The sequence below is a fragment of the Lutra lutra genome, chromosome 8 (genome assembly GCF_902655055.1).
Source record: "Lutra lutra chromosome 8, mLutLut1.2, whole genome shotgun sequence".
NCBI classification, from domain to species: domain Eukaryota; kingdom Metazoa; phylum Chordata; class Mammalia; order Carnivora; family Mustelidae; genus Lutra; species Lutra lutra.
The window spans coordinates 98,863,217-99,007,395 of NC_062285.1; the positions used below are offsets into that span (position 1 = coordinate 98,863,217).

Here is a 144,179-nt window from a genome sequence, read left to right on the forward strand (position 1 = left end):
TCTAATCCCATCACTTATTTCCCCCATCTCCCCACCACCTCCCCTCTGGTAACCATCTGTTCTCTGTAGTTATGAGTCTGTTTCTTGGATTGTCTTTTAACCTTTGCTCTTTTTTTATTTTCATGTTTTAAATTTAAATTCAATTAATAAACATATAATGTATTATTTGTTTCAGAGGTGGAGGTCAGTGATTCATGAGTCTTCTATAATACCCAGTGCTCATTACATCATGTGCCCTTCTTAATGTCCATCACCCAGCCACCCCATGCCCTCACCCTTCCCCTCCAGCAACCCTCAGTTTGTTTCCTAAGATTAAGAGTCTCTTGTGGTTTGTCTCCCTGACTTCATCTTGTTTTATTTTTTCCTCTCTTCCCCTATGATCCTCTGTTTTTTAAAAATTTTGTTCAAGTTCCACATATGAGTGCAGTCATATCATAATTTTCTCTAACTTAATTCTGCTCAGCTATTATAATACCCTCTAGTTCCACCCACATTGTAGCAAATAGCAAGATTTTTTTTTTTAAGATTTTATTTATGTATTTGACAGAGAGAGAGAGAGACAGCAAGGGTGGGAACATTAGCAGGGGAAGCAGGAGCGGAAGAAGCAGGCTTCCTGCTGATCGAGGAACCCAAGGTGGGACTCGATCCCAAGACCCCAGGATCATGACCTGAGCAGAAGGCAGACACTCAACGACTGAGCCACCCAGGTGCCCCAAGATTTCACTTTTTGATGGCTGAGTAGTAGTCCATTTTGTTTCTTAAATTCCACATATGAGTGAGATCATAAGGTATTTGTCTTTCTCTGACTTATTTTGCTTAGCATTATACTGTAGCTCCATCCATGTTTTTGCAAAAGCAAATTTCTTTTTATGATTTTATTTTTATGGTTGAGTAATATTCTATTGAATATATATGCCATGTCTTTTTTAATTTTTAAATTTTTAAATTAACGTATAATGTATTATTAGCCCCAGAGGTACATGTCTGTGAAACATCAGGCTTACACATTTCACAGCACTCAGCATACCACATACTCTCCCCAGTGTCCATAACCCAACCACCCTCTCCCTACATCCCTCCCCCTGGCAACCCTCAGTTTGTTTTGTGAGATTAAGAGTCTCTTGTGGTTTATCTCCCTCCCGATCCCATCTTGTTTCATTTTTTCCTTCCCTACTCCCCAAACTCCCCACTTTGCCTCTCAAACTCCTCATATCAGGGAGAGCATATGATAATTGTCTTTCTCTGATTGGCTTATTTTGCTAAGCCCAATACCCTGTAGTTCCATCCACATCATTGCAAATGGCAGGATTTCATTTCTTTTGATTGCTGCATAGTATTCCATTGTATGTATATACAACATCATCTTTATCCATTCATCTGTTGATGGACATCTAGGTTCTTTCCATAGTTTGGCTATTGTGGACATTGCTGCTATAAACATTCAGGTGCATGTGCCCCTTTGGATCACAACGTTTGTATCTTTAGGGTAAATACCCAGTAGTGTGATTGCTGGTTGTAGGGTAGCTCTATTTTCAACTTTTCAAGGAACCTTCATTCTGTTTTCCAGAGTGGCTGCACCAGCTTGCATTCCCACCAACAGTGTAGGAGGGTTCCCCTTTCTCTGCATCCTCGCCAGCATCTGTCGTTTCCTGACTTGTTAGTTTTAGCCATTCTGACTGGTGTGAGGTGGCATCTCATTGTGGTTTTGGTTTGTATTTCCCTGATGCCAAGTGATGTGGAGCACTTTTTCATATGTCTGTTGGACATCTGGATGTCTTCTTTGCAGAAATGTCTGTTCATGTCCTCTGCCCATTTCTTGATTGGATTATTTGTTCTTTGGGTGTTGAGTTTGATGAGTTCTTCATAGATTTTGGATACTAGCCCATTATCTGATATGTTGTTTGCAAATATCTTCTCCCATTCTGTCAGTTGTCTTTTGGTTTTGTTGGCTGTTTCCTTTGCTGTGCAAAACTTTTGATCTTGTTAAAGTCCCAATAGTTCATTTTTGCCCTTGTTTTCCTTGCCTTTGGTGATGTTCCTAGGAAGAAGTTGCTGTGGCTGAGGTTGAAGAGGTTGCTGCCTGTGTTCTCCTCAAGGATTTTGATGGATTCCTGTCTCACATTGAGGTCTTTCATCCATTTTGAGTCGAATTTTGTATGTGGTGTAAGGAAATGGTCCAGTTTCATTCTTCTGCATGTGGCTGTCGAATTTTCCCAACACCATTTGTTGAAGAGACATTTTTCCACTGGACATTCTTTCCTGCTTTGTCAAAGATTAGTTGACCACAGAGTTGAGGGTCTGTTTCTGGGCTCTCTTGTCCTGTTCCATTGATCTATATGTCTGTTTTTATGCCAGGACCATACTGTCTTGAGGATGACAGCCTTGTAATAGAGCTTGAAGTCTGGAATTGTGATGCCACCAACTTTGGCTTTCTTTTTCAACATTCCTCTGGCCATTCAAGGTCTTTTCTGGTTCCATAGAAATTTTAGAATTATTTGTTCCATTTCTTTGAAAAAAATTGATGGTATTTTGATAGGGATTGCATTAAATGTGTAGATTGCTTTAGGTAGCATAGACACTTCTTTCACAGTATTTGTTCTTCCAATCCATGAGCATGGAATATTTTTCCATTTATTTGTGTCTTCCTCAATTTCTTCTGTAAGTACTTTATAGGTTTCTGAGTACAGGTTCTTTACCTCTTTGGTTAGGTTTATTCCTAGGTATCTTATGGTTTTGGGTGCAATTGTAAATGGGATTGACTCCTTGATTTCCCTTTCTTCTGTCCTGTTGTTGGTGTAAAGAAATGCAACTGATTTCTGTGCATTGATTTTATATCCTGACACTTTACTGAATTCCTGTACAAGTTCTAGGAGATTTGGAGTGGAATCTTTGGGGTTTTTCCACATAAAGTATCATATCATCTGCAAAGAGTGGTAGTTTAACTTCTTCTTTGCCGATTTGGATGCCTTTTATTTCTTTTTGTTGTCTGATTGCTGAGGCTAGGACTTCTAGTACTATGTTGAATATAAATGGTGATAATGGACATTCCTGCCGTGTTCCTGACCTTAGTGGAAAAGCTGTCAGTTTTTCTCCATCGAGAATGATATTCGCTGTGGATTTTTCATAGATGGCTTTGATGATATTGAGGTATGTACCCTCTGTCCCTACACTTTGAAGAGTTTTGATGAAGAAAGGATGCTGTACTTTGTCAAATGCTTTTTCAGCATCTATTGAGAGTATCATATGGTTCTTGTCCTCTCTTTTATTAATGTATCTTATCACATTGATTGACTTGTGGATGTTGAACCAGCCTTGCAGCCCTGGAATAAATCCCACTTGGCCATGGTGAATAATCCTTTTAATGTACTGTTGGATCCTATTGGCTAGTATTTTGGGGAGAATTTTCGCATCTGTGTTCATCAAGGATATTAGTCTGTAGTTCTCTTTTTTGATGGCATCTTTGTCTGTTTTTTGGGATCAAGGTGATGCTGGCCTCATAAAATGAGTTTGGAAGTTTTCCTTCCATTTCTATTTTTTAGAACAGTTTCAGAAGAACACGTATTAATTCTTTAACTGTTTGGTAGAATTCCCCTGGGAAGCCATCTTGCTCTGGGCTTTTGTTTGGAGATTTTTGATGACTGTTCAAATCTCCTTACTGGTTATGGGTCTGTTCAGGTTTTCTGTGTCTTCCTGGTTCAGTTTTGGTAGTTTATACGTCTCTAGGGATGCATCCATTTCTTCCAGATTGTTAAATTTGCTGGCGTATTGTTGCTCATAATATGTTCTTATAATTGTTTGTATTTCTTTGGTGTTGGTTGTGATCTCTCCTCTCTCATTCATGACTTTATTTATTTGCGTCCTTTCTCTTTTCTTTTTGATAAGTCTGGCCAGGGATTTATCAATCTTATTAATTCTTTTGAAGAACCAGCTCCTAGTTTCGTTGATTTGTTCTACTGGGGTTTTTTGTTTCTATTTCATTGATTTCTGCTCTGATCTTTATGATTTCTTTTCTCCTGCTGGGCTTAGGCTTTCTTTGCTGTTCTTTCTCCAGCTCCTTTAGGTGTAGGGTTAGATTGTGTGTTTGAGACCTTTCTTGTTTCTTTAGAAAGGCTTGTATCGCTATGTATTTTGACTGCGTTTGCTGTATCTCATAGATTTTGAACAGTTGTGTTTTCATTATCATTTGTTTCCATGAATTTTTTTCAATTCTTCTTCAATTTCCTGGTTGACCTATTCATTCTTTAGTAGGATGCTCTTTAGTCCATGTATCTGGGTTCTTTCCAAATTTCCTCTTGTGATTGAGTTCTAGCTTCAGAGCATTGTGGTCTGACAATATGCAGGGAATGATCCCAAACTTTTGGTACTGGTTGAGACCTGATTTGTGACCCAGGATGTGATCTATTCTGGAGAATGTTCCATGTGCACTAGAGAAGAATGTGTATTCTGTTGCTTTGGGATGGAATGTTCTGAATATATCTGTGACATCCATCTGGTCCAGTGTGTCATTTAAGGCCTTTATTTCCTTGATGATCTTTTACTTGGATGATGTGTCCATTTCAGTGAGGGGGGTGTTAAAGTCCCCTACTATTATTGTATTACTGTTTATGTGGTTTTTTAAATTTTTTTATTTTTTATTTATTTTTATTTTTATTTATTTATTTTTTTTAAAAACATTTTATTTTATTTATTTTTTTTAAAGATTTTTTTATTTATTTATCTGACAGACAGAGATCACAAGTAGGCAGAGAGGCAGGCAGAGAGAGAGGAAGGGAAGCAGACTCCCTGCCGAGCAGAGAGCCCGATGCGGGACTCGATCCCAGGACCCTGAGATCATGACCTGAGCCGAAGGCAGCGGCTTAACCCACTGAGCCACCCAGGCGCCCCTTTATTTTGTTATTAATTGGTTTATATGGTTGGCTGTTCCCATGTTAGAGGCATAGATATTTAAAATTGTTAGATCTTCTTGTTGGACAGACCCTTTAAGTATGATATAGTGTCCTTCCTCCTCTCTCTCTCTCTCTTTTTTTTTTTCTCTCCTCTCTTATTATAGTCTTTGGCTTAAAATCTAATTTATCTGATATAAGCTTTGCCACCTCATCTTTCTTTTTCTGTCCATTAGCATGGTAATTGTTTTCCACTCCCTCACTTTAAGTTTGGAGGTGTCTTTGGGTCTGAAATGAGTTTCTTACAGACAGCATATCGATGGGTCTTGGTTTTTTATCCATTCTGATACCCTGTGTCTTTTGATTGGGGCATTTAGCCCATTTACATTCAGGGTAACTATTGAAAGATATGAATTTAGTGCCTTTGTATTGCCTGTAAGGTGACTGATACTGTATATTGTCTCTGTTCCTTTCTGTCTGTTACTTTTAGGCTCTCTCTTTGCTTAGAGGACCCCTTTCAATATTTCCTATAGGGCTGGTTTGGTGTTTGCAAATTCTTTTAATTTTTGTTTGTACTGGAAGCTTTTTATTTTTCCTTCTATTTTCAATGACAGCCTAGCTGGATATAGTATTCTTGGCTGCATGTTTTTCTCATTTAGTGCTATGAATATATCAAGCCAGTCCCTGCCAGGTCTCTGTGGATAGGCTACTGCCAATCTAATATTTCTGCCATTGTATATTACAGAGCTCTTGTCCCAGGCTGCTTTCAGGATTTTCCCTTTGTCACTGAGAATTTTAAGTTTTACTCTTAGATGATGGGGGTGTGGATCTATTTTTATTGATTTTGAGGGGAGTTCTCTATGCCTTCTGGATTTTGATACTTGTTCCCCAAATTAGTGAAGTTCTCTGCTATAATTTATTCCAATATACCTTCTGTCCCCCTTTTTCTTCTCCTGGGAACCCAATTATTCTAATATTGTTTCGTCTTATGGTATCGCTTATCTTTCAAATTATCCCCTCATGGTCCAGTCGTTGTTTATCTCTCTTTTTCTCAGCTTCTTCATTCTCCATCATTCGGTCTTCTATATCACTAACTCTCTCTTCTGCCTCATTTATCCCAGCAATAAGAGCCTTCGGTTTTGAATGCACCTCATTACTAGCGTTTTTTTAGTTATTTTGTTATTTGACAGAGATGCAGCAAGAGAGGGAACACAAACGGGGAATGGGAGTGGGAGAGGGAGAGGCAGGCTTCCCACTGAGCAGGGAGCCCAATGTGGGGCTTGATCCCAGGACCCTGGGATCATCACCTAAGCTGCTAGCAGATGCTTAACAACTGAGCCACCCAGGCACCACTGCCTCCCAAAATTTTAAAGAAAGAAAAACTTATATATATACAAAAATATGGGCAAACACGATGTAGGGATGGAATATGACTGTAAAGATGAAAATTTAAAAAGATTTTTAAAAAAGATTTTATTTATTTGACGGAGAAAGAGAGATCACAAGTAGGCAGAGAGGCATGCAGAGGGGGTGGGGGAAGCAGGCTCCTTGCTGAGCAGAGAGCCTGATGTGGGGCTTGATACCAGGACCCTGAGACCATGATCTAAGCTGAAGGCAGAGGCTTAACCCACTAAGCTATCCAGGCACCCCAAAAATTAAAAAAGATTTTAAAAAATGAATTGATAAGAAGTTCGCTGAAAGAAGGGGGAAAAAAAGGAGAGAATGTAATCAGGCTGGAGACTAGAACAAAGCCACAATCTATATTTAGGATATATTTTGGTCTGTTAGAAGAAACTGTATCCCAAAATTTTAAAGAAAGAAAAACTTTTATGTATACAAATTATAAAGTTAAATACAATGAAAGGATAGAATATGACTATAACAATGAAAATTTGAAAAAAGATTTTTAAAAAGGTATGGATAAGATAAAATAGTTCAAAAAGGTTAAAATAGGAAAGAGGAAAAACTAAAAAAGAATAAGAAAAAAAATAAAATTTAAAAAATTTACTTTGAAAGACTAAAGAATCATGGGCAAAAAGCCATGATTTCTATGTGCAGTATTCCCATGGCTCTTAAGTTTTGCAGTTCTCATTGAGCGCTGAACTTGGTCTTGGCTGTATGTTCTTGTTGATCTTCTGAGAGAGGGGCCTGTTGCAGTGATTCTCAAATGTCTTTGCCTGAGGCGGAACTGCACCACCCTTGCCAGGGGCCAGGCTAAGAAATCTGTTTAGGTTCGCTCTTGGAGCTTTTGTTCCCTGAACGCTTTCCGTACAGCTTTGGAGAATGGAATGAAAATGGTGGCCTCCCTATCTCCAGCCCAGAGGAGAAAAGCACTCAATCACTCCCGTGTCCCTGGTCTCTGGCCGCACTCCATGTTCACCTGGCCTGTGATAGAACGTTTCTATCTCTGGTGCTGTTTGGAGTCTCCAAACCCAGCAGATTCCTGCTGTGAGCTCCTGTGCCACCTTCCTCTGGGGGAAGAAGGTGAGTCTCCCCAGATCTGCCACTTGTGGGGTCCCTGCTTGAAGAACAGTGGTCCGACTATGCCTTGGATCATGGTTTAAGGTAACCCCAAGCTGAAAGCCCACTCCTCAGCTATCTCTGTAACTGTTTCCCCACTCCAATACCTGGGTGCTCTGCCACACTCAGGCACCCCCAGTCTTTCTGTGATGCAAGGGACCTGAGACCACGCTGTTCCTGGGAGGGCTCCACCCCCACTTAGCTTCTGGAGCTACCTCCCTCAGTGGAGCAGACTTCTAAAGTTCCGATTTTGTCCTCTGCTACTCTACTGCTTGCTGGGAGCTGGCCCCTCCCCCCACAGTCTATCTTCCCCTTTGTCACCTTGGATTCATTTCTCTGTACATCCTGCCTTCCAGGAAGTGGTCACTTTTCTGTTCCTAGAATTGCTGCTATTCTTTTCTTTGATCTCTTGTTGAGTTTGTAGGTGTTCAGAATGGTTTGATAACTATCTAGATGAATGCCTGAGACCTGATGAAATTTAGGTCTCCTACTTCTCTGCCATCTTGCTTCTCCCCAGCATACCCTATTTTTCTTGTTATTTATCACCAATTCAAAGTTCCTTAGTCATAATTTAGAGTTACAAACCTATGTAAAGACAAAGTATGAATCGATAGGTGGTACTTCTGGGCAAATAGTATAGCTTGGTTGAGGCATTTTTTTCTTCAAGGAGCTCAAGGTGGCTTAGAGTAGGTTGTGGATGCTTTCGTCACCTCCTGCTTCATAAGGTTCATGCTGCAGACATAGGATTTATCCTATAAGCTCTTGGAGTCAGACATCAGAAAAAAGATTCAGTCAAAGTGATTGAATTGTTCATACTAGAGAATGTCCACTGTCCTTAGGAATGGGCAACCAAAAAATTAAGCTACCTGGGTAAGAGCACAGGTTTTGAAGTCTGGTGGTCATGGATTTGAGACCCGGCTCAGATGCTTCCTAGTTTTGTGACCATAACTATTCTCTCCGAACCCTCTGTTTCTCATCTGTAGGTGATGATAATACCCCAGTAGTGAGGAGTAAATGGAAAACAACATTTACACAATGTTTAATATGGTGTTTAATATGGTATATTAATATGGTGTATTATTTAATGTGGCATGATTAAGCATTGATAAATGTTATCATTGTTAACTGATGACAACCAAACAGAGATTGCCACAGGCTGCCTTTTTTAATCTTAAAGGTCTGTGATTTGTTTTTTTTCCCCAAAACATACCTTCCTACAGGAATAGCCTTGGGGCACCATGTGGTGTGTTTCCCACTGACTGAGGTTATGTTGAGTTTAAATCTTGAACTATGTGTTCTTGTTTCATCTGAGTCCCTGCCTCACTGACTCCAAAATAAAGCACTATCTCCTCTGTGCTTCAGTTCTGTCCTCTTGTTCAAATTGTGCATAAATGTGTTCATCTTATCAATCTCCCTTTGTGAAAGTTGTTACAAAAATGTAGTAAGAACACCAGTGTATGATATTTCTCATATTTTGCTTATTTTTTTTTTAAATTTTATTTATTTATTTGTCATAGAGAGAGAAGCGAGAGTGAGCACAGGCAGACAGAGTGGCAGGCAGAGGCAGAGGGAGAAGCAGGCTCCCTGCCAAGCAAGGAGCCCGATGTGGGACTCGATCCCAGGACGCCGGGATCATGACCTGAGCCGAAGGCAACTGCTTAACCAACTGAGCCACCCAGGCGTCCCTCATATTTTGCTTATTAATGAAGTCTGAGAACTCTCAAGTTAACCCTCAATGTAGCAAATACAGCAATCATAAAAATTAAAAACAATTACAAGGCCTGTCTGCCGTAAGCATTTTTAGTAGTATGGGAAATTACAGTGTCTATTTAACAGTGAACATTTTATCAGGGAACAAATTGATGCCTAAGGTGGTGGGCTGCTGTTTTAGGTTATTTTTCAGCATTAGGTCAGTTCAGTCAGACTGATAGCAAATTGTCTTTTGTGATTTAATTTCAGATTATATTGTTTAGATATTTGGTGGGTTTAGACAACCTTCTTGCAAAGTTTAAATAGAACTTTATCTTTGTTTATATTTTTCTCCCCTCAAAAAGATAGTTTCTGTGGTATTCAGGGGTACCCAATAGGAATAAACACATTTCCATTGTGTTATCAATCCCTTCATCTGGTGTAATATGAGTTGAAGTGGTGGAGGCCACTTGTGGGGTATTTGGAAATTTTCTTCATGTGAGCACAAGAGCATCACTCATGTTGACTATCATGATATCAATTTTATGAAGACTCAAAGGGTAGAGTGAGGTTTTGTAAGATTTCAGTTGAACTTATGACTATTTTTTTCAGACTGCTGGCTTTTTTTTTTAATCCTTCTATAGATATTTAAAGTACCAGATAGATGGCTGCTTCAGGCTATGTATATAATGTTTGTTTGTGAATACCTTGAAAAGAAAATGGTGGTGTGTATGGGCCTGGTTGGGCTTCCTAAGACTTATGTCATTTCCTTTTATTGATAAATTACTACTAAACCAAGGAACTACTTTAGTTACGGTATAAATTTATACTGGCATGGTATTCATATGGTTCAGTTGGGGGAACTAGGAATGGATGGTACTGACAAGGAACAATTCCTACCACAGAACCTGAAGTTCACCCTGTAAGATCTAGGAGTCAAAGTCAATGGGAAAAAAATCCAACCAAACTGATTATTAGGTTCGTTTTGTGCTATAAAGTTCAGCCTTTTCTTTTGCTTTGTTCAACATGAATTGAAGCACAAAAGGCATACATCATGTGACATAAACTTGATACACTGGAATGATGGCTTAAAACCCAAACAACAAGTTATTTAAGGGAAAGAAATCAGACTTTTGTTGATTTCCAATTTTGACATAGTCACTATTGATTCTCTTTCAGTTATCTCCATGCTTTCCCATTCCATTTCTTTTCTTATCCTTTCTTTTCTTTTTAAGATTTTATTTGTTTATTTGAGAGAGAGAGAGAGAGAGAGAGAGAGCACAAGCAGGGTTAGGGGCAGAGAGAGAGGGAGAAGCAGACTCCCCTCTGAGCAAGGAGCCAGAACTGGGGCTCAATTCCAGGATCCCAGGATCATGACCTGAGCTGAAGGCAGATGCTTAACTGAGCCACCCAAACACCCATCTGACATTCCATTTTTGTTCTTTAATAACTTCATACCTGCTTTCTTCATTCACCCTGGGGAGTGGCTAGGAGAGCTCTTCCTTACTTTCAGTTTATTTCTTTTTATCATTTCCCCCAACACATTTCTTTGTGTGTCTAAAACTTCTTTTTCTCTTGATGCCATTGTATTCCTGGATGGCTTTTCATTTGGCCAGAGTGATGGAGGTGAATGGTGAGGGAGAAGTAGGAAGTCTCTCTCATCTTTTGCCTACAAAATTGAAGTATGTGTGTGTAATGGGAGAAGTTGATAGACTAGTCTGTCCTCCAATTGTGAACTAGGTATAGTCCTTGGTTGCCTTAGTCTATATCACCTTTTCCATATCTTTATCCTGAGAGTCAAAGCATCTCAGGACCCACTTCTATTTTCAGGTGATTAAAGGATGGCTTATATTATTTCTCCTGTTTTTTACAACTGTCTTCAATGAGGACAAATACCTATGTTCAAGACTCACTGATATCCTTAACATAAAACTCACTTAGTTTTGTAGATCCTGTCTCATCTCTCAACTGTTTACTTCCATGACCATTCATGATTACATGTCCCTCTTCACTTGGTAAGATCTTGTATTTGGAGGTCTTCTTATCTGAGGTTATCTCATTTTATATGTTCCCACTTCATTTTCCACTTTCTGACATGTGGGCTCTTTTAACTGCTTGGTCCAAACCAATTCTGTTGGCTCATCTTATGACTGTTGGCTGCCTTCTTACCATGACTATAAGGACAGCTGCCCCATGAAAACATAGGTGTCCACATCTTTAAAATTTCGTCCAAAGATTCCAAACCAGTGCCCAAGTTTATATCACTCTTGTTTCAGAACCAATGAGGGATAGGGAAGAAATAACTGACATTTTGAGCATCTAATATCTGTCAAACACTGTGGTAAGCACTGTAAACACATCCAATTTAATCGACATAACAGTCCTATAAAATGTAAATATTAATCACCCTATATGACAGAAATGGAAGCTGAGAAACGAAGTAACATGTCTTCAAGTATGGCTAGGTAAGTGGCCAAGCTAAGATTTAAACTCAGGTTTATCCAAAACCAATGTCCTATTTTGATGCAGCATAACTTATTTATTTTTTGATGCAGTAACATTTATTCTTAGAGTTTTTTAACTTTTGTAATCAATGCCACACATGCACATGGTTTTCACAGGATGTGTTGTTATGAGAAACTTTTTCCTTTACTCCAATTCCTCTTCCCCAGTGGCAAGATTTTCAGCTTTCAGTTGATTCTTTTGGTATGCACTTATGTATCTCTTGATGCTGTAATATGGTTTTGTTGCTCCTACTTTAATTCTCAGTTTTAAGCATTATCCACTGACTCCCCATCTTGGAAGATGTGGATTTATCCTGTCTTCCCCCCTCCCCAGCCCCTACTATAAACATGCAAACTTCTTTATCTTTGCACCTTCTTATATAGTTGATATCATAATATTGATTAGGTTAAAGCAATTAGCTCAGACAATTTAACCCCAACTTTCATGTTCGTTTGGGACCTAATTCCTTTTTTTTTTTTCCTTTTTTTTTTTTTTTAAACTTAATGTTTGTCAACTGTGGGCTTCACTGTAGGGTGATCTGATGGCTCTGTTTTGTTGAGATTCTCTAGGTTTTTTCCTTTGTCTGACTGGAGGGTAAATAAATGCCTGCTGGTGAGCCTCCTGAGGTTTGTGAGTCTCTGTGTCCAGCACATATGTTCATTTCATCTCTCTCCTTTCAGGATGATACCCCTATTCTCAACTCTGTCTGGTGCCTGTCAGTTCAGAGGCCTCTATTTTACCCCGGAGAATAAGCTCCCTTCATTTACTGAGGGCGGGAAGGGAAGTGGATTGGCCCTATAGAATAGGGGAGGAAAATAATAGGGTTTTAAGTGCCTTTAAGAAAAAGCTTTATTAACATATAATTCATAGGCTATAAAAATCACCCTCTTAAAGTATACAGTCCAGTGTTTTCTCATATATTCACAAAGTTGTGCAGCCATCACCAGCATGTAATTTTAGAATATTTCATTACCTTGAAAAGAAACCCCTTAGTAGTCATTCCTCCCCACCCCCCCAAAAAAAACTTCCTTCCAGCCCTTAGCAACCACTAATCTACTTTCTGTGGGTCTCTTTGTCTCTTTTTCCCCTCTCTTTTGGCCTCTTGTAGATATTGCATGTAAATGGAACCATAAAATATGTGGTCTTTTGTGACTGGCTTTTTTCACTGAGTATAACATTTTCAAAATTCATTTGCGTTGTTACACATATCAGTACTTCATTCTTTTGTGTTGCCATTTATGGATATACCATGTTTTGTTTTATCTTTTTGTCAGTTGATATTTGAGTTGTTCCCACTCTTGGCTATTATGGATAATGTTGCTATGAACAATCATGTACGGGTTTTTGTGGGGACATGTATTTTCATTTTTCTAGGTGTATACCTAAGAGTGGGATTGTTGAGTCATATGGTAACTTTAGGTTTAATGTTTGGAGAAGCCATCAAACATTTTTCCAAAGTGACTACACCACTGCACATATAACTAGGAATAAAACTGCTGGGTCATACAGTAACTATGTTTTAACATTTTGAGGAACTACCAAACTTTTTCAAAATGGCTGTATCGTTTTTCAATCCCACCAACAATGTATGAGGGCTCCAGTTTTTCCATTTCTAACACTTGCGTGTTTTCTATTTTAGCCATCCTAGTGGTTTACAAAACCATGTCTCATTAAGCTTTTTGATTTGCATTTCTCTAATGGTTAATGATATTAAACTTTTTTTCATGTGCATATTGGCCATATATTCTTTGGAGATATGTCTATTCAGATCCTCTGCCCATTTAAAAATTGGTTTGTTTTTTTCATTGTTGATTTGTAGGAATTTCTTATAGATTTGGGATACTGTCTCCTATGAGATAATTGATTTGCAAATATTTTCTTCCAAACTGTGGGTTGTCTTTTAATTTTTTTTTTTTTAGTCTTTTAATTTTATTGATGGTGTTCTTTGAAGAATAGAAATTTTGGGAACGCCTGGGTGGCTCAGCTGGTTGGGGATTGGACTCTTGGTTTCTGCTAAGGTCGTGATTTCAGGGTGGTGAGATTGAGCCCCGTATGAGGCTCTCTGCTGGGTGTAGAGTCTCCTTGCAATTCTTTCTCCCTCCCTCTCCCTTCCCTCTGCTCCTTGCCCACTCTTGTGTATGCTCTCTCTCTTTCTCTCTCCGATAAATACATAAATAAATAAAATCTTAAAGAAAATGTTTTCCATTTACGAAATCTTATCTATTTTTTCTTTGGTTGCTTATGCTTTTGGTATCATAGTTGAGAAACAATTGCCTAACACAAGGTTGTTAAGTTATAATCCAGCATTTTCTTCTAAGAGTTTTATAGTTTCAGCTCCTATGTTTAGATCTGTGATCCATTCTGAGTTAACTTTTGTGTATGATGTAAGGTAGGAATCAACTTACTGCTTTTTCTGTGGATATCCAAAGTTTTCACAGAATCGTTTGTTAAAAAGATTGTTCTTTCCCCCATTGAATTGTCTTGGCACTTCAGTTGAAAAGCAGTTGACCATAAACATAAGGGTTTATTTCTGGACTCTAAATTTGATTCCATTTATTTATATGTCTGTCCTTTTGCAGTACCACATTGATTTTGTTACCAGATCCCCAGCACCAGGTTCTTGAGTCTCTATGTCACATAAATGAACACCGAACTCAAGAGAAAGAAAGCAGGCAGGGTTTATTAGAGAGAGCTTGCATACAAAGGAGCCAACAAGAAGAGGAATTTCACTCCCCAAAGGGGTAGTGAGCTAGGCTTATAAAGGCAGTTTTCCAAAGGGTGAGAGGCTGGGAGTGGGGAAGTGCCCTTCAGTCCCATGGTCATTATCTTGTGGTCCTTACTTTTTAGTGGACCCACGACAGTCACAGGATGCTTTTCTTCATTGTCAATGTTCTTTAGGGCTCCTGGAAAATAGAAATACTTTGCAAGCAGGCTTTAAATTGTTACTTCTAATTTTGATCTGACAACTATTACTTCCTAACAGCTATTATCTCTCATTTGTTCTCTTTCCTAGAAGGAGGTATTTGTCTCCAAGCGAATGGAAACTTTTTTTTTCCCCAAAGATTTTATTTATTTATTTGACAGACAGAGATCACAAGTTAGGCAGAGAGGCAGGTGGGGGGGTGGGGGAGTGGGGGGTGGGCTGGTGGTGGGGAAGCAGGCTTCCTGCTGAGCAGAGAGCCCAAGGCAGAGCTTGATCCTAGGACCCTGGATCATGACCTGAGCCAAAGGCAGAGGCTTTAACCCACTGAACTACCCAGGCGCCCTGAATGGAAACTTTTAACTCTTGCCTCAGACCAGTAGCTTTACAGGACTTAAGTCCCTCTTGCTGTCCCTATACCATCTTGATTTGATGACTATACCTTTACTAAGTTTTGAAATTAACTGCTTCATGAACAGACTTCCAACCACTCTTTGTCGGTCTCCTCCATTTACTCCCACTTCTAGAGGTGTTTGAACCTTTTGGGGATTCTACAATATAAACTGAGTTGCTTCTTAGTCTTTGATAGCTTAAGGTTTGGCTTTCTCCTGTCTGCAAAGTCTGATCACTCTTCATCTCCTTTTAGCTTTGAATTTCTGTTGATATTGTTTCTTGATTTTATGCTCTTCTTTTGTGCCTTAAAAAAGTAAAGGAAATCTTATACTACCACTCTAGTTGGATTTCTGGAAGGGTCAGAAGTGGTTAAGTACATTCTCAGGAAGAGTCTTTTGATATTGTATATGATGATCTAGACCTGGGCCTACCCTTCAGCACCCCATCTTTCTAACTCCATAATCTAGGTTTTATGTTCCTCTTTGGCTAAAACTGCACTCTTTAAGGTCAGCAACGACAGTTTCATAGCCAGATCTCATGGTCCTCCTCTCATCCTCATTTCCTTCCTCTACTCTGCTGGATTCGAAACTATTGACCACAAGTCTTTCTTATCTCTTTCCTAAGCCTTCATGCGTCGCTTCCTTTTACTGTCTTGTCACCTGATGGCTTCTTTCTACCTTTAATTGTGAGTGTCTTCAATGGTTTAGTTCCTGGGTTCTCTTGGTTTTTATTTATTTATTCTTAATTTTTTTAATTGTAAAATTTAAGTAAAAATTTAAATAAAATTTACCACCTTCGTCTTTACCATTTTTAAGTGCATGGTTCAGTAGTGTTGAGCATATTCACATTGCTGTGCAACCAATTTTCCGAAGTTTCTATCTTGTAAAACTGAAACTCTGTATCCCATTGTCCATCTATACCTCATTGTTTTTTCCCTTCAGCCCTTGGTAACCAACATGCCACTTGAGACTGACTATTCAAGATGACTCATGTACGTGGAATCATATAGTATTTGTCTCTTTGTGACTGTCTTATTTCACTTAGCATTATATCCTCAAAGTTCATCCATGTTGTAGCATGTGTCAGAATTTCCTTTTCTATGGCTGAATAATATGCCATTGTATGTGTATACTAAATTTTGCTTATCCCCTCATCCATCAATGGACCCTTGGATTGCTTCAGCTTTTGGCTATTGTGAATCATGCTTCTATGAACATGGATATACAACTATCTCTTTGAGACCCTGCTTTCAATTATTTGGCAAATATGTGTGTGTGTGTGTGTGTACACACATCCAGAAGTGGGGCTGCTAGAGCATATGGTGATTCTGTTTTCACCTTTTTGGGGAACTGCCATAGTGCTTTCCATGGCTGCTGTACCAGTTTACAGTTTCCCCAACCGTGTACAAGGGTTTCAGTCTTTCTTTCCTCTTTATTTTTTTTAATTTGTCAGCTAATGTTCACTGATTTAAACTTTCTATTTCCAGCTATGATCTATTTCCTAAACTCCAGTCCCACATTTATAATTGTACGCTATGTAAAGTTACTTGATATGGGGTTGGGGCATGGGGTAACTGGGTGATGGGCATTAAGGAGGAAGGCATGTGATGTTATGAGCACTGGGTGTTGTATACAGCTGATGAATCACTGAACTCTACCTCTGAAACTAAAAAATACTGTATGTTAATTGGTTGAATATAAATAAAATCAAATTAAATTTAAAAAATAAAAATACAGTAAAGAAATACATGACACAACACTCATCACAATAGCTGAAAATTTAAAAAAATGCATCAATAAAAAAATAGTCACTTGATAGTACAGTACTGCAGTCAACTCAAATTCCCTGTCCCTAAAATTCCTCTTTTATCCCAAAACTTATTTCTTCTTTGGAAATAATGGAAATGCCACTATTTCCAGCCTTGGGTGCTTGATAGTTTAATCTTTTGCTTATATATGAGTTTGTCTTCTTTTTCTGGAGTCATATTCAGTGAGCCTCTAACTCCTTGTTGATTCTCATTTTGACATTCCTTTTTCTACTCATAACTGCCACCATCTAGTTCCAGCTTTTATCATTTTTCCTCCCTCTAACTGGTTGTTTTGCCTAGACTAAATCCCACTAATGTTTCACTTTCATAGGCTATAGTCCCAATACAAAAATAATAAATGCTTCCTCTTCAAATATAATTTTTGAAATCCTAGCATTTAAATTTCCAAATAATCAGTCTTTATCCTGTCTTTCAAATTTTATATTTGTCTTCTGGAAACTTATCTTCTTTTGACTTTTTCCCCCCTACCTCTCTGAACTATTTTATTTTTTTTTTTAATTTTCCTTTTTTGGACTTATTTTAAATTGTTTCTTACATTTGGTCAGGATTCTTCTTCTCAGACAACCTACTCTCCATGAGTGAGGCTATACTCACATAAATTCAATTATTTGGCAATACCTTAACTTCTATATCCAGCTTAGGTCTCATTTCTACCATATATCTACCCATATATCTAAGTGGACATATATGGACATTGGACATCTTCACTTGGCCATTCACATGCAATCTGTATAAAATCTAACTTTTAGGAATTTCCTCCTAAATTGCTAGTATTTATGTGTGGTCTAGTTTAATGTATGGCATCTATCATTTACCCAGTTCCACAACTCAGAAACTTCAAAGTTGTTCTGGCATCTTTTTTCCTGCTCCCACATCCAAGTAGAGATGTCCTGTGGATCTTACCCCTTGACACCTCTTGTTTTTTACATGGCATCCTTAATGCCATTGCCTTAATCCTGGTCATCATCTCCTGGCTACATATTTCAGGTCCCAAGTGGTGTATGCCTTCAGTCTTGTAGTCCTCCTCCAAGCTACTGCTTTTCCAAATACCAATGAGGTTATATTATTGACTTGCATGACCCCCTTCCAATTGTTCTCTTTCACCACAGTAGAAGGTGATAAAGTACAAAGCCATTCAGGTTTAGCAGGATTTGATCCTGCTTTCCTCCTCAGCCTTCTTTCTCACCGGGCACCCTTGCCCCAAACCCATATGCCAGCATTGTTGAACAACAGTTCTCTGTATATTTTCTTATATTCTACCTAGAGTAGCCTTCTTTCTGTCTCCCTTTCCACTTTGGTTAACAAACACAAACACTTTTTTGGAAGCTTTTAAACTTTTATTTTATTTATTTAATTTTAAAAAGATTTTATTTCTTTATTTGAGAGAGAGAGACAGTAAGAGAGAGAAAGCATGAGTGGTGGGGCGGGGGGAGAGGGAGAAGTACGCTCTCCACTGGGGAGGGAACCTGAAGCAGGGGCTCAATCCCAGGACCCTGGGATCTGGGACCATGACATGAGCTGGAAGGCAGATACTTAACTACTGAGCCAGGCGGCCCTTAAATTTTTATTTTTAAATAACTGTATAGTAAAATCAATTTGTTGTACAGTTCTGTGAACTTTGACATGGATAAATCAGTGTAACCACCACCATAATCAGGATATAAAATACTGCTCCTCAAACACCCTCTTGCTATCCCTTTGAAGTCACACCTTCCCCCACCCACAAACCCTGGCAACTACTGATCAGTTAGTTCTCCATCACTATCGTTTTATCTTTTTGAGAGTGTCCTATAAGTGTACATGACCTTTTAAGCCTGGCTTCTTTCACTTGGCATAATGCCTTTGAGATTCATTTAGGTTGTATATGTTAATAGTTGGTTCTTTTTACTGCTTAGTATATCACATGTCGTGAATATCCCAGTTTGTGTATCCATTCACCCACTGAAGGACATTTGGTCTGTTTCCAGTATTTGACCTTATGAATGTGTGTACAGGTTTTTGTTTGAATATAAGCTCATTTCTCTAGAGTAAATACCCAGAACAAGCTCACTTTAAATTTTCAGCTCAGGCAATGCCTCCTAGAAGCCTCTCCTGACTCTTGTAAGGTAGCCTTGAGCACTTTGTGTCTTGTGTTTCTAATGTCTTCTGTAGATAAGTCGATATATTTTGTTTCACTTGTTTATTTGCACGTGTGCTTCTTGCAGCTTTTGTGTGATTTCCTTGAAGGGAGACACTGTATCTCATTCATCTTTACATTGCCAGGACTCAGTTTCAATGCCTAACACAAAATGACCACTTAACAAATTTTGTTCAATTACACATCATCCCAAGCCCTATTCTAGCTGAAATTATCTGTGTGTGGTCCCTTTAGCCTACTTATGTTTCCTTGTTTGGAATACTTAAGAGGCTGTAGAATGTAACAGTTGAGAACATGGAGTTTGGAGCCAGACTACCTGAGTTTTAACTCCTGCTTTTTTAATTGCATGAACGCTTTGGCAAGTTACCTAAATTCTTCATGCCTCAGTGTCTCTTTATATAAAATGAAAATAATAGTTACTGTCTTGCAAGTGTTATTGTGATGATCAATCATGTTTTTACCTAAAAAATTTTCTTAGAATAGAGATTGGCAAATACTAAGCACTCAGTAATATTAGTTATTGTTATTATCATTACTTCAAGCAATGTATGTATTTATTTTATTTTTTAATAGAAAGAAGTAGCATGGTTTTGCTAAATGTTTTATTTTAATTTTTTTTCGATTTATTTATTTATTTGACAGAGAGAGAGAGATCACAAGTAGGCAAAGCAGCAGCCAGAGAGAAGGGGAAGCAGGCTCCCTGCTGAGCAGAGAGCCTGATGTGGGGCTCCATCCCAGGACCCTGAAATCATGACCTGAGCCGAAGGTAGAAGCGTAGCCCACTGAGCCACCCAGGTGCCCCTTACTAAATTGTTTAGTACAGCACTGGACAATCTTAAAATCCTATATTCTAAACCTCAGTCAGTGTATTTAAACTTCACCTTTCTGGAGGCACCTGCCTGGCTCAGCCCATAGAGCAAGTGACTCTCGATCTTGGGGATGTAAGTTTGAGCCCCAAGTTGGATGTAGAGATTTCTTAAAAATAAAATCTTTAAACACCCCCCCCCAAAAAAACAACCTTCACCTCCCTATTGTTCATCAGAGCTGATTTTTAGAGGAAATTCTTGCCAAATAATATTTCCAAAATTAGGTCAAATTATAATTATGTCCCCTCAAGATTCCAAAAACAATTAACATCCAGTTAACATTAAGTCATCCATTTTGGTTTTGAAAAAATTTCATCTTATTTTCTGTACAGAAAAGCAGTGCCAGCCCCAGGTTTTGTTTAGTTTTGTAGTCAAACAAGCACATTTGGTCAAGAGTCATCCATCTTTCGGGAGATTGGTAAAATTTTCCTGTGACATGGTGATTTTTATCACTAAAGTTTTGAGTAGTAAGTACTTCACTTGATCTATGCATTTCAAATTGTCGGGTTTGATCTAGTTACGAGTGGAGAGGAAAAATTCAGTAACCATCAATAATATCAAAGGAATGACTGATATATAGGCATTTAGTTTCCTTTTCCTTCCACGTAGTGAGGAGGATTCTAAGGTTAGTGTCTCAACTATATCTATACAGTGGCTAAATCAGAGCCTTACATTTCCTTTACAGTACAATTGCCTGAACATCACCACATAGCGGCATCACAGGATTGGGAAGCAGTGCCTTTTATGAAAGCCGTCACACACATCCAATCGTAGCACATCAGAGCAGAAAACACTGATTAACTCAAAACAAAATGGCTTAAGGATTCAGTAACGCTGATCTTTCTAATTTTCCTCCTTTTGGGAAGAAAGCACAGAACCTTTGAACTCATAGTCACCTAAAGGCTGAGATTAGCTTGCCAGTAGTAGGTCTGAGAGATGAGAGCTAATATCAGGGGACAGATGTTTTCTTTTACGTTTAACACCCCATTATGTATTGTTCTCACCACCCACGCCCAAGCGTCTATTCAACCTATGAAACAGACTGCACCAGAAGCACAGATAACCCCAGGCTTTAGGTCTGTAATCTGATCGTGGCCATCGGCAGCCAGAAATGAATTTCTTTCTAATCAGCTTTCCATCAGTTCCCAGTCATTCATATAAAGGAGCCTGGGGAGAGGACGATTCCCATTGCTCTTTCTTCAGCACCAGGGTTTTGGACAGAGCCTGGAGCGTGTTGCTATTCCTCCCCTCCCTTCCTCTCTCCGTCTCCGCGGGCGCGGCTGCTGCCCCGTTAGTACCCCCTGCTGGAGAGAAAGAAAATTACACCGGGATCCATGCAGCCGGCAATGATGATGTTTTCCAGTAAATACTGGGCAAGGAGAGGGTTTTCACTGGATTCAGCGGTACCCGAAGAGCATCAGCTCCTTGGCAGCTTAACAGTGAGTACTGAGTAGCTGGCATTATAGAGTAGTGCCTTTTAAGGTAGCGACTGTCTTATCCTTGCCCTGTGGACACCTGATGTAGAGTAAGGACACGCACACCTCAACTTGTTTCTCTAGCATCTGTCTGTATACCCTGCCTCCCTCCTGTCTGCCTTGATTCTTCCTTCTCTCTCCATAAAGTAAAGTGGGTGTCCTGTTCACTTTGTTCTAAACTGCCTTTCCTCAAAGTTTGTAAGTAGAAAGTAAAAGGAGTTCCTAAACACCAAGAGCAAGAGGTTGTATGAACCATTGTCTTACATCTACAACCAAAAAAAGTGTGTAGGATTTTGAAAGTCCACTTATTATGAGTAGGAACAGGGAGAAGAAATTAAATAGATTTCTATGGTTCCTGCAAGATGATTGTGTCTCTTATACCCTTTCCCAGTTACAAAGCCTGTTCTTTAAACACAGAGGTAATGTTTTTATCTTGTCTATAGGTGCTGATTATTGGGATAAAAGAAAGATTGGTTCCTTTAAAAAGTTTTCCTGCTTTCATCACTACTCCATTTTTCATTTTAATTACTAGAGTAATGACAGCAATACATGACTTTAGTATTTAAGACAGTTTTTTAATTTAAATATTAACAGGAAAAAAGTTAACATTTTGTAGGATTTTAGATCCTACGAAAAATTTGAGCGAATAGTGATGGGATTTAATGAAAAAGACAGTGAACAACAAAAAAATTCAGATTCCTAGTCAAAAAAAATAATGCTCTTTCATTGCTGTAACAGAGTTTACCAAACCAATTACAATTCAGTCTGTATCACAGAAAATTCTATTTTAATATCATAGTTCCAAACATGTGCCGGAAGGTTATATTGTACTGGTGTATTATTATTGCTCAAAATGTTGAAGAGTAATCAGGGCAAGTTTTGTAGAACTGTTTAAATCAATTTGCAGAAATGAGTCCAAAAATGTAAATAGATTTTTTAAATATCTAAACATCATGCATATTTGGATGAGATATTACACTGAGGAATTTTGAAGTCATAATGAACTGCTAGAAGGAAAACAAAGAACTCAGAGTTATAGTTAATAGATGACCCTTTCATATAAAAAATTCTACTTAAATATAGAAGAGCTGTGTGTTATGTGGTAGGAAGAAGGCAGATGCTGGGAGTGTGGAGACATTTGAGCTTTTAATGACCAAACGTAGTGTCAAATGCCAATGTCTGCATTGTCTTCTTCAAGTCATAACTAATAAAATATTCATTTCCATGATACAAAAATCTAGTGAGTGAGGCAATAGGAAAATGTGACACATGTGAAAATAAAGCCAGTGGGGGCATCAGAGGAAGACAGTGGTGAGTCCCTGTTCACTGTGTCCCATATCACATGTCTTTTTCTCAGTTTCATGAGGAAGTGATAGACTGGGTCTGATTGCACTGTGCTACTCTTAGCCAGGGAGAAGCTTCTCTGTTTGCTCAAGTCTTTATTTGCATATAAAGAACACACAAAAAAGTACACCTTAACTTCACTTTGTCTTTTAACTGAAAGTTTCCAGCTTTTTTATTTGGCATTTCTGACAGTGTGATCCAAGTTTCCGAAATCTGCCCTTTTTGTTTTTAACCAATAAGACTAACAGTCATCACTTAGTTCTGTATTATAGTAACTTGAGTGGCTACTGAAGTGTTAATCCTTTTCAGTTTCTCAGATTTTACCCTAGCTCCTTAGCTAGTTTTCTTTTTCTCTTTTTCTTCCTCCCCCACTCCTTCCTCCCCCACTCCATCCCTCCCTTCTCTTTCTCCTTTTTCCCCTTCCTCCCTTCCCTCCCTCTCTTTTTTCTTCTATTTGGGGCTGGATATTAACAGCCACTTTTCAGGAATCCTCTGCTGACACAGATGGCCTTCATTGAATACGCTCCCTGGTGTTGAACTTCTGCAGATAGAGTCACGACAATGTGGATCTAATTGCAGAAAGGAGGGTTGTCAATTTCAGGATGAAGTGAATATTTTGTTTTTAAGATTCAATTGAAGCCAAAGTCATTGTTGTGAACAATATGTTCAATAATTAATAGAGTTTCCATATTACACAACTAGGCTAACAGACCAAATTTCATGCTGTAAAGCAAACCTAGAAAGTAAAACAGGAAGTAGTCATATATGAGACTTTATGATGGTCAGATTTTTGTTGCTATTAAATAAAGTGAAGCAAATCTGATCCCCCCTCCTTTAATTTCAACCACTGGCTACCTTAGAACACTGGAAAATAGTGTCCCAGAGTAAATTAGACTGGTATTTATGATCGAGAGTTATGAGTGATGTGGCAACCTCTCTTTGAGTTTATATGATTACTGAGGCTTCTAGCATATGAATGGACTATTTGACTGAAAATCTAGCTACGAGAACTCTGGGATCTAACCAATGTTTGTTGTGTGTGTGTTTCTACCTTCTTGAAGCTAAATAAAGCTAACTCTGGCAAAAAAGATGATAAAAAAGGCAGCAAGGGAAATAGCAAAAGTGAAACCAGTCCCGAAGGTGGCAAGACGGCTGTTGTATTCTCACTGAAAAACGAAGTTGGCGGATTGGTCAAAGTGCTGAACCTCTTCCAGGTGAATGTAAACATCATTACCAAACCTTAAAAGTGACCGGGTGCCGGATGAGAAACCTGTCCTCTGCCGTGAAACGTTACTGAGACCATTTCTGGATAATGTGTTCAAAGTTCCAAAAAAAGCATATTTCATGAAGCTTTATAAGGGAAGTTTGTCTGCCCAAGGGGTGAAATGAGCAGATTTGTGTCAACTGTGTTTTATTAATTCCAAGGGAACCTGCTAGTAATTCCACAGACTATCGCCAGATAAGAGAGTCAGTAATTAAAAACTGGGAGCCTTACCCCTTTTGTTTGTCAAAAGGAGCCAAGGGGGGTATCTTTAGATATCAAGAGACTGCAGCCTGATTTGATTTGTTAACATCTGAATTGTGCACACGTCTGGGAGCTCATTTATTACATCTACCGAGATGCATGAGTAGAGGCATTTGGTACTCCCATGAGCCTCACTGTTACATGAACTAGACATGTCTTTGCGGAGATGAGTCTCCTCCTATAGAAGGCAGGGTTAGCTCTCTCTCTTTATTTTATAGAAATGCAGGAGCCTTTTTTCCAGGTCCAGTTTGGTGGCTTGAACCCTGAAGAAAGAGCCCAGTTGAGGGTGAGGTTAAAGTACCCCAGAAAAACTGTTGCCCCCTGGCCAGGGCGAACCTGATGGCTACTTTACCCTACAGCAAGCGTCGTCCCTTACAAATGCATTTTGTTTGGGGGCTCTGGGTGCTGATTTGAGCTGTCAGATAGGGAGCCTCGCTCTGCGAGGTGCCTGGGGCAGCTGGTGCAGCGGGAAGTTGATTGGAATTGCAGTCACAGGAGTCAGAGCTGTGTTCTTCTGGCTTGGCTAATCACTAGCTGCTTCCTAGCTTCCATTTCTTCATTTGTAAAATAGCGATCATAATTCCCACCTAACAAGGTAGTTGTGATGCAGTAATATGAGTGAAAGTGCCTTGTAAAGTGTACAGAGATGAGGCCCCTATTGTGAGGTCTCTTTGATGACCAGGGAGGGGGAATTAGCAGCCTGATTTGGCAAATATTTCCCTGTTCTCTCTTGACCTGGAAGAAAGGATCAGGCACCATAAACAGTGGTAATGGAAATCCGGGGAAATATTTTAAACATAATTATATCATCTAGTGCTGTCTCTGCTCGGTGCTCCAAGGCAGGCTGGAATCCCGGGAGAAGGAGTTAGCAGCCCAGAGCTTTCTCTTGGCCATCAGCTAGTCATGGGGTCTTAGCTAAACCACTTAACCCATCTGGACTTCATTCCCTTGTCTAAAAATATCTACTCTGCTTCAACCGATGGACATTAAAAACCCAAAGTGACACAATGGGTGTGAAGACGCTTGACCTTAATATTAGTCTTACCTTTATTATCAGCCAATTTAGAAAATACAGTGTGACTGTAAAGGTTAATAAAAACAGAAATGGAGCATCTAGTTTCCCGGTCACAGGGCTGGTTTCTCTATTCAGAGGAGGAGCCTGTTGGATTTGATGTTACTCTGGCCCTGGAATCTACTTCTCCGGCTCCTCTGCTGAAAATTCCAAGACCATCCAGGATTGTATTAGGAATGTGAATTGATAATCACAGGATATCAGCCAGTGTGATGGAGAGATATGGGCTTATTCAGGGGTGGGTTAGGGTGGAGATGAGAACTTGGTCTTCAGTTAACTCAGGGGAAGGTTTAAACCTAATGTTTAAATATTAAATTGCTGTCTCTCCCCTCCCCCCCACCAAACGCCTTAGTGTAAGGAGACTTTTATCCCTGAAACCCATTGCGGGGTCATGGTTGCAATGATGTATCCTTGCATGAAGCTAGTCTGTTGTTGAAACAGAACAGTTAATGAATGGTCCCACTGAGGTGTGTTTTTTGATTGTTGTTTGTTGTTTTGTGGGTTTTTTGCTCTTGTTTTTGCCTGTAGAGATACTTTCTTGGCTGCTTTTCTTCCTTTTCTTTGGCTTGTGTCTCCCAGCTATCAGTCCTTTGCAGACCACCTGCCCGATGTTTGCCTCATTTGCCTGCCATTTGTACTATTTACTTATTTTTTCAAAGGTTATTTTTAAACATTATTGTAGTGGAAACCACTATTAAATCAGGGTGTCGAGTTTTAGCTATGTTTTTTGGAAACATATGAAAATAAAAATATAAATTTGGGGATGATACGATGATGCGATAAGCTAATATTCCCCCCATGTAACTATGCACTTCCCCAGTGGGATGTGGACTGTGCAGGGAAATGATGATACTCATAATTATAATACATCTTATAGGTCTTTTATATGCTTTTATATACCCTCTTAAAAAAAAGAGAGACAGGAAAACCTGCATACAGTCTCTACTCCTATGAATAGAGGAACTGGTTGGAAACATTTCCCTGTCTTAGTAACCAAAGAACAAGAAGATTGTCTTTTACTCCGTTGTGGGCAGTTGGCACCTGTTCTTAAGAGCTGAATGAGAAGAGCCCTTGGAGTCCTTTTTATTGTGCTGTGAAGGTAATTTAGAGACGTTGCTTATATTTCTATAGGAAAAACATGTCAACATGGTTCATATTGAGTCCAGGAAATCCCGGCGAAGAAGTTCAGAGGTTGAAATCTTCGTGGACTGCGAGTGTGGCAAAACCGAATTTAACGAGCTCATTCAGTTGCTGAAATTTCAAACTACAATTGTGACACTGAATCCGCCGGAGAACATTTGGACGGAGGAAGAAGGCAAGGCCAGCCTTTCCTTGTCGGATGATTTAGCAATCTGACAAATGTTGCAAAAAGGAAAATACAATCTGTGAGCTAATATTTTTGAACCCACACTCTGTTTTCAACAGAACTAGAGGATGTGCCCTGGTTCCCTCGGAAGATCTCTGAATTAGACAGATGCTCTCACAGAGTTCTCATGTACGGTTCTGAGCTGGATGCCGACCACCCAGTAAGTGTCCAGTCAAATCCATTCCATACATGCTGGCCCAGCTCCGTGTGTGTGCCAGGCAGCGTGCCATATTGTGTGCCTCATTGTAGAGCAATTTATTATTTTTTCCCCATCACACACAGCAGGCTTTCCAATGATGAAGCTTTCCTATACATGTGCATTGGCTGGAAGTAGATTAGAAGGATGGCTTTTCCATGTAACATTTGTTCCTAAAAGGGTTGGATAGAGGGGGAGATTCTAAACCTTGGAGAATATTTCTGTAGCATTAGACAGCATGAAATATACTTGCAGATGGTGACCCTTGGAAAAACGATGAACTGAAATTGATCACCCCTTTGAGAAATGAGGGAGGACTAGGCATTATGGGGCTCAGTGAGAGAATAAAATTCCCCTTGCTATTTTCCTTGATTGGAGGTAGTTAGGAATAGAGTAATGTGGTGGACTTCAGTCTCAATGGAAAGGCAGAGAGTTTTAGAATAAGGTCATGATGGAAAACACATCTCTTCCCACATCTACCCTGAATCTATTTACCACAATCTCTCTTCTCTTCCAATAAAAATGACCACCTTTAAAGAAATATGATACGTAGGTAAGCATTTCCCATTATTTCCTCCCTTCTCCTTTACATCAGTTTTTATTTAACACAAGAGACTTGGAAGTTCTTTATGGTCAGAATGAAGTACAGTTAAGAGTCTGTGAGAAGTAAGCAATATAATCATTTGTTACAAGCACTTCCCCCCCACTCAGTGCCCCTTTCTACAAATGGGCAGATGGAAGGGTGAAACCCAAGCAGATTGGCCAGGCTTATAGAAGGGCTTTGTGGTCTGAGGGTAATGATTTGCAGATATTCATTTTATTTAAATGGAGGAAATCTAGAAACCTGAAGTGTGACTACTACCCTATGCAGTGGTTCTCCAAGTGTGGTCCCAGGCTCGGCTGCCCCAGCATTACCTGCGAGTTTGTTTCAACAAGCTCACACGGAAGTTTGAGAACCACTCCTGTAGAGAAAACTGTGACAATCTCCAAAAGAGGACAAATTTCAATCGAATTAGTCATTTGGCATAATATACCAATTCAGACCAATTCATAACATACCACTCAAGCAAATGGTCCAACAGACCTAACTCAATGGCATTATTTTCAAGAAGCTGAATTTACTCAAAGACATGGTGTGTTACATTTGCCAATCCAAAATTTCAGAATAATTCACAGTAAGTCACAGGGAAGGCTTCTGGACACTCTAAGTCCCTTAAAGGGTCATCCACTTGTTATCTCCCCACTGCTCCCCAAGCCAACCCAATGTTCAGAGGAGTCAGACTTAGCACAGAAGCCTGATTTAAGAGATTAGCAGTAATAGGACTTTCCAGATACCAGCTGTTAACTTGCAGGATGACCTTGGGCAAGTCCCCCTACCTCCATGCCTCAAATTCTTCATGTAAAAAGTGGAAATAAAATCCTTATTGACCTCCAAGGGGCATTTGAAAGTCTTCGTTAATAAAACAACTGGAAAGCATTTTGGCAAGAGTAAATGCCTAATCCCAGGAATGGAAATGCTGCAGTAAATCATTCAGATCAATGCCTGGATAGTAAGATTTCTTGCTTAACCTCCTATTTCCAAATGTTCCCCTTAGTCTAGTTCTTAAATTACTCAACCAGGAGAAAGACGGTCAGCTTTGTTTAGAGGAACAACCATAGGAACCACTGACCTTGTGAAAAAATGGATTCCAATACCCAGTGTAAATTTCCCTGTGCTTATTTCTGATCCATTACTCCTAATTGTATCCACCTTATGATACCTTCTCTTATTTTTTGTGTAGTCAGTTGAAATAATTCCAAGTGCTTAGCAATCTCTGACCTCACTCACCATTTTTTTTTAACCCCATGTACTTCTTTTATACACCAAATGTTCATGATACAAAATCTGGTATTGGTAAGTGGGTGTTTTTTGAAAGTTATTATTTGGTGAGCATGGAGAAAGAGGGCTAAGGACTTTTGGTGCCTGGGAGTACTCCTCATTCTGAGCTAGGGATTACTGTGTCAGGCTGGTGTCTTTGTACTTAGATGGCTCAGAAGGAGCCAGAATGGGAGAGGCAGGGTGCCGAGGCTTGCTGGAAGGGGTTAACCATCTCTCTAGGTCAGCGTCTGTCTGACTTTGCCAGACAAACCACCAGGAAGATCTTTTCAGAGTGCGGAGTGGGGTTCTGTATGCCTAGTGAGCTCCCAGTTGAGGCTGGCTCTGGAGGTCTGCTACCCCTTGAGTAGCAAGGATCTAGAGTGGGATGGTCTCTCAAAGTGTGGTTCAAGGCCCAGCCATAAAGTGCTTGTTAAAAATTCAGGTCCTTGGGCTTATCGGAAGCCCCCTGAATCAGAACTTTCAGGATGGACCCTGGAATCTGCATTTAAAAGGACTTGCAGGAGATTCTGGTGAGCTCTAGTGTTTGAGAACTAATGTTCTGGCTCAGTGATGCTCGACCTTAGCTTTCCATTCAAATAATCTGTGGGGAATTAAAAAAAAAAAATACTGAGGCCAGGGTCTCACCTCTGAGTGCTTAGATAGTAACCTCTGGGAATGTGTCTAGTTTTGGAGTATTCTTTAAAACTCCTCGGAGGATTCTAATATTTCAGCAGGGCCGAACTGTTTGGGATAGCTACTTGAGTGCCGCTGCACACTTGGCTGAGTGTTTTAGGGTGCTGGGGGGCTCTTCAGTTCCTCTGGATTTAAATTGGCAGAAGCATGAGTGTGCTGCAGATACTCTGTGGGGATTAGGCTTACCAGATTTAGCAAAAAAAAAAAAAAAAAAAAAAAAAAAAAAATATATATATATATATATATATATAGGGTGCCCAGTTAAATGCGAATCTTAGGTAAATGAGGAATCATTTCTTAGTATAAGTATGCCCCACCTATTGCTTGGGGGTCCTCTCTGTTATCTGGTAACCTTATCCCAGCCTTCAGTCCAGATTCCATGGCCAAGGAATGCTGTCTCTGTGATCACTGGTTTCACTGGTGTAGCCAGCGTCCCTGTTTTATTTTGCTAGTCCACAGTTCAATCCTGGCAGCTCTGGCTCGCCAACGACATTTGCATAATCACAGCCATACTAGGCTAATGAGGCATGATGAGTAAATCACTCTCTCGAATGCCTGGAAAAGGTACAGGTGTTTGCCAAGGAGAGACAGTCGAGAATCTTCAGGAAGCCCAGCTGGTAACTATTCTTACAGGATGGTGTCTGGTTTGGCGGGAGCTGGGGAACAGGTGCTGTGTTTTCACAGGACTCTTCGCCTTTCGTCATGGCCTGCTTTCCTTCTGAGTCGTACAGGTGCTTGAAACTCTTCTGTTTTGCCGTCCTCGACTGTTTGGTACTCCTAAGAACTTGAAACTTGTACTTTCTCCTCTAGAGCAGAACTTTTTTTTAGGCCACAGACCCATCTGTGAATGCGGTAGCTTGGTCACAACATTTTGTGTAGACAGATTTTAAAGCCTCGTAAGCCTGCATGTGAACACCAGTTTGAAAACTACCAATTCATAGCAGAAGAAAGTGCTAGCCTCTCTGGCGGGCATACCTCATTTCTGCAGGATGTCTGGGTGATCTCGGGCTGCTCTCTCTGTGTCCCGCTAACAGAGATGCTCTTACAAGAGAAAGGCTTTTGGCTGTGGAAGTTCTTTACCTCAGCCCAGCAGACAGTCCTCAAAGCCAGTTCTCCGTCAACCATACAAGAGAACAGGGTGATTTTCTCTGTGTTTGAGGTTCCTCTTGAACAGCCTGCCCTTGCAGAAGCGTGCAAGCCAGAGCAGACGTAACCTGGGCCTTCGTGGGCCTGTCTCAGCTCTCCCCGAAGAGCCCATGATCCCAGAGGCCCATCTCATCTGGCCTCCATTCTCAGAGTGGCCGCTGCTTCCTGGTTACCTTTGAGGTCGCAGGGTTGCAGATGTAAGATGTTAAATGGAAACCATTCCTTCTGGGTTTCCAGCAGTTTGAAGAAACCAACCCAGAAAGAATTGATTGGAGGTACCTGAAAAAAGGAAAGTGGAAGGTCTGTTGACAAGAGGAGAGATTCTTGAGTAAACTGGAAAATTCCTCTGGGAAGTAATTGTACTTGACAAAACAATGACAGACAGGATGTTTAACTTCCCAAGTGCATGATGATGGACAGAAGTCTTGAAGTTCCTAAAAACTAAACAGGATTGAGGGGGCCTCAGAGTGGAATGGAGCTCACTTGCTCTCCTGTGCATGAATCCCTTATAACCGATTTTGCATTATGTGGCTATACGCATAAAAAACAGCAAAACCTCTTTAATCCATGCTAATTTGGGGGATTCAATGATTATTCTGAATGATAGAAATTTTAACAAATGTGCATTTATTGGCTGTGTACCCAAAGCAATTACATTTAGGTTAACTTACTGAATAACCATGTTAAAGGGACCTGTTTTAATGAACAGGATAAGATTAACTTGTGATTAACATCAATTACACATAAATGATACTTGAAAACCAAAGATACTGTTCACTGTAGCCTGAATTCCCACGCATCCCAAATTAGTGCAGCCCAAATGTAACGAGGTTTTACTGTAAGCCCAGTTCGCTTCTGCCTGTGCCATCAAGATGGTCATCCAAGGATAAAATTCACATTTGACTCCGACACTCAATAAACACCATGGTGATTTTCTTTTTTTTTTTTTTTTTTAATTTTTTTTTTTTAAAGATTTTATTTATTTGTCAGAGAGAGAGGAGAGCGAGCGAGCACAGGCAGACAGAATGGCAGGCAGAGGCAGAGGGAGAAGCAGGCTCCCCGCCAAGCAAGGAGCCCGATGTGGGACTCGATCCCAGGACGCTGGGATCACGACCCGAGCCGAAGGCAGCTGCTTAACCAACTGAGCCACCCAGGCGTCCCACCATGGTGATTTTCTTTCAGGACTACTGCGGTCGATTTTTCGGCACTTTGTTAAATAACTTAATCTCTTTTCTGTTTAAGGGATTTAAGGACAATGTCTATCGACAGAGAAGAAAGTATTTTGTGGATGTGGCCATGGGTTATAAATAGTAAGTACCTGTATAACTCTTCTCTGCGACTTGCGGCTGGCTAATTAGGGGAAGCCCGTGCCGTGTGAAACAGACCAGCCTTGTCTTCACTTTAACTTTTGCAGAAGGCAGACAGGAACCATTTTAAACCCTCCCCAACTTGGTGGGGTTTAAATGCCAACACTGATTTTTCACCTGCTGGTGTAACTGTAACATAATGAGACCAGCAGGCCACATGCCAGGCGCTCCATTTTCACCATTGTGCTTGCTGCTCTACCAAGGCATGGGGCCATTTTTGTATATACTCTGCAGGGTCCAGAAAATGCATTTGAATTGTACTTGGGATTTGACTTGTCAGTAACCCCTTCAATGTCCAGCTTGCCCGGGGAAAGTAGGAAGGTACACAGAAATGGTACAAGGGTTCATGGAAGCAGCCTTATAGAAAAGAAATGTGTTTGTTTTACATGGAAAGGGAAGTTCCCTGTAAGCTGGAGGGCTTGTGGGAGAGTTTCATGCCTAATCCCAGATCCCTGGTGGGATGAAGTCGGAGAACCTCCGGACTGGGGTTAGGACGGTGCCTGGTGCATGGCGTGTGACAGGATGTTTGAGACCGGCCATAATGTCATGTGTCGATGCAGGAATGGGTTGTAGGCCTCTGTTTATTCTGTTCACATTAAGAAAACATGTAGACCATCACGGTGCTGCCTTTCCTTTGTCTGGTATGTGATCAGCAACATGAACTTTGTCTTCAGAACAAAATGTAAATCCATACCCCATAGGAAATGTTCTTTCTTATTTTAGTTGTGAACAGGTGAGAAGCTTGACTGTCCTGTGGGGCAGGTTTGTCCTTGGTGAGAGTTTCAGACATCTTGTGTGTTTTAGAGAGCATGTCTGCCTTTGCTTTTTTCTCTTCCTCTTTTTTTTTTTTTAAGGGAGTATGACACACAAAGGCTTAATGCCAAGTCAAAGGATCCCACATCACACCTCTGATTGCATCAGCTGTTTGCTCATTTCTAAGTCTCTTTCTTTCACACTTTGGGTCCTCTTCCTTTCCTCCTCCCAAGCCTCAGGCGTCCTTCGTTCTTTCTCCCCTGTATTTATGATCCTAAACACCAGGACCACTTGCCATGTGCTTTTCCCACATGTTGTCTACTCCATTTTTGTTTTCCTCTGTTCCAGGCAGCTTCTTGACTGCCTTTAGCCTCCTGTGGCTTTCTACCCCCTCACAATGTCCGTGTGCCTGAAGCTCATCCCAGCCCAAGCGCCCTTCCCTCCCTCAGCACCATCACTCATGAGACCCTTCTCCCGTTGTTTCCCAGTCAGATTACCAAGAAAGGACCCTTATGGGCTGGGCTCACTGTTTCACATCAGGGTCTGATCATTGATTGTGAGCCTTCAGCTTGGCTCCCCTTGGTTCACAGATTGTCCCGGGGGAATCAGGTCATAACAGGGGTCCTTGGAAGGGGTGTAGGCAGGACTGGCATTTGGGGCATCACCTGCCCATGACATGATAAAAGCTCAGTGCTTGGCAGAGCTTTTTTCTTTAGGTAGAACAGATGGATAAATATGTATTTTATGCATAGATGGTACATGTATGATACCTATGTGAAAAATATATGTATGTAGGTATGTGTGTCTTTTTTTTTTTTTTTTTTACGATTTTATGTATTTATTTGACACAGAGAGAGAGATCACAAGTAGGCAGAGAGGCAGGCAGGGAGAGAGGGGGGAAGCAGGCTCCCCGCTGAGCAGAGAGCCCGATGCGATGCGGGGCTCATTCCCAGGACTCTGAGATCACGACCTGAGCCGAAGGCAGTGGCTTAACCCACTGAGCCACCCAGGCGCCCCTAGGTATGTGTGTCTTTAAAGAATTTTGTTAGCATGGTAATCAAGGAACTATCTCAAAGGTTACTTATTTCTTCTTGAGAGAGAGAGCGAGCCGAGAAGCAGGACAAGGCAAGCTGATATTGTGGGACACTAATCGAATTGGTATATCTGAGTCAAGCGCTCTCAAGGGTCACTGATCATGGGGAGTCTTTTGGTTCTAAAGAAAACATCCTGATAAGGGCAGAACAGGAAAAGAGCATATAATGAAAATGATGGAGGGTAAAGTTCTCAAAGCAGTAACAGGAGTTTACATTTGCCACCTTCCCTTAGCTAAAGAGGAAAACCAGGGTGCGGTGTCTGTGGAAAACAAAAGAATAAATTGGTGGATGGAAATGGAGATTTTTTTTTTTTCTTGCAAAGAGCTTTATTGTTTCTGTTTGGTTCACTACTCAGGAGAAGCCTCCAGGGTAGCTAAAAAGTTGCCTCACGGCTGCAGGGAGAGGCTCAGGCAGGAGTCCTGGGACCAGGGGGAGGCCAGAGGGGCCTCTCAAAGGGTGAGCCTTTTGAAGAGACACCCACCCAGCCCAGCTTGGGGGCTGCCAGCCTGTGGAGTTAGCCAGGTGGTTGCCATCTCCTTGCTGAGTTTCACCTGCTCATGTAGGAAGTGGTTCTCTAGCAATCACAGAGCTGCGGGTCTGTGTGGGCAGAACCTGAGCAGGCAGATCCAGAAGGGCCTGCTTCAGGTTCTTCTCCAGAACCCCAGAAGTTTCCATGGGATGGATGGCTTCTGTGCGTCCTGGAGGAGGGCCTGGCTGCCGCGTTTTTACCTCTGCAAGAGGTGCTGGGCATCCTCATGCTTCTCCTCAGCCGATTTGGGGAGGAGGTGGCTCACTCCTTCCAGAGCCACACCGGCATGGTAGAAATAGAAGCCCCGAGAGAGGTATGTGTGGGAGGCCTGCAGGTGCGTGCTGACCAGGCCGTCGACGGTGGCCTCCACCTCGGGGGAATAATTCTGACCAATTTGGGAGCTCATGGTTGGTGGCCAGTAATGAAGCTAAGCTCAAAAGATGGTGTTGGCTGGTTCCAGAGGCTGAGGGTGCTGAGAAGATGGCTCTGAACGTTGTGACTGGAAAAGAGGTTGGAGGGTCATGGGAGGCTGGAAAGGGCACCCCTGGGTCTGTTCCATTCAAACACTGTTGGAGAGGAGACAGACCCACAGGATCCCCAGCTGGAAATGGTGGAGATTTTATTTTATTTTATTAATTTATTTATTTATAGATTTAAAGATTGTATTTATTTATTTGACAGATCACAAGTAGTCAGAGAGGCAGGCAGAGAGAGAGGGGGAAGTAGGCTCCCTGCTGAGCCGAGATACCAATGCAGGGCTCAATCCCAGGAGCCTGAGATCATGACTTGAGCCAAGGGCAGTGGTTTAACCCACTGAGCCACCTAGGCGCCCCTATTTATTTTTTAAAAGATTTTATCTATGTACTTGAGAGAGAGAGTAAGCAAGTGAGAGCAAGCGTGTGTGCTAGCAGGGGCCGGGGCGAGGAGAGGGAGAAGCAGACTCTCCGTGGAGCAGGAGCCTGACATAGGGCTTGATCCTGGGACTCTGGGGTCAAGTCCTGAGCTGAAGGCAGATGCATAACTGACTGAGCCACCCAGGTGCCCCAGATGGTGGAGATTTTATACACAGAAGGCACTGGAGCGGCTGGAGTGTTCCAGGATCGGTCCCTATTTACAGAGCTGTGGAGTGCTTTGGTTCAAAGGCTCTGACTCAGTAACTGGATATTCAAGAGGCTGAGGTAGGCAGGAAACTGTCAATTCATCATTTACAGGGAGAAACCACTCTCAAGGGATTTACAAAACTCCCTATTGTCATGACCCCGGAGAGGCTAAACATTAACCTGATGGTGATTTGGTGGCTGTAGAGTGAAAGAAGAGGGTGTTTCCCAAAGAGAGTGTGGAATCCAGTGTGATCAACCTCACTGGGCCTGTTTCTTCATCCAGGAAGAGCATCTCAGCACATGTACGGCCCGTCTCCTGGGATCGTAGCAGGGATTGCCCAAGAGAAGGCATGTGCTGTGCCCAGTGCAGGGCCTGGCAGGCAATTTGTGATCGTGTCACTCCGTATCATTACATCTTCCCCTGCCCCTTTTCCACAGGCTGTCTTCAGTTTCCAGCTGACCTATTATTGAACTCTTTAGCTATGTTAATACCATGGTTTATGCTGCCACTTTAACAAATGTCCCTCAAAGTCATCCTTGGATGAAATGAAAACTCCTTCGGTTCCCCATTTAAAGACTGTTGCCCATACTGAAGCTTTTGCGGCAGACCAACATCCTTCTGTATGGAAATATTTCATAGAAAGCAATCACGTATCCCGTGTGTGTGTGTGTGTGTGTGTGTGTAGCTGCCAAAATACAGATAACCGATTGTCAGTTGCCTTGGTGTTTCTTGTAAGTTGACAGAGGGAGGAAGGTACCTAGCTGGGGTAGCTACCTTGGGAAGGCACAAACCTAGGGACTGTGGAAAGTAGAGAGGAAAGAGTCGTTCCGTAATGTCTTCTATGCCAATGCTGCGGTGGCTTCTCTCCGAATGAGACTGAGGAGGTTAAGGGCTAGCTGTCCGTGTATGCGCGCACATGTGTGTGCTCACAAAAGCACATGGAGCGCTGGAGGTCAAGGCTTGTGTTAGGGGCTGGTGGGTGCAGGGCACAGGTATTAGCAAATCCCAAGTGGGCCTGTCCCTGTCGTCTCCAGTGTGCCATGAAGTAAGTTAGGGGTTCTTTTCATTCACAGAGAATAAAGATGCAGTTTCTGATCAAAATAGGCATTTTTCTCGTGCCAATGGCTTTCTGAGAGAGCAAAGGGAAAGGATGTACACAATAATTACTTAAAATAAGCTCATTAGACTGGCTTCCGGCGGCATGTTGCACTCTGATTTTCCAAACCCATGCTTGGAAGCCCCGGTCAGAGAAGCAGATTATTGGAAATTGAGGCGGTCCTGAAAAATTTGGCATGCGAGGTCCCAGCGCACACAATTTTGGTGCTAAAACGAGGGATCATTCTGACACGTGGAGAACAATTCAGCTTCCTGCTAATAATTTGTTAAGGTTTTCTGGACCCCGAGCAGGTCAAAAAATGGTTGGAAAGAGAGACGAAGTTGGAGTCCAGATGTTTGGGGTTGTTCTAGAGATGGGCAGGCTGAGGTCTGAGGTGTCTGAAGGGAAGGACAGAGGGGAAGGAATGGAAGACTGATAGATATTGAAACCATGGCCAAGAGGCCCTCCGGGGGATTCGTGTTGAATACTGTATTTTTCTATGATAGTCTTGAAAGGAGAAGGCAGGGGGGAAGAATCAACACAAGCCGAGAAAATGAAAAAATTCCAGTCTCTGATGAAAAAACAGCAGGTTGGAGGTCTGTATTACCATGAACCTGAAGGAGGAGCGGGCGCGGGGGAGGCGGCCGCACGCTGAGAGCTGTCGATAGGGGGCACTCAGGCGCGGTTCTGATCGACAGCGCGGCTGAGAAACAGGATTGATTACCCAGGGGCCCTGCGATGCCCGCAGACGTGTCCGGCCACGTGTCGGGGAGGCCTGATTGCCTCAATAATGGCAGAGGAAACCTTCCTTAGTGCAAATACGTTCTCCATAGAAGACCCCAGAACGCCTGCCCTGGCTTGAGAGGGCACTGATTCTGAATTCGCAGGGAAGAGGATGTGTATCCCAACCTGTCCTCCCAGACCCAAATAACAGAAATTCTTGGAGAAGCAGAGAAATAAGTAGCCTGTGATTAGACGATGTGGAGCACACGTACAGACGGTTCAGAGACTACGCAAGAGTGTGGGGGGCAGATGGCATGTGGAGGAACAGAAAATGATGACGGGGAGGGGGTGGTGTTAGGTTTGTCTGCAGCCATCCAGCTTTCTGTCATTGGTACCTTCATATTTTAACCTTGGCATTTGCTTTGCTGCATTTCTGTAGGGTTCACAGTTGCTATATTATTGGAGAAGAAGAATCAGTAATACATTTTTTTTTTCAATTGGCTAGAAATAAACACATTTTTCTTTGAGGGCTATTATAATGATTATTCCTCAACAATACGCATACATATTTAATTATATTTTTGGTGAGGGTGGTGATAGTTATTTCAATCCATCTTACTCTCTTTGATAGAGGCCCTGAGCTCTGACTTTAATTATGCCACTCTTGTTTGCTTCAATTGATTTTGAATATTATTGTGATTGTGTTTTGCTATGAATGTACTTTCTTCTGGCTGAAATTGAGGTGGTACATGAACCTCATGTCCTTCTCATGGGGCTGCTTCCTCTGATTTATTAGTTTTTTTAGTCCATGGAATCTGAAATGTAAATAGGTCAATGTGATGTCAATGAGTAAGTTAAACAAGGGAGTTTCAAAAGGCCAGAATTTGCTTGAAGTTGGAAAATTCCCCAACTTGCTAAGAAAACGCCTCCGACTTCAAATTCAGGGGGAACCACTTGAATCCGTCTCTCGGCCTCAGTTTTCTCTTCTGTGGAATGGGGAAAATAGTATATCTCCTCTGCCTTTCCTCTGGGAGTATTTTGAGGAGTAAATGAAATCAATAGAGCATTGCTACACAGTATACTTTATCCTTCTCTCTCTCAAAACAATAGTCAAAGAATCTAGACCAAAAGCCTGGGGTTTACTCAGCCCCTGGCCCACTTGAAGGTCTTGGTTGCTTTATCCAGTTTTTCTTTCAATCCGAGAGGCAGGGCATGGTGTGTTTAAGAGGACAGAAGCTGGACTGGACTGCCTGGGATGAATTCCAACCTGAAACACTTGCCAGCTGAGTGACTCCTGCAAATGATTTGTCTTCTGTGCCTCCGTTTCCGTATCTGTACAATGGGAATAACTCTACTACTGTCTTATAGGCTTGTTATAAGAATTAAGTGAGCTAACATAATAACAGCACTTAGAACACTGCCTAGGAAATGCTACATAAGTATTTGCTAATACTACTATAATTTTTCTGACTTCAGCTGTCTCTCCTTTTTGTCTACCCTCATGCTCCACATCTTTTTTTTTTTTTTTTTAAGATTTTATTTATTTATTTTGGAGAGAGCACATGTGTGCGTGTGAGCTGGGGGAGGGGCAGAAGGAAAGACTCTCAAGCAGAGTCCCACTGAGCATAGAGCCCAACGTGGGGCTCCATCTCACAACCCTGAGATCATGGCCTGAACCAAAATCAAGATTTGAATATGTATCCAACTGAACCATGCAGATGCCCTTCCAAATCTTTTTATTACCTTTTGGTTAATATCCTTCTCCACTCCCCTTCACCAAGACTCTTTAAGTCCTAAAATTGTCTGATTTTTACACTGTTTTAGTTAATTATTTTTGTGTTATAAATTATTCCAAAATTGAGCAGCTTAAAACAACAAGCATTTCTTATCTTGCAAAGTTTTTTTTTTTTTAAGATTTTATTTATTTATTTGAGAGAACAAATGGGAGAGAGAGAGAAAGAGCATGAGAGGGGGAAGGGTCAGAGGGAAAAGTAGACCCCTGCTAAGCCAGGAGCCCAAGGCGTGACTCAGTCCTGGGGCTCCAGGATCATGACCTGAGCTGAAGGCAGTCATCCAACCAACTGAGCCACCCAGGTGCCCAACTTTCACAAAGTTTCTGAGGGTCAGGATTTAGGGAATGGCTTAGCTGGCTGGTCTTGGGCCAGGGTCTCTCACGAGGCTGGAGTCAATGGGTTGACGAGAGAAGGCTAGGGCTGGAAGATCTGTTTCCAATATGGTCATGCACATCGCTATTGGCAGGAGGCCAAATTTTCTTACAAAATGGGCCCCTCCAATAAGGCTGCCAAGTGTCCTCAAGATATGGCAGCTGGCTTCCTCCAGATCAAGTGGTCCCAAAGAAAGCAAGGTAGAATCTACCCTGCCTTTTATAACCTAGCCTCAGAAGTGGCATACCATCCCTCCTGATGGACTCTATTGGTTTCATAGCCAACCCTGCTATACTGTGGGAAGGCACTACACATGGGGATGAAAGCCAGGAGGCAGGCTTTCCTGGGGACCGTCTTGGAGGTTGGCTACCATATACATTTAAGTTGTGTTCAATTTTATTTCTTCAAAACCCTCTCTATCAGCTCTACCACAATGGGCGCTAAGGTGTTATCCATAGAAGTAATCCTTATGGAAGCAGAGGTTGGCAGAACATGTGGCAGAATGTATAGACTTTGGAGCTAGACAGCATTGGGTTTGAATTCCTGCTCTGTAGCCATGAGCACTGACCCAGCTTCTCTGAGTCTCAGTGCTCTTTTTTTTTTTTAAGTTAAGGTTTATTTATTTATTTTAGAGAGAGAGAGAGCGTGCATGTATGGGCAGGGAGGGAAGAGGGACAGAGGGAGAAGGAGAGAGAAAATCTCAAGCAGACACCTTGCTGAGTGTGGAGCCTGATGCAGGGCTCAATCTCATGATCCTGAGATCATGACCTAAACTGAAATCAAGTCAGACCCTCAACCAACTGAGCCACCTAGGCGCTGCTGAGTCCCAGTGCCCTTACCTTAAAATGGGCACATTATATTTCTACCATGTGTGGTTGGGAAGATTAGTGATTATAGGGCCCGGATGCTGGCTGGTACAAGCTGGGGTTGAATCTATGATAGATATGATTCTTATTATCATGTGTTAAGTAGCTAATGGTTCCTCAATTCCGTGTAATCATTTGTTAAGCTCATGTAAAATGAATAAAAGACCTTAAGGAGTGAATGAATTATGAAATTTCAGGCTCCATGGTGGGCTGGATTAAAGGAGATTTTCAAAAATATACATGTGTGTGTGTGTCGGTGGGTGCATGTGTGTGTGTGTGTACATGTGTGCATGCGTGTGTGTACACTTTTCAGTTTCCTGTAACTCATGCATACAGCTTGCTTCTCAGTTAACAAAGCGGTCCTCTCCAAGGCCTTCCCAGGCCAGGAAGTCTCAGCGAAGGTCAGAGGGTGTGGGTTGCAGGTGGGCTGTGTTGGATCAGTCCCTGAAGGGCTGAGGGTGGTAGAAATAGTCATCGTAGGGACCTCTCAGCTGGCATATTTGGGTAGTTTTAGCCTCCTTTAGTTAAATGCCTACCATGTGCTGAGCAGTGTGTTCAATACTTTGCTCATGTTCGCTCATTTAAGCTCACAAAGAGCTTTTGGGATAAGTGCCATTCTTGGACTCATTTTGAAGACAAGGAAACTGAGCTGCAGAGATTAGGAAACTTACTGAAGGCGACAGAGCTGACCATGTTACCTGCAAAAACACCAGCGGTGGATGCTTTAATGTCTCTGAAATGGAGCAGTCGAAGAGTAGAAGGAAAGCAAATACTGTTGGCCTCGGTTCATTTCCCACATGACCAGAATAGTTTCTGGGTAAGGTCACTTCCGGGGCTGTCGTGTGCTTCTCTTGAAGACTCTCTCTCTTTGCCCAAGAAGCCACGTCTGGTCTTTTGTCTTTTGTGGCCCTTCCTCTTGACATAGACAGTATTGTACACCGGTTGAAAATAGCAGTCACAGAACGGAGACTCGGCATTTTAAAAAGTCATTCCCTTCACAGAATCTCCGCATATTTGAAATGCACGGTTCTTGTCTGTATTTAGTTCACTCCAGGCTTTAGGGAGCCAGGACTCATCTCAGCAGGGTGTGACTTTGAGTCTCCGGCACGTCCTTGGCAGGGGGCGGGGGTGGGGGGGTGGGGGCGGGGCTCGGCGGGGCAGAGCCACGCCCCAGCCTGCTCAGCCATTCTGCCTGGCTCTGCCCGGTCCTGCCCGCTTCTTGTCCTGCCTGTCAGGGCCTGACCCCGGTGAGATAAATGATGGATGGAAATAAACACAGCTGGGCTGACGCTTGAAAAACGACTGCCAGGGATTTGTCCCTCTCTGGCTTTTTCTAGTTACTAGACTATTCATTTCTTGATTTTTTGATTTAACAGAATTGCACCCTTTTGTGATTCATTTGCTGTGAGTGTAAGTACACAGCTAAACAGAGACCCTAAAACAAAATAGTCCCGAATGCGGACTGGCATATTTGAAAAGTGCGATCGCCAACCCAGCAGGCTCATTCAATTTGGGGGAGCTTGTGAATATTCTACTCCGCTCCATCAGAGAGAGAGAGAGAGAGAGAGAGAGGCCTCTCATTCTGCACGGAGCAGAGAGGGTTCTAACTTCCTTTCCCTATCAAAGCAGAGGAAAGCCTTTTATTGCCACCCTCCTCTCCCCCCACCCACAGCCCCAGATGCTCCATGTCCACAGGAAGCTCTCTGGGACAGAAGTGCCACGCACTCTAAGACACTGAATAGACACATAATAGGGAATGGATTTGCCTTCCACGCCAGCAGGACTTGTGCTACAGGACTCAGCGGGAGTCACTCTAGTTTTGCAAAGAAGAGGAAGGAGGTGGATGATCAGCGGCAAACAAAGGTAGGCTCCAGACAGAGAGTAGGACTGATCCTGGGTAGCGCTCGGATGCTGCCTGTGCACGCCCGTGTGCACGCGGGGGCCTTCCAGACTCCCAGGTTCTTGTGACCAGTTAGCTTTCGTTTGAGCTGCAGGATTACTGACGCCGAGTCTTTCCTAGAAGCATGTGCAATTATTGCAACTTGCAGAACTGTAACTGGGGTGGCTCCACCTCTCCACCTTCAGAGAAATTTCCGTTGACCTTAGTATTTCTCATTTCATGCGAGAAGAGGCATGATTTATGGATCCTGCTTGGTTTCAGAAGCGAAAAGTGAAAAGAAATACATTACTAACAGGAGTTGTGAGTGCCACATTACCTATTTTTAGGTAGGCGAATCTTAATTGGAAACATCACAAACAGAAGGTGGAGGAAGGATGAAAGGGAAAAGTTACGCTTTCTTCCCAGGGAAGAAAACTTAACTGGGATGTTGCAAGTTTTTGTCTTTAATTCTATTTTTCTCATCGGTTTCATTGGCAGATGGGCACCTTGATGAATTGTGGGCTCTTGTGAGGTGGGACCGAGATTTAATTTTTTTTCCCTCTTCCGCCTTTTTGAGAAGACGGCACCTTAGAAGGCAAATATGTTTTCTCCCCGACGGAGCTAATTTTATCTCATTCCATTATCCCCCATTGATTTGCTTTCCCAGGTTTTGAATGAAACTGAGATATATGTGGCTGTTTGGGTTCTTGTGACTCCTGCATAAACACCAGTTGTTGATGCTTTAATTTCTCTGAAATGGAGCGGTAAATTGAAAAGTAGAACAAAACCAAATATTTGTTGTGCTGGGGTCATTTCCCAGATGACTGGAATGGTTTCTGAGGAAGGTCACATTAGGGTTTTCAAGAGGGCCTCTTCCATAGAACCTGAGTATCTTTTTCCACTCCAGAGGCCACACCCCCACCACCCCCGCCCTTTTTTTCAATGCACATAGCAACTTCCCTTTGACATAGGTGGTATCATCCTCAAGTTAAAAAATTAAATGACCGGGTTTTATAAAAGCTATTCTGTTCTCTACAGAATTCTCAGCATATTTGAAATGCACAGTTCTTCAAAGTATTTAAAAGATGTCAGGCTTTATGGAAGAATCATTTTCATGCCAAATGTTTCTTTTTACCTGAAGTTCAGCTCAATGGCTGAAAGGAAGCGAGCCTGAGAATTGAAAGAAAGACAAAAGGGAAAATTGATTTGGAAAAGGTTTCTCTTTTTCATTTTTTGAGCTTGGCGGGTTTTTTAGATGTGCGTGAATGCCTCAGTAGGATGTTGTCTGATTATAAGGCGGCTCCTACAGCTGGGGAAAACCTTAGCACAGTATGGCCTGGTGTCACTTCCTGACAAGGACAGGGGTTGCACCAGATTCTAACGCCGTTCTCGGGGAATGAGGTAGGGGCATTTTACTTTAAAATGATTTCCATGAATGTGAAGGACTGAAATTACTTTCCACAAGTTCTGTCTGAGAGGTGAATGGATTCACGCAGAAGAGCACTGTTTTGTCATCTCCAGGCCTATTCCCGAGCCTGCAGGGAAGGGATGAAATTGCATCCCTTCCTCATGGAGGAAGGGATCCAGCTAAGCTGAGTAGCTGTTAGGTGTTAGGCTGTTATGGTGTTAGGTGTTATGGGTGGGGGGCGGGGGGGTTGCAGATGACGTCACCTGATCTTCTCAGTGTTGTGTGGTTGTCTTATTTCCCTGAGTTTCAAATGGGGAAACAGAGGCCAAACTCAATGCTTCATACACATTAGGTACTCAGTACCTTGCACTGAGGTGTGTTGGTTAAGAGTGGGGGTGCTCTAGAGCTTGCCCTCTGTAATCCGAGTCCCAGCTGTGCCTCTTACTAGCTGTTTGATCTTAGATTACTGTGCGTGAGCCTCAGTTTCCTTCATCATAAAATAGGGAGACTAATAGTTATTTAATCACTCTGTAAGGTGAGCAGTATATGACATTCTCCAGGTGAAGTGCTATTATATTGTTATTGTTTATATTGTTATCTTTTATATTGTTACTGTTACAGGTAGATGAATGGATGGATGCTCTTATTAATTTCCTTAGGGCCATGACCTGTAGGGTAACCACACTCCCTCGCCCACCACTTTATATAAGACATCACGGGGGCCCAGTAGTTAGCAACATCCGGTCCCTGTTGGTCAGGGTGCAAGATGGGTGGGATTAAATCTGGAGGCCTTGGAGCCCCCAGCCTGGGTCTCTCCCTATCCATGCCCCGAGATTGTTGGCCACTATTGCATTTCAGCTCGTTTCTGGATTGCATTTTTTTGAGTTCCCCTTCCTTTTGTGTGTTGAACACGCACGTAGCGATGGATGTGAGACCCATTGTTGTGGCTGTTCATAGTTAATTTCATGATGTTTTTTGCAGAAGAAAATCACTCCTCTAGAATGTGAAGAGGGCTTTCTGCAAGGTGAGAAAATAGTGGGAAGCCCTATCCTGGGGTGCACGGGACAAATAAAAACAAATAATTTCCAGGAGTTAAATTTTCACTCTCCCTGAGGCTCCCAAGGTGTAGTAGTTTATTTTCATTATGTCTTCTGTAAAGGCAGCACCAATATTGACAATGTGAACAAAACAAACTTGTTTGCTACCATCTAAAAGTTCCTTAGGGCCCATAGACTCATTTGCGAAAATTCATGTGTGCAAAACTCATTTGCAAAAACAAATAAAATATGTGATCACAAATGCTCTTTACCTGACTGGCCTAGGGGACTAGCTGAAAATGAGTTTGTGCCTTTACGTCTACCCTGTGGTGTGGCATAGCTGTCTCGGGCTGCCTGATCTCCTTACCAAATGACCCTCATCGAGCCACTTTGTTTATGTCAGACAACTCAACGGTTTGAAATCTGGATATAACTCAGACGGCTGTTATGTCACTGTACTGATTTGTGAGTTTCCTTTTTGAAAAATTGCATTTGATCATCACGTTCTGTGGCTTTGGAAACATCTTTGCAAGTTCATTCCGTAAGAAGTCCAGCAAAGGAAACATCTCTGTGTTCAGCCAAGTTTGGCTTTTATGTCCCTTTGGGTTTGCATATGCTGCTTTCTTTCCTCATAAAAACCGTGGCTACAAGTATAGGATATGCCTAGGAAGACTGAGTTAAGAAAATTAGAAAAAAAGAAACACTTACATATAAAGTATGTAGTACATGAGGATAATCAGGAGCTACCAGAACTTACTAATATCTCAAAGTCTTTGGACTTGCTTCTTCCATAGCAATTAAAATACGAGGCAGGGATGAAGCAAGACAAATGTATATCTGTCTGGCTTTGTGATACACCACTATAATTCTTCTTAACCTTTGTTTATTTTTAAAAGATTTTATTTACTTATTTGACGAGAGAGAGATCGCAAGTAGGCAGAGAAGCAGGCAGAAAGAGGAGGGAAGCAGGCTCCCTGCCAAGCAGAGAGCCCAATGTGGGGCTTGATCCCAGGACCCTGGGATCATGACCTGAGCTGAAGGTAGAGGCTCAACCCACTGAGCCACTCAGGCACCCCTCTTCTTAACCTTTAAATATGTGGCTTGTTTCAGCTGGATTGATTTACTTATTTGACAAATAATATTTGTTGGACACCTACATATTCCAGACTCTGGTCTGGGTAGCAGGGATATAAAAATGAACGAGCAAACAAAAATCCCCTGCCTTGAAGGAACATACCTGGTAATGGGGGGATAGATTTAGCAGACTAATATTTTGGATATATTACTCCCCGTGCCCTGCCCCACCTGTATTATTGACACTGTTTCATCATAAAGTTATTGACTGTCCTTTATGGTCTGAATTCTGAAGTGTAACTTCAGTGTAATCAAATGCAGGAGCCTTACACTTTTCTCATTGACTTTTGGAAATCAGTAGAAAAAATGGCCTTTGCTTTCTGGTTAAACTTTAATGGAATCCATGGACTCCACTTAGGTTTTGTTTTGTTTTTCCTGGCTTGTGTCAACATAGTTTCTAGTCTCAGAGGTGTCAGCCATCTTCCTGCTGAACTCCCACCGACCAGACAGCTCTCTCTGCTCGAGACACCTGGTTGCAGGTGATACTGTTTCATGAAGGTGGGACCAACTGGCACGGTACTAGGTGACATTATGGTCACCAGCTACATGAGGTTACAAGTACTGATGGAAATTTCTGTGTACTAGTATGTCACTTCAGTTGTGAGATGTGTAACAAATGCTTGGTAACAATCGATAGTAAATTTTGTGAATGTGAATATTTCTTTAAAAAGTATCACATGGTGGGAGGCACCTGAGTGGCTCCAATTCCTTAAGCATCTGCCTTCAGCTCAGGTCATGATCTTGGGGTCCTTCATGGAGCTCTGCACCTGGCCCTCTGCTCAGCAGGCAGTCTGCTTCTTCCTCTCCCTCTGCTTCTCCCTTCTGCTCATGCTCTCCCTCTCTCAAATAAATAAAATCTTTAAAAAATAACATTGGATTGAAATAAAGGCTATTCTTATGATGTTAGAATAACATCAATCTCCTCTTCTATATTCTTATGTTTCTTTGCATGGCAAGGAAAGAGAATGAATTACAGATAGCTCCCTGAAAATTATTCAGAATTCAGGGTATGCTCATTGGGGAGGCAGCACGTGTATGTGTCATAAGTCAAGAAGGGACAAAGATAGAGACCTCCTGCCTTCATGTTTCCATGCTCTTTCTCCAAAGGCCCTGTCCAGACCCTTAGAGGAGCTGCTAATTGCTAATGAGTTGCAAAGTTGATGGGGTTTTACATTTCATCTCTTCTCATTTCCCTTCTGCAAACCCCCAGGTGGAAGTGTCAATCAAGAGAGAATTGCCTAAGGTAGGGAAGGAAGAAAAGATGAGGCAGAGGTGAGAGGGACAGTCTATTCCAGGCAGATAAACAGCTGTTGAATAAGTGAGGCGTCTCCTGGCCCGAGGAACATGTAATGAAATCAAATAAAAAATGAGTTCATTCTTAACTGCTTCTATCAGATTCACCCATCTCCTTAACGGATTCTCTGTTTACCTTCTGCTCTGGTTGGGTCTTGCCACTGAGGAGATCCAACTGTTTAAAAGAACACAGTCTGCCTTGTGCTGCAGCCAGTAGTCTTTTTTTTTTTTTTTTAAGATTTTATTTATTTATTTGACAGAGAGAGATCACAAGTAGGCAGAGAGGCAGGCAGAGAGAGAGGAGGAAGCAGGCTTCCTGCCGAGCAGAGAGCCCGATGCGGGGCTCGATCCCAGGACCCCGGGACCATGACCTGAGCCGAAGGCAGAGGCCTCAACCCACTGAGCCACCCAGGTGCCCCTGCAGCCAGTAGTCTTGCCATCTCCATGTAAATACTGTCAACTGCAACCTGTCACATTGTCCTCCACGGACTATGTGAATTGCTTCCCAACGCTGGGGTTCTTCTAACCATAATGCAAACAAAGAAACTGCATCTCACCTGTGAAATTCTAGCAACAAGGCCTCCAGCAGACAGCCAGGATGTACCACCGTAACCAAATATTTTCCAATCTCCCAAATTAGGGGGAAAAAAAAGGTAGAAGAAAAGTCCAGCCTTGTGGTTGGACCTGCTGGAGGAGAAGATCAAAGAAATCGTTAAATAAAACAGAAGGGTTACTGCTTATTCATCTGGCTAGAGGAAGAACTCCTGCAATTTCAGCCTTAGTGGGGTACGTGTCCTTGGAGGTCAGGATCCACAACATATTTGTTAAACAACTTGAACAAGCTTGGAACTTAGAACTATAAAGATACCTTTGCCCCTGCAATGTGTCTACTTTGTTCCATCTGGTGGGGACAGGGCAGGTTTTTCAGGATCATCCCCCTGCCTCCAGGAAGAGTAGCGTTTCACTTCGCAGGCAGAAAGACGCCTCTCACAGCCTTCAGTATTTCCCAAGAAAGTTCTTCGTCCTCTCTGAGTAACCTACTGCATCGGGGATTTTTCCCACTCTTAAGCCTCGATTTCTGTGGTGACCACTGTCGTGCTTTTTCCAGTTCCATCTTCACTGAATACTGGGTCCCTGTCGTGTTTCTAAAGCCTTAGTTTACCATTCTTTGGCACGAGGGCTGAGTCTGCAGTGAGTAGAAGCTACCGAAAGTCGCATCTGTTTCCCTCCAGTGATTTAGGGATCTGTGAATAATAATTTTGGTGGTTATTGAGAATTCTGGAATCCCAACTAATTCCATATAAATGAGGGAGACTCCCTAAAGATCTAATTATAATATTTACATGTCATTAGTTTGTTGAGAAGTCTCATGTTGTTGGGGTTTATTCCGACGGCAAAATGGTTTTATTTTTCCCACTTGCTGCTTTCAACTGTATTGTGTTGAATTCTACTTTCCTGCTGGGAAGCAAGTTCCTTAGCAACATCTAATTTGCTGTCATTTTCAATTATTAGTGTAGTCTCATTTGGGTATTTAAGGCCTCGTCCCATTCATTTAAAAAAAAGATTAATCTCAAATTTGATTCAAAGTGTATCCTCTTCCCCCGCCCTCTATTATCTGGAGGGAATGTGTATGTGTGTAAGATGAATGTGTGTGCTAGTTCTGAGACATCCTCCCTTCTCTCTTCTATGACCTCACTTCCCTGGAGTGGGAAGCTGAGAGGAGCTGAGAGCTTTTTACAGGGTTGTTAGAATATCAGTGGTGGGCAGACTGCAGGCCACACTCACACTGGCTTAGACAGATTCTTTCTGATGGGCTGGTCTCTGTGGAAATAGTCTCTGCAGAGTGTTTTTTTTATAGCTTCTTAGGCAGCACCCTTCTCTCTACCTCTCTATAGACATGCACCCTGTATCCCCATGGCCTTGGCGACCCTTTCTCTAGGTTGTGCACACTATAGAGCTTGGGAACCCCTCACAAAGCAGGAGTGATGAGAGTTTTGGGAGCCCCTTCTGTCTCCTGAGAGGTGAGCAGAACAGCTCCCTTTTCCTCCCAGGCACATCATATTGGATTCCACAGAAATTTCTAGAGTTTACAAGGCATCTGACTTCATGTTCATGTGAACCTCAAATGTCAGAGGACACATGTCAAACTTCCTCTTCTACCTCTACCTTCTAGCCCAGAGCCCTATATTCCTAGCTTCCTGATACCCTCATGTCTTTCCTCCTCCTTCAGTCTGGTGGCCATAGCAGGAGGGTTCCGGCTCCTGCTGCTCAGCTGTGGTCCAGGTTGGAAATGCGATGTCAGGCCCCACTTCTCCTGGGCAGTCCCCCTAAATGATTGTCCTGGTGCAACCTACTCTCCTCACTGTGGGGAGGGGAAAGAACCCGCCCTCTCCCTCAAACACTGGCCTTCCCCGAAATCCTGTGCCTCTCTTATCTCCTGTTAGACTAGTGGGGGAGTTTGTGGGTGGGTGGGAAGGGTGGTTGGACAGAATTTATTTTTTTAATATTTTATCTTGAAGTAATCTCTACACCTAGTGTGGGGTTTGAATTTACAACCCTGAGAACAAGAGTCACATGTTCTAGCCAGGTACCCCTGAGAGAACTTATTTAGTGGTAGGGCCATTCCTGCGGTCTCCTTTTTTTTTTTTTTTTTTTTTTTTTTTTAATTTTTAAGGTTTATTTATTTGAGAGAGAGAGCGAGCACGTACATGAGCAGGGGAAAGGCAGAGGGACATGGAGAGAGAGAATCCTCGAGCAGACTCCCCACTGAGCGTGGAGACTGAGGCAGGGCTTGATCTCACTGGCCTAAGCTGAAATCAAGAGTTGGCCGCTTAACCGACTAAGCCACCCAGGAGTTGCTCTGCTGACTCTTTTTAAAAAATTTTATTTATTTATTTGACACAGAGAGAGAGAGAGATCACAAGTAGGCAGAGCAGCAGGCAGAGAGAGAGGGGGAAGCAGGCTCCCTGCTGAGCAGAGAGCCTGATGCGGGGCTCAATCCCAGGACCCTGAGATCATGACTTGAGCTGAAGGCAGAGGCTTAACCCACTGAGCCACCCAGGCACCCTTTGCTCTGCTGACTCTTAATAACCTGGCTGACTCTAGCTGCTGGGGGCTTTCTCTAAAATGTGAAGTACTTGAATGACTTCGATTTTGGGCCAGAGGAGAGTTTTAGGATGCTGAACTATGACACCTATGACATATACATTATAACATGTACCCCCAGATAGATGTGAAATGATTATGGGTATATATCCTAGGCCCTGAAAAGATCAGGAGACCCTCCTGTCATTCTTCTCAAATACAATTCACACCAAAACACCTTAATCCATGACAAGGGCAAAGAAGGGCAATGCATTCTGTTTTTCCCATGACCACAATTTTTATGTTTCCAAATGTCAAATCTCAATGTTTTAAAAACATATATGCATTTCTAGTGCCCCAACCACTATCTCTGATCTTACTGAGAGGAATTAATAAGTGAATGAATATGGAAGTACTTTCCATGATCTATAAATGCATGCAAGTACCATGATTACATGTGATTATATGAGATTTTCTATGTATAAAAACACATACCTATAAGCCTTATTCAGTTTGGTATATGAAAATAAGTTGGTTTCTGGAATACATAATTTATTTCTTTGGTAACACCAAACAATTAAGACTACAACCAGTCTTGAACCAGACTGGCCGGGTTTTAAGCCTGGCCCCATGATTTTAGGCACACACCTTAATTTCTCTGAGCCTCAATTTCTTCATGTGTAAATGGGGATAATAATAGTGTGTACCTCACAGAGTTGTTGTGAGAATCAAATGGATTAATTCATAAAAACAATACTTAAAAAGCCTTAGAAAAATGGCCCATAGTAAACTCTCAAAGATGGGTTTTTATTATATAATCTTATTAGCTGCAGAGAAAAATAGGAAATTTCTTATTTTTTCTTCAATCTTGGTATTTTGGCTATTAATCAGAGAAATAAAATGGATAAAGTTAGCATTAACTTTGTGATGAAGTTGACTTTTAAACATCTGCCTTCAATAGTGACCCGGGGCTAGGGGCTGGAGTGGAATGAGAAAGCTCCAGACGGCCAGAGTCAGACTTACCTGCCATCAGGGTAGCAGTCACATACACAGGCATCGAGACTCAGATACCAGGCCAGTGAGCCACTCAGGCAGGACAGACAAGGGTTGGGGGGGCTGTGGGGGGGGTGGGGGAGTGGTGGGGATGAAAATGTACCATGACCATGCTGGAAATTTGTTATTAAGTAACAGATCTGTAAAGCTCTTTGCTCCTATTCTAGCTCACACTTGCTTTCCTTCTGTTGCTTGTTGTTGGATATATTCAGCTCCCCTTCGAAATGCTGAAGGTTTGCAGATTCATATCCAGGGGAAAAGTTTGACCTAACGATTCTTTTCAAATGGCTTCTCAATATTTCATTTACTGTTTCAGCCTCATCGCCTTCCTGCCTCGTGCTCATGCCCAGCTCTTATTAGCTTTATTGGCTTACCTGACTCCAATTGATTTCGTTGAATTTTCTGGAACTGGAGGCAGACCGTTTATATATTTATTTCCTTGCATCCTTTCTATTTTTATCTTCCCATTTCAAGCTTTCATTCTAAACTTATCACAGATGTTAAGCCTTAGCAGTCTTGATCTTCTCAGCAAATATTTGCCAGGTTGTAATTTTTTATTTGTTATCAACAGCCAAATTTAAACAAGGCTAATCTCTTTCTAATTTGGTTTGCGTGAGCCCCAGTCTTGGTACTTAGAGAAAGCAAAGGCTAATTTCTTGTTCTTTCTTAAGTGTGTTCTTCCCTTATCCCTCATATACTGCAGTTCTATATATTTTTTTTAATAAAAATAATTTGGGGCAGTAGGAACCACATTTGGACTTAAAGATTAAACGGAAAGCATTTTGGCACGAGCACCCTGAAGTATAGAGATGGTTGGGGGGTGGGGGATCTGTGTGTTAGCTTAATCTTGTTAATGTCCTCTTTCCCTTTTCCAGTGCCTTGATGGGGGAAGGTGTGGGGGCAGGGTGCTGGGTTGGGGGAGGTGGGGCGGCGGGAGGGGGGGTACTCTGGGTGGTCCCAGCTTGTTGAAGGGGGTCCTGCAGCTGCTGCAGCCGTGAGTGGCAGTTGGTGCCCGTGCTTGGGTTCCTGTGGCAGCTGCCTGCTGCAGGCTGGGTTCTGTAGATGGCCGAGGTAGTATTCCTAGTTTCATGTGTGTATATTTGGACTTCCGTATGTTGTATGTATGTATCTGCTGAAGGCAGGGGCAGAACTTCTGTCGGATGGCCAGGGTAGGCAGCGGGGGAGGGGAGGAGTGCTGTAGGTGGCTGTTGAGGATGTCTTGAGAGGTTTTTCAAAACCCTAATTTCACTTTTAAAATAGGTTTCTTAATCAGAGGCTAAATTCAGATTCAGGTCTGTCAAACAATAGCTTGCAAAAGCACATGTCCATACTGCCTTTGTTCTATTGTCCCCCCCCCCCCCCCCCCACCCCAACCCGCCCTTCCCCCTGCCTCTGGAAGCTGTTTCCTGCTCATGGCTGCTGGTTGCTATTAAAACAGCATTTCCTCCATCACCTTTCTGTCTGGGAACTTACAGATCCTACCTGGCCCATGAAGCTCAGCTTCCTCCAGGAAGCTCTCCGTGCCCTTTCCAGTCTCGAGCCACCTCTCACTATTCTGACCTAGGAGTCTGCACACTGTGGCTTGTAGGTCAATTCTAGCCAACTGTCTGTTTTTGTAATGAAGCTTTGATGAGGATACAATGATGTTCATTTGTTTACATGTCATCTCTGGCTGTCTTTGAGATACAATGGCAGAATTCAAAAGTTGTGACAGAGGCCTTGTGGCACACAAAAACTTAAGATATTTAATTTACTTTCTGAACCTTTGCAGAAGAGGTTTTCTGACCCCTCTGCTAAAGTGAGAAAGCTTAATGTATGACCCTCCCAGCATGATGGGTAATGAATTCTCCTATTGTGCATTGTGCAAAGCTCTCACTTTAGAATTCAATATAGTTTATTTTATTTTTTTTTAAAGATTGTATTTATTTGACAGACAGAGAGAGAACACAACCAGGGGGAGCGGCAGGCAGAGGGAGAGAGAGAAGCAGGCTCCCTGCCAAGCAGGGAGCTTGATGTGGGACTCGATCCCAGGACCCTGGGATCATGACCTGAGCTGAAGGCAGTGGCTTAACTGAGATACCCAGGCACCCCAGGTTTTTTTTTTTTTTTAAGATTTTGTATTTATATACCCTCCACACCCAATGTGGAGCTCAAATTCACAATCCTGAATTCAAGAGTCACATGCTCTACTGACTGAGCCAGCCAGGCACCCCAAGAATTCAGTATAGTTTTTTTTTTTTCCCCTGTAGTTCCCAGACATTTTACTCACTGAACGAAAAATCTCAAAATTACACTTGGAGATTGGGGCAGTTTCTCACAAGGACAAAGAGAACCCACAGGCAATTTCATTTTCTAGAGGCAACATCCGTTTATTGACTTCAGTAGGTGACTACAGAAAAGGCTTCCAGAGCATAGCTTTGTACCCAAACCAGTTTCTTCCAACCCAGAGCTCTTATTCATTACTGATCTCAGTGTAAGTACATAAGTCTTGTCAAATTTCCATAAGGTTGTGTGAAGATGTAACTTAACCAGATCATTTGTATGGAAGTCCAAATATACAAAATTAAAAGTTACCATTTATTAAAAAAATAATTCTGCATGGGATCCTTTTGGACACTCAGGTGTCCCACTTTACAAGAACTTGACTAATGGTAGGTATGAAATGAGATGTTTAACTCCGTTCCAGAGCTAGAGTCATTCACTGATCTTCTCTCCCGCCCAGCGGCCAGCCCATCCCCAGGGTGGAGTACACAGAGGAAGAAACGAAGACGTGGGGCGTCGTGTTCCGCGAGCTCTCCAAGCTCTACCCCACTCATGCTTGCCGGGAGTATTTGAAGAACTTCCCTCTGCTGACTAAATACTGTGGCTACAGGGAGGACAATGTGCCTCAACTCCAAGATGTCTCCGTATTTCTGAAAGGTAGGGCTTCACACAGGCTGTCTCTTGCCTTCCTAGCCAGCATCCTTGCTTGCCTCCCAAGGACACATGGTTCGGAAATGGCCCTTTCTACAAAAAAAGAAACACTCCCTTTGATTTAAAGAGAGGAGCACTGAGCCATTGACTCCCCAGGGCCATCTGCGGGAAGCAGAGCAGAGACCGTGGGCAGGGAGAGGGACTCCGCTGTTCACACCGCTCAGGGGCTTTGGTGGGCTCTCTCGTGGTTGGCTGTTCTAGGCGGTAAACCCCAAAGGTTATTGGCAAGTTCAGCTTTGAGCTCTTTCTGATCCAGGAACTACTCTGTGGGGCTACATGGGGATGGAATGACCTCAAAGGTGACATTTTATTTGCTTTGTTAAAAATCAGTATTGCATAAGAAATATCATGGATAATGTTGAACACTAGTGACTTTCCTTTGAGGGAAACCAGTCAATTAATCAAAGAAATATTTTTATATATACGTGATATGCCAGGGGCTATACTCATGCCTGATACAGTAGGCAACTAGATGAGACACAGTGTCAGCTCAAGTTCATGTCCTTGTGTGGTCACTCTCCTCACTGGCTCTCCTGGGACAGCAACGGGGGAAACTTGTAGGAGTGGCAGCAGGAAGCCCGGTTTCTTGGTGGCCCTGCTTCCTCCTCTGAGCTTCCCTGGGGTTGAGTCCCGGGTTCTCCATTCTTTCCTCTACCCTGTCTCAAGTGTAGCAGTTGTAAAAGCAAAACCTTTGCTGCCCTTCTTCTTTCCTGGAACTGCCTTCCTTGCCTGCCTACCCTCTATCCGTGACACTTTATTTTCTAGACTCTTCAGGCCCACCTCTCAGGAACCCCTCTGAATTCCTCCCCACCCTCCCCACCCTCCCCACTAGGTAATCAGTCTTTGTATTAGGTTCCTATTGGTGCTATAAGACAACACCACAAACTTCGTGACTTAAAATAAGAGAAACGTATTATCTTACTGTGCTGGAGATGGGAAGTCTAATACCAAGGTCTTGGCTGGGCTGCATTCCTTTTGGAGGGTTCTGTTTCCTTGCCTCTTTCAGCTTCTGGAGTCTACCTGCCTTCCTTGGCTCCTGGCCTTTTCCTTACATGGCTCCATCCTTTTGCTTCCTTCGTCATGTCTCCTTCTCTGATTCTGACCCTCCTGTGTCCCTTTTATAAGGATCCTCGTGATTATCTCAGACCTCCCCTGAGTAATCCAGGATAATCACCCCATCTGAAAATCCTTAACTTAATCACACCTGCAAAGCCTATTTGGCTGCATAGTCCCAGGTTCAGGCTGTGAGGTCATGGGTACCTTCGGAGGCTATGCCTCAGTTTGCAGCAGCCCCCACGTCGGGCCACTTCTAGCTTTGCTACCCATCGTCAGCCTGCCAGCTGCCACCACCCAGACTGAGGTCCCTGTTCTACAACCTTGATGTCCGTATTTTCTCCCCGCCACTCTCTTGTCCTCTGCTTCCAGATGAAGCTTCCTAAAGCATCACTTCCTTCCAGACATCTCTGCTCAGAAGCTACCAGTGGTTCCCCTTTGATTTTTACTGGGGTTAGACATCTTTTTTTTTTTTTTTTGTAAAGGCCAGATAATGACTGTTTCTGTTCTTGCGGGCCAAGAGACAAATGGAGGCTCTTCTGTCAGTACTTCAGTAACTATTGAAGTGTGACCATTAAAAAAAATCTAAAAAGTATTCTTAGCTCGTGGGGTGCACACAACAAACTGGATTTGGACTACAGGCCACAGTTTGCTGATCTCTGGTTTATATGATCCCGTTCTGAACTGCTCAGCCTCAACTCAAGGCTCCAACCTGGCTTTCCCAGATGGTGCGCTGCGACGATTGTGCCGTGCAAACCCTCCATTCTACCTGTGGGATCTCCATACCTTTGCCCAGGTTCTGTGGTTCTGTCCCTTGCTAGAAAAATCCTCCCTCCTCCACCTATCAAATTCTACCTATTCTTTAAGACTCAGAGCAAGTCCTGTCTCCTCTCCGAATCCTGATCCTACCAGTCCCCACAACCTTTCTCTCTCGGAGTTCCTGTGTGTATCAGGGGAGAAGGAGGCATGGTCTGAGAGCGGGTATACGGAACCATGTCCAGCGCAATGGGACAGCCCCATGTGTAAACATCATCCATGATATTTCTTACTACAGGAAAAAGACTGAGACCACTAATCAGTGTTGCTTAATTATTGTCTAATTACATAATGCCTTATGTTGTTTAAGTGGCTCATGTTCTCCCTAATGGCTTTGCCTCTGGCGTGTCCCTTTTTGTTTCCTACAGTTATGTGCATATTATAGATTTACCATGGGCTTGATTACTCATGTATGGGAATTGCTTTTTACTGCGTTGTTTCCCAAACCCCAGTAATTAGAATACCATCCCATAATTTTTGCCACGTCTGTCTCCCAATTTAATATTTTTATGAGAGGTTATGTGGTATAGCGTGGACTCTGGCTGGAGAATGCCTGTGCTGGGTCCCCACTCTGCCAGTTCTTGGCTGTGTGACCTCAGATGAGTTCTCGTAACCTCTCTGTGCCTCAGTTTCTTCTCTGCAAATGGAGATTGTCATTTTATCTACCTCAAAATGTGGTTGGGAAGGGACACTAACTGATATTGATATTCCTAGAAGCCCTAAAGTTATTTCTTTAAAAAATCTTAATTTCCTTTTTTTTTGGGGGGGGGGGATTTTATTTATCTATTTGACAGACAGAGTTCACAAGTAGGCAGAGCGGCAGACAGAGAGAGAGGGAGAGGTAGGCTCCCTGCTGAGCAGAGAGCCCAATGCGGGGCTTGATCCGGGGACCCTGAGATCATGATCTGAGCCAAAGGCAGAAGCTTAACCCACTGAGCCACCCAGGTGCCCCATTAATTTCCTTTTTAAATTTTTAACTTTTTAAAGGTTTTATTTATTTGTTTGACAGAGAGAGAGAGAGAGAAAGAACACAAGTAGGGGGAGCATCAGGGAGAAGGAGAGGGAGAAGCAGGCTTCCTGCCGAGCAGGGAGTCCAATGAGGGGCTCAATATCAGGACCCTAGGATCATTACTGAGCCTAAGGCAGACACTTAACTGACTGAGCCATGCAGGTGACCCTATATCTTTCTTTTTCTTTTTAATATTTTATTTATTTATTGAGAGAGTGTGAGAGCATGTGTGTGCAAGGAGTTAGAAGAAAGGCAGAGGGAGAGAATCTCAAGCAGATTCCTCCCAGAACAAGGCAAGGCTCTGTCTCATGACCTGTGAGTTCATGACCTGAGACCAAAGCAAGAGTTAGAGACTCAACACACTGAGCTACCCAGGCGCCGCCTAAAGTTATTTCTTGACACATTTTAAGCATAGCAGAGTCTTAGTTATTACTGCTATTGTTCTTGCTGTTATTTTTCAAGACCTCTGTGATCTGGACACTGGGAGCTCAGTCTGCATCATTCATTGGCACAGAGCAAGTAAATGTACGTGGTTTTTTTTTTTTATTATTTCATTTTATTATTTTTTGACTGACTCGCTTTTAAATGCCTAATGTATTTAAAAAGGAAACTTCTAAAGCAATGATATCCACACATTCTAAGTTCTTGATGTGTTAGTTACATATTTTTTAAAAAAATTATGTAAAAATAAGATATATAACTTCAAATAAAGAACATTTCTCTTTGTATCACCCTTCAGGTTCCTCACGTGGGATATACTGGTTTAATTCACATAAAATAGAAAAAGAAGAAAGTACACTTATCTTTTTGATATTCAGTAGGGAACAATCCAAAGTAAAAGCTTTTAGAATGAACATAATATTGTTAGAATTATGGGTCTGAGGAGGCCTGAGAACAGGGATATTTTTCACGTAGATACCAGAAATCCCAGGACGGGATTTATAAGCTTAATTGGTCCTTGCCTTTTAAAACCATTCTAACCATTCTGAGGTGCTCTCCTAATGAGACGAGGTGTTCAGAATGGGAGCCTTCACGATGCTGGTGTCAGAGATAAGGGTAGCTCTCCTGTTGTAAATTTCCTGGGCTGTCACCACAAGCAAGCGTTAGGTAGCCCTTAAACCGAGACCACTGATGACCCCCAGCCTAATTGGGTTAGCGGTATAGGGCAGCTTCATACATCGTGTTGAGTTCTGCTTATTTTGTCTCCTTCTCCCAGAAGCCAATAAAGCATGTAGAGCTTTAGTGTACCTCTTCAAATGATAGTAATTAATATGATTTTTTTCATAATATCACCGAAAACAGCAACGTGGAATGAGGGAGGTAGGGGGTGTTGACAATAGAAAGCCTTAGTGTGAACGGATTCCACAAGGCTCGTGACGGGGGTGATTTAGCTGTGGGTGAACTGAACATGGACAGACAGTATGGTTGTGTCTTTGAGAAAGATACAAGGTAATACGTGGTAAACATCACTTTAATTGTAATCTTGTCCTGTGAATTTGAGCTTTCTTATCCTAATTCAGCTTCTGGATTTAAATCTTTAACATCTTTTTTTTTTTCACCTTTCTTTCCATTTTAATGAATGTCTTGTTCCCCTGGAAACCATCATGCCGGAGTATATTTTAGTAATCAGAAGCCACAAACGTGATAGCTATTAACCGTAGATGTCATTCAACTGTCAAGGGTTTTAAAGACCTTGATTACTTTGTTTCTAGGATGTCCTTATAAATAATAGGACACCCTGCTTGGGCCCTCAAGTCTTGTTCAGTTAATGTTTAGTTGGCTCTTTCTGTTGTCATTTCAGAAAGATCGGGCTTCACTGTGAGGCCGGTGGCTGGATACCTGAGTCCGCGAGACTTTCTGGCGGGACTGGCCTACAGGGTCTTCCACTGTACCCAGTACGTCCGGCATGGCTCGGACCCCCTCTACACCCCGGAACCGTGAGTACCCACATGGCATTCCTAGGCTGGATGGGGCCCACCGCTCTGTTAAGCGGCCCATGCTCACTCTACTTGAGAGCTACTCAGGCCCTCTTTTACCTGCAAAATAATTTCATCTGAGAGCCAGCGTGCTCACCCAAAGAGGCCAGTGCTCACTGAAAGATTGGATTCCTCAGTGGGGGACACTGTCCTCCAATATTCTCACTTCGGTTTGTCTCTCTAACTTTATCCCAACACGGAACCTTTTGCTTTGGCCAAGCTGTTGATGATACTGCTCCTTAAAACGTGTAATTTGTATAAAGCTACGATCCATAGAGACCATTAAGTCAATGTTGAGTTTAAAGAATCAGGGCTCCCAAAATCCTAATGATAAGGACAATCCTGACATGCCAGGGGCTGTTCTCATCAACCCACTTAATCCCCATGGTAGTCCCATTGTGTAAATTATTTATTTCCAGTTTTACTGACGAGGAGAGGCAGGCACAAAGGGATAAGTCAACATTGGCCCAGCCAGGACTCATGCCCTCTCTCCTGAGTTAAGGAACTCAGGCCCAACAAGGAACTTCTTTTTTTTTTTTTTTTTTAATTACTTTTATTTTTTATAAACATATATTTTTATCCCCAGGGGTACAGGTCTGTGAATCACCAGGTTTACACACTTCACAGCACTCACCATAGCACATACCCTCCCCAGTGTCCATAATCCCACCCCCCTCCCCACCCCCCCCCCCCCCATCAACCCTCAGTTTGTTTTGTGAGATTAAGAGTCACTTATGGTTTGTCTCCCTCCCAATTCCATCTTGTTTCATTTACTCTTCTCCTACCCCCTTAACCCCCCATGTTGCATCTCCTATCCCTCATATCAGGGAGATCATATGATAGTTGTCTTTCTCCGATTGACTTATTTTGCTAAGCATGATACCCTCTAACAACAAGGAACTTCTCAAGGCTCATTACTGATTTCTTCTCCCTTATTGTTTCTCATCCCTCCCCAAAACTAAGAACGTTGTGCTGTGCTCTTCCTGCCATCTTTGTTTCTTGAACACTCCTCTAGTCCCACCCATCACTTCTAGATATATATGGGATTTGTGATTCTTCTTTGACTCTGTCAGCTTTCCTTGAGCGAATCTACCTCAGGGGCTTTTATCCTTTCTCTCCTGGACGGTGGGTGGCCAAGTGTTGGATAAGCTGTGAACCCTCATGTGTTAATCATTTGGCCTTATCATACATGGACTGTATCATCTCCCAAGGCGAAACACTGGCCTGCTTTCTTAAGCTTACTGAACTTTCCAGTGCCTTTGAGCTCGACATGAATCTCATCTTCTCTGGGAAATACTCCCTTGCCATCCCCATGCACAACCACCCCTTCCTCAGCAAATCTGTCATTTGCTTTCCTCCTCATCCATCTATCACATGTATTTAGCCTTGTTAGCTTTAAACATTTTAACTTGGGTCTTATGTTTTTGCTGAAATCAGCAGCTACTTGAATATTTCTTTGTATGCTTTTTTAAACAAAATGAAGGAACCTTTATGGGGAGATTACTATGTGCTTGGATGGTCTAGGAACAAGACAAGGTCTCTGCTCTCTGGGGTGAATGAGTGGGAGTGGGAGACAGTGGGCAGCATACAAACACATAGGCAAGATGGTTTCAGTTACCAGTGCTTTGATATGCTCAAGATGCTGGAAAGACAGATAAAGCAGGGTGAGGAGATGACCAGTAATGGACGGTGCTCTTTTGGATTGAGTCCTCAGGGAAGCCTCTTGGGAGGTCACATTCAAGCAGAGACCTCAATGTAAATATCTCCCGGTAGAATATTCCTGGTAGAGCAAGAGCCAAAGACTCTGAGGCTGGAAGTTGTCATTGGATCTCTGCCCCCTTGGGCTCCATCTGAATGAGTCTCTACCCCTAATCATACCCGAATTTGTTACCTACTGTTCTTCAGGACACTGGGGTTATCACTTCCCTTGTGATGCTTACTAGAATAATTTTGTATTAATGGACTGCCACAGTCTTCCCTGGGGAGCAGAGAGTCCTTGGAGGTTCAAGTGGTTGAGTAGCCTCTGGTGGTGGAAGTAGAGTCCCTGAATCTCCCCTTCTCCTCTTAGGCAGGCCAGAAGCTCAGAACAGATAGGTCCCTGCCAGGTCACTACATTGCCTTTTTTTTTTTTTTTTTTTTGCCTACTTTCAGCTTCCCGGAAAGTGTTTTCAGGATAAACAAAGGTTACTTATAGGACTCAAGAGGTTCGGAAAAGAAATGCTTCTTAGAGTGGAGTGAGTACTCAAAGGAGCATTGTCAGAGTTAGAAAGGCAATCTCTAAATCTAGCCCAGAGGGTTTACAAATGTCCCTATTTACAAATAGCAGGCACTTTGTTAGTTCCTTTTGAATAACTGGCCCCCTGGGGACCTGTGATAGCATGCCAATAAGTATGCAGAGAGAGAGGGCAAAGAAATGAGATTTTAGCCACAGAGGTCTATAAAATTTTGGGATAATGTGTTACATTCTTACCAAAGTACTTTCAGCCAATTCATTCAGCAAACATTTATGGGCAGTGTTAGCAGGGAGGTGCAGTGGATTCAAAGATGAATAAAATATAGCAGCTGTTTCTTAAAGCAGCTCACATTCTGGCAGGGGAGAAAGAAACATAAATAATTGCGAAAGAGTGTGGTTGGGGTGATGATGAGGGTGTGTGCAAAGTGTTAGAGGAGTACAGAGGAGGAAGCAGTCCTGAAAAGGCTTTTCAGAGAGGGTATAAACTGAGTAGGGGTCTGGAAGGGGGAGAATAGGAAATTGTTTTTGTCTGAGGCGGGGCTGGGAGGGAGGGGAAAGCTTTCAAGTCAAGGAAACAGCAAGTGAAAGTTTGGAGGCTCGAAAGAGGCATAAATGAGCAAGGCTGGTGACACCAGAGTGGCCAGAGCATAGGGTATGTGTTAGGGGTGGCATGTTTTTTTCAGGTCACAGTGTAAGGGATCATTTGTCAAACTAGGACATGTAGGCTAAATTCTGGAGGCACTAGGGAGCTATCCAAGTTTCTGAAGCATGATCGGATAATTGTGTCTGAGAAAGGTGACGGGGGCGGGGAAGTGTAAAGAATGAACTAGGGGCACCTGGGTGGCTCAATGGGTTAAAGACTCTGCCTTCAGCTCGGGTCATGATCCTGGGGTCCTGGGATCGAGCCCTAAATCAGGCTCTCTGCTCAGCAGGGAGCCTGCTTCCTCTTCTCTCTGCCTGCCTCTCTGCCTACTTGTGACTCTCTCTCTCTCTGTCTCTGTCAAATAAATAAATAAAATCTTAAAAAAAAAAAAAAGAATGAACTAGCTGGAAAACTAGCAGGTGTTCCCGTTTCAATGAAGGAATATAGTTCATAGTATCTTAAACTAGAAAAGGTCAAGAGATAGGACAAGAGGTCATCTATTTGAAAAACAGCATCGTGATGGAATTAACAATATTTGGTGACTATAACGAGGGTGAGGAGAGGGTCCTCAAGGTAACACTGAGGTTTTTAGATTGAGAAGCTGAATGGTAGTTTTTTTTTTTTTTTTCTTCTTTCTTTCTAATAATGACTGAGGCTATTGGAGCAGGATCAGGGTTGGAGAGAAGAGGGTAGGAAAGAGGGAAGAGAAGAGGAGGATTCGGGTTTGGGACGTGTTATTTTTGAGGGGTAGGGTGTGCTGGAAAAGTCCCTGATAGTGGAAATAAGTGTCGGGAGTTCCAGAAGTGAATTTAAAGCTCCCACCGTAGATGTGAGTGTTTTCCTCTTCCATGACTCCCATGACTACCCAGACACGACGAGGCTTAAGTCAGAGGGTGGAAACATGGGATTCACCTACTTGGGTTTTTTTGAACAGACTCTTTTTTTGGGAGAGCGGATTTTATGACATTCATCTGTTTTGTGTGTGTGTAAGTTCCATTCGTTCTTTAAAATTATTATTTTATGAGTAGGTAATACACGTACATGACTCCGAATTTCAAGTATACCATGAACAACCTTTCCTGCTCCCTTGACACCCACTTCACCTCCCCAGAGGCGACCACTGCTGCCAGTTTCCCCTGCACCCTTCCAGAAATACACTATGCAGACACAATTCTCTGTAAAGACCCCTTTAATCCAGATGTATGACCAAGTCCTAAATCCCTTCCCAGCTGCAGCGTTGAGTGGATGGGACCCCATGCTGGAGTGCTGTTTCCTGCCCAAGCACTTTTCCAGGCATTGTCTTTGTAATGAAATCCCATTTCCTCAATTGAAAACCAAGGAGAGAGCAGATTCTTCAATTTGCGAAGTTCAACTTGGCCCCTGTGTTTGGTGCTTGTACTCTGCTTCCAAGTAACTGCCTTCAATTGCTGAACTGTTGTCCTGGAGGCAGCGCTAATGGGACATAGGTGAGCTGTCAAAGACACCTGACACCGGTAGAAATGAGAGGGAAAGCCCCAAAAAGACATTATTTGCAAAAATTTTATTTTCCTTTTCAGTCTGGGGAGAATGTATTTTGAGATCCTAGCTTTCAACAAATACTGGGTTTTAAATGTGTCTTTGGCCTGTTTTTTACAATTTACATTTGAAAGACTCTTGTATTCCCTAAACTTGGCCAGAGAGTGAGACTTTAATTTAAAAAGTGATGGCAGATTGGATTGGTTCCCCGGGGAAAGTTTTCTGGCCTGGCGGACAGCAGTGAAAGTTGTGGAGAGTCCATGACTCTTGGTTTTCTTGGTGGGAGGATTTGCTTTTCCATGTGTTTCTACCTGGATTGAAAGGCCACTGATTTTGCTAGAAGTGGAGAGCCATCTTTACCCCCTTCCTTGGCGCACGAGGCCAGGGCTGCGATTCTGCACTTTGCTGTTGCATGGCTGCCTGCTTTGATCAGCTGTGATCACATGCAACTTTGTCCCTAATGGAGTATTGAAGTGTGTAAATAATTTCCTTTATGTAAATCAATTGGGTCAAATTCAAGGTTATTCCAGAAGTAATAATATTATTGTTAGGTCCGTAATCAAAGGAGCGAGACTGATAGAAAGCGAAGGTCAAGCAAAGCTTTATTTCGCGCCAAGCATCGAGAATCAAACCGACCTCTTACAGAGAGGGCGACCCCTCCCTGCTTTACAGACTAACTTTTATAGAGCAAAGGCCATGTGGTTGGGCCTGGCCACACACAACTGGCCAATAAGATTGCAACACACAGAGAAAGCTGCACAGTCATGGTTGGTCACACACGGGTGGCCAACTTAATTACAATTCACCCCATAGTAGCTATTTGAACTAGCCTATCACCTTGGTCAGAATTAGTGCCCAAAAGACGCCCAAAAGGCAGGGCCCACACTCCTTGGTAGCTAGGGAGACAGTATGCGCGTCCCACTGATTGGGGCGATTGGATGTCTCCCCCTGGCCTTACTCATCTCTGTATCCGGGCTCTGTTATCTCTACCTGAGCTGACCCCCCTTGTATTTGGGCTCTGTTTTCTGGGACTGGCGAATATATTTTACTGGTTTCCTGGACTTGCTTTTAAGTAGGTTCCCCTGGGTGGGGGGCGGGCAGGGTCAGTTTAAGTTTTACTGCACAAACAACAAAATCACTGTTTAACCGGATGGAATCGCTCTGGGTAAATAGGCCCGTACAATTATTATTCCAGAATATATAATATTATATATATATATATATAATAATGTTCCAGAAATAATAATAAAAGTGAGTCCTTCTCACTCTGAGGAATGAGAGGGAAAGATACAGAGTTCCAAGTCACCTGGGTGTGTGAGCATGACCCAGCCCATGAATGGTAGCAGAAGGGTCATTTGAGAAGGTCCACCATCTCCACGTCTCCTCTCTGCCTCTTGGGGAAATCCACAGTGGCTGTGTCTTCTCACTCCCTCTGGCCACCTCATCTTTTAGAACAGGATTTCTCTTCCTCGGCCCTATTGATATTTTGGGCCAGCTAATTCTTTGTTGTGGGGGCTGTCTTGTGCATTGTAGGATGATTAAGAGCATGTCTGGCCCCTAGCCACTAGATGTCAAGAGCACCCTTCCACTTAACCACAGATGTCTGCACGTATTGCCAAATGTCCCCTGAGCGGGGCAACAGAGCCCCCAGGGAGAACCACTGTTCTAGAAGAAATTTGATGGGTCATGTTAACGTTGTTGGTCTGTCTACCAATTATTGCTTTCTTTCTTTTTTTTTTTCCAAAGATTTTATTTATTTATTTAAGAGAGAGAGAGAGAGAGAAAGAGAGAGAGCCCACAAGCAGGGGGACAGAGAGGGAGAGTGGGTCAGGGAAGGACAGAGGGAGAAGCAGTCTCCCTGCTGAGCAGGAAGCCCAATGTGGGGCTCTATCCCAGGACCCTGGGATCATGACCTGAGCCAAAGGCAGACCCTTAACTGATGGAGCCACCCAGGTACCCCTAATTACTGCTTTATTTTCTCTTTGAAGCAGTCTGTAGACCCTGTTTCCTTTCTGAAACACAAATGCAGTATAGAATTCCCTTGTTTAACTTGTTGTTCTTTGTTGCAAATAGAGAATAAAGTCTGATCTCATCAAACCATATCTTCTGCTTCTCTTTTGCCTCCTCCAAAACCTCATGCCCTAGCCACACTGAACTTCTCACCACCCCAGTGATCCTCCTGGTTCATGCCTTCACCCTTTTGTGCAGGGGGTTCATTCGGCCTGGAGTGACTCCAGTAAAATCCTCTTAATTCTCTAGGGTTAGAGCTCAGTCACAGCCTTCTCTGTGGAAATTTGTCTGGGCAGAGCTCCGTGTTCCTGTAATACTTTGCCTTCTTCTATGTAAGTACTTACAATGTGGAGTAGTAATTATCTGTTCGTGTCTCAGTCTCCTTCATGAGACTATAATGAACCCAAAGTCAGTTAACAAAGGCGATGCAGAAACAAGGAGATCAGACCAAGGTTGCAGGGGATCCCTAAACCTGGCACATAAGGTGAGAATTGAGTCCTTGGCGGGCGAAGCCGTGAATGACACCGCCACCAGGAGGCGTCAGGCTCAAGGTCTACTTAGAGACCCAACCTGAGATCCATGGAGGGAGGGAGTACAGGGCACTAAATGCTGTGAAGTTATTTGAAGTCCTGGGCCTGCAGGCTGTGGTGGTCAGACCTCTTTCTGAAAGGCTGCAGTCCCGTATTGGGGAGTGCCCTCCACTCTCCCCAGTAGCTTTAGTCTGATCTTAGGGACTGAGCTGGATGCCTTTCCAGGATTAAGGCATTTTTGCACATTCAGTGTCTTCAGGTAAAATCCTGAACCTTGGCTGGTGGGATTATGGGCAGCAACTGTAGCTGTGAGGCCTGTGAGTCCTCTCCTCCATCGTGCCCAGTAAGGGGCAACCTATTCTGCTCCTCTATTTTGTTTTGGGATAAAGATGGTTTCAGAATAAGAAGGTGATTATTCACTGTGAAGCTGAAGAAGAGGGACAAAAGGAAATGTGCAAGTTGTCCCCACCTCCCCCTTAGTCAAACGAGAGAAAAAGAGTAAGGGAGGGAAGGAGGGAAAGAACGAGAGAGGGAGAGAGAGAAAGAAGGAATGAAACTGCACTTTTCAGGGTGCTAAAAAAGTATATTTTCTCCCCTTTGGGTAACTAATCCTAAATATTGTCCCACTTAAAAGGCAGGGAAGTTCATGGCCCTAGCTTTAACAAGAATGTCATTCTGTAACATGTTCTAAATTCTATTTGAACTAATACCTAACTTGCTGCATTAAGAAGTTCGCTGAGATTGACACCTTCTGGCAAGCCCTGATGCACGCCCCCCAGGGGCAGCCATGTGCACGGGTGTGTCATCCACATCTGGTACGAGTGGGTACCCCTCGCCCAGAGAGGAGTATGGACCAGAGAGGTAGTGGCATCTCTGGTTTTGTCTCTCAAAGCTTCTTGCTGGACTGGTGGTGAGTCAATTTAGGAGGCATACTGGGAAGAGAAGCAAGGTGTAGGGAGGGACCTGTCCCTCCCTCTCTGGTTTGGTCTCTGACGTCAGGCTTCTGGTTTCCAGAAGGTGTTTTGGATTTTCAGATGTGGTCTATGTTCCCCTCTCCCTATTTCTGCTTTAAGTCTTTTGCCTTTTTTTCCCTGGGCCTTTCCTTTGAAGGGATTTGTGGTCTCTATTCTTCATAGTTCCTACAGATTTCTTGAATGTGTTTTGTGCAAGGTGGAGGTTGAGCACCTGCTAACTGTATTTGCCTGTGCACATGTACTTGTGTATATGATTTCCAGTGCCTTCTATAGTCCCAATGCCCAGTGGTATCTTAGAAACACAGAGCTTGCTAATGAGATATATAGCTGAAGAAAACTGTTCTATTCTCCTGGGGCCAAATTTTATGCTTTCCTTCAGATGCTGTGTGGATTGACTGAAATCTTAGGAATGAAGAAGGGTAGGGCAAGCAGACCCCATTTTCTAAGGCATTCATCATATATATATACATATATATAATATCATATATATAAAATATATATTTTAATATATATTATATATACTTATATAATAATATAATAATAATATAATTATATATTTATAAATATTATATATTTATATTTATAAATATATACATATTTTCCTATATAATCTGGTTTTGTTCTTCTCAATATAGGCCAAATCTACTGTGATCTAGATTTCTGGATGGAGGTGGCCAGATTCCTCATGGTTCTGCACTGGGTGTCCTTTGAAACTTTAAAGTTTGCCCAAGGCAGTGGTGAAATACACATCCGTAGCACAGGCCTTCCCCCATTGTCTATTGCTCAGGGAGAAGCAACCAGGAATTCTAAATAGAAACCTACATTCTTTGAGGTCAGTTTTTTGAGGTCAAGCCTGTACAATATCTGTCTTTCCAGAAGAACCCTTGCCAGAGTAATAATGTGATCCTGCACCAGGAATCCCTTTAAACAATGTTTCAGTGAAAACGTTTAAAAATATTCATTCTATTTTATTTTCCGATGTTGGGCTTGACGTACTAGTAACAAAAATACACTTGGCTCAACATAGTATAATCTTCTTCAGTCAGGGAGTCCCTGATTCCGAGCTCTGTTGGTATGATTGATTACTCAGCACAGAGTGATGGGGGTTTATTTTCTTCTGCTCTTTCCTGGTATGTCACTTTTCAAATCGAAGGGCAAACTTCCACCATTAGGAAATAATTTGTGACACCATTGACTAATATTGCAACGTCTGTTGCCATAATACCACTGAATGTGTTCGCATTAAAGAAATTCTTTCTTGTTGCCGTTGAACATTTTAGGGGCAATTAATGTTATTTTTAAATATAACTGTTTTAAAGTTTAAAAACAGGCTTTGCCTTCGGGTGATTTTTCTTATAATTGGTGCTGCGTTTTAATTTTACAAGAAAAATAAAAGTGAATTATTTCTGACAGCATTTTTCATCTGTTTCTAAGTAAATGAATTTTATGTTTAGCCCTTGCTTATTAGAACAGAACCCTCCCTAAAACTGGCAGAAGATGTCATTTATTTTCTTGTGGTTCAGACATGAATCCTCATTTGTTAAGTAATAATATCAGCAGGTAAAGATGTAGGCTTCCACATTTATAAGAAAATTTGGCTGCCCCTCTCGTGATCTAACAGATGCCTCTCACTAGGTCTGTAATGAGAGGAAAAAGAGGATCTTTCCAGTCTCAGTTTTCCCTTCTTGCTGCCATCTGAGAGATTCTGGGCATGTGGATTTGTCTGACGTAAGCCCTGACTGTCTCGGGTGTTTTTACTTTTAAAAAAAATTTTTATTATTATTTTTTTAAAGATTTTATTTATTTATTTGACAGAGAGCGACACAGTGAGAGAGGGAACACAAGCAGGGGCAGAGGGAGAGGGAGAAGCAGGCTCCCCGCCGAGCAGGGAACGCGGTGTGGGGCTCGATTCTAGGACTCCCAGATCATGACCTGAGCCGAAGGCAGATGCTTAACGACTGAGCCACCCAGGCGCCCCTCTGGTGTTTTTAATATCTGGCCTCGATGAAGGCAAGTCTGGGTAAGGTCTTACTGCGGTACTGGGACGATAAACTAGAACTTTAGAGAGTTTAACCTTCATTCCTATGAGCTCAGTTTAGCTTCAACTTGCTCTTTCCCAGCGGACACGTGGGCGCAGCCCGAGCTCCCTGCCTGGCCACCTGGACTCCTCTGCGCTCTATTCTCATCGCTGCCATTCAGGATTGCAGAGAAGCGTAAGGATTAGCGAGTCTCAGAGGATGGCATGCTCTCAGAGAGCCGATCCCATCTGGCTTCCTTTTCCTGAGTTTTAACCCAGAGCTCACACCCTCAGCACAGCAGCCATTGTTCCCCTCAGGAGACATTTGGTTTGAGCTCTACCCGGGCCAGTTAAGACGTTAGGCAGAGGCCCTAAGACCTAAAATATTGTCGTCCCTTCTAGACTAACGGATAACTTCCACAACAATATCGGTAGAGCGGAAGTGACAACAGTATTTTTTTTTCCCTTAACAACACGTATGTATTTATTGACTATGATGGATGAGGCACGATTTTCAGTGTTGTATATGGATTGAACTCATTTAATACAACAGCGCTCTGAGGAGTTGTTGCTGTTATTATTCTGAGTTTATGGATGAGGAAACCGAGGCCCAGAAAAGTTAAGCAACTTGCCCAAGGTCACCCAGCTGGTGGGGAGCAAGGAAGTCAGGATTTAAACTCAAGTAGTCGGTGTCCACGACTGTGAGATTAGCCACTATTCCATGTTAAAGGGTACCATTAAACAGGAAAACTCAAAACCTGTTACGTGTGAAGTTGAATAGCTTCTTTCTTGGTTTTTCTAATTTACAAATGTTATGTAAGAGAGTCAACAGTAACACCATTCCTTTAATTGGTGGTCCTTGCTTTGCTAGAACCCTAAGCCCTGTCTGTGTCTCTCTGGTGGTTTAGAGCTATGCGGGTCCCATCTAGAATTTGGTCCCCCTACCAGTCTTTGTTAGAAGCCCTCCTTCTCCTTTGATCTTCACAGGGGCGGAACCTGCCCTATTTATCAAGAGGAGGCATCTCCTCTTTCACTGGGAAAAAGAGGCTAGCTCCTCTCTGCAGGGTAGAAATGTAGATAGGAGGCTGCTGTGTCCATGTCCTCAGGCAGAAGGACCCGTGCGCTGCTTGCTGGAAATCCAGGCCCTGCTATCAGCTCTCAGTGTGACTGTCGGCAAGCCACTTAACCTCTCTGTGTGAGGGATAATGAAATAATGCTTTGATCTTTGCAGAGAGAAAAAAAGCTTTATATAAATACCAAATAGGTCCACTCTTTCTTGGTTCCTCTTAAATTCATGAGGAGGCTGATGGACCTCATAAAATTCCAGCCTAGTTACAAGGCCAAGTAAGTTCCTAGACCTGGACTCCTGAGTTTTCAATCATAAAATTGTGTCTCGTTTTGTGAGGTGCCTAAAAACAGAAATAACCCCCAAGACTTTTTACAGGGCCTTTTGTCTCAAGAGCCCCAAGCACTCTAACAATAGATATTCTATGGGGGGGGGGGAGCACTATACATTATTTAAAACCTGTGCATTTTGAAACCAAGCTTATATCTAAGTGCCTGCTGGGGCTGTTTCTGTTCTTCTAGGCTGTTACCCACCGTGACTGGGGGTAAAGCTTTCAGATATAAATACGTATATATTTGCAGATTCAAAGCAGGATCCCTTTCCCACCTCCACCCTCCAAGGTTTGCCTTCCTTGCGTGGTGCTCGGCATCTAGAAATTAATGCCGCACCCGAATCACAGTTCTCATTCCCTCAGTGCCGTGTAGTCAGGGGGAGCCCATTTCTGTGCCTTCAGGTGTGGAAGACTGAGATGACCTGGGAGAATTTTTTTTTCCGGGAATATTTGTATTTTTAAATTGCAAGTTTAGAAGAAGACATTTAAAGTGATTGAATTTTAGGCAAGGAAGAGGCAACCACTGGTCAGACGTCTTCACTGCTGGGCAGAGAATTACATCTGTTGACAGGTACAGAAGATACCGCAAAAGAGAAGAAAGGAGGGATCCGACCTCTTCCACACATGTTCTGTTGGGCTGGCATCGTTCCACTCATCTTTATGAGGTAGGCAGGACTGTCACCATTTAACAGGTGGCAAATCCATAGTTCAAGGCAGTCAGGTAATTTCCTTATGGTCACACAACTAGGATATAGCAAAACCCAGACCCAGTCTGATGCCCCGATGCTACACCGGAAATTAGGAAAACTGTACTTGGGATGCACTTGGATTTACCTCTTTATGGAGCCATGGAGTCCCATCATCCCTGCTTTGTTTGGTTGGGTTAAATGACAATTAAATTGGGCATCTATTATGTGTCAGGCATCCAAAGATGACCACGGCATGACATCTGTCCTGGAGAAGATTACAAGTTCTTGTTTAAGTGAGAAAATATCTTCCAAAAGGGCAACCTTACTGAAGTACAAAATAGATGTTGGTGTAAGTATAATTTAATGTAATATGATGAATAATACATAACTTGTTGGGAACTGATGTTTTCAATGTGTTATCTTACTACATTGTTTAAGAACTCCATGAGAGGGGCACCGGGTGGCTCAGTCATTAAGTATATGCCTTCAGCTCAGGTCATGATCCCAGAGTCCTGAGATTGAGCCCTGCTTTGGGCTCCCTGCTCAGCAGGAAGCCTGCTTCTCCCTCTCCCACTTCCCCTGCTTTTGTTCCCTCTCTTGCTGTCTCTCTCTCTGTCAAATAAATAAATAAAATCTTAAAGAAAAAAAAAGATAAAATCTAATTTCTTCAAAAAAAACCCAAAAACCAAAAAACCTCCATGTGATAGGGACCCATGTAATTTCCATTCCAAAGATGAGAAAACAAGACATCTGTGCTGTCCAATATGGTAGAGATGTGGCTATTTAGATTTATTAATTAAAATCAAATTCACTATAAATGTAGTTCCTCAGTAGTGCAAGCCACATTTCCAGTGTCCGGGAGCCACCTGTGCCAAAGGGCTACCATAATGGACAATGCAGAGATAAAATATTTCCATCGATGAAGAAAGTCCGTTTGCACAGAACTTGTCTAAGTCCTTTGCCTGTGCAGAATATGGAACATGGACTTGGATCTGACTTCAGATAGACTTTTAACTATTCTGTTATATTGCGCCCTTATCTTTAGTGCGATTTGAGAGGTGTCAGGGAAAGAATTAAAAATCTCTTATTTATTCCAGAAATAAGAACTATCTGATATGATAGGGGAACTAGAGACATAGCCACGGTTTCCCTTGCAGCCCTTTTATGGGACTTGTAAGAGTTAGAAAGTATGTCTCTCCCTGGATCAGGAAAGTTAGTATTTGCTGTTTGCCCTTTTATGGAACCATAACATGACTCTGCTAAGAGTTATTCTAGGATTATGTCTTATTTACTTTTACGTATCGTTTCCTAACATAGTGCTTGGTACAATAGGCATACGATAAATGCTTCTTGAAGGAAATTTCAAGAAAGATCACTACAATATCTTCTGTCAGTCTCAAAAGAATTGTAGTGAAGGAAAGTAACACTGGTGGCCTTCCGTATGATTCCTAGAGGGAAAAAAATCAAGAAGATTTCCTCCAGGACGATATCTAAGTGCTCAGCTTCTTAGAAAGAGGGCCACATATCTATTTATCTGCACGGTGATAGAGATAGAAGAGGGAGTGATCCTAAGGGCTGTCTAGAATTTTATCTGGGCCAGATTTTGCAGCATGCTATTTTAAATCTAAACCAAAGTAACTCTGTATATGGGTCCAAGGCAAGCGCTGAAGAAAAATTGCCTCGATACCAAATTAATTACCATTATCATCTCCTTGGTGCTGTGAAAACAAACCAAGTCACCCCCTTCTCAGTGCGTCCCGGAGTGGTATCCCAAATACTTTCACTCACCCACCAAATGTTGTGTGAAAGCTGAAAGAGATACCCAATTTTGCCTCCCAGCTCTTCCTCCTGCTTCTTTTCACCTGTGCGAACTCCCCACCCCTGCCGCTCGTCTTGCTTTCCTTCTCTTCATGATTTAGCTACTGTGTTGGCTTCTGTGTCATTTAGAACAAACAAAACCTATAGAAATATGATTTAAAAGACAGATGCACTGATTTGGGATAAGAAGCCAATGGATGCTGGCTCACTGCTTCTTAAAGGCTTTAATTTACAGCAGAAATAAAACGGAGTTGTTGAACATGAAGCGTGAGGAGTCAGCTTTGAAAACTGATAAGAGGAGAAAAAATGCCAGACTCATTTTGAATGTGAACTTAACAACCAGGACCCTTATTTCCCCACAGCAAGATGATCGCAACTTTCTTAGAATGATTTAAGATTTCCCCGCAGGCATTTTGCCCAGGCCCTTCTGTGGGCCCATTTCAGCAGGCTTTAAAATCCTCCTAACAGGGCTTATCAGAAAAGATTCCAATTTAGAGCAGCAAAAGTTTAGAGTCTGATATCAGCTCTAGCTTTTCTTTTTCTTTCTTTCTTTTTTTTTTTCCCTCAAAAGGAGACATGATGTTTTACAGTGTTAACAGTTTTGAAAGGTCCTACATTTCCAGTGAACAGAGCGCTTTTGTGTAAAGGCTTCTGAAAGCATTATTCAGGCGAAAATGCATCAAAGGGATGCGAGTTAAAAAGAGAAAAGTTTGCCGATGTAGAGATTGGAGGCAGCATGTGCTGACAGGTGCAATTATAGCCAAATAATTGAATCTTTTAAGAGCGATCTGGTGTGATAAGGCAATAGTTGTGGACTCACCTCGGAAACCTGTTCATAATTAGGTACTCAGGGGTCCCAGCTGTGGACAGCACAACCCACAGAGGGATCGTGAACTACTTTATATGCGGGACATAATAACAGCTGTGCTTTGTAAAATTGGGCGAAACCGCATGATTTCAGCCCTCCAGAACTTGACTGATACAAAGGTTGGAGAAAAGACTCAGCCTTTTTCCTTCAGATTCCCAAAAGTCTGGAGCCTCTTTCAGTCTCTGAGTCAGAATCAACTCCAGCTTCTAAATCCTTCGGTGTCAGAGAAACTATTGAGACTTCCTGAAGTTAAGTAATTGCTTTTGTTAGTAACATTAAACATCTTTCTTTGCTGTTTGGTTGAAGGGTTTCTTGGCACTTCAGTTTCCTTTGTCTACATCCCATGTCTAAGCCAAAGACTCCGGGATAGAGTTTATTTCTGAGACGGCTTCACCAGTCATAAAAGGCAATAACCTTGCTTCTGGTCTTGAAATACAGGCGCTTAAAGCCTCGGCTCCATGAGAGGCGGGCTCACTGTCCACGCTGTGCACATACACTTGCTGAGCCTGAGTGGTGGTTTTTAGGGTCTCTGCAGGGACATGGAACTGAGAAGAGGACACAAATTAGTGAGATGCTATCATTTCTATTTATAACAGGGTGAAAGGCATCCCTCCTGTTCCATCAGTAATTTTATTAGACACCTTGCTTCAGGCTTTCATTCTTTTTTTTTTTTTTTTAAGATTTTCTTTATTTAATTGACAGACAGAGATCTCAAGTAGGCAGAGAGACAGGCAGAGAGAGGGGGGTAGAGGGAAGCAGGCTCCCTGCTGAGCAGAGAGCCTGATGCGAGGCTTGATCCCAGGACCCTGGGATCATGACCTGAGCCGAAGGCAGAGGCTTAACCCACTGAGCCATCCAGGTGCCCTCTTTTTTTTTTTTTTTTTGATTTACCTATTTATTTTAGAGAGAGAGAGAGAGAGTGCAAGCATGGGCGGAAGTGAGGGAAGGGGCAGAGAGAGAGAGAGGAGAGAGAACCTCAAGCAGATTCCCTACTGAACATGGAGCCGGGGATGGGGTTTGATTTCATTGCTCTGAAATCAAGATGTGAGCCAAAATTGAGTTGGATGCTTAACTGTTTGAGCCATCCAGGCACCCCGAGACTTTCAATCTTAACGAAACAGTATATTCTGCGATATTGCATGATTTCATTCTTTCAAATTCCTTTCTTTCATCCTCTCTCATGAATAGTTGGATTACCTTATCATTGGGATGCTATTAAACCTTCTTAGGTTGGCTGTGAGTTACAGGTTTCAGATAATGACACCTTGACTTAAAATCTAGGTGATAGCTCCCTTTTTTATTCCAGAGAATGAACCCCTTAATGTCTTTGGATCTTTTCCTTCTTTTTTCCTTTTTGACTGCCACCTTCTCTCTTTTCCTTCTACCTGTACGTTTTCGAATTCCGTTAGTACCTAGGTAGATATAAGACTGTGTGCAGCAGCCTTCCTCAAGGATTTGACAAGCTCAAAAGTAAATCCGGTATTGCACCCTGAATGTACTGCCACGGTAGCTGTGACCTGTCTCGCGCTCGCACGACGAAGCCCTTAGCACACTGCCTGGCTCATAGCAAGCGTTCTATATGTTTTGGTCACAATACCTGCTATTTTAGTTTCTGCTTACCTACTTTCTTTACGCCGTCTTCAGTGTTTCCCTAAAGTTTGACATCTGGTCTAATTTTGGAATGATCATTGTCATATTTTCTGCCTGGATGGGTAGGGGTGCTTTAGTATTTACATTACAGGCTACAATGGAGGTATTCAAATTTATCCATGGTGGGCCACTTGATCCTGATCCCAACATCAGTGCGGACTGCACGGCCTTATAAAAAACTCATCACAGGAGTGCATCGATGGGGTCCACTCCCAGCATAGAGTATTAGATGCTTTCACTGAATCAAATGCACACGGAGGAGTAATTAGCTATCTAGTGAACTTTCTTTCACCACCTTTCATTATGCCCCAGGATTCTGATGTAATTTCAGTGGAATTAAATTTGGGCAGCTCAAAATTACAAAATCACCTTTGGCTTTCGTTCCAGTTCCTTGCTGTTTGAAGCCTCTAGGAGAGCTCCTAGTATCATCTATTATGACAGTGAGTCTCTACCTTGGCTGTGTCTTATTAGCACCCTCAGCTCTGGAAACAATACAGATGCTTTGGTCTGTCCCTGAGAGTCAGATTGAATTGGTTTTACATGGGACCCGGTCACTGGTATTTTTAAAAATACTGCTCAAGTAATTTAGAAGATTGAGGGCCACTGAGTAGCAGGAAAAGAGACTTGTAACATACTGACTACATTTTCACTTGTGCCGACCAGCTTCGTTAAACGCTCTCCCTACAATGTAAGCGGCCCCCCCTGACCTATCCCTTCCCATTTTCTCCACATCTGCTAGTTAAAACAATGGAGAGGAAGAGCACAGCTTTAAGTCAGAGGAAATTGATTTTGAATCTTGTCTGTCTCTTATTAAGAGTGTGACCTTGGAAAGATGCTTACATTACTGAATTATAGTTTCCTCATCTACCAAACGGGAATCGTAAGACTTTTTTGTAGATAAGGATAAATTACTGATATGATATGAGAACATTTAGTACAGTACCCAGCACATAATAAGAGCTCAGAATATGTTAGCTCTCTTTCTTTCTTTCTTTCTTCCTATCTTTAATATGAAGGACTCAGATAATATTTAAATTCTCTCTTTTTACCCTAAAATTCAATGAGTCTGAATCTCTGCCTTAAGTAATAGGATTGGAGAGCAACAAGCATGTGTTTTCTTCCATGCATTCAGTCTTGTGTAAAAAGAAAGCTATTGGCACGCAGTTGACAGGGAATACGTTGGGAATTTCGTTTAGCGTCCTGTCTCCACGTTCTCATTTGGCTACCCGTTCCACCCGATGTACCTGTGAAGTGGCTGGCCAAGGCTGGGGATGTGGTTTGAGTGGTAGGAACAGAGTGTTTAGACTGAGTAATACCATCTGTTGTATGTGGGCATCGATCTTGTGCCTTTGACCACCATTCATTTGCTTCAACCACAGAACCACCCTGCGTACTTCATACTTTTAATCATAGTGGCAGCCCCTGGCATGTATATTCTAGCATCTACTTGAAGTGAAACACTTGAGAGGAGCCCAGGTGAAGTGAGGAAACATCTTTCAAATACTACCTGGCTAATTACTTTTTGTCAGGAAAATAAAATATTGCAGCTTCTTGATCCTTTCCCAGAGAATCATAGGGGGATTCATTCCAATAAAGCTCGGGATCAGGGAACACTTTGTGATTCATGGCAGTGACTCAGGAAGGCATCTGCCTTGCTTCCCTGTGACACATACCTGTCTTTGCCTAATCATTTGGCTACAAATAGAAGCACGGGCAAATGAGAGCAGATCTAAGTGCCTGTTGTTTCCTAGTTCAGGCTAACCAAAGCAGAGGACTGGGAGGGTTTTCCACTGGGCAGGTTCGAGGGAGTTGCTTGTGTTATGGGCAGATAACTCTTTGATGGGAAAGGCACTTTGATGATGATGACATGATCCTCTGCTGTTTGCCCGTGTCTGCAAAGTGTAACACGGCAGGCTGTGCAACTTCAGCGTTAAAAGCAACAGTTTAGAGTCACCATAAGCTGGATTCACATTTTGGCTTGATCACCACAGGGCGAGCTGGTAAATATTTTAGGCTCTGCCGGCCATATGGTCTTAGTCACAGCTATTCAACCCTGCAGTTTTGGTTAAAAAGAGCCCTAGATAGTACATAAATAAAAAGGCTATGGCTGTATTCCGATGAACTTTACTTATAAACGGGTGGTGGGCCTGATTTGTCCTGTGACTGTAGATTGCCCACCCCTTCTTATAGGATCTTGCACTATTAAAGTACTTTAATTTCCTAAGTTTCTCTTGAGGATTACGAGGGATAGTGTATGTCATAAAACACTTACAGTGGGGTGCCTGGGTGGTTCAGCTGGTTGGTTGTCTGCCTTCAGCTCAGGTCATGATCCCAGGGTCCTGGGGTCGAGCCCTGCATTGGGCTCCCTGCTTGGCAGGGAGTCTGCTTGTCCCTCTCCTCCCCGATCATGCTCTCTCTCTCTTATAAAATCTTAAAAAGAACCCCAACTTACCGTGTGGTTGACATATGGTAAGCCCTTGAAAATAGTTGCTGTTATTTATTATAGATATTGGATATCATATAATTGAAGATGTCATGGATTGTGAGGTGCGTCTGGGTGTCAGAGCTGTTGAAAGATGATAAAAGAAGTCTTAGACTTGATGAAATTTGGTCACAGTGATTAATTATAATATCCAGGTTACAGTTAGGATTTTAAGCTTGTTCTACCGGTGATAGTTTAAAGCCTTTTGTATAATACTTTTTTACAATGTTTTTCTTGTCAGAGACACATGTCACGAACTCCTGGGACATGTTCCACTACTTGCGGATCCTAAGTTTGCTCAGTTTTCACAAGAAATAGGCCTGGCCTCTCTGGGAGCATCTGATGAAGATGTTCAGAAACTAGCCACCGTGAGTTCATTTTCAATTTAAAACACTGTCTTAATTATGTCTCTTTGTAAGGTAAAGCAAGCTTTAGAGTTATTGACAAGGAATTAGAAGGCAAATATTCCGGAGAGGGTATGGTGACTTCACTGTTTCCCATGTTGTGTTCCTTTGAAGAAAAATGTGTTCTTAGTTTATTAACTATCAAAATATTTGTATTTTATCCTTCTTGTTCAAAGATTAGCTACATATTAAATTTTTTTTTGAGGATTTTATTTATTAATTTGTCAGAGAGAGAGAGTGAATGTGTATGCCATCAGGGGGAGCGGCAGGCAGAGGGAGAAACAGACTCCCCGCTGAGCAGGGAGCCCAATTGGGGGTTCCATCCCAGGACCCTGGGATCATGACCTGAGCTGAAGGCAGATGCTTAACTGATTGAGCCATGTAAGTGTCTCTAGACGGTGAAATTTAGGCTTGCAGGTCATAAGGTCTCTGTCATAACACTTAGTTCAGTCACCATGGGGCAAAAGCAGCCACGGACAACATGGAAATGAACGAGTGTGGCTGTGTTCCAATAAAACTTTATTTATTAGAGCCGGCAGTGGGCCAGATTTGGCTTGTGTGCTGAAATTTGTTGATTCTTGTTCTAGTTCAGTGTTTATTTTCTAGAGACATCAGGAAAAATAATATATGCATTTATGGAAAAGCAGGGGTTGTGCTTGAGGTTATTTCTGATTAGTCAATCCAGATGTGGTCAGACACGATGTGAGTCAGCTATAAGAAGTTGAAGCTAAGCAATTACTGTTAGTACAACACCAGAAGATTTGATAGCTCTCATGTTCTCAACAACAAACAGTATGAGAGGAGAAGTGTCCTGTTGGTGGCTTCTTTTAAGATGCTCAAAGCCAAGTCTAGCAAACTCATCATCCTTACCTTCACCCCATTTCAAAGAGCCCAAGGTGAGAAAGAGCCGCTTCACCCAATGCATTTACGGGGGCCAGTCCATTTGCCTAAATGAACAAAGCTTCTAGAATCTTAGGTTGTGTGTACTTGACACAGACATTCAGTCATGGCATATTAGGCGTGCAGGGAGATTCTTCTCTCCCACCGAGAAGTAAGTGTTCTCCTAGACTTCTTTCTTTCTTTTTTAATTTTTAAAGATTTTATTATTTATATGAGAGAGAGAGAGAGCACGTATGAGTGAGGGGGAAATAAGGAGAAGCAGGCTTCCCACTGAGCAGAGAGCCCAATGTGGGGCTCGCTCCCAGGACCCCGAGATCATGACCTGAGCCAAAGTCAGATGTTTAACAAATTGAGCCACCTGGGCACCCCTGTTCTCCCAGATTTCTTAAGACACATAAGCCCTTTCAGTTTATCTTTTGCTTCCTAGTTTTTTCAGAGGTATAAGAAATGAGAAATGTTTTTCTAATACAAGAGAAAGAGCAGTACAAAAGCCATGCTGTTAGTGTTGGTGGCGTAGAGATGAATAGCTAATGGAGTTAGTGGGGGCTCTGGGGAGCTTGGGAGAGCCTATAGCAGAAGGCCGGTCCTCAGTTCTCACTCACAGCTGCCAGACCAGCGCTCAGGCCTTTGTGTTGCCAGATTTCCACATCTTTGAGAGAGACTGGAAATCTAGATTTCTAAATGAATTTAAATGATTTTTAAATTTTGGCTCATAAAAAACATGATGAGCTGAGGAAAATATATTTGCAGACTGAATCAGGATCTTGACTTCCAATTTGCAACCTCTGCCCGAGGGATTGTGTCTCATGTATATTGGCTATCTATTACTGCATAACAAATAACTCTAAAACTTAGTGGCTGGAAACAGCGAACATTTATTATCTCATAGTCTCTGTGTTTAGAAATTTGAAAGCAACTTAGCTGAGTGGTTCTGGCTCAGGGACTCATCCAGTGGTTTCTTTCAAGATGTGGGCTGGTTGGGGGGGGGAGGGTGGTGCCTGGGTGGCTGGGTCCGTTAAGCTTCTGCCTTTGGCTCAGGTCATGATCCCAGGGTCCTGAGATCGAGCCCCATATCAGGCTCCTTGCTCAGCAGGGAACCTCCTTCTTCCCTGCTGGCTGCTCCCCCTGCTTGTGCTTGCTTTTTCCTCTCTCTCTGTCAAATAAAGAAATAAAAATCTTAAAAAAAAAAAAAGATGTAAGCTGGGTCTGCAGTTGTCTGAAGATTTAGGAATCTTCTGCCAAGACAGTTCACTCATGTGGCCATTGGCAAATCACTTCCTCTAGAGCAAGTAATGAGGGGGTCAGGGGTGGGGAAGAGAAGAGAGAGATCGAGGGAAGGAAGTTGTAATGACTTTCTGTGACGTGATCACATGTTGTTCATGTCATCCATACTGTGTTCATGAGAAGGGACTCCCTCTAGCCCATATTCAAGGGGAGGGAAATTAGTTTCCACCTTTTGAAGGAAGGAGTGTTGGAGTATCTGTAGACATATTTTAAAACCAGCATACTGCTGAGTTCTGTTATTTCATTCTCAAACCTTAACTCTGTCTTTAATCTCCACATTTTAAGAACCTTTTACATGCCTTAGAAATTTCCCTTGCAACTTTCTGGTTTCAGTCTTTGACCCCTGACAGCTTGTCATCAGGGATACATGTATTCTTTACTTATCTGACTCTGAACAGTCACTGGGATTCAACTCTGCCAGGCTCTGTGTGTGTGTGTGTGTGTGTGTGTGTGTGTGTGTGTCCGTCCAAAGAGAGGAGGAGAAGGAATAAGGTAGGACTTCATGGATGTGAATGTAGGGGGGTCCTAGCAAGGGATCTTATTCCTTTCATAAAAGCAGTGATAAGAAATTAGTTTTACTGGGCCTTATTTTTACACTCCATCAAATGATACTTAAGTCCATCATTTAAATGAACATTCACCAAGAATATAACATGGGCCTCACATCTGGGAAATTTATAGCCTATATTGGTAAAACTAAGACTTTTCACAGGAGAGAAAGTTGGTGCAGAATCTTGAAAGATGACCAAGTCAGCCAAGTGGCAAAGGGGGAAAGGGGCCTGAAGGGACCGTTTCAGCCAGAGTAAGACACCTCTCTGGTTTGGGGGTCTGGCGGTAAATTCCCACTCACCACTGTACAGGGCCATGCTGAAAACGAGGATTGCCTTTTGTATTAATTTTCTATCACTACCATTAACAAATTATAGGTGACTTAAAACATCACAAATTTGTTATATTACAGTTTCATAAGCTTAGAAGTCTGAGCTACAATTAAGGTGTGAGCAGGGCTGGGTTCCTCTCTGGAGGCCCCTCAGGGGGAATCTGTTTCTTTGCTTCTCTCAGCATCTAGAGGTCTGCATTCCTTGGCTCGTGGCCCTCTCCCTCTGTCTTCAAGCCACCCATGTTGCATCTCTCTGATCTTTCTTCCACTGTCACATCTTTCTTCACTGGCTAAGGTTGGGAAAGGTTTTTTGCTTTTAAGGACTTATGTGATTAGATTAGGAACCCCCCCCCCACCAGCCCTTGGATAATTCACAATTACCTCCCCATTTCAAGGTCCTTTTTCTTTCTTTCTTTCTTTCTTTCTTTCTTTTCTTTCTTTCTTTCTTTCTTTCTTTCTTTTTTTTTTTTTTTTTTAGATTTTATTTATTTATTTGACAGACAGAGATCACAAGTAGGCAGAGAGGCAGGCAGAGAGAGAGAGAGAGGAAGAAGCAGGTTCCCCGTGGAACAGAGAGCCCAATTTGGGGCTCGATCCCAGGACCCTGGCATCATGACCTGAGCCGAAGGCAGAGGCTTTAACCCAGTGAGCCACCCAGGCACCCCCAAGGTCTGTATTCTTAACTATATATGGAAAGAGAATATATTCTAGGGATGAGGGCAGGACAACTTTGGGGGGGGCATTATTTTTTGTTTTTATTTCTTTCACTGGCAAGAAAGAACAAACACTTGTACCTTGAAACCTGTTCTGCTAGGACCAGTACATTTGTAGTATGAGTAAGTTTTCTTTTGGGACTTAAATTCCTTAGCATAATTCCAGTACCATTGGCTATGGATTGCCCTAGCTCCAACAGCCAAAAATGCTTCCATCTGTTAGAGATCATTAGGTCATTAATCATGTCTCTCTCTCTCTCTGTTTTTTCATTGCCTTCTTCCTGGAATATACCTGCATCTCTGAAAAACCAATCAATGGTTAGTCTATAAATGGCTAAAGAGCCCTAGGTACCATGAGGTAGGAATAGAAAAAGGACAAAAAGGTAGTACTTGCATCAAGAAACACATGACCTTGTACACAAAAATATGGAAAACCCAGAGTCACTGTCAGCTTTTTTCTTTTTAAGATTTAATTAACTAATTAATTAAGAGAGTGCAAGCAGGGGGAGGGGCAGAGGCAGAGGAGGAGAGAGAATCTCAAGCAGACTCTGAGTTGAGCATGGAGCTCGGCATGGGGTTTGATTCTGTGACCCTGAGATCATGACCTGAGCCAAAATCCAGAGTCAGATGCCCAACCAACTGAGCCACCCAGGCGCCCCCAGCTGTTATTAAGAGAGCTATGCAGCAGTGGATTTAAGGTGAACCTTAGGAATGTGTTTGAGTTCTGAGTTCAGTGGTGGAGACTAGGATCCAGAATTGGGAGCAGGGGCCAGCAGGCAGATTCATTTGTATGTAAGAAGTAACTGGTGGAGCTCCTGGGTGGCTCAGTGGGTTGAGCCTCTGCCTTCCGCTGGGGTCATGATCTCGGGGTCCTGGGATCAAGCCCCTCAATGGGCTCTCTGCTCGGTGGGGAGCCTGCTTCCCCTCTCTCTCTGCCTGCCTCTCTCCTTGTGATCTCTCTCTCTCTGTCAAATAAATAAATAAAATCTTAAAAAAAAAAAACAAAAAAGTAACTGGTGACAGGTTAAGGAGGATCAAGTGTCCCCCAAGGGAGCCAGCCTGCCTGGAATCTTACAGTAGCTTTGGCAGTTCAAACAAACAAGCAAGCAAACAAACAAACAAACAGACCCAAGTGTGTATGAACTTGTAAAAGACCTTAACACAAAAGATTCTGAATCTCTTTTAAACGCAGGGGAGAGTTGGGGGGAGGGGTGCTCATCACAGTTTTGCCTGATCCACTCATTCCTCTTTTGCCCGTATTGTCTGAGCGGTCCCCACCCCCACTCCCAGTGAGTTCCTGCCTTGCCCAAGCCTTGCAGTTCCTCTCGTTCCTTTGCAGTTCCGGTTCCTCCAGTTCCTTCCGGTGTTAGAGACTGCCCATTTACTTTGATTTTTAATTTTATTTTTTATAAACATATATTTTTATCCCCGGAGTACAGGTCTGCGAATCGCCAGGTTTACACACTTCACAGAGACTGCCCATTTACTTTGAAAAGCGGTTTGCAGGCCGAAGAGAAATTTGGAAAGCTTTATTCTGTGTGAAATGGGGAGTCCGGAAGGGAAACTCACAGGGTGAGGAGGCTAGGGAGATTTTCCCTGAAATGCTACTAAAACTCCTCTTGAATTCTGAAACCACATCCCATCTCTCAGTGAAAAACAAAGTGAAGGGAAAACTACTGGAAAGTGGTTTTGAAAGAAAACAGATTCCAGCCAGGCAATTGCAAAGTAAACCCTGAGATAAATAACCTATCTGATAACTGTATATTAATGACCCTCAAGCCATATACTGTAGCTAAAAGCCCCGTTTAGTGACCCAAGTACAAAGACTAAGAGATCAAGAGCTAACTAAGGCCTTGCTGGAAGTGTGGAAAGTCCAGTGGTGGGGGGATGGTGATGGTTGGCGAGGCCTCATAGCTGTCCAGATGAGAAATGGAGGTGTTACTAGCTGATTTCCTCAAAGTTGTTCCCATTAAGTCCCCCGAAGAAGTGCTGGAGTAAAATGAGAGACGAGATGTACCAAAGGAGAAAAATCCATAGAGAGGACAAATGGAAAACCACGGAAATCAGTATTTATGTCTAGCCCATATTATTCTTTCCCTTTAGGTGAGATTTATATTATTAATGACTCTGTTTAGTGCCTGCTTTTCCTTGTTGAGTGAATTTAAGTGCTTATAAAACGGAGAGTCACGCCTGTGAAGGCAGATGCTTGAGAACTTTCTGTGATGTGCTGTCAACAAGTCCATCCAAGGAAGAAAGCAACGTCCACTAGGACGGAGTGGCCCCACTACACTCTCTCTTGTCAGAGCCGCTTTTGGACTCCTGGGTTTGGTTTCAGAGGGACCCGGCTATTGCCTATCACTAGAGTGCTTCTTCTTGCTGTATTTCTGCATGATATTTGTTTTGACATTTCCGTAATGCTCAGTGTTGAGAATGAAGCTATCTCTGCTGTTTCTGCAAGCAGTGGTTTCTATGCTTGGAGAGCCATTTAAATGAAACTCTTCTGTATCTGGAGAAATTGATGATGATGCTTAGTAAATGTATTTCAAATGCATTGTTATACCTGTAAATAATTTGCCCTCTGGTGGATAATGAATAAGGCCACTGGTTCTGGCAGCTGCACTCTTTTTATACTTGTCATAGCTGTCCAGAGTCTGCATATGATAGATATGCAAAAATATTCCCAATAAGGGCTCCTCCGAGTGTGCTATGATTTCAAGGCAAGCCATTTCCCACTGTAGTGCTGGCTTAAGTGGATTTAATAGATTAGTGCCTTCTTTAAGGGGTGTAAACTTCTATGCCTTCAGGGGCCAGCTAGGTAGCAAACATGTGTGAAACAGCCTGATATACGATAATAAGGAGGATAGGAACCTGTGGAGAACTGGAGAATACATATTACACATAAAGGCCTTCAGATCCAAAAATTAAAAACAAAACAAAATGTTCTTCAGCTGCACACCATGTCTGCAAGGCGGAACAGAACTATAGGCTCTCAGTTGCCAGCCCTTGTATCTGAAGTTAGATTATACATTAAACCTACCATCCTTGAGGGACAAAGCCATGCTAGATTCATCTCTCTGTCAGAGCAGATGTTCTTAATTACTGTTTGCTGACGATTTTTCCCAAGAAAGGGTGGCTGTTGCGGTGTTCACTGGAGATAAGTATTCCTTCTCTGTCAAGAGATGATTGGGTTTGAATTAAACTGTCAACAGTTACAAGCATGCTTGTCATGCGTGTGTGTGGAGCACATGTCAAAGGTTTATTTAACTCATTAATGAGGGAAAAGCAGGATGATAAATTGGGGGGCTGAGATCATGTCTTCACTGAAAGAAAATTCTGGAATAGGTGCAAAATGGTTTATATTCTACAGGGCAGCACACCCCCCCCCCCCCTGCCCATAACCTTAAGGGTGTCTTTCCTACTGGACAGAAAGCATTTGCATGTCTAGTAGACAAAAATAACTTGCCATTTAGCCATCTTCGCAAGTGAACATCTAGCTTCACAACATCCGGGCCCCAGTGAGTCATAATCGGGAAGTCAGAAAATGCTGCTCAAACCATAATGTCTATAAAATAACCTACGGATCTTGCAAAGAGGCAGATTCTGATCAAGTGGGTCTGGAATGGATCCTGAAATCTGGCGTTTCTGACAAGATCCCATGCAATGTCAATGCTACTAGTCCAAGAGAATCAGTTGGCCTTCTAGACAGGTGGGCCTGTTAGACAGTGCTTGAGTCTATCTTTCAAAAGGCACATGGTAATCTTCCAGTCCTGTTTCCATATTTCAATACTTTTCCTACAAACTAGATAAATAGGGTATTGGCAGATAAATATTGTGTGGAAGGAGATGCATTTCTTTAAGACTTAGTATGGGCGCTTGCATCAGTTAGAGCCATGTCATTGGTTCCATTTTGAGTGTCTGTGCTCAAACTCTCCTGCTGCCCGCTCTGTGGCCATATGACTTATTTTATTCAATTTTATGGGCATGCACAAACAGTAACTTGCTGATGAAGTAAATTTAGGAACCGGTTCTGGAAAAATAATGATTTCTCTTCCCTCCAAATGTTGGGCAAGGTGCAGGGGTGTCTCTCACCCAATGGTGCATCCCATCCTATGGTGCATCCCATGCTACCGCGCAGATGGCTTCAATTCTGTCTATTCATTTCTCACGTCATTCGAAACAGACAAAGCTGTGCATCATTTGTGGAGAAAGCAATCAGTATGAATACACCACAGATGTTTCCAAGCAGAATAAATCGGCCTCTGGCCTAGTTGGAATGTTCTCTCTACAGAGAGTTTTGGGTCATCCATTTAGTTCTGTCGACCCTGAAACACGTTTACCTTTACTTTTGATTGAAGGTTCCTGTCACTGGGTCTTGGAAAGCTGATGAGCAAAGAGTGTTGGCCAAGGGTAATAAAAGAATCAGTGGTCTTTCCCAGAATGTGTTCCCAGAACATTAGTCTCAGGAAATGTTATTATGAGTTCTAGAAAAGAAGGGATCTATGGGTAAATATGTTTGGGAGACATTGAGTCAAACAAAGAAAACAGCTTTGTTTGTAGAGTGTAGGACTTTTCAGAGACTTTAATGTGGTAAAGTGCAGGGTGAATCTTTACAGGTAATAAAAAAATTATTTCTCCAAACTTACCATGTTTCATCCATTTTAAGAGGTCATTGGTTATAAAATATACCCTTAATTTAATAGTTTTTTCTTCTAAGGGGAAAACAGATTTAGTTAACAGTTTTTAACATTGTAAGATGAAGCTCCATTTTGGAAATGTTAAAATGTGAAAACAGTGAAATTGAGAATTAAGGAAATACATTATATGGTTGCAGACGTCTCTCTCTAAGATTTTATTTATCTATTTGACAGAGATCACAAGTAGGCAGAAAGGCAGGCGGCGGCGGTGGGGGGTGGACGGTGTGGGGGAGGAGCAGGCTTCCTGCTGAGCAGAGAGTCTGATGCAGGGCTTGATCCCAGGACCATGAGATCATGATCTGAGCCAAAGGCAGTGGCTTAACCCACTGAACCACCCAGCTGCCCCACAGAAGTCTCTTTATGGAACGCATATTAGCATCCCAAGCTTTTAATATTCCGAGGATCAAAGTTTAGGAGATACAGGTCTAGAATGATTTTTGAAAGGGTAGAATTCATTGTGAACAGAGAACGGGTCACCAACTTAATTTTTTTTCCCCCCAGAATAGGATTGTCAGGAAATTAATAATATCAGGTTCTGTTTGTACTTTATCAAAAGAAATAATTTATTTGTTCCAAGTAACAGCGTTTGCATTGATTGGGGCTTTTGATGGTCATGAATCAAGTGTGTTTGAATTTCCAGTTACAACCAGGACTTTCTCATGCTGAGAGTGGTAATGAAATGTACAGTTGGTCTTAAACTAATAATCGACTGTAATTCATACTAGAAGTGCACTTGTAAAGGTAACCTTAGTTTATGAATTGCTAATTAATATTTTCCTCCCTACGGGAGGACATTAGCTTGTTTCCTGGTATCTAGTCTTTGACTACCTGGCTGGGAGGGGGAAACTTATGTATACTTTTAAGAGACTTATGCCCAGTTCTAGTTGTTTCTGAAAATGGATGACATTAAAAATGACCATTTCAGTATCTCTACGGAAAGCTTGAAATAAGCCCCAGGCTTATTTCTTCCATGTAGAGTCTTTGAACTAGTTTAGCTGTTTGGATCATTTGATACAGAGCTGACAAAAAGCTGGAAGGAATGCACTTTTATACATTCTTAATTGAGATGTTTGGGCAGATGACCAGTGTGTGTGTTATTTCTAAGAGTAACTTAATTAAAAGCTAATAGTATCTATTCCAACTCATTACTTTCACTTCCATGTCTATGCATATAGAAAAATTGTAACACCTTGTAGGAACACTGTATTTCTTTGGCTGGCCCCATAAAACTTAACTTTTTGAGCGTTTTCCCTTGGTGTTCTTTTGCCTGGGCACGCTTCCTTCTGACTACAGCTCTCTTCTGGGAACTGGGAAGGTTATTTTCTCTCTGTGTATGTTATATATTCATCCTTGCCATTAGGAGGGGATTGCCATCTATTTATATTATCATGAGGACACCACTGTAATTTGGAATTCAAAAGTGAGCTCTAGGGACGCCTGGGTGGCTCAGTCATTGTCTGACTTCAGCTCAGGTCATGATCCCAGGGTTCTGGGATTGAGCCCTGCATCGGGCTCCCTGCTCAATAGGAAGTCTGCTTCTCCTCTCCCACTCCCCCTGCTTGTATTCCCTCTCACTGTCTCTTTCTCAAATAAATAAAATCTTAAAAAAACAAAACAAAACAAAAAAACCAGCGAGCTCTACATTGTTCGCTATGGTTAAAAACAAATTGATTTGCAGTCTAGAATAGTTGTATATTTTTGCAACCCCAGTCTTTCATTTATCATTTAAAACTGTATCCTCAGGGCTTCAGAGAGCCATCGCACACCTGCGGATGAGGGGAAGACAAGCGCAACTACCGACTTTAGACATTTGGAGGCTCATTCACATAGAGTTGCTTCGGCAGCAGTTCATTCTGTCTGTGGGCTGAGTTCGTGCGGAGCCCACTTAATTTTATCTGGGCAGGAGCACCGCAAGCCAGCTGCTGGAGTCCCTCAGCACTTGATGAAGCTGCTTTTGGGGGTGTCTGATGGGCAGTGTGTGGTGTGGTATGATGTGATGGAAAGGGTCTGAACCCGAAGTTAGTCTCTGTGGGGCTGAGTGCCAGTTTTTTTTTTTTTCTTTCCCCAGCTTTATTGAGATATGACTGACATAGAACATTGTGGAAGTTTAAGGTGTGTAGTGTGCTGACTTGATATAGTTCTATATCGCAATATGAGTGAGTAGTTAGCTGATGCCTGTGTCATATCACATAATTACCATCTCTTTTTCTTGTGATGATGTATTCGCTTAGCAACTTCCAAGTGTGTAATTCAGTATTCTTAACTCTAATGTTCATGCTGGGACATTAAGATCCCAGAACTTTTTCGTCTTCTATCTGGAGATTTGTACCCTTTGAGCAAGCCCTCTTCCTCTCCCTCACTCCTTAGCCCCTGGTAACCATCATTCTAGTCTCTGTTCCTATGAGTTTCACTTTTTTATATTCCATATGTAAGTGAGATCTTACTGTTTTCTTCTTTCTCTGACTTATTTCACTTAGAATAATGCCCTCCAGGTCCATCCATGTTCTCGCAAATGGCGGAATTTTCTTCTTCCTCAGGGCTGAGTCATGTTCCGTTGAATACCACGTCTCTGTGCATTTATCCATCGATGGGCACTTCCGTTGTTTCTGTATCTTGGCTATTTTGAATAATGCTGCAGTAGGCATGGGGGCATAGATATCTTTCTCACGTGTCACCCTTGTGCAGGGGCCATGCTAATCTTCCCTTTATTGTCCCAATTTTAGTACATGTGCTGCCGAAGTGAGCACTAGATATCTTTTTTAATAGCCTATTTTCATTCCTTTTGGATATGTATTCAGAAGTAGGACTGTTCAATCATAAGGTAGCTCCGTTTTTTACTTTATGTGGAAACTCCATACTACTTTCCATAGTGGCTGTACAAATTTACATTCCTAACAGGGCAAAAGAGTCCTGTTGTCTTCACCTCCTTGCCAACATTTGTTATCTCTTGTCTTCTCCTTCTCCTTCTTCTTTTAATATTTTATTTATTTATTTGAGAGAGAGAGAGAGACAGATGGTGACAGAGATAGTGAGAGAGAGCACAAGCAGATGGGAGAGGGAGAAGACAGCTCCCCGCTGAGCAGGGAGCCCAATGTGGGACTTGATCCCAGGACCCTGGGATCATGACCTGAGCTGAAGGCAGACGCTTAGCAGACTGAGCCACCCAGGCGCCCCTCTCTCTTGTCTTCTTGCTAAGAGTACCAAGCTTGCTAAGCTTGGTTACTTCCTAAACTTGTATTCCGGGACAAATTACATCACCACTTCATGCCTCCAATGTCTTCTTTAAAGTGAGGATATTCTCCTACCACCTGAAACTGAATGAGGAGCAAATGAAATGAAATACTTCTGTGACGTATACCCCATGCGGTTATCTACGTCATACTCAGATATGAGGATACTTGATCCTACCTTTACCCAAGAAATCCCACTGCACCAAAGGTTCTGTATTATTGATTTCCTAATTTTAGAGTCATTTTAAGGCCCTAAATCCTCCAGCTTTTCATCTAGAGAAAACTCCTTCCTGTGATTCAAAAACCCTGACATTGAACCCTTCTTTCTTTTTCTCCTCAAAGTAAGCTAGTATGCATTCATCAAGCACAGAAGATTTCTGCAGTCATTTTAATTTTCATAAAGATGTACAAAAGAGGGAGTTTTCTGGTTTAACTACAATGGAGTAGGCTCTTAAAGTCTTAGACTTGTATTAACAGAAATATCTGTGGTGTAATTCTCTTTCTAGCAAAAGCAGGAAGAAGATGGTTGGGATTTTTTTTTTTTTTATGAGCTAGAATAGCAGAGGTAATATTATATCGAACTATAGGAATTTAATTACCCCATTCCACAAATGTAGTTTTCAAATAAAAGAGTCAAAAGGATTTTCGAAGCTATTCTTCTGAACTGTGATATAAAAACCCAGAATGCATTTAGTAGATGTAAAATGTATTACTGTACATTATGAGCCACCACAATGAATGGAAACACGACGTGAGACTGAACACATGGTGATTAAAAATCTCTTTGTTTCCTTCATAGAAATCTTGTAATTTGCTTAGAGTTTTATATGCTTGTCACTGTAAAGATGGGCATTTCTGGAATATTTCTGATGAGTGGATTTCCTAGTGGGGAAAGGTTTCCCAGAGAAGGAAATGCTGTCATTTGAGGGCTTAAATCCACAGTGGGTGTAAGTAAGAAATGCTAGAAGGGTGGAGGGGAATAAATCACCCACGGGGCTTCATCGTTGTTTTCAGGGCCTGCCAGTCTGTCCTTTATAGTGTCCATAAACAATCATTCCCTTGGCGATGAAGGGAGGGCTGAGGCAGGGTGACTTGGGGACTCCTTTATGAAAAAGCCTTTATAAAAACTCTTTGTTTCTCTTCCTTCTGACAAAAGTGACAAATATTCACTGTAGGAAAAAGAATGTTAAAAAATGGATAAGGAAGGGAGAGAGTCTATAGATCGTTTGTAATATCAGAGCAGCGATTACCGCTGTTAACACTGGGTATATAGCCTTCTGGTTTTTCCGAAGTCATTTTGCCACGCCAAATAAGAACTTAGGAAAGGGAGTCATGCCTTCGGAAAAAGGAGCAACAAGGTGTTCCTCCATTTATCAAACACCTGTGCTGTCAGGAGAGACTGTATCTTTTACATCTCCAGAAGCAAGAATAAATTGGAAGTACTCTGGAAATATGGGGCTTATGACTTTTCACTCAGGTAAGTTGCAGAGTATTTTGGTAGACATCCTCTGTCACTAATGAGCTTAGTTGGCTTTTCCTTTTTCTTTTATGTCGGAGAAAAAAGTTAGCAGATTCGACTTTTTAACTAAAAATTGGTTTCCTTCCATATTTTTAAAAAAACGTTTTATTTATTTGACACACAGGGAGAGATAGTGAGAAACAGAGCACAAGCAGGGGGAGTTGCAGGCAGGCAAGCAGAGGGAGAGGGAGAAGCAGGCTCCCTGCTGAGCGAGGAGCCTGATGTGGGGCTCGATCCCAGGACCCTGGGATCATGACCTGAGCCGAAGGCAGATGCTTAACTGACTGAGCCACCTAGGAGCCCCTCCCTACATATTTTAATCTTCATTTTCTGACTCTGCATTAGGTCGTCCCTATCAGTAAGGGCTACTTTTATCTAATCCATATTCATCCCTCCTATTATTCTTTTTGTGTAAAGTATCCTTCCCCTTAGTGCTCCAGCTCAGAGAAGCATTCTGGTAGGGAGCACAAGGGAAAGCTGGAATAAAATAGAGTGAACCCACCCCGTACAACACTATGTGGTCTTCCTTGAGCCAGTGCACCTTACGGACCTGCTAGCGAGGCTGTCCTGTGAGTGGGTAATTCAGGGTGCAAGCTTTAGGGTCAGATCACCTAGGTTCACATCCAGGCTCTGTCACTGGTTTGCTGGGCAACGTTGGATAAGTTAATTAAACTTTCTGTACCCTCGTTTCTTCATCTTTTAAAGTGAGAATAGAAATACGATTGAGTCTTGGAGAGCTGTTGAGGACTAATGCATTGCCAAGCTGCTTTAGCCCAGGGCCGGGTGTTCAATTTCTGCTAGCTAGCATATTCGACGTGACCCTACACCTAGATATCAAGGTGGCCATATCGGTAAGACTCAAGGGCGGAAAGGACCCCTGTGTGACCTTGAGTAATTCTCTACCTTGCAACAACTCAGGTTTTCCCTTCCGAAATGCAGACTATGCAGTTTATATCACAAAGGGGTTTTAGATGGAGGTAGCATGCCACTTTGCAACGTAAAGCATTTTAACCATAAATAATAATGGTAAGGCCTCCCCTAAAAGATGTCAGGCTTCTCCCTGGAGATGGAGGAGGCCTCCCCGGAGTTAATAGCACACCTCCCCTGAGTGAACAACGGGAAGGGCTGGGTGCAGGCAGCAGCTTCGGAGAACAAATGAATAAATATTGTGCCAGTGAAAGCACATGAAATAGGAATTCCTGATTAAACTTTGCAAGCGGATAAGGAGTGATGCTGCTCATTGATACGTGCTGTACTCCCTTAATAACTAAAGAAAGCAATACATTTGGGGTTTCACTTCTTGGCTGCTCCTCCCGATGAGTTCAAGTTTCTGAGAATGCATGCCAGGTGTTTGCAGTTTGGCTGTTTTGGCTGTAAGACCATTGCATTAACATAAAAGTATGCACAGAGGCTTTTGGAAGAGTTCCAAAAGATGTCATTTGCTCTACTTTGGATGTGTCTGTGTTTGTACACAGGGGTCCTATGTCGGTGTCTAATTAGCAAGGTTTAAAGTTTCTCTGTGATAAAACATGGGGAGATACCTTAAAATGGCATACTTTAGAAAATTTTAAATGCTCAGCGCTCCCCAAACCTTTTTTTGGGCTGTTCACCTTTTCCTCCCCCAACTCAAACGAAGAAGACTTAGTTCCTCCAAGATAAAAGCCAAAGCTCTAATTGGTGAGAAAAGGGACATTGGATTCCCCTTCTTTGCAAAGGTGTTTTAACCAAGGTGTGACCTTGCTGTGTCCCTACTAAACATTTCCACAACTCTGACAGAATCAATTGTGGCCCATTCGTTTATTTATTCAGTAAATATTTACTGAACATCTATTATGTGTCAGGCAGTGGGGATTCTACTGGGAAGCAGGCAGACATGGTCCTGCTCCTTGGGGACTTAGAGTCTAGTGGGGGATACACACAGTGAACAGGGATTAAATATAACTTGGTAAGTTCAAAGAGAAGGAAAGGAGGGCACTTACTTCAGGTTGGGGATGATCAGGGGTGGTTTCTGAGGGGAAGACTTTCCTAGCAGTCGGATAATTTTTTATTTGCTGTTATAAATGGTTACTGATGGAAGAGATACTAGTACTTTAGGAAGCTTCTGTGTCTTAGTGGATTGTCTGCATATCAGAAAGCTCCTCTGATTGGGTTTCAGGAACTGTTGACCTGTGATTAAGCCCACAGTTGCCTACCTGGAAGGCAATTTCTCTGTGGAGATGACTGTGTAGATAGAATCAGAGCCCTGAGATGGGACGAGTCAGCCATGAAGACATCTGTGGTCTTCATCGCCTCAGAGCAAGGAAGCTTCGTCTGATTTACAGCTCTTGCATTGCTTGAGCATTGGACGTGTGTATCCATTTGAGTCTCACAATGAGAATTCAGGTTGGGCGGGACTCCTTTACCCCTGAACACAGTCCCTGGCGTCCACACAATGGGCACTCAATTAAAATTTGGTGAGGAAAGGAATCCCCATTATACAGATGAATGAAGGGAGGTTCAGATAAGTGAAATGACTTGTCCAAGACCATCCAGTAAAATAGTGCTAGGGTCTGAGCTACGAGACTTTTTGAGTCCCCATCTAGTGCACCCAAACGTTTCTCAGGAGTTTAGGATGTCAGAGCAAGGTGTGACCAGGTGAGGCAGCAGAGACATGTGCTTGGTGTCCTGGAGGCAAGTTATTGTTACAGAATCAGGATTCAGGCTAATGTGGGGTAGTGGGGAAGGAGGTAGTGTGGGGGGGAATGGGGCAGGGAGTGAGGGGGGGATATATATATATATAGATATACAGACTGCCCTTTAATTAAATTTAAAAAGGGGTGTGAATTTACACATCAGAGGCTAGCACACGAACATCCGGATTCCTAGCTTCTCTTAAAAAGACCAGAGTCTCCGGGAGTCTGACTGCTTTTACCCAAGGAGACAATTGGCCAGAGCGGGCTTGCTGTTCTGTTAGGAGGGGTACCTGATCCTGAACTGAGAAGTAAAAGTTCATCTTCGGTCACCTGCCTGTCCCCCCACCTTTATGATTAGGGGAATCTACTGACTAGAGGAAGGCAAAGGAACAGAGGAATTGGTGCTCTGGGCATAATGTATTTTATGTCCTTGCCTAATGGATTGTAGTCTAGGTCTCCTGAGCCAGGCTATTAGCAGTACCATTTCCCCCTTGCAGGACTGAGAAGACATGGCTTCCTATAATGACTAGTTATGACTGTGCGCTTTTCTCTGGCTCTCGACAGGCATGTGCTGTGTTTCTTGTGTGATTCTGGGGCCACTGAGGAGTTGAAGGCTCTTAGCCCAGTGCAAGCCATGGAAGGATGGCAGCAGGCAAGCTAGACAGCTTTCCTGGCATATGCCATGCCCGGCTCTTAAGAACATCAATTCTAGGGGCCTGTAGCATTCCGTCACTGACAAGAGCGGGCAAACAGTGTGAAATTGTGGGCAAACGTCACTGACTTGGGGGGTTGGGCCCAACCGATTCCAATCCAGCTCTGTCACCCCTACTTGCCCAAGTTATTGAACCTAAGTGTCGGTTTCCCCAGCTGTAAAATGGTGGATTTAGCACTGGCAAATAGTAAGAATTCAAGATATGTTAGTTATTCATTTTATTTTCTCCATTTTATGGACTACCTAAGACTCAGAAAGGCTAAATAACTTCCCTAAGTCAAGTAAATGGCAGACTCTGCCCTTGAAGCTTGATCTTTCACTCCAACGTCAAAGTGCTCAAGCTACCATATTACATTACCGTCACAGTGCCTGCCTCTCGGAGTTGTTGTGAGCACGATGTAATGTGCTTAGTGCCATGGTAGACAGTAGCTTTCAGTAACGGGTAGTGGTTATTACTAGAGAGAGGGGAGCTCAACTGAGCTGAAATGCTATTTGGAGGTTCAATTACATGTAGACCCTCACTGTGACAGGGACCCCAATTCACAGGTAAATCTTCTCAGCCCCATTTACACATACAGATGGTTAGTGTCAACTCTGAGTGTGAGAGATGATGATGGTAGTGCTGACAGTTAGTGCCTAGAAAAGAAACATGACTTCAGTAATAAAAACCTAAAATAGAAGACGGCTTGCTGCAGTGGAGGGGCGAGAATGGCTCTTCCCACTAAACATACTTTTGTCGTCAGTTTTCAGACATAGAATCGTCTCTAGGATTTCAGGGCTTTGCCCGGAAAGAAATAGTTGAGCAAGTGCAAGCTCTTAGCCCTAATGTCTGGGAGGGTGTTGCTTTTAGTAATGCAGGGATAAAAATAAAATGACCCTCTAAAGGCAGTGGCGACTGCCCACAGCTTACTGGGGAGTGGGTAAAAACCTCATTTTTCATACCAGCCTCCGAGAGCTGACCTTTAAAATCACCACATCTGGGGAGAATGTGTGATTTGATGCAGAACATTTTAGGACATGCCATAGGATGAATGGCTGAGAATGTGCTCATCAGTTTTCTTCTTCAAGGAGCTCAGAATTGCTTAGGTTATAAAAGTCAGTTCTTAGACCCTTCCAAACCTATAGCATTTCCTTAAATAGGTCTTCTGTGCCGGATATATATAAATGGAATGCTGATCCGTGCAGCTGGTATGAAAATAATTCGGGTGCGTGCGTGTGTGTCTGTGTGTCTGTCTGTCCTCAAGGTGAAGTTTAGGCATTTCAAGGTAGCTAGTTGTATGATAAGTTCAGTAGATGGTCATTTGGAAAAAAGATGGAATTGCTTTAAAAAGAGAGCCAAACTATGTGAACAGCTTTGTTGTGGAGATGTATCGAGACTTGTGTACTACACCTAGGGTCCAAGGAGTAATGCTGCTGAATATAAAGCCAGCTTTTGATTTGTGAAACTCAAAATACCTGTAGGTCCAGAGGGCATTAAAGAGAAGCCTAGTTTGTATTCATAGTACCTTTTAAAGAGCCACCAGAACTTTGTGGAAAATAGCATTGGATGGGTGGTCAATCTCACAAATTCATCTCTGGGAGAAAATAACGTCTGTCAGATCTCACGTGTCATCATCTGCTAAAGGAAGGTCTGGGAAGTGATGCCAGTAGAAATCTCTCATGGCTGCTACTTCTGAGCGGCCTGGGCCATGAGGCCCCTCAGGGCCCGGGTCTGTCACAGTCAGACTCTCCCTACTCTGACAAAGCACAGTCAGCGCTTTTCCTGGCAAGTCTCCAGCTGGCTGCAGGGTTCAGACATGGCTAGCTCCCGAAGGCCTGCGAGTAGGACAGCTCTTCCCATCCTCGCTGGCTTGGAGAGCCATTGGCTGTTGTTGAAGAGAGGTCAGGGGACAGGTCCACTTCTGAAGCTATAAGTGAAAATTGATGTGATGGCTACTGTAGAAGGGTTTTCATCTTTACGGAAAAGTCTATAATATTGGAGAATTTGCTGAGGGTAGTAGTTACTGCTTGGAAGATTGGCACTTACTCTGTTGCTCGGGCCACTGGGAAACTCTTCTTGTTTAACCATTTCCTTCCTCCTTCAAAATTTGCTGAGAACCTGCTACATGTCAGGCACGATGCTAGAGATCAGATATTAAACAATAAGAACAACCAAAACAAGTCGGTCAGAGCCTGGTGGAGAGGACAGGCAAGAAGACTGGCGATTTCCACGCAGACCCGTCAGTGCTGCACTGGGAGAGAGAAGAGAGCCGCCTACACCCAGCAGGAATTAGGCAGGGGAGCTGGACAATGACCAGAGCATTCCATGCAGGGGGAAGGCAGCATGCAAAGGCTTAGATGGGGAGCTGAAGAGAGCATGGCCCACTGCACAGCAGCAAATCGTCCCCTGAGGGATGGACAATAGGGAGGAAGGAAGAAGGTTGAGAGACGAGGCTGGAGGAGGCAGGGGCTGGGTCGTGGAGGGTCTTTTTCTGCCATATGGAGAAGGAGTGTAATTGGTGAAGGTCTGTAATTGGGCCAGGACATGGCCACTGTGACCTGATATTTAGCTCTGGGGATAGAGAGTCTTAGACTGAATTTTGCCAGGGTTTCGAGGCTGGTCCAATTGCTCTGGCGGCTCTGATGTTAAGTGAATGCTCACCATTCCTGTTAGTCCACGATACATCTTTTTTTTCTATTTCTTCTCCTTTGTTATAATTAAAAAAAAAAAAAAAACCATTAAAGCCTGATGTAAAAATGAGTAAATGTTAAGTGATAAGTAAGGTGGCCTTCTCGGAAGTTGAAAATGCTCAGAGATAAGCTGAAGGACTGACAATAAAACTGAAATGGCCAGAGGGCTCTTAAACAAAATCATCCAATTGTTCTTGGAAGCAACCAGAAAGATATGGGAAGCAGTAGTTACGAAACGCACAGAAAAAATCCCAATGAAAGCAGTGCTGCTGAAATCGCCTGTGTCGATGTGTTCTTCAATAAAAGTTGTTTTCTGCTGACGCTTTTCTTCCCCCTATGGATGTTCCTCTTATATTTGATGATCAATTTTCCACAAGATTTGCTATAATGTTTCCTCAGAGCTTAGGTTTTTACATTTTAATTCATTCAATGGCAGTTCTTAACCTAAGACAATATATGCCGGTTCCAGAACTCAGGATCACTGTTTTCTAGCTGACAAGATGCTACTCAAATCCCAACTGTCCTCTTTTTCTCTACTTGTTTTTGTCTGTCGTGATTTGAGGAGAACCCCTGGCGAAAGAAGCCGTCTCTGTCGGTTCAAGTGGATCCTGTGATCTAGTACATTTCATAATTTGACTCACCTCTACCTTCCTTTGATGCTCATTTTGGATCCCCAGAAGTCACCCCCCTGACCCAGCCTCTTGATACGACTCTTTCCAGTAACTTCCACACTTCCCAAAGCCCTTCTAAGATCCTATTAATCCTTCAAAAGTCCAGTACAGACTTCATATTCTTTGTGCTCTGAGACAGATAAGCACAGTGCAGTTTCAAGACAGAGTGAGTTTGCAGCAAGAGAAAAACAGCAGGTTTTCTTTAATTATTATTTTTATATTAATCTGGTCTCCCCAGCCATATTGCACATTTCTCGAGCACAGGGACCACAGCTTTCCCTATTTTTGGAATCTCACCTGGAGTTTAGCACAGGAGAATTGAGTAAATATCAATTCAGAAAGTGTGTCTGGATTAGGTTGTGGCTTGCCAAGAGCCACAGAGACGTTCATTTAGAAGCTTGCGGTAAAATGAATGCAGAGATCAGGGTGTAGCTACCATGACACAAGGCATCAGGACAGTAGTTATTCCAAAGCAGATTCTTTGGAATCTGCACAGCCACTGAGCCGCCACTCCCTGCCCCCAGGTCTGTGAACATGGGAGCAGCGGCTTCCTTCTGCCGGAGGGGCTTTGAGCTGTGCCTGTAACCCCAGGACTGCAGCTGACGGATGGGTTCTAGCTCTCAGTTCCGAGTGTCTCTTACACTTGTGTTTTACACAGGACTAGCTGGGGCCAAATACCAAAACACACGAAATCCGCCTTTCTGCTGTCTCTTGAAACTCTGTCCCTGAGCCCTTCCCTACTCCGGATACCTTGCTCTGGGGACACCACCCTGGGGTAGTCACAGCCTCCTAGTGGGATGTGGCTTTCTGCGCTGCTCTGGGGAGTGTTTGCAGACTAAATGGTCAAAGAAATGACATCAGAAATGGAGATCTGGTGATTTGCAGGGTTGGGGGGGAGACACATTTCAGGGGCTGAAACAGTGCAGTCCCTGTGTTCACTTCTGATCGCTGATGGTGATTGTATTGTCTTGACATTTCTGTCCCAAAGCTTCTGGCTTAGCTATCACAGCAATCCTGTTGTCATTTGCAATTTAATTGAAATGAAGGGAATTGGGGTCAAAGGAGAGAAGTTACCTGCTGCTGCTTGTAAACTGAAATGTTGATGGAACTAAAATTCAAACCCCAGTAGCTGGGGCTGGGTGGGAGAGGGGTGAATTTGAGGGGACCTGGAATGGTTCCACCTTTCAAGCAGTCCTCAAGTGTATATTTTGATGTGCTACTTGTTTGAGCTAAGATGGAAAGATGTTAGAGAAAGCACTGTGAATGGGAGGTTTTAAAAAAAATTTTTTTTGCACCTATTAGAGGTGCAGACCCCGATGTTAGAACATCTTTGAAGAGCATTCTTCCTTTATTCGTTTGTCAGGATCCAGACACCAAATAGAACAGATGCATGCAATACTTGTAAGAGAATGGGGTTCTGAGGTCCCAGCTCTATAGGCAGGCACTGAGTATTATGTGCCAGGTTATAGAGCAGTGGTGATGGTGGTGTAGGGAGGGTGTGAGGGATGGAACCTAGAAGCTGGGGCAGCATGGGAGTAGGGAATTTGGGGAGGGCAGGGTTATAGCTCTACACCCACTCTGGGATTTCATTATTTCAACAGCAGGAACTGCTGTGCCCCTGTGACTGACTGACCGGCTCCCTGCATTCATAAGTGTGCTTTGTTGACGGAGAAAAAACTTTGGATTTGAAGTTAGGAAATGAGCTTAATTCCTAGCTCTGCCTACTATGAGCTGTGGAATCTAGGAAAATCACTGGAATGTTGAGTCTCACTCTTCCCATCTATAAAATGGGAACATGTAGTAATAACTGCTCTATCTCAAGTTACAGTAAGATAATGAGTTTGTAGTAAAGTGAAATCCATGAGAATGCATCATTAAACTGGGACATCTTCTGGCTAAGTTTCCTGTTATCTTGATGTTTTAGCATCATTGCTGAACTGTTTAGTGATAACTTCAAGTATGGAAATGTTTAGGTTTGTATGCTCAAGTGTCAAATTTTATATTTTTGTGTTTTCTGAGTTGTTTGGTCTGAATTTTATGTATTTTTTCATGTTCTCCTGTTATGTTAGGGTATAGGCTTAACACTACATAAGTAAACTTTGGACTGTGTACAAGATAAGGATAAAAAAGATTTCAGTGAGGGCCTGAGATTCTTTTAGATATAAAGTAATTCGAATTTAACATGGAACTTTTTGTTATGTTTAGCACATCTCAGGGCTTTTCTAAACTTTCTTTGCTAGTTTGTGCTTTGTGCCTGTGTCCTGGATATGTGGATAACTGAATTCAATATGTGGAAGGATATATGTGATTATTTAAAAATATATACTACCTGTATGTAAAGATCAGATTTTTAGTCAAAGTGGTAGAGAAAATATATCATTTACTCCCTCCTTCAGGCACTTACTAAGTGACGTGTGGAAACCACTTTCCTGGAGAAAGTGAAAGAAGTAGACAACTGGGCTTCTTTCTAGAAGTTTGTGGGCACTCTTTCAATCTAATTTAAGAATACAGAATGACTCTCAGGAAGAGGAGGTATAATTATTTCAAGGGATGCAGGTAGTGGGGGGAAGTGGGAAGCAAAAGGGCCCTTTAGAAGGGCAATTGGAATACTAAATGTCTTTTTCATCAAGAGTTCTTTGAGGGGTTCCTGGATGGCTCAGTCGGTTAAGCATCTGCCTACTGCTTAGGTCATAATCTCAGGTCCTGAGATCGAGTCCCGCATTGGGCTCCCTGCTCAACTGGGAGTCTGCTTCTCCCTCTGTGATTTCCCTCTCTCTCTCAAATAAGTAAACAAAATCGTAAAAAAAAAAAAAAAGAGTTCTTTGAAAAAGTTGTGTTTCTCTTTCATTGGAATATGTGCCTTAGCAAAAGCTTCAGGTGCCTAACACCAGACAGCAAAAAGATGTTGCAGCATTTGATTTTGGAAGTCACCATGTCAGGCCAGTGTGTATTTGCTGGTCTGTCCAGTGTCTATGAACTTGGTTCCCTCAAGCTTGCACCACAGCCCGCTTGGCTAGACCTGATCTGTTGAGAGAGTGGTGTACTACCAGTAGTGACCTGAAGATGGCAGCATTGGGTGCCCTATCTCATTTTCCTAAGCACCTGCTCTGCCTGGTACATTCTGTAGCTCTGTTCCATAGCAGTGTTTGGATTTCAGATTGTCAGTCAGACTTTTTTTCTGCTTAATGAGTGCATATATGTAAATGATTCTGCTTTTCTTCTGTGGAAGATGTCCGCTCTATCACTCCTGTTTTGGTTTTCAGCTAATGATTATATGTAATTATATTCAAGTAAAATATTTAGAAATAATTACATATATTAGTGGTATGTAAAATTTGGAATTCATGAACATCGGCTTTGATGAAAGGTACCTCTTAATTGGGAGGTGATAATCTCAATATTATTTGTTTCTGTTTGAAAGACGTTAGTGGCCAATAATCTGCAATTCTCTTTTACAGGTGTTCTTGTAACGTTCCTGGGTTTTTTTTTTTTTTTTTTTTGTGGTTTTTGTTTTTGTTTTGTTTTGCTAATAGGTAGGATATTTATTTGGCAAATCTCTAGGGAATATATTATAGATCCACATCTGGAGAATATTCTAAGGAAAACAAATTGTATTTTCTTAAAATTTGGGGACGCAATTAGTTATCCTTGAATTCCAAAAGGTCTCCAAGGGGTAAGCCAGTCCAACTCTAAGCAAGCTTTGCATTTAAAACCAGGCAGAAGAAAGATGCATTTGTCCTGGCTTCTCCATCAGTGATCACGCCCAGGGCACTGTCTTGTGAGATCTCCACTAGTCTTGAAAACAGAAAAGAATTGTACTGAGCACGTCCATAATTAAAATTTTGCCAACATCTGAGGTTCAGGTACATTTTGCCATTTCTCTTTATCTGTTAGCCACACATGGAGCTGCAAATGGGAATCCGTCTTAAAGCCAAAGGTCTAATTCTCTCGGGGGAAGAGGCTGTAGAAGTTAGCATGTAGGCTTTCCTTGGTTGAGGACAACAGAGAGTAAAAGAGCAGATGGAGCTTTGTAAGGTCAGAGTTTCTGGAAGGACTCCCAGACCAGGTATGGGGCCAGAGAGCATTCTGAATAATGCGAAGGAAGATTCACAGTGGCTCTTTCCTCTGAGCTTGCCCTGATTCTAGAAGCACATGGACCAAAGACACACTGATAGAAGTAACTTTGAACCTTTAGTTGAGTTGGTGCAGACCTTTAAATTCCTGTTTTAAAATAGGTTAGGGATGCCAGATCTATGTGAAGACCATGTGTGTGGCTCCCCAGACATTCTTAGGGGCTCTCTCAGCCTGTTTTGATTTAGAACATTCTGTATGCACTGATGTAGCGTAAGGAAAATTAAAAATACCCTTACTAGGCTGACCTGAATGCTTCTGTGGCTGGCTCCATATGGCTATTTTGGAGGCTTTTGAACATGACCGCTCTCTCTCTCTTCCTTTCTTTATTTCTCTCTCTCTCTCTCTCTCTCTCTCTTTTTTTTTTTCAAACTGTTCTGTATTTAATGTTAAGCCTCCAAGGGTTTTACCTCATACACTATAAATGGAATATATATTAGGGAAATCAACCAAAAACACACTAAGAAGTTGCCATGAAACTCTAGTTTTCCTCTTTTAGACTTTTTTTTTTAAGATTTTATTTATTTATTTGTGAGAGAGAGAGAGAGAGAATGAGCACAGGCAGACAGAGTGGTAGGCAGAGGCAGAGGGAGAAGCAGGCTCCCCGCCGAGCAAGGAGCCTGATGTGGGACTCGATCCCAGGACGCTGGGATCATGACCTGAGCCGAAGGCAGCTGCCCAACCAACTGAGCCACCCAGGCGTCCCCCTCTTTTAGACTTTTATTTCTCCATTTTGGTGGTAAGGGAGAATCATGCATCTATTAATCTTTTATCTAGAAACTTTCCAATGTGACAGAGGTCGAGCTCTTTCAAATTTGGAGCTCTGGATCTCTTAAATGTCACCATCTAGACTTTTCCTGGGGTGAATCACTTTATCTCCTTAAACTTGAATTTTCCTTTTGGTGAAATGGGAGGTTAAACTTCCAGAACTCTTGTTCTATGACAATACAATCACTTCTCTTCATTGTGCCCAGGATTGTGCAAGATTTTTTTGGAGGATGGGTGTGCCTGAGGGGCTCTGTCGGTTAAGCCTCCGACTCTTGATTTCAGCTCAGGTCTTGATCTCAGTGTTGTGAGTTCAAGCCTCATGTTGGGCTCCTCACTGGCCATGGAGCCTACTTTAAAAAATAAAAACATTATATATATATAAAAATTTGGGATGGGGGAGACAGACTTGAGGGCTGTATTTTAACTTTTTGACACATACTCAGATCTCTTATTTTGGTTCTTCTGCTGAGGTCTTTGTGACACTGACTTCTCCCCAAGCCCTGCTCCCCCTGGCCCAAGTCCTTTTCCAAGTCACTCACCTCCTAGCTCACTGATCTCTGTGCTTCTACTCTTGCCCCACCAACGGCCTGTTCTGTACCCAGCACCAGCACAGTCTTCTGAAACGAAATCAGAACATGTCTGTCTCTTGCCTGAAACCCCTCCCATGACTTCCCACTGCCCTTAGAAATACAAATCTGTTCCTGCCTTTGCACCTGCCTCCTCAGCTGGGAATGCTCTTTCTCGAAGATCTTGCACAAAGGGCTGCTTTTCAAGTGGGTTGCAGCTTAGATATCACTCCCTCAGAGAGGCCTTCCTTGACCACTTTGTCTAAAGCAGTCATCTCTACTGCTTAATACCAGACACATTATGTGGATTTATTATTTATATAGCATATCCCACCTGCAACTATCCTGTATATCGATTTTTGTTGTTGTTATATATCATCCCAGTAGCAAATAGGCTTCATGGGATTAAGGACTTTGCTGCTGTGTGCATTGCATATCCTTAGCAGCTAAAGCAAATTCTGGAATATAGTAGGTGCTTAAGGAGTGTTTATAGAATGAATGAATGAATGGATGGATGTCATGGGTAGAAAAACTACATGCCAGAGAGGTTATGGTCACAGAGCTAATTAGAAGAAGGGCCAAAGAAGACATGAGTAGACATTTCTCTAAAGAAGACATCTAGATGGCCAACAGACACATGAAAAAATGCTCAACATTACTCAGCATCAGGGAAATACCCATCAAAACCACTATGAGATACCACCACACCAGTCAGAATGGCTAAAATTAACAAGGCAGGAAATAACAGATGTTGGTGAGGATGCGGAGAAAGGGGATCCCTCTTGTACTGCTGGTGGGAACACAGACCGGTGCAGCCACTCTGGAAAACAGTAGAGAGGTTCCTCAAAAAGTTAGAAATAGAGCTACCCTATGACCCAGCAAATTGCACTAATAGGTATTTACCCAAAGGATACAAACATAGTGATTTGAAGGGGCAACTGCATCCCAGTGTTTATAGCAGCAATGTCCATAATAGTCAAACTATGGAACGAGCCCAGATATCTGTCAACAGATATATGGATAAAGAAGATATGGTATGTATACACACACACACACACACACACACAATGGAACATTCCTCAGCCGTCAAAAAGAATGAAATCTGGGGCGCCTGGGTGGCTCAGTGGGTTAAGCCACTGCCTTCGGCTCAGGTCATGATCTCAGGGTCCTGGGATCGAGCCCCACATCGGGCTCTCTGCTCAGCAGGGAGCCTGCTTCCCTCTCTCTCTCTCTGCCTGCCTCTCCATCTACTTGTGATCTCTCTCTGTCAAATAAATAAATAAAATCTTAAAAAAAAAAAAGAATGAAATCTTACCATTTGCAACAACATGGAACTAGAGGGCATTAGGCTAAGTGAAACAACTCAGTCGGAGAAAGACAAATATCATATGATTTCACTCATATGTGGAATTTAAGAAACAAAACAGATAAACATAGGGGAAGGGAGGGAAAAATAAAATAAGGCAAAATCAGAAAGGGAGACAAACTGTGAAACTCCTAACTATATGGAACAAACTTGAGTGTGTCTGGTGATGGACATTAAAGGGGACATGGGATTTAATGAGCCCTGGGTGTTATATACAACTGATGAATCACTAAACTTGACACCTGAAACTAGTAATACACTATGTGTTAATTAATAGAAAAAAAAAAAAAGAAGCAGGGCCAAGACTAGAGCTCAGGCCCCTTCCTGTCTTTCCTCCTGGTCACACTGCCACACAGCAAACCTGACTTAGAGATAATTCTCTCATCTGCTAGTTATTCACCAACTATTTATTGCACCCTTATTATGTTTCAGACACAATTCTGTATCAGTGGTTCTGAGGCAGAAGTGATGTTGGTCCCCTGGGAACATTTTTTAATGTCTAGAGACATTTTTAGCTGTTACAAGCAGGGTGGAGGCTGCTGCTGACATCTCGTCGGTGGAGGTCAGGGGTGCTGTCCTACAAAGCACGGAGTTTAGGGTGGGGAGACACATGACTATGGGGAACATACATATGGAAATTAAAGACCATGTCAAAAAGAGGGTATGATGGAAAAGAGAGAAAAGTCAGAACAGGGTAAGCAGGAGAGCTGGCGGGCGTTGCGGGTGCTGATGGGGGTAGGAAGGACTCTAATTTTAGCCCTCTGCGGAGGTCAATCAGGAAAGGAAGTTTTCCTTGAGAGGTTGAGTGCCACGACCTGCAAGGACCAGTCCTTCGGGGTCAACCCGCTCGACCTCCCAGATCCTCCTCACACCTAAAAAGTATAAAACCCTTCTGAACCAGGGGACATCTCAACCTCCAAATGAAAATAGAGCAAACTGCGGTGGGCCAGAAATAATTACCATTTTCCACTTTCCAGGGGTGTGTAAATTCTTCCTTCTCAACACTGTCAGTGCTCTGTCGTCACTCATGCAGGACAGTGTTAATTTGATGCAGTTTGTATTGCTCATTGTCAACTTCTCACTTTTCTCTTGGGCAAGAGTAGTGTGATTTCAGCCTCTCCAAGAGCATCCTGAGATTTTTGGTTGTACAGAGGTTTCTGTCTGTCTAGGTTGGTTTCCTAAAATCAACAGAAACAGTTATAGATTTCAGTTTCTTGGGAAAGCTGTGGTAGTTGATGCTGGCAAAACTCAGTCAATGAGTGGTTCTTTATATATATATATATATATATATATATATATATATTTACATATACACACATATACGTGTATCTTTGTGTGTAGCATATGTAGATATACATGTAAGATCTTGCTAAAAAAATCATACTAGGGACACCTGGGTGGCTCAGTCGGTTAAGCCACTGCCTTCAGCTCAGGTCATGATCCCAGGGTCCTGGGATCGAGTCCCGCGTCGGGCTCCTTGCTCAGGGGGGAGCCTGCTTCTCTCTCTGCTTCTACCTGCCATTTTGCCTGCTTGTCCTCTCTCTCTCTGACAAATAAATAAATAAAATCTTTAAAAAAAATCATACTAAAATTTTGGTTGGGTAACTTGGTAAGCATGTACTTGTTCTTTTGGTCTCACTCATGTTTCTTTACCACGATTCTTTGCATAGCATTGGTACCTGATAGGTACTCACCAAATGCTTACTGAATGAATAAAGCAACTGCAAAAATCAGTTTGGAATTACTGGGTTCCAAGTTATTTTTCCACATTTCCATGAACTTTGTTTATGTCAGCTGAAACACAACTTGGTAAACACAGTAACATGTTCTTTTTTTTTTTTTTAAGATTAATTTATTTATTTTAGAGAGATAGAGAGTGTGAGTGGGAGGAGCGGCAGAGGGAGCGGCAGACTCCTGCTGAGCTTGGAGCCCCGTGTGCTGCTCCATCCCATGACCCATGAGATCAGGATCTGAGCCAAAACCAAGAGTCAGATGCTTGAGACTAAGCCACCCAGGTGCCCCAACAGTAGTGTATTCTTACAGTGTTATGATTATGTCATATTCATTCATTTCTAAGTCTGTGATTTTTTTTTTAAATTATTGCCGGGGATATGATTTGACTTATGGGGTTTCTGAATCTGCTAAGCATAAATCTCTTAGTAATTAATACATTTTCCATACACATTTAGCCTAGGGAGGGATTATTAAGCAAGTGAATAGATTTCAATGAATGTTCTTAATTCAAATGTGTTTAAATTGACACTGGTGAAGAAATTATGCCCAGTGCACCATTTTATTTTGGGTGCCATTTAATCTATATAAGAACAACGTTGACTAGTTCACTGGATGTATGTCCATGTCTTTTTCTTTCTTTTTTTTTTTTCAGTGCTATTTTTTCACAATCGAGTTTGGCCTTTGCAAGCAAGAAGGGCAGCTGCGGGCATATGGAGCAGGACTCCTTTCCTCCATTGGAGAATTAAAGGTACGAAGCTGTGAATGAAAACGTCCTTCCCAGGCAAACTGGTTCAAAGTCATGGAAATATTGATTTGTTTGTCTGAACAGTTCTACTCGTAGGTACCCCATAAATATTTAATACAGAGGATTTGGCACCTCGGATGTGGGGACTGACCTAACTTTTTGCGCTTCTGAAAATGGGTCACGCCTTTCTAGGTTTGTAGTGTGACTCAGATGGTCAGGCAGCCATGTGCACAGATCAACAGGAAGGACAAATGTATGCTCAAATGTTGGATAACATATGACTGGCCTAAATTGAGTGCTGAAAAGTGGGCAGCCAAGTTAGCAGTGATCCTCCTGATTGAAATTTCCTTGCAAGGATATCTTGGGTATTTTTACTTCTGTTATCACCGTGGCTCCCATGGATACCCTAGAATTTACTCCTCCAAGAGGAATTTGAGATTATTTTAGCCTCTTCAAAATTAATGTGTATTAAAACATTTGTGGACATATACAATTTGTAAAAAAAAAAAACAAACAAACCCTAAATGAACCTACATTCAGAGAGGTAGCTAATATGTATAGTAATGCCTAAGGAATGCTTTTTTTTTTTTTTGGTCTTAAAAGACAATAAAGGGATGCTGGGTGGCTCAGTTGGTTAAAATACAGTAAATTGGTCATTTATTCAGAAATGTTGGGGCCTAGATCATTTGATAATTTAAATATCCTGGTTACTTAAGAATTGCTGTGCATATACCACAGGAGGGTAACAAGTTTTGGTGAATTTAGAATACAATGTGATGTATAATGTGGAAATGGTACTAAACATAGTTTAATCTTTCTTTGATTACTGAGACTAAGATCAGGATTATTGACTAAGCAGAGGTTGTTATTTGGGGTATTGATTATCCTTATATAATATAGTTGGGAAATAGATGATTATTGGAACTTTTTGGTTGTTTATATTCTTGAAAGGTACAGTGTAACTATAGTCTTACTGAGTGTTCACTTTATGATTCCATTCATGCGTTCATTAATTCCTCAAACATTTGATTGAGTACCGACTATGTGCCATGTACTGTGCCAGTCACTGGGGATATAAATAATGAAGAAGGAGGAGTAGAGGAGGAGGAGAAGGAGAGGGAGGAGAAAGAAGAGGAGGGGGAGGAGTGGGAGGGAGAAGAAGGAGAAGAAGAACAACATAATGGCAACCTCAGTGGACACTTAAGCAGACCTCAATTAGTATTGTGGGTGCTTTAAACATATTAACTCACTTGTTTCTCATAACAACCCCATGAGATAATCAGTATTATTATCACAATTGAGAAAACGGAAGCACAAAGACATTAAGGAGCTTGCCCAAGATCACACAGCTAATGCGTGTTGGAGCTGGACCCAAGTCCAGGTGGCCTACCCTGCAGGATCCCAGACCTTAACCAGTAGGCTGTACTTCCTGGGGTCCCTGTTATCAGAGGGTTTACTTTCTAGCGCAAGGGCTAAGCAGCCAATCAGATAATGCCAAGTGTGACACGTGGGCCTGGCACTTACTAGGTCATGCCAGGGAAGGCTCTGGACAAGGGCCTTGCTGCCCACGCTGACTCTTGAGGAGTGGAAAAGATGAATGAGGAGAGGATGAGATGCACAGAACAGTTGAGTGGACAGCAGCATGTGTGCTCTTGTCAAATCCTGGCCTGTTTGGGGAGCTGCTGGAGCTCCATGTAGTTGGAATAGATAACATTTCACATGACAGAAGCCTGATGTAATGTGTTAATTTTTTTTTTTAAACAAAGTTCTGTACAGCAACAAAAAAGCCACTTGGTGTTAATTTTAGTACAGCGGCCAAAGCCCACAGCAATAGCATGATGTCATATCCCTAGAAGACCCATGCCTTCTATAGAATGTTCTTGATTTCCATGAGAAAAGAATTAGAAAATGATTTAGCTCTTGAGCTACATCTATTTACATTCTCAGAAGGTTTATAAATGATACCAGAAACAAAAGAAACAAATCTCTCTCATTGCCCCGACTTTCGACAGGGTCCTCTAATCGGGTTAATGGGGCATATATAGGCAGCATTGGGTTGAGTGTGTTGTTTTTGTTTCTATTGGTGTGGACAGAAATGTCTGAAAATGGAAATCAGCCAGGGCTACATACACCAAAGGGCATTGTCTGCCGTGAATCTCGTTCTGGTCCATCACCTCTGGTCATTAGCATTCTTCCATTCTCAAACTTCTCCACTCCAACTTCCCAGTGATTGCTACTTTGGACCATTTTTACAATTCAGAAATTCTTGCTATGAGAAGTATCTTCTGATTACTCACAGAGAATACATAACACAAGAGGCTTCCCATACCCACTTCCCTCTCCTCATCTCCACTGTGCTCTCTGCAAATGTCCAGAACCCTCTCACAGCTTCTGAGTACTTCTGTCTAATTTCTAATTGAATGGATACATGATAGTTCTGAACTCAGGATAGGGAGATAGCTTTAGTGATAGCACTATAAAAATTCCTGTGTAAAACACACTTAACAATTTTGAAAGGAGTTACGTTTTGCAGTGGAAGATCTCTTGTTTCCAACTGTAGCCTAAATGTAGGTCCCAGCTAAGCTGTGGGAGGTTTTGGTGTAATCTTTATTACTTTTACATAAATATCCATAATGCACCTTCTTTCCTTGAACAGAACACTTTTTAAAATTTGTTCTTTAAGAGGCTAAATTTTCCTGGGCGTAGGTGTTGTACTTCAGAGCTGACCAAGTACTCCCAAGGGGTGTATGTATAGTTTGGAGGATAACTTTCATTTTCCCTCTTATTTTTTCAATGACTACAATGCTTGTTTTTTGACAGTCTTTGGAGAGAGAAACTAAATATGGAAAAGCTTGTACAAGCTACATCTGATAGCCACAAAGACTTCTTTTAACCTCATCAGTGGTTGCCCTCTCTCTTCTCTGTTCTGTGATATATTTTGGGAATTCTAAAAGTGTGTTTTGGTAGGGCCTCTACCATACCTTCATCACTCTGGGGAGCAGCTGATAATGAGCTAACTCATTTGGAAGTCTGACTTTAAAAAAAGGTTGAAAGTAGGATGATCGATTGGTGTTTATCCATAGTCAGCGTATGTCTTTCACACTTTTTCTATCTCAGAATTGACCCTATTATATTATGTCTCATTTTTAAATTTATTATGCACTCATTTATTTATTCACTTTATTCAACAAACCCACAATTAAAGTTCTAATGTTTCAAGGAACTTGGAGTCTCTAGTAGGGAGATTCTAAGAAAGTGGTTGATAGGAGTCTCTGTCGAATCCAAGTGTCATGGGCAAGCAACAGTGAAGTTTGTTCCTGGTGGTGGTAAGGAAATGATTGCTAACTGATGAAATGGCTGAATCTTATCCTAAAAAGTTAATACGTCTAAAAAGCAAAAAGCAATTTCTCCTCTTTTTATGGGTAAAGGTAAAGTCTAGTTCTTTATTTCCTTAAGGGCATGGATTAGATTTTTTTGTAAACAGCCTTTGCACCTACCCTGTAGTAGTTGCTGATATAGTACATACAAATCCATCTGTTCTGCTTTTCAGGTTTTTACAAAGCTGATGGTTTTAAAATTTTTAATTATTATTATTTTTTCAGCTCTAGTTTTAGGATCTCCTTGCACAGTGACTTTATCATACTGCCTTTTTAGTAGACTAATTAGCATTCAAAGAACAGACTTGGTTTATTACAATCATTCATGTTTACAGCCATTTGCAGCAGCTCTGTCCAGTGGCTAGAATTCCCACTAGGCCCATATAGAAGAGGCTGGAGGCACCTGTGGATCCTGTCACCAGTATGGCTAGAGTTAGGACTCACCACTGCAGAGCTCTCCCACCTTTCCCCTGTACGGATGGCTCATACCTTCCCCCACCCCCCAACTCTTTTTCCTGAAACCAGCACTGTTAGTAAAGACAGAGAAAACTCTGGAGCATGGGGAGTTGGAAACAGGTCTTTGGCTTTTACAAAGAGATTGTTTGAAGAGGGAGTTTTTTCCCCTTATGCCTGCAGCTTATTCAAATTGATGAAACTTGCAACATCACTGATTTAAAAAAAAAAAAAGGTGTGATGCCATTATCACCTGATTGAGCAATAGCAATGTTGATGTCACTTTGTACTTGGTTAGTAGGAGGGACATTTGAGGGAAGTTCAAAAAATATTATCTACATGCATTCATATGTACATATATAAATGTACATATTTGCTGTTCTGATGGGGGAAAAGGAGATTACAATGTGAATATGGGAGTGTTTGCAAATTCTTATTTAGAATCTAGGGCCCAAATTACCTCTAAACCTGACTTCACACTTGACTCTTTTCCCAACTTAAACCAGTCCTAATATAGAGGGTGATAATCACAAGATTTACATGGAGAATTGTTGAGATGGTAACTCAGTGCCTACAAAGGCAGGTGGTTGGGAGGAAGGAAGATTTTAAATTGAACTTAGGGCAGACACTGTTGTAGTCTGAAACCTGGAAGCCTCATAGCTAGGGCCATGTTATTTTCTCTGTGGGTTCTGGACCCCTGTGGGAGAAGAGCTGCACCAGTGGTGACAGGCGGTGCCACTCGATCTCACGACCTGAGCTGAAATCAAGAGTCGGCCACTCAACTGATGGAGCCACTCAGGTGCCCCTCGTTTCTTACCACAACCCTGGCTTACAGATACTATTCGTATCCCCATTTCCAAGATGAATACTAGACTAGACTTATAGGGTGGGATAACTTACCCAGAGTCATGCAGAAACTTTAGATAACAACTGGTTCTAGGCAACTTGATGTTGGAAAAAGATTTTTGTATTTAAAAGGCTGGAATGACAAATAAGCCTTAATTTGTGCACCGAAGCCGATTAATTGCTAATGGCCACTTCTGTTGGGAAGGATGGGAAGGCCATGCTGAGGCCAGTGGGAGAGGCTGCCACGGCCAGTCTGTGCCACCTGGGGTAGAGGGAGGAGAGGCCGAGAAGTGCAATGTATCTGCAGGCCCTTTTCAAATGATACTGCAAGGAGAGCTTTGGAATTCATGTAGATCGGTCCTTTCAGTTTCTGAAAGAGGAAATTCTGTCCCCACCTGGGGAAGTTTCACTCCTCTGATATCATATCTCTGGGACAATATGTTTAGGACCCGAGTATCGCAGCTCCCGGTCCTGCCTATTGACTTTAGCACTCTGGGTAAATCCAAAATAGTCTTTTTAGAGAGACTTTGGATGACGGCAGCTGATTCTCAAGCACTCCTGCACTTTTAAAGTGGTGTAAGACTAAAGGACTGTCAGCCACATTCTCTCAGCCTTAGAAGGCCTCTGTCTGCTGAAGCTGGATGAGTTCTTGTGGACTTCAGGATACCAGACTGTTAACACTTTGGGAAGGAGTCACCACAGAGTTCCCTGGGGACATCAAGCAGTGTGGCTCAATGTTTACAGAGAATCCACTGTGGACATAGAGGGGAGGTCTGCTCCCTCATGTCGAGGCAGCGGAGAGAGAGACGTGATAGGAGCCCAACAGGGCTTTGCCCCCTGGGGCATCAGTAGAGACGTGGACCTTTCCTAGCCTTGGGGCCACACTCTAGTATTCAGGCTGCATGGATGTCCCTGGCAGGCAGCCCGCAGAAGAGCTCGCTGTCAGGGAAATGCGACCCCTCACAGGTGTGAGCACCCCCTCGTTTGTTGGCCTCACTCGGCGGTTGACCCCTGAACTCCAGGCTTTTGTCATGCTGCAGGCTAATACAGGTACCACTATCATTCCCTTTTGGAATAGCCGACGAGCAGCGTTGGTCCCACACCCCATGGGTGGAGAGTCCCCAGTAGGTAGTTAGCATGTTGGACCCAGCAGGCTCGGGAGGGTAGACTGCCTTGTTGAGAGCTTTCGACAATCAGCTCCCAGTTTCTCCTTGGAATATTACATTCAGCAAGTGTGAAATGCATTGCCTGATGGTCTTTGCCTCAGGTTTCTTGAAGCCTGTCCTTGACTGTCTTTGAAGTCTGGGGCAGAGCACTCTGCCCTCTGGGCTCTTTCCTGGTCCCCTCTCCTCCTTTTTACTAGTTAAAATGACTACACGGGCTCATCTGAGTACCCAGTGGAATGTCACATGATAGTTCTTTCTACAGCTACACTGATTTTCGTCCCTGTTACTGTAGACACACATTCGGGAGGCCTCCGTTGTACATGGTCGCTGCCAAGCCTGCTAATGGCCCATCAATGCATCTCAGACCCAAGCAGATGAGTTTCACCTCCTTCTCATCAGCAGTGGTTTAAGTGTTCTCACAGTCTATCCGGCTGTTGCTCTGCCCACGTCCCTGATTGTGAGGATGAGAAAACAGAAAGATCAAGGACACTGAGTCAGTCACTGTCCTTCCTTTCCTACGTGCTGGTGGGGGACCGCACACTTAGGACGATGCACCAAAGTCAAGCACGCCCCAAGTCCACGGCCGTGAAGGAAGCTGCTTCTAATTCTGAGCACCACAGCAAGTCGGTAGGAAGCCTGTTCTTTGCAGAGTGGCGCCAGTTCTCCAAAAAAGACATTTGTTTCTTGAAACTGTGAAGTTGTTTTTAAAATGTGGACAGAATTATTAGTCATGTGGAACCCAAATCCCCTGATGTTCACTGCCTGGGACTGAATCTAGCACAAACGCATTTGCAGGTATAGTGACCTTCTTACTTCTAATGAAACTGTCCTGTGGGCCAAAAAGAATGCGTTCATTCCCAGAGGCCCTCCGCGTCCCCTGATTCACAGATGCATTGATGTGGACAACACAACTTTGCGGGAATGCAAATCACATGTGAGCTAAGGCCGCGTGCCCTTTCTCAGACATCCCAGTTTTTTTGGTTTGCAGTTACATTTTCAGACTTAGGGAACCTCAGCCTTATTCGCGGAAGGGTGCAAATCATGCCGTGCATTTTGAAATTGTTGGGGAATATACCAAGAAATGGAACGGGAAAGGTTTGTGGCATTTCTCTGGTTAACTCAGCAATCCACCTCTTACACTGGAAGGTGGAAAAGTACTTAGGGTGAAACCCAGAAGCTGGAATGCCATGTCTTCAGGAATCATCCAGCCCAAGCCTCTCCTTTACAGTTAGGGAAACAGAGGCACAGAGAGGTGAAAGACCACGGCGCGGTTACCCAGTGTGACAGCAGTAACATCTCGAGTGAAGCCCCTTTTCTTTCAGATCAGGGAGGTTCCTGCTGCCTCTTCGTTCAGTCTGCCCCTCTCCCCCAGCTAATTGGACCTTTCAGGAAAACACAACTTCTAGAGGAGTATTTCTCAAAATAGACTTCACAACCCCTGGGGTCGGAATCACCTTGGATGCCTCTACCATGCAGATTTCTGGGACTTACCCAGACCTGCTAAATAAAACTGAGGCCAGTTATCTGTATTATTATTTTTTTTTTCACAAGCCCTTCAGTCATTCTTATGCACATGAGGGTTGAGAACCATTAACCCAGGGCTTATAAAAAGGCAGGTGGCATGTGGCAGGAAGTGACCACTCACCTTTAGCCTAGCTGGACTAATCTCGAGGAGATAATCATTCACTGTTCCTTGCTGTTCTCTGTGCCAGTCATGTAGTGAGTTGAATGGAGCTAATGATGGTTCAAAGAGTCATTACACTGGCTTCCCTGTTTTCTTAACGCCTGGTCTGAGCATAACTATAACTATTAATATTAGTTCTTTTTGCCTACCTGACAATATTTATCTGCAGCATTTTGCTCTGCTCTGCTTGCTGGAAGGGAAATGAATGCTTTGCAAGTATCCTTAAAATATTCAAGCCCACTCCAGACTCTGTTGATATACAGTACCTGGCCTTAAAATGTCTCGTAATGAGGCCACAAATAGTTCAGTCAGAGTCCCAATTACCTTTCCACGCAGGTAATTATTACTTCTGCCATTTGAGTGAAATTTCAGTACATTGCTCATGGCAATAAATTGAGGGCCATATTTATGTTCTCTCCTTGCTTCTATTCATAGCATAGTTTTAAAATTCCATTTCTTTTGGGATATAGCTCTAAACTGTCCTTCCCTACGAATTTGTCTGATAATAAATAAAGTAATACCATAATCTCACCCCCCCCCCGCCGCTCAGCTTCTAACAGACTTGAACAAAAGCAAACAAAAACACAAACAATTTACTCTGCATATGGGAGAGTACCATATTTCATGGCCGACTAGCAACTGAGCAGTTCTGTAAAAATACTGATCGTGTTATAGAAACACAACATCATGGCACTTTGGAAGTCTCATTACGGAGTTTAATAGGTTTTGTGGTATGTTTTGCAGCATGCTCTTTCTGACAAGGCATGTGTGAAAGCCTTTGACCCAAAGACAACTTGCTTACAGGAATGCCTTATCACCACTTTCCAGGAAGCCTACTTTGTTTCAGAAAGTTTTGAAGAAGCCAAAGAAAAGATGAGGTAGACTTGTTTTTCTTCCATCTACAGAAAATAACTTTTTATTTCTTCTGGCTCTGTTCCTTCCTTTCTCTCTGTGTCTCTTCTACCAGTGAGAGTTGATCACATATCCTTCTATCTCCATTTATTTTGCAGGGACTTTGCAAAGTCAATTACCCGTCCCTTCTCCGTGTACTTCAATCCCTACACACAGAGTATTGAAATTCTGAAAGACACCCGAAGTATTGAAAATGTGGTGCAGGACCTTCGCAGTGATTTGAACACAGTGTGTGATGCCTTGAACAAAATGAACCAGTATCTGGGGATTTGATGCCTGGAACCAGTGTCGTTGCCAGCGTGATCTTTTGGGGGCTTAGCAGCAATTCAGTCAATGTCATGTAACACTGATAACTTTCTGTGTTGTGTCATGGCTTGGCTAGTAAGCATGCAATTCTGTATATCTCTATCTACGTGTAATTTACTGTGTTAATGTGTGAAACACCATAAGGAACCCAGTGACTACAGATAACCACTCATTGTTTGAAATGTAACCTGTTTAAACGTCTTCAATAGATTTGACCTTTCCTGCTTGGTGTCCTTAACCAAACTGCAGCTCTTTAAAATTTGTTACAAATAGCCTTCTTCTGATTCTAGCTTATTACTTTTTCCTTCTCAGATCTGAGCTTTTCCCCATGTTCATTAGATAAAATGAAAATAGCAGTGAAACTGTTTCTATAGCCCCAGTGTTTCCACAGCATTATTTGAGATAAACCCAGAATTGTGTGAAACCTCCCATCACATTAACAAAGGATTCAGTATTCTGTTTCAAAAGGGAAAACTGGTGAGCACACTAGTTGGAATGGGTTTTCAATTGAGTATACAATGTAAGAAAAGAAAACATCTTACAAATGGAACAGATAGGGGACATTGACTATGTAGAAACTGAGGGGTGACATGCTTTCCAAATAATTTTGGAAGAAAATGCTTCCAGAGGAGCCATTAGGAAACACTAAATGGTGGGCAAAAAAATCTTGAGACTATGAATTTTATGCTGGAATAAAGTAGATTATCATGCTCAATTGTTTAGCCCATTTTTCTTAGAGAACACTAATATCAGAGAGCTTGGATTTCAGAGCTGTGGAAATGGATCTCAGAGAGCTGAAGTGCTAGGCACAGTCAGCGTGCGCTAACATGTTTACAGACCGCTGGACCCCACTTTTGGATCACTGAGAAGTTCAACTTGGTGGATTTGTGTGTAGTCAGAGAAGGGAAACCAATACTTATCAAAACTAAGGTTTATCACTAAAGAGGATTTGGTTTGTGATCAAGGGCTGCCAGTAGTACAGCTGTCTCCCCCCACAGCTCCAAGCCAAGCCAGGTCTCTTGAGGGCTTGTCCAGTTTGCCCAGAGTTTGGGCAGATTTGGGCAAATGGTAGTGATACAACACACATGTCTGATTATCTCTGCCCTAAGAGGTATCATCAGGTGGTTAAGTGAACAAATAAAAAACTCCTGAATGAGTGAATAAGTTTCTTCTGATTCTCTGAACAAACACAACCACGGTTCCTCTCATGCTCCTTTCGTCATACAGAATGCTGGGTGGAGGGAAGAGGGGCTGGGGAAAAGAAGAGAAGAAAAAGATGACCAAATGATTTTTAAGTTAACAGCTCTAAAATATTTACTTATGCAATTTCCAAGGTGTTCTTTTAATAACAAATTGCATGTAATTTCAAACTAATTGGTACTCACACGGGGCCATTTGGAGTCAGAAATTTTTGGACTACATATACTCAGGGAGGACATGACAAAGAGTAAAAATATGACTCAGAGAGAGGTAGATGAAAATAAATCAGAGGTTTGAATAAAGGTCCCTTAACTCCTGAGGATCTTTCATTTCTGAAGGATTCTTGGAACAACTGAGTTTTGGAAGGGGATTTGGTAGACAGAATGTGAGAGTCATGCGACTTAAAATGCAATTTTGTAAATTATGTTCAGTTAGACACCGTATAGTACATAATTAGTTTTTGATGTAGTGTTCAATGTTTCATTAGTTAAGTATAACACCTAGTACTTCAATTCTATTTTAGATGAAAGAGATGGTGCTTGAAAAATTATTGGTGTTAGAGAAATGTTGAGCTAGCTGAACCAAGAGGACCTAGAATGATCTCGTAGTTGTGTATTTCAATAATTTTATAGGTCCCCAAATACATAATTTTTTATATCTTGTTTTGCTAGATTTAGATGACCCTGAGTAATCTAATTATTTACTTACAGATACTAACCTAGAACAATAACCCAGAACAATAAATCCAGAAATTTCCAGAACTAGTTGCCGAATTTTCTCAAAGAAGGAAATTGGCTGAGAAACTCTTATTGTTTGCCTTCTATGTTGTTTTCATAATTTGGGTTTGCTTTACCCACCCTTACAAAAAAGCCATAAATAGCCATTAGGTTTTTTTCCCTTCCAGCCCCATGAAAGGGGAGGTTTTCAGCTAAGTGGACTGAAAGAAGAATTACAGTTAATAGTAAACAAACTCCAACAAAAATAATGTTTGAGCTATCTTCTGATCTGGCTTGCAGTGGCATCTTCTTTTCTTTTCTTTTAATATGTGCAAAATCTACGTTGTTTCAAAAATAGAAGAGTTGCAAAGTAAATAGGCTTTCCCACAGAGCTTATGTAGGTATCATACACCGTGGAGGAATTACTTGATTCTTTTTAGACTTGTTCTCCATTTGGAAAATCAGTAATGATGGTTTTCACCGTGTGAAACAATGGAATCATGGATTTCATTTGTTGTGAGCATTTAACACGCAGATGCCATTACAACTAATGGTGGGAAAAATCCTATAAAATTTAATGGCCACCGTAGGAAAAGTGTTGGCAGAAAAAGTCCCCAGATGGAAATCGTACAACAAGATAATCACAGCTATAGCTTCTCATCATATTTGATACCTGCTCTGTGTAACCATTTGCCTCCATTATGACTCATGACTTAAAGCTAAATGAAATAGAATCAAGGACAATTATAAATTTGAAGACACTTGCTCAGACACTTGCTCACTGTTGTCTCATTGTGCACTGATACTTTATTTTGACTTTGCTGCTAAATTCTATAACAAGCTAATCAGAAATCAACAAGAGATTCCTAGTAAGACCAGGTTTTTATGCATCACAAATTAGCAAAAGACAGCCAGAATCTGATTAGTCCAGTTTTTTTTTTTGAGCCTTTTTTCTGTTATGAGTTAGGATCAGGCTTCCAATACATTCTTGCATGATCAGTTTATTTGGCATAATGAGAGTTCAATAGATTGTTCATAAATAGCATCTTTTTTTTTTTTTTAGATTTTATTTATTTAAGAGTGAGAAAGAAAGAGAGAGAGTGCAGGCAGGGGGAGAGACAGAGGGAGATGTAGACTCTCTGCTGAGTAGGGAGCCTGATGCGGTACTTGATCCCAGGACCTGAGCTGAAGGCAGACACTTAACTGACTAAGCCACCCAGGTGCCCCATAAATTACATGTTTTAAAGTAGGGAACTTTGACCCAAGGTTGTTATTTATTTTTATTTATTTATTTATTACACTGGTGGTAAAGGTTGTGGAACTTGGGTTTCTGGTTTAGTCTCATTTATTTACTGTGTAATTTAGAAATGATGCTTGATGGGGATGATATATCTGTGCTTGTCTTGCTTGCACGTAGTAAATGGGCCTCAGCCTAATGAATGTAAAGTATTGCAACATTTACCAACATGAAAAGTCTAAAATGAAAAACAGTGTGCTTTAACGTGGAAGCAAATAGAAATACAACGTTTCATTTTCAAATGGAGTCATGGCTCACATCATCTCATTTTCTTCATTCGAGAAAGAAAACATTAACACCCGATGTAGTTGTCCTCCAATTCATTTGATCTAATTTTCAACTTCTAAAGAATCAAGCACTGATGCTTACTCTCATGAACCTTGTCTTACTTATAATGAAAAAGAAAGCAGCCCAGAGTTTTCTAGTGTGTCTGAGTTTCTTTTTTTTTTCTTTTTCTCCTTCTTCAGTTTCCAGAGGCATTCTCTTATTTTGGGAAATGATTCTTGTGTAGATTGCCATATTCTGGGAAGAGGCAAGGGAATTAATAGTGAGATACTATTACACTTCTTCTAGTATTAGATTTACATGTATTCAAAAGAAACCAGTTCTGGAACATCAAATAGTGATGCTTTATAATATGACTTGGGGTCTCAAAACATTTATTCAGTGGCTTAGACCATATCGGGGACTATCTGAGATACTTTTCTAGACACTGAGGATATAGTGGTAAATAAGGCAGAGAAGTTTATGCCCATTTTGAACTTATATTCTGGTGGACAGATACAGGAGAAAAAAATATTATTTGAGACCACGGCAAATTTCATGAAGAAAATAATTGGAGGGATAAGGAGCAATGGGCAGGGGGAAGGAGTAAGGTGGTCAGGGAAAGCTTTTCTGAGCAGATGGCATTTGACTAAGAACCATAGGATGAGAAGAAGCCAGGCGTGAAGAGACCCATGGAAAGAGGGTTTCAGGAAGAGGGGGCAGTGAGATTATAGCCATGGGAAGGCTTCAGAGGAAGGACAAGAGGGCAGTCTGGGAGGCAAGGATGAGATAATACAGGGTTCCAGAGGGGATCAGGATTTTGTTTTTTAAATTTTTATTTATTTATTTGCTTATTAGAGAGAGAGAGAACACAAGTGGGAAGGGCAGAGGGAGAGAGAGAGAGAATCCTAAGCAGACTCTCCTCTGAGCACATTGCTCAACAGGAGACTTGATCTCATGATCCTGATATCATGACCTGAGGCAGAAACCAAGAGTGTGTTGCTTAGCAGACTGTCCCACTCAGGAGCCCTTGGAGGTCAGTTATGTTCTAAATGGGGTGGAAAGTAACCGGGGAGCCATAGCAAGACAGTGACAAGATCTGATTTACATTTTTAAGAGGTTACTCAGGCTGTGAGTAATGAATTGAAGAGGGATGGGATGGGACTGTGGGGTCAAACCAGTTAGGAGGCCAGCAATACAGTATCTTGCTGGATCATGGTGGACACTATTAAAAGATGTTGTAATTAAACAAGTTACTAAATTGAGTGGGTGGATTAGAACTGTCAGATGAAAAATTAGGAAACTGCCATAACTGTACCTGGGTTATGATTTGACCAGAGAAGCAGATATCCAATGATATCCTGTGTCTTCCGCAAATACAGAAAGCTTCCTTTGACAAAGCAACATCATGTTACACTTTCCATGGCCAACTTTTAAGGATAAAAAGACTTGCTGATTTTTTTCCCCCTTGTGAATCACAAATACTAGTTGCATAAGTAAAAAAGAAGTAGAAAATGAGGCATTCTTGGTGCTGATGGGTAGTCTGACATTTAGGATAATTCAGGACAAAAAATCTCCCTCACCTCCTGGCACACTGAACTTTTGTGTTCACCATGCCATCCAGCCATTTGGGTGGGAACGGACCATGGAAGTGTAAGTGAGTCAGTTGTCTATTTCCATTCTTCTTGCTGCTTCCCATCTCCCCAGATGCATATTTCAGGTACCCCAGAAAGCTTCCCTTACTGTGATTTCTTCCTCTCCCCAAGAAGGCTGAGTCTGGTGCAGCAGCTGGGTGTATATTTCTTTCTTGGGGAAGATCATAGTGAGCCTGATGTTTGACCTAAGGGCATCTGTGGTCATGATATGCCTGCAAATAGCATTCTCATAATCCAGTCTGGGTGCAGTTTTTATAATTGAACAACGAAAACATCTAACAGATGTGGGCAGGGTAATTTCAAAGCTCATGGCACTGAGAAATCAAGTTCATTTTCTGTCAGAATCAAATCTTTAAAACAGATGCAAACCTAGCCCTCATTTTTAGGTTAGGAAAGATAATATTAATAATAGGAAGGTGGTGGGAATTTCCTGCTGCCTCCTTCACTCCTTCCAGATCCCTTGTAGTCCCTACTTTTTAGCTTGTTAATTTTCATGGAACTAGCAAGATGCTGATTCAGTAGGTCTATTATTCCCAAAGGATTAAAAACCACTGAACACATCTAATGTACAGCTTGCCCAATTTTAGTGAACAGCTAACTTCACAGACGTTAATGAGGCCAATTATTGGCAAGTGAATTTGAAGTGAAGAACACATTGGGTTTGCCACTATAGCAGTTATTTGCTATTGGGATTGATCGAGGCAAACTTCCTTTTGATCATTACATCTGATTGATTATGGCACATGGCATTATGAAAGAATGAGTTTCCCCAATCAGATAGGTACTTGGAAGAAAAATCTCTACCTTGCCAGGGCAGAACATGTTCCCCTATCCATTTCAGGGTGAAAGCCTAGCCATTAAGTTGGAATGGATCCTAATTAAGCCTCCTCACAAATCTCTCAAACTTTTTGGTCTTTCCTGTTGAACAGAATTTAAAAGAAGCTGAAATTCCTCCCCTTCCCTACGTACAGTCAATATCAAAGAAAATAACTTGCAGGGTAATACTTACTGCTGAAAACCAGTGCAGACACCAGAAATCCTGATTTGAAGTGGCATTGGAAAGTATAATTTGATTCACCCAGCCAAATAATTACAGCAAGTACAGATCATCAGCATAGCCCACTCCAGCACATTTGATTGGTGATCAGCTGACAGCTAATTGCCAGGGTGAGTCTGCCTCTTGAGCTTCTGCCTGGGAACAGAGGGAAAAGTCCCCGTGACTCCTACGGAGACTGGACAGAGGGTTTTCCATGTTGGAACTATGCCTTTGAGGATGGTTGTTGCTCTGCTTACACTGGCCAGCTGCTGTTTGCCTCTCTTCTACCAGTAACCGTGACTCCTCCTTTCCTTTTGTGAACACCCCCCTACGCTCTGTTCATACCTTGGGTAAAGCTGACTCTCTCAGTTCCAGGGATGGGCTTATGGCCAAGGCTTTGTCAGTAAGATATATTATGGTGACTGGTACAGGGATGGGCCATGACCTGAGGCGGGCCAGTTAAAGTCAAACACTGGCCTTTTCTGGAACCCTTGGGAAAGAGGCATGCTGCTGTCTTTCTTCCATGACTAGAAGGTGGTAATTTATGAATCTAGAATTTCTAGGAGCCACCAGGCAGGGAATGTAGGACCAAGAGCAAGAGATAGAGATGATGTCTTAATGCCATTGTCAAGCTCATGGATTTAACTGCACCTGAAGCGAGATGTACTTTTGGACTTGGCCAGGTCTGTGAGCTAATGCATGGCTCCTCCTCCCTTGCTCTCATTTTCCTGCTGTGGCCACGGGCTCCAAAAAAGCACTCACGCCTAGGATAAAAGCACAAAAAGGAGAGGCAGGAGATTTTAGACGTGCTTTTTTTCCACAGTTTTCCTCTTGGTTTTGGAAATCACAGCTTCCTGAAGAAGTACTATTTATATCCTTTTGGTTTATTCTGTGCCATAGAAGTCTGGGATGTCTGACCTGTTTATCCTCCTCTAATGCTGGAAACCGTATGACTTCTTCTGGTAAGATGTGTCCAGCAAACTTGCTCAATGGAAGGGTTTAATTGGATTCTAGGTTACTCTCGGAGATTCAGTCTGGAGGCCACTGATTTATTTGTCCCATGGAAAAAGAATATCAAGGCTAATTAAACTTAAGATACTTGGATAAGACTTTTTTTGTACCAGTTTTTTTTTTTTTTTTTGTCATTGTTTTTGTTTTTACTGTAAGTGTTAGGAGGATCTGGTTTGTAGTAGAATTGAGCAGCTCTAAACAAAAATTCTCAGATTCTAGGAAGAGAACATGGGCTCTGGAGTCAGGTAAATGGAAGTACATAGTCTGGTTTCTCTGCTTACTAGCTGGCTGATTTCTGTGGATATACTGACACTTTCTGAGCTCCAGTTTCGTTTTCTGCAAATGGGAGTGAGAATATGTTTTTATAGAATTATCATAAAAATTAATTTTATATATATATCTAACCATAAAAATTACACCATGAAGGTTAATTTCCTTCTCTTCTTGTTTTAAAATCATGAGCCCTTAAACATCTCCAGCTTTTCTCACAATTTAGATGATGAAATCATTGTATCTTAACGGCCCAAAGAAGTACCATCCAGTGTTATGGGTCATTGTTTTTATTTCTGTGACTTTTCATACTTTCATTTGACCAGATGTTAATAGAACTGAGTCTCGTTCAGATGGGAATCTGTGGGCTTGTGATCATTTGCATGATGGCCTTAAATCACTACCTGGAAATTCAGACAACAGATATTCTCTGATTCAGTGACCTCAGAGATGTTTTGCAATTTCTCTGTGGACATCAAAATTTGTATCTATGAAATGGGGCTAAAAATATAAAAACTTGCTTAAACTAATGAAACAATATAAAAAGTTGGAACTTTCTGGAAGAAACACACTAAGAAGATCAAACTGTTATTCAAAGTTCATTGAATCATGATAAATTGGCTCTGGGCCAGTCTACAACTCTATCTCAGGGATGGGCCATGTTCTCAGAAAAACAGCCAGAGGGCAGAATGGTTGGTGGGTCCATATTTTAGTCACCAGTCCCTCTACTAAAAGGCAGGCCCAACCAACCTCTTCTCTTTCAGAGGCACTGTGTTCCCAAGGCTTCATTTCAGAGAGCAATTGCTTAGGGCTGTCTCTAATGAGAATAAAGTCCTGGTCAGAGGGAACAAATTAAGTTCAGAATATAAATGCATTTTATTTTTAAAGCAGGAAAGGGAGGTGCTAAGTGAAAAGAGGAAATTGGAATATTATGTATTGGGAGAGCAATTCCCTTCATCCTTGGAGCTAATGGACTGAACAAAAAGTGAACAATTTGTTTCATATGATGATTCGCTAACGCGAACCGACGAGGTTTCCATTTTGGAGTCCCATTGCACATTCAGCTGCTTGTTCTGTAGAGCAGTAGCACAATTATCTGTCTATCTACTGCACTGCATAAACAGGATGGCTGAAATGTGTGTGAGGAATAGCCGTAACTGCTTAAATCCTTCCTGTTTAAGGAAGGAGCGAGGGAAAGGCAATATGGAGTGTCTCCTACTTGCCTTAAAATAACCATCTGTTTCCTTTGTGATGTCCTCTTCCCTGGAGAATTCACTTTCAGAAAAATATTCTAATATGGGAAGGGGAGCTGTAGCTGGATTTAGAATTACTTGGAGCTTTATTCTGACATCCTTGTCATCTTGGTTTTAAATTAAACAACTTTGAATATAGTGCTCTTTCTAACCACCAGTGTAGACATTATCCTTGTGGTCGCCTTTACGTGAGGACCGAGGTTAGGTGGGACAAAAACTGACATGTGGGGAGAAGGGACATTGGACATGTGAACTGAAATGAAGCCTCATTTCAGGAAACATTGTAATCAAATACTGATCAACTGTTATCTTTATCTTCCATTCCTGAATGTTTATTTTGTTGACTTTTGTTTTTGTATTATTTTGTATCATTTGGGTTGGCTGGGCCAGTGATGGGGAGCTTTCATACATATGGCTCATGGAGCCCAAGAGCAGGGGTGCAGTGGGCCCCCCAAAAGAGCTGGTAACTGGAAAGACTTTAGATTTGCTCTCTGTTTTCACCTTTGCCTTCTCTGCACATCTGTTTCATTCTACTTTCTGGGACTTTTTTTTTTTTTTTTTTTAATCTTCTTTAAAATCTGCAGATGGGATTTTCCTACTTACCCATCTGCATGGTGGAATATGGGGACTTCAGAACTCCCGAGTTTTACATGTTATAGTTTTGGCTAAAGACAGACTCATTGCATCTGAATTCAGATTTCAAGTTCTTAGGAAAGAGAATCTGATTGCTCCAGTGTGGGTCAGCTTCCGTTCATGGTCTAATTGACTGTGGACAGAATGGAAGAGTAATGTGGCTTAAATATGACTGCAGAGACTGTTTCCTATGAGCAGGGAGTCAGTTCTGGGAGAAGATGGATTGGGTAGAAACTCAAACAGGTTTTTATTGTCCAGACTATAATTATTGCCCCATTTAAAAAAAAAATCATTGTTGCCTAATGGAGCTTGTCCCTAGATCCTAAATGATGAGGCTTCAGGTGGGTCTTTACCCCCTATATCTCATTTTAATCACTCCCTTTTGCATGTGCTGATTTCTCATCAAATGTCCTAGGTTTTTGAGTGGATGAAGTGAGCTTATACTAGTGGTAACACCACCATTGGCCAGTCCATTCTCCCCCCTTTACTCTCTCCCCACTTTTGTACTTGACATCATCTATCATGCAGGCTGGAAAGACCCCTTGGAGGGTTCTTAAGGTGGTGAGCAGAGAGGAAAGACAATGAGAACAGAGGAGGAGCATGAAGAAAAGTAGGAGGATCAAGAATGTGTGGTTCTAGAAGCCAAAGGAGAAGAACTTTAAGGGTTAAGGGATTTTGGACTCCAAAGAACTGGGCCCTTGGCGCCTAGAGGCATGAATGGAACACCTGTGTCTTGGATATAATCATGAGCATAGTCAGTTAAGTTCCATGCATGTGGACTATGTGTTCCTACTCAGATTCCTACCTTATTCTAGGAGTGATATTTTCCTTTCTTTGGAACATGAGGTTAATTCTTCTATACAGAAAAGGGAATATTACTCAGCATTGAAAAAGGAGGAAGTCCTGCCATATGCAACAACAAGGATGAACCTGGGAAACATTACGTTAAGTGAAATAAGTCAATCACAGGACACATTCTGCATGATTCCACTTGTAGGAAGTATCTAAAATGGTCACACTCAAAGAAGCAGAGAGTAAACTGGTGATTTCCAGGTTTGGGAAGGAGGGAGAAATAGGGAATTCATCCATGGACAGGAAGTTTCAGTTTGCAGGATAAATAAGTTCCAACAATCTGCTGTATGACACTATGCCTATACTTAACACCACTGTATTATGCACTTTAAAGTTTTGGGGAGAGCATAGATCTTATGTTGCGTGTTCTTACCAGAACTTATCTCCACCTCCCAAAAAACCCAGTCCCCAAACCAAAACCAATACCAAAATGAAAACAAAGGTATATGAAGTGATGGATATGTTTAGTACCTCAGCTGTGCTGATGGATTCACCGTATGTCTAAATTTATCAAATTATAAACATTACATATATGCAGTTTTTTTATATCTCAATTATACCTCAGTAAAGCTGTTAAAATATTCATAAATAAAAAAATTGGTAAAGAGGATTGGATTATATAACCACTAACCTACTTCTACTTTTAAAATTCATTTAACATATCTATAACAATATCTATAGGTCAGATTTTTCCCAGACTCCATAAAACCTATCTATTCCTCTGTCATATGGTCGTTGAAGGTTTTCAGAACTGATGAATCTGTCAGAAAGTGTATTAACATTCTTGAATATTTCTCAGGGTCCACCCACCATAGAATACACCAGTCCCTTCTATACATCGATCACCAATTGCAACTTTCTCTGACCACTTTTAAGAGACCTTCTCTGGGGCCAGATTGAGCCACATGGGCAGATAAAACTTTTTTTTTTTTTTTTTTTTTGCTTTCTTTTCTTTCCACGTCCACAAGCCTCTCTCACAGAAATAGTGTGCTATTTTTTCTATTGCTACTCTAACACCATCACAACCTTAGCTGCTAGAACAACAGTTTTCTAGGTTGGAAGTCTGGCATGGGTCTGAATGGGCTAAAATCAAGGTGCTGATAAGGCTGGCTTCATTTCTGGAGATTGTAGGGGAGAATCTCGTTTTTTTCCCCTCCAGCTTCTAGATTTTTAAATTCATTTTTTGGCTCATGACCCCTTCTTCTGTCCTCAAAGCTAGCAATGTGGGTGGAGTCCTTAGCTTGCATCACTCTGACCATGCTTCTGTGATCCCATCTATTTCTCTTGACTTTTCTACTTTCCTTCCTCACTTTCAAGACTCTTGTGAGTACACTGGGTCTACCTGGCTAATCCAGGATCATCTCCCTATTTTGAGGCCAGCTGATTAGCTACTTTAATTCCATCTGCAGCCTTAGTTCTTTCTTGTTCCCTCACCTAAGATATCCACAGATTCCAGAGATTAAGAATATGGACATTTTAGAGGATGGCTTAATTTTGCTTACCTTGAGGAAGTTATTTAACCAATTTCTTTATTCTTAAAATGCGGATATTATTTTTCTTGTACACTTGGTGCAAAGATTAAATGAAATTACGTATTAAAAATTTATAGTAACAGTGTCTTGCCCATGATAGATATATGGTGAAGAGTATCATTACTATTAATGTATTATCTGGCACACCCAGACAAGAAGTATAGCTAAGAGAGAATTCTGTTAGAAGGGTTATTTTTCCTATTTAAGCCCTCTTGTAGTAGAAAAAATTTTCAATATAACATTTCTCCTATAAAAAAAAGCAATGTCTTTTCATTATAAGATGTTTGGGAAATTAAACGAAATGTAAATAAATGATATATACACTGGGATACCTGAGTGGCTCAAGTCTCTTGATCTTGATCTTAGCTCAGGTCTTGATCTCAGGGTCATGAGTTCAAGCCACGTGTTGGGCTCCATGCTGGCTGTGGAGCCTACTTAAAAAAATATGACCTATATACCTCACAGACACAGCTGCTGTTGAAACTCATGCTCTCTTACAGTCTTAGAGGTTTTATAGCTATAAGCAGCAGAAGCTCAAATTATCTTAAGCAAAAATGGACATTTATTGAAAGGATATCCATGAAATTCAAGAACATCAAGAAGGAAGGGCTCTGGTCATTGACAAGTCAGCAATAATGTTTACTCTTTTCATTCCTCTAAGACAGAACGTTTTCTTATCTTTGCTTCCTTTTGGTGTTTTTCTGCTCTTGAACACTGATTTTTTTTCAGTTTTGGACATGCATGTGGCTACTCTAGTTCATGGCCTTTGTATTATTTCAGTAAAGGCTGAGCTCCTGCCTCAAAGAGCCTCTGAAACGCAGTGGCTTAAAAGAAGTGTATTTCTGTCTCTCTCCAGGGTGATGGGGTAGGTCTACTCCACGTAGCCATTTTGGATTCTAGGTTTCTTCCATCTTTTTGCTCTGCCATTCCCTGGGGTACTGACAGGGTCTGCCTGGTTGAAATTGGCTCACTAGCATATCCAAGTTTCCAATTTGTGGGAGGGAGTCCAGGCAGCACTTGTTCAGGAGAAAGGGCTTATCTTTCAAGTAGGAGATAATCTAGAAGTTACATACCGAGTTTCTGAATTTCCGCTCTCAGTCCTTTGATCTGAACTAAACCACTTAACCACAACTTGCCACTGGAAGCTGGGAAATGTCAAAGGTGCTATCAGGTATCCAGCTACAACCCTATTGCTGTGGACAACTAGCAGTCTCTGCTAGGACTTCCCAATTCAAGAACTCAAACTGCTGGGGCACCTGGGTGGTTCAGTTGGTTGAGTGTCTGCCTTTGGCTCTGGTCACAGTCTCAGGGTCCTGGAATTGAGCCCTGTGTTGGGTTCCCTGCTCAGCAGAGAGCCTGCTTCTCCCTCTGCCTCTCTCTCACTCACTCTCTCTCCCTTAAATAAATAAAATCTTAAAAAAAAAAAAAGAAAAAAAAAGAACTCAAACAGCAGCTTCTCTTCTTTAATTCCAAACTCTCCTTAATGGGGCTCTGACTGGTCTAGGATGGGTAAGGTATTTAGTCAATCTTATTTAGTCAATCTTTGTCTGGGGAGGCAGGATCATGTGAACCATGGAAACATTATAGAGGTTCTGGGAGAAGACTAAGAAGGAGCAAACATACAAACTGTTATTATGTATGAATATATATATTCCCCCCAATATGGACATATAAATACACAAATATTTGTGGATTTGTCCTCCAAATCTATATATCCTGTTATCCATCCATCCATCCATCCATCCATCCATGTACATGTTACCCAGTTCTTTAAGATTTAAACAAACGTGCTTGAATTAACTGGGTCAGAGAAGATAGTTTTCCTTTTCTCCTGGGCATACACCTAGACCACACTTTCTGCCTTCTTTATAGTTAGGTATGGCAATATGATTGAATTATGGATAGTAGAATGTGGGTCATAGAAATAATTTGCATGGTTCTCTATTCTCTCCCTCTCCTACCAAGAGCTAGCCGAATGCCCAGGGTGACCTTGGAATTCATGTGTCACATTGTCTGTCAGCCTGAGAACATGAATAACTGTGTGGAGCAGAGCTACTAGTCTCTTATCCATCACCAAGTGAACTGTGATGTGTAGTAGACATAAATTTCTATTGTTTTAAACCATTGAGATCTAGGAATAGCAAATAAGGTTACCTTAGTACACTCACTGATTTCTGTCTCATGGGCTATCCAATGCCCTAGCTATGATTTCTGGACTTCTTGGAGGATTATATTTTTATGATACCTCTCTCTCTGATTTCCTGTTTTATTAAAGCTTGGAACTCATTAATCTCTCCACTTGTAAAGTAGTTCCTTTCTTCCTTGACCACATTAAGCCAGGTGGAAGAACAAAGAGCTTCTGTCCTTTTCTCTCCCCCTAATACTGTTGTCCAGGCTACCTGTGCACATGGCATTCTTTGCTGAAGATTTGTGCGACCCCTAAGAATTGGATATTTAAAAAATCCTTGTTCTTCTAAGTTCGTACCCCGTCTATGGCTATGTTAGCTGGTTTTTTATTTTCTCTCCTCTCTCTCTTTTTTCCCTCAACCCCAAGTGAAACTTTTTTGCAGGGTAGTCTAGCTACCTACTCTTTGGCTAGTCTCAGTCTACCCAGGCTATCCTCAGATAGCTCTCTTCTCTCTCTCTTTCTCTCTTGCTATATCTCTCTCTCTCTCTCTCTCTGTCACACACACACACACACACACACACACACACACACACACACACTCACTCACTAAGTCACCTTGGCAGCCCTTGAGCTCTAAGTGGTGCTTTACAATATTGGCCATTACACAAAAAGCCTAAAAAAAATTCAGGTGGTTAGCTCCTTCAGAAAGAAAGAAAAAAAAAAAGATCAGAAGAGATGCAACATTTCCAGCTACACAAGTGCACACTCCCAGATACAATCAGACGGAGCTGAGGATTGGTTGTCTTTATAGCTGGGGAAGCACCCTTCAGCGAGCCTCACCCCTACTCCCACTATTCCATGTTATCTATTAGACCTGGGCCATCTCACTCACTTCTGTCACTTGCCTCTCTCTTTTTAGCATATGAGCTTGCTCCTTCTTTTCCATGACGAAGTAGTATCTATGTCAATAAGAACTCCGGGCCCAACTCTCAAAATAACAAGTATTCTCATCTATATGCATATGTATTGGCCATTTTGCTACTTCTGTGATGCCGCTGAAGACCCAGTAACATACAAATGTACCACCGTATTACTTAACCATTTCTCTAAAGCTCTTAATGTGAATTGTTTCTAAATCTTAGTGTATAAATGTCTGTCCACTCTCCATTTTTATAGACTAGCTTCCTGGAGGTATCATCACTTGGTGAGCAGGTATGAAGAATTCATAGTACCTGATAGATATCACTAAATTATTCTGAAAGAGATGCCATCAGCTGTGAGTGCCAGGGTTTTGCTTGTGGTAGTTAATAGAGCTATAACTCAGTCTTGAATCACAGCTCCTACAAGACCTGGAAGGGTTCCTTACTTTTGAAATTTTTGACTGAATTCATGCTCTGAGATGAAAACTATATAAAGTGTAGTATTTGGTTAACCTCAGTCTAAGCATATGTGGTACATTTTAAAGATGATAATGAGATGAGAATTTCAATCATCCTCAGTAAAGAATGTGCAGAAACCTTAGTTAAATGTGGCTGAGCAAAGAGTTTTGGTTCCAGTTTTCTTTTTTGTATCGCACAACTTTTTTTTTTTTTTTTAATCCTTTTCTGTGTATCTCATGGTGATCTTGTTCTACTTAGGAGGAAGGCTACTTCCTTTGAACAGGACATTTCTTACCATTTGCAGCAAATTTTTAGTTTTCTTCTGTTTCTTAAAATAGAGAGTCCATCACAGTGTTCAAAAGACATGGCTTTCCTCTTCTCCCAGGCTGAATGTTTCTCATCTGTTCCTTACTATGCTGACAGCGTCTGTCTCTGTCCTCTGGACTGCCTGGTTCAGCTAACATTCTGGACTTGGGTGGAAATACTGGTCCAATTGTGCAGCAGCATAATCGCGATGGTATTTCCTATGTCACACTGATATAGTTACTTCTGGACAAGTTTAATTATTTATGTTCCTCATAACCACATTCACGCAGCCTACCCTGGTGAATGATGAATGTAACGTTACAACATAATTCTTCACACCAAAACTCTTATACTGATATGAAAGGAATCAAAGGGAAACTTCAATGCAGAGATTCTCATTTATTTAGGGATTCAGGAGCAGCCTGCCTTAAAGGCCAGTATGTGGCCTTGATGCTTGTGTAACATGGTTCCCATTCTGGTAATGGTATGACTTTACACAAATAACAGCGAAGATCAAAGTCACTGCCCAGTTCAACCAGGTAATGTTCTTTCTGTGTTTGGAATGGACTTACTTCAGGAATGAATCGTTTCATCTCTGTGGTTTGCCTGTCTAGATACCGGTCTAGTTTAAAGTAACATCAGAAGCCCTTTAATCTAATGCAATCAGGGCAGTAGTTAAATTGGTTAACTGGAGAAGTTGTTTAAAAGCAGGAGATTATTTAAAAAAGACACTTTAAAGATTTTACTTACCTTAAGAACATATACTTTTATATTCCTTCCCCAGCATTCTCCTGTAGATCCGCCGGCTTCATTTCGGGTCCATGTCCTCTGGCTGGAGTTCAGCATCATCTTCCTTGCATCAACCCCAACCATAATTTATTGTCTGTGCGTTCTGCTTCGGCTTCTTCAAGTAGAGCAATAACCTAAGACATGGGCACAGCAACCTGGGTGCTGACACCTTCATTTTTATGATTCTTTTAAAAATACTTTACGATTGTCTCACTCACATCTAATCTGACAGCATATTTTTTTAGTGACTCACCTTTATAAAGTCTTTCCCAAACATTCAACATGGTTTTCAAAGACAGGGCTCCTTTTTTTTTTTTTTTTTGCATTCAACAACATGAACTTACATGATATTTCATTAAATTATGCAATTATATAACTATAAAAGCAAGGTTAAATGGCATCAACAGAATTGGGAACAAACAGAGCGGCCCTTGGCAAGCACCCAGTTCTGCTGATGGGAGCCCCATTGAGTGAACTGCCTGGGGCGTGGCCTCAGCCCAGCGGCTTTCTGTGGCTCTGGGCTCCACGAGGGAGCCCGGGAGTATCAGCTAACCTGGCAAACTGGTTAGTGGATGTAGGTTAATAGAGTTCCACTCGACTTCTAGGATCCCTATTAAATGTGTTACAGGTAAATTTGAATGCTACTTACTATGAACTCGGTTAAGGTGGGAAATAAATATTTTGCAGAAACCCCAAACCATTTAATTTGAGTTTCTGGAAGATTTTTATCTTTTATTCCACTGGCTCTCTCTCTAACATTCCTCTTGGTGGGATTCTTCGCAATTTAACATCAGAGCCTCGATGAATCTTTTAATACACTGGCTTCGTGTTTCCTTGCCCTCCTCTGCCCCACGCAGCCTGCCTTCCAACCTCCCACAACTCTTCATTTTCCGGCATATACCAATGTTTTTGTTGCCGGTAACTGCAACCTCTCTGTAGGTTCTGTTTCCAACAACTTCTTCTTACCACCACCACCCCAACTCCGCAGCTCCCTTCGGTGACCTCAACTGTGCAAGTCCTGGTATCCTCTTTTCACTCTCCCTCACCTGCCTTTTGTATACATTTCCCTTCTTCTCCAGCTTAAATTCCAGGGTCTGTCATTGTAGTAATAACGCACACACCCTCAGCTGCCCTGATGGACGCTCTTGCTTTCTGAGTTTTGCTGGGGAAAATCCCAACCTGGGTAAGCTGTACTGTTTTCTTACTCTATGCCTATAACCACGCAACAGAATGTGATTGTAGACAAACACACAACTGTGGTTGGTCTCACTTTATTTTTCTATTTTTTGAAAGATTTTATTTATTTATTTGAGAGAGAGAAAGAGCATGAGCCGGGAACAGAGCAGAGGAAGAGGGACAAGCAGACTCACGTGGAGTTAGGATCCCGACTTAGGCCTCGATCCCAAGACCCTGGAATCATGTCGTGAGCTGAAGGCAGATGCCTCATTGACTGAGCCACCCAGGCACCCCTGGTTGGTCTCACTTTAAATTTGTGATCACTCACCCCAAGAGGCGCTTATGCAGCCTGACCTTATGTGGTCCATCTACTTTCCCACTCTCTTTGATTATGTCATACTGTCTCCTCTCTCTCTCTTTTTTAAAAAGATTTTATTTATTTATTTGACAGAGAGATCACAAGTGGTCAGAGAGGCAGGCAGAGGGGGAAGCAGGCTCCCTGCTGAGCAGAGAGCCCGATGCGGGTTCAATCCCAGGACCCTGAGATCATGACCTGAGCCGAAGGCAGAAACCCAACCCACTGAGCCACCCAGATGCCCCTCTCCTCTCTCTTTAAACTCACATAACACCTGCTCCATCCCCTCTCTTAGCTGACCTTGCTTCCTACTCCATTGAGAAAATAGAAATAGGCAAGAGGCTTTCCATAAGCTCCCATCCAAAACTACTTGTTTTCTAGCTCTAGTTCCATCTACACTATCTTCTCACCCATTTATCAACCTTCTGTCTTTCTCCTTCATTAAGTTTTCATCTTTCTCTGGATCATTCTCATCAGCATAGGAAAAAAAAATGCTATTCTCCCTACCATTAAAAAACAACAACAACCCAATATACTTTTTTAAAATTGCATTTCTCCCTCTTGCTATTGCCCCATTTCTCTGTTCCCCTGTATAGCAAAAATTGTTAAGGAGCTATTTATACATACTGACCCTGTCCCTCTTCTCCCACTCTTTAGACCTCATGCCAACTGAGTTTCTGCCCCTACCACTCTACCGAAACTTAGTCAAATCGTCAGACCTTCATGTTGCAGGATCCTCATGGTAATGTTTCAGTCTTTTTCTCACTTCACCTTTCAGTACAGTTGGTCCAATGGCCCTCTTACTCTATACATGACTTCAGTCACTAGGCTTCCAGGCACTGTCCTCTTTTGGGGTCTTCTCCTATGCCTCTGGCTGCTTCTACTCAGTCTCTTTGCTTGTTCTTCCTCATTTCCTCAACCTGTCTATGTTGCAGGTTTCCAAGGCTTGGATTTCACCTGTTCTCTAGCAATAGTCATTTCCTCATTTCCTTGGAGATCTTACCTAATCTTAAGCTTTAAGTAACATCTAAGTGCCTATGACTCTTAAATTTATATTTTAGCCTAGACTTCTACCCTGATATGTGCAATTTCTATTTAATCCCCACTTTAAAGCCTAATGGGAAACTCAAACTCACTATGTCCAAGACTCAGATTTTGATTTTTTCCCCCAAACTTGCCTCTCTCGTAGGCTTCCTTGTTTTTGTAAATACATCTCTCTTAAGTTGTTCAGCGTATCAGTTAGCTGTTGCTTCGTAACAAACCATCTTACTCTCAAAGTCTTAAAAACAATAATCGTTTATTATTGCTCCTGTAGCTAAAGGCTGATTTGGAGTTGGATAATCTAGATTGGCCTTGTGGACCCACCTGGGCTGCAAACTTCAGAGGCTAAGGCGACTCTGCTTCCTACTGCAGGTCTGTGGGTCACCCGAGCAGCTCTAGTCCACCTGTTTCTTTTTTTTCTGGAACAAGCAGACAAGGCAGGGCCTATTCTTTCATGCTGATGGCAGAGGTATGAGAAGGCAAGAAACAATGTGTAAGACTTCTTGAGATTTAAGTTTGGGACCAGCAGGTAGTCACTTCTGCACATGTCATCGGCCAAAGTTAAGTGTATGGTTGAGCCCATGGTCAAGGTGTGGGAAAACAGATGCTGCCCATATTAGGGTAATGAGAAGGATGCTGAATGCTGGGAGACATGAGGAATTAGTCAATAATTCAGCTGACCACAATCAACCCAAATCCTCAGTGTCATACTTGATTCTTCTTTCTTGTACTAGCTTCCAACATTCAATCCGCAAATCCTGTTGTCTCTACCTTCAAAGTACATCTGAAGCCTGATCACTTCCCACTACCTTCACTGCTACCACTCAGGTCCTTGCCACCATTAATGTCTTGCTTGAATAACTGTAATAACTTCCTATCTGGTTTCCATGCTGCTGTCCCTTTCTCCTGATGGTCTTCCTGAGTATCGCAGCCAGAGTGATCCTGTTGAAATGGAACTCAGGTCATGTCTTTCATTTCAAATCCCTCCAAAAGCTTCCCAAATTAGAGAAAAAGCTGAAATTCTTAGAAGGGCCTAAAAGAGTGTACACGATTTTAATCTTAATCCTTTACCTCTATGAGATCATGTTTACTCTCTCTCCCCTCACATTGCTTCAGAAATAACACATTCCTTGATGTTCCTTGAAAATGTCGACCATACCCCTGCCTCAGGGCTTTTACATTTGCTATTTCTTCTGCCCGAAATGCTTTTGCTCTGGATATCAATGTCTTGCTCTCTTACTTCCTTCAGGTATTTGCACAAAAGCTACCTTCTCAGTGAAGCATTATTGTTCAATACTCTCTCCCCCCTCCTCCTCAAATCTTGCCACCCTCAGCAGTTCCCATCATCCTTTCCTGTATTGTTTCTCCACAGCACCTATCACCATCAAACATACATATATTTTATTCATATTTTGTCTTCCCTTACTGGAATAAAAGTTCTATTCTTACATCTCTCTAGCTGAGATCTTTCCCCCTCTTGTTCACTGCCATACCTCCAGTGTCTAGAAGAATGCTTGGGACATAGTAGACTTTCAGTTAATATTTTCTGAATGAAAAATAATTGAATGAATTTTACTGTTTCATTAGTGTTTAATTCATAATGGGCAGAAAGAACATTCCTTTGCTTAATTGCGAATAATTATCAGTAAATATTTTAGGGATGTTTAACTTAAAAATATTCTTGATCACTTATAATTTCCTGAAGTCAGCTATGGATTTCAGAATTTTTTGTCAGAAAAATTTATAATTTGGATGTTGATTAATTAATTATTATTAAAGTACATAGTAGAGAATATATTTATTGAAATTACTTCTTTTCAACTGAGCTTTATTTTCATCTTTCCTTCTTCTTTAATCTATGGTATTTCCTCTGGACAGCATTTCCTCTGGACAAAATATTATTTGTTCCCTTTCTTTTGCAAAATGACTGGTTTTGCAATTTCAGCAAAAATGGCTTCAGTAGGGGAAATAAATAAGTTTAATTCTCCTTTAGGTTTTGAGATGATTAAAATTGAGAATAGGTAGGATATTTCTCTCATATGTTATTTCTTCAGCTTTATAATTTTATGTTCAGCTAGTTTATTTTTCTAAGTCCTCCCTTTTTTCCCCCTCCTCTGAGGGCAAAGTAAATCGCTTTACTTTGCAGAAAAATGCCAGCAGCATCCTGCAAGATTTTTTGAGGAAGCTTATCCATTGTCATTAATTTTGGAAGATTCATGGATCCCTGTAAAAAATATAAAAAGCCAGTGCTTGGAAGCACTGATGATTATTATTTTTTACTTTTCTTCCCTTTCATTTGCAAGGGGTGGGTGGGCATATTTCCTTAGTTTTAATGATAGTGATACATGATCAGAGATAGTCATTCTTCCCAAGCTCTAATGGAAAGGAGTGACTGCTCATCCAAAAAATAGAGCCTGGTCTGCAGTTAAGAATTATGTGTGTCTGGATGAAAGGAATTGGTTTGGGTCTCCTAGCATATATCAATAAGTTTAGTTTCCTTTGTATATCTTACAAAGTTCCTTTCATTTCTTTTACTTTATGAAAGGTGACTGAAGTAGAGGTTTAAAGGGACTAAATACATTGCTGCAATTTCCTGCAACTATTATGTTTCCTTCCATATGTCAGGCTGAAGACAATTATCAATAAAATGTATAGAATTATTATTTGGCACTGACACTCACACTTATCACATGCATTTATAAAGGCACAGGGAATATGTTGGATTAGGTTTTCCAAGTCTTTGCAAATAACTCTTTTGATCTTTGATTGTTTTAATTCATATTTAAATGTTTTTTAACTCATAGTTTAACTCATAGCCTTCTGTTTTGTACAGAAAAAGAATCCTCACTATCCTGCTTCTTCAAGGTGGCATTCCAGAGGAGGTTTCTTGTTTTGTTTAGTTTTGCTTTTCTGGTAGAAATGCCTAAATTTATGTTTTTCCCCCTGAGATGACCAAATGATAGATTTCTTTACATGAAAAATCCGAACTTAAGTGATATCATTTTTAAGGCTGGTACCTATTAAAAAAAACACTTTACATTCATTATTTGATCTCTTTCCTAACTCAGAGAGTGTGTGGGAAAGAGTAGTCACTGTAGCATTCTCCTGTAAAACCTTTTCCATTTGTCACTAGTATCTTGTGATATTTTCTCCATGGCCCAGTGACCCTTGGCCCCCACATCTCTTCTAGAAAGGAAACAGGAGGCTCCACTTTAAAGAACCAAATTGGGGGAAAAAAAGTGAATGGACATATCGCCCTGGACATAGTCTGCAGATATTTTCAAAGTTAATTTCTTCTGGAAGAAGGGCAGTAAACAGGCTTTCACTTTGGAAGGTCAAAGTCTTATTTTTAGTCATTTAAAATGGGAATGTTAATAAGAACACAATTAGAGTAAACAGTCTACAGCCCATGTGAGAATCATCAAAGTTATGAACAAGAGGAGGCATTTAAGGGATAAACATAATTGCTGAAATTGTGTTGAAATGAAAAAAAAAGGAGGTTAGACTGAGAATATGCTGAAGATTTTAATCACATCTTTGCTCCTTTTTTATTACTGACACCCCACCCTCCCCACCACCACATACACCCTCTTTCCCCAGGGTCAGGCCAACCCTGGTCTACCTCTTGGGTCTAGAGTGGAGGAAGCATGGGTTTCAAAGACAAGGTGGTATATTTGCAGTTCCCCTTCCCATTTTCTACCTTGTGACCTCACTGGCCTAGCCCCTGCTGGTGGGCTTCCTCCTTGCTGGAGCCACGCCCACAAGCCCTGGGTGTGGGGGAGGGGAGATGTCATTCCCTTTGTGGGAAGGCGCCAACACCTTTAATGAGAGAGGTGTTGATAAGGCTTTCTCTATTTCTGTGAAAAAAAAAAAAAAAAAAAAAAAAAGGACTGGTTGGACCTCAGGACAGTATTTTTAAAACTTAAAAGCACTAGAATAAGCACTATTGTAGAAAAAGATGTTAAGTTTCTGGTTTTGGAGATTGTCCAAGAAAATGTTTGGTTCATCAACAGCGATTCACTGAGGCTTATTTTATTTTAATGTCCAATTTTCACATCCGTCATCATATGGCTACACAGGACTTTGAGGAAACAGGGAACTTATGGTTCCATGTGATTTGGGCCCTTGTCTGCAGGCGAGAGACCCCACCTAGCCTGCATGGTCCAAGTAACCCCTGGCTGGTAGAGACCCCAGCCTCTGAAGTCAAACTGCCGGGTTGTTGAGTTCTGCTTCTCTTAACAAACTATGGTCTTAGCAAATTATCTAATCTCTCTGCCTCAGTTTCCTCATATGTGATGGGGGGGCAATAATAGTATCTCCCTCACAGAGTTGCAATGAAGTGCTGAGAAAAGTGTCTGACACATTGTAGCTCATGAGCGGGGAGCGGAGGAAGCTGAGAATAAGAGCCATTCTACTTTGCATTTAATGTGAGATGTGAGATGTGACTGAACTCTACGAAATTAAAGTGACTCATTAAAAAGTGGGGCAGCAACAATATATTTTATTCTACCCTAACATGTAGGTGTAAGAAATTTCTTTTACTTCCTTAAATCAAATTTAATCTGATCTAAGCCTTCATGTCATTGGCTGGGAATTCCATCTCAGCAGTTTTTGGAGTTTTCTCTGTTGCCAAATTTGGCAAAGGAGCTGGTGAGGGTGGGGTGGGCAGGGGATGATGCCTACAGTGAGACTACTTGGGGGTGATTCTCATATCTTTGGTTGATATGGATCTCTGCCCCAGTTCACATCTATCTTGGATAGGGACAGGCTCTGCGCACCAACCCCCAACATTTTTTTGAGCTATATTGAGTCATGATTAAAATCATAAATGAAATTGTCTGTATTTCAAGTGTACTACATGATGTGATATATATGTATATACATATACACTGTGAAGTTTACCAAAATCAAGTAAATAAGCATCCATCACCACAGCTACTTTTTTTTTTTTTTTTTTTGGTTTTGAGAAACCTTAAGATCTACCATCTTGGCAAATTGCAAGTATATAATACAGTATTACTGACTATAGTCGCCACGCTGCACATTAGATTCTCAGAGCTTATTCATCTTAAGACTGAAAGTTTGTACCCTTTGACCAATATCTTTTCATTTCCCCCACGTGTAACCCTTGGCAACCACCATTTTACCGTCTGTTATTGAGTTGCCCTTTTTTTTTTTTTTTTTTCAGAGTCCACATATAAGAGATACCACACAGTTTTTGTCTTTCTCTGTATGCTCCTTTTGCTACAAGCTGGAGTCTGGATGTTTGTGAGGCTGCATTCCTACATACCTACTGGCCACTCTCCCAGCATACACACACAAGCATCTCTCAGTGACCCTGCTGTCTTTTCTCTTTGTGGGACCTCTTTGTTGTCAAACCCACGGATCTCAATCCCTTTCCTCATCTTGGGAATTCTCCTTCCAAGCATTCACCTTATTTCCTTCCTTGCTTCCCCTGTAGACCTAGCATAACTCTCTAAATGAATTTAGACTTTTAGAAAAAAAATCCAGAAAGATGTGTAATCTTTGGGCAACTTTTGCTTGGACCTTGCGACATGAACTCCCTTAAGAAGAAAACATAAGGACTCGGTGGCGATCTTGGAACAGGGAGGGAAAATTCTAGGAAAAAGAAAACACATACTAATCTCACATTTTGGTTTGAGTGTGGAATGCAGGAGCTCATTTTCTCCAGAGTCCCTCCTATACTCCTTTCAGATTGTAAGGGCCTCTTCTCTGACACTTGTTGAAATCAACAAGTTATGTTAAATGTCAGTCAGTGCAGTTTTAGTCATTTCTGGCCTACATTATGGCCCATGAATTGTCTTTCATCAGTAAATGCAGCATGATCCTTCTCCCAACGGGGATCTTGAATGGTGGAAATGCAATGCATACCAGCACAGATCTGAGGGACCTAAATACACCAAGTATTATATTTGGGCTGAATTTTAAAATAGATGTTTTGTTTTGTAGTGTTGAAGGACATTAAGAGGAAGTGACCACCACTTGACCCGGGGCTGGACCGGGACAATCAGAGGCTCTTCACCCCCTCTCTCCTTCCCTGAAATGTGTGTTCAGCCCACCATTCCCACAGCTGAAGCTGTTTTCAGGGATGCAGACTTGAGAGAAAAATATTTTTAAGCCTTCTGTTGTATCTTATATGTGACTGATGCTTAAGTCCTCTGTATAAACTTTGAAGATTCTAGTGGGTTGGTGCAGAGATCTACTTCTCTTGAGGCCACCTGAGATAAACCTCATGAGTTAGTTCTCTTGCTTATTAAAACCTGCCACCTGCCAATCTGGACTGGCCTCTCTCTTTCTCTGCTCTCTCCTTGCCCTCTGTGCATGGGGCCAGTTTACAACCTAACACATAGAATTAAAGTAAGCAATTGCCTTCACCTCTATAAAGTACTAAGTACTAGATTTCTAAAACATCCAAGAGTCAGACTTTGGTCATCTATGACCCTAGAAGATTTACATGACCTTAAAGGAATCCTTGGTAACCTGCCACCACAGCACAAACTCACTGGTCTCTTCCTCATCGATTTTTCTTGCTGTTTCTTCCCCTCCTATACTATTCTCTTCCTTCTGCCTTGTCTTTCTATCTCTCCATTTTTCCTGTCCCCTCTCTCTGTATTTCCCCTACTTCCTATTCCAGAATAATTGTTGCCCATCCCCATTGGGGAGAGCAGGACCAAAGAGACTGTTAATCTCTGGTGGGAAGGTGTTTTCTTTCCTTTAAACTGAAGAGCTGCTTTATTTTCTCATTAAGAGAATATCATGTATGCTAAAATCTTTGAAAAAAAATTAGGGGTGCCTGGGTGGCTCAGTGGGTTAAGCCTCTGCCTTCAGCTCAGGTCATGATCTCAGGATCCTGGGATCAAGTCCCGCATCGGGCTCTCTGCTCAGCAGGGAGCCTGCTTCACTCCCTCTCTCTCTCTGCCTGCCTCTCTGCCTACTTGTGGTCTCTCTCTTTCCATCAAATAAATAAATAAAATCTTTAAAAAAAAAAGAGAATATCACATATGTATGTGTATACACACACACACACACACACACACACACACACACACACATATATGATGTCCATTCGGTGTTCTTTTTTTCTATCCCACATATCTCCAATAACTTAAGGAAGCAACATGTTCAGTAAATATCATTCCTAGAGTTCTCATCAGAGAAAATGAGGTCAGTTTTGTCTATATCGGAACAAGTATCTAGGTTGTTAAGTTGATACGCCCTCAGATCTTTTTAAGACCAAGCAGTAGTATTGAGGTCAGGGCTTTACTTGCAAAAAAGTCCAAAGGCTTTCATTTCCATTAGGAAGACACATGCACCAAATGCTTTTTCCATTTCTGCAGCAGCATTTTCCTGGAGGTGGGTAGTGTCAGTTACCACTGTTTCAAGTGAATAAATATATATATATAATCACAAAGATCAGAGTCCAGAATCCAGAAAGCAAAGTCCTCCAAATAATTCAATTCAACTCAAGAAGCCACCAGGATGATAAAAATAGTTCCTATGCTCTAGAACAACATTCCGCAAATTATGGCCCTTGGACCAAATATGGCTTACTGCCTGTAAATGAAATTTTACTGGGCCACAGCCATACTCATTTGTTTCCATGTTGATCATGGCTGCCTTGTGCTACAGTGGCAGGGTTGAATAGCTATGACTATGGTACAAAAAGCCTAAAATATTTACTATCTGGCACTCACAGGAGATGTTTACCAACCTTGACATGGAAGCTAACATGGAGTGTGGAACATGGTAGTCAAGGAGGCATAGACACCATTTTGCTCACCCTCATTGTGGGTTATGCTGGAGGAAGAGGTCACGCCCGCCGTGTCTCCACAGTGTCCTGTAGTTTCTGTTTAAAGAGCCCTTGACACCGGGTGTGGCAGTTATTAACCCTGACCGTTAGACCATGTTTAGTCAGTACTTCCTGAGGCTCTCCTTTGTGTCAGGTGTTGCTTTAGGCAGGGAAGATAATGTCCATAAGCAACAACAAAATACTGTCTCTTTCTCTCTCTCCATTGCGTTCACAGTCTGAATCTGGGGTTGCAACTCCAAATGTTTTCAGGGACGGGGCTAGTAATGGGAATGAGTGAGGCAGCCTGGTTGTCTTAGTCTGTTTGGGCTATTAGAACGAAATACTATACACTGGGTGGCTTGTAAACAGCACTTATTTGTCACAGTTCTGGAGGCTGGGAAGTTGAAGATCATGGCACTGGCAGATCGGATGTCTGGTGGAGCCAACTTCCTCTTTGGCAGCCGTCTTCTCACTGTGCCCTCAGAAGGTGGAAGGCGCAGACAAGCTCTCTGGGGTCTCCTATCATTCATGAGAGCTCTACCCTCATGACCTAATCACTTCCTGAAGGCCCCACCTCCGGGTACTATCTCCGTAGGGCTTAGGATTCCAGCATATAAATTTTGGGGGACACAAACATTCAGAACACAGCACCAAGGCTTACTTTCTTTGGCTATTAAATGTGTAAAAATAGTTCTCACTTCCACAGAGTCTGTGCTGCTTCCTAATTTTCTTGAAACATGAGCACCTTTTGGATTATGCTTCACTTTCCCAATTTTGATAGAGACATATTCGAGATATATTTCTCTCCTATGAGAAAAGCAACAGTATATGATGATAAACAGGGATGAACACTTGGCTTTAGAGTCAGAGGGGTGATGGGGACTGTGACACATTGTAGATGTCTAGATGTGTAGATGTAGATTTTCCTTCTTCCGAGGAAACACACCAATGACTCACTTGTCATATAGGAATGTTAAATAGTCTTCTTCTTTCCTTCTTCTTGCCTCATTTTTTTTTTTAAACTAGAAAGAGAGAAGCTGAATAGTTGATTTGGATTTTATGTGAACTCTTGGTCTTTAAATTTTGGCTCAACTAAAAAAATACTGTGCAAACTAAACTTGATATACATGCTAGTAAATTTTTATCTATGGTCCATCAGCTTGTGTTCTGTGTGAGAGCTGTGTAAGTTCCTTGGGAATAAGTGCCTTGTTTTAATAAAACAAAACAAAAAACCAGCTGCCCCCTCCCAACCTAAAAAATAGAACTGAAAATGCAGGACTACTGGAAAAATGTAAAAAGATAATATATACAAAAGTTTCCAGTAAACCAGAAAGCTCTGTGTGGATATTTGTTTATAAAGTGATAAAAGAGGGATGTTTGAGTGGCTCAGTCAGTTAAGCATCTGCTTTTGGCTCAGGCTAT

The 144,179-nt window shown here is 42.1% G+C and overlaps 1 protein-coding gene and 1 non-coding gene across 2 annotated transcripts; one reads left to right on the plus strand and one right to left on the minus strand.

The window, feature by feature from the left end:
- The first annotated feature begins 20,956 nt into the window (after positions 1-20,956).
- On the plus strand, positions 20,957-117,207 carry TPH2 (tryptophan hydroxylase 2). Its single transcript, XM_047741194.1, has 11 exons — positions 20,957-21,180; positions 23,622-23,774; positions 26,289-26,472; positions 26,583-26,683; positions 31,659-31,726; positions 53,721-53,917; positions 58,651-58,786; positions 77,893-78,019; positions 107,218-107,313; positions 115,581-115,714; positions 115,847-117,207. The coding sequence occupies exons 1-11, from the start codon at positions 21,076-21,078 to the stop codon at positions 116,019-116,021; spliced, it is 1,476 nt and encodes a 491-aa protein (XP_047597150.1). The 5' UTR covers positions 20,957-21,075; the 3' UTR covers positions 116,022-117,207.
- Positions 89,167-89,273, minus strand: LOC125108085 (U6 spliceosomal RNA). The gene has a single exon (XR_007129773.1). It is a non-coding gene; the product is annotated as a U6 spliceosomal RNA (small nuclear RNA).
- Positions 117,208-144,179: the final 26,972 nt, after the last annotated feature.

Excerpts from the sequence above, each read along its gene's own strand:
- TPH2 (XM_047741194.1), top strand. The coding sequence starts at position 21,076 with ATGCAGCCGGCAATGATGATGTTTTCCAGTAAATACTGGGCAAGGAGA. Across the intron at positions 21,181-23,621 it reads AGCTCCTTGGCAGCTTAACA|CTAAATAAAGCTAACTCTGG; the intron begins GTGAGTACTGAG and ends ACCTTCTTGAAG. Across the intron at positions 31,727-53,720 it reads GTGGCCATGGGTTATAAATA|CGGCCAGCCCATCCCCAGGG; the intron begins GTAAGTACCTGT and ends TCTCCCGCCCAG.